General features: G+C 38.7%; 19 protein-coding genes and 1 long non-coding RNA gene across 28 annotated transcripts in view; 7 read left to right on the top strand and 13 right to left on the bottom strand.

Annotated features, from left to right (window-relative positions):
- The window catches only part of LOC121748510, a 3527-nt gene extending 797 nt beyond the window's left edge, over positions 1 to 2730 (bottom strand). The window contains exons 1-3 of the mRNA XM_042142911.1: positions 2220 to 2730; positions 1385 to 2087; positions 1 to 463 (exon numbers count right to left, since the gene is read on the bottom strand). The exon at positions 1 to 463 is cut by the window's left edge and continues 797 nt beyond it. Coding sequence (XP_041998845.1) covers positions 1 to 463; positions 1385 to 2087; positions 2220 to 2578 — 1525 coding nt within the window. The 5' untranslated portion in view covers positions 2579 to 2730. The remainder of the gene's footprint in view (positions 464 to 1384; positions 2088 to 2219) is intronic.
- Positions 2731 to 16769: 14039 nt separating this feature from the next.
- Positions 16770 to 17747, bottom strand: LOC121749239. The gene has a single exon (XM_042143827.1). The coding sequence runs from the start codon at positions 17745 to 17747 to the stop codon at positions 16770 to 16772; it is 978 nt and encodes a 325-aa protein (XP_041999761.1).
- Positions 17748 to 19878: 2131 nt separating this feature from the next.
- Positions 19879 to 23244, bottom strand: LOC121748867 (enoyl-[acyl-carrier-protein] reductase [NADH] 1, chloroplastic-like). Of its 2 annotated transcripts, none has more exons than XM_042143420.1 (13): positions 23049 to 23244; positions 22029 to 22311; positions 21782 to 21891; positions 21637 to 21692; positions 21474 to 21558; positions 21343 to 21390; positions 21025 to 21099; positions 20826 to 20937; positions 20702 to 20753; positions 20568 to 20619; positions 20419 to 20476; positions 20226 to 20324; positions 19879 to 20141 (listed from the first exon to the last, which is right to left on the bottom strand). In XM_042143420.1, exons 2-13 carry the CDS (start codon positions 22303 to 22305, stop codon positions 19984 to 19986), a joined length of 1182 nt encoding a protein of 393 aa, XP_041999354.1. In that variant the 5' UTR covers positions 22306 to 22311; positions 23049 to 23244; the 3' UTR covers positions 19879 to 19983. The 2 variants fall into 2 exon arrangements, with proteins under 2 accessions (XP_041999354.1, XP_041999355.1); XM_042143421.1 differs by having other exon boundaries at positions 22029 to 22308.
- Positions 23245 to 41039: 17795 nt separating this feature from the next.
- Positions 41040 to 42718, top strand: LOC121747646 (zinc finger CCCH domain-containing protein 14-like). Of its 3 annotated transcripts, none has more exons than XR_006039248.1 (3): positions 41040 to 41111; positions 41221 to 41315; positions 42147 to 42718. XR_006039248.1 is itself a non-coding variant. In XM_042141723.1 (3 exons), exons 2-3 carry the CDS (start codon positions 41249 to 41251, stop codon positions 42311 to 42313), a joined length of 336 nt encoding a protein of 111 aa, XP_041997657.1. In that variant the 5' UTR covers positions 41040 to 41111; positions 41221 to 41248; the 3' UTR covers positions 42314 to 42718. The 3 variants fall into 3 exon arrangements, 2 of the variants coding, with proteins under 2 accessions (XP_041997657.1, XP_041997656.1); XM_042141723.1 differs by having other exon boundaries at positions 42045 to 42718; XM_042141722.1 differs by having other exon boundaries at positions 41056 to 41111; positions 41210 to 41315; positions 42045 to 42718.
- Positions 42719 to 47893: 5175 nt separating this feature from the next.
- LOC121747741 (protein LE25-like) lies at positions 47894 to 48406 on the bottom strand. Its single transcript, XM_042141841.1, has 2 exons — positions 48295 to 48406; positions 47894 to 48212 (listed from the first exon to the last, which is right to left on the bottom strand). Exons 1-2 carry the CDS (start codon positions 48367 to 48369, stop codon positions 48027 to 48029), a joined length of 261 nt encoding a protein of 86 aa, XP_041997775.1. The 5' UTR covers positions 48370 to 48406; the 3' UTR covers positions 47894 to 48026.
- A 1324-nt stretch (positions 48407 to 49730) lies between these two features.
- Positions 49731 to 52434, bottom strand: LOC121746467 (probable plastid-lipid-associated protein 13, chloroplastic). Its single transcript, XM_042140306.1, has 7 exons — positions 52123 to 52434; positions 51337 to 51458; positions 51168 to 51251; positions 50959 to 51055; positions 50541 to 50757; positions 50323 to 50375; positions 49731 to 50127 (listed from the first exon to the last, which is right to left on the bottom strand). Exons 1-7 carry the CDS (start codon positions 52363 to 52365, stop codon positions 50032 to 50034), a joined length of 912 nt encoding a protein of 303 aa, XP_041996240.1. The 5' UTR covers positions 52366 to 52434; the 3' UTR covers positions 49731 to 50031.
- Positions 52435 to 52759: 325 nt separating this feature from the next.
- LOC121746837 (nudix hydrolase 23, chloroplastic-like) lies at positions 52760 to 55350 on the bottom strand. The gene is made up of 7 exons (XM_042140777.1): positions 54986 to 55350; positions 54245 to 54376; positions 53935 to 54011; positions 53720 to 53855; positions 53444 to 53584; positions 53295 to 53353; positions 52760 to 53051 (listed from the first exon to the last, which is right to left on the bottom strand). Exons 1-7 carry the CDS (start codon positions 55265 to 55267, stop codon positions 52991 to 52993), a joined length of 888 nt encoding a protein of 295 aa, XP_041996711.1. The 5' UTR covers positions 55268 to 55350; the 3' UTR covers positions 52760 to 52990.
- A 7232-nt stretch (positions 55351 to 62582) lies between these two features.
- LOC121747922 (actin-like) lies at positions 62583 to 69625 on the top strand. Its single transcript, XM_042142084.1, has 5 exons — positions 62583 to 62738; positions 67752 to 67822; positions 67917 to 68310; positions 68666 to 69279; positions 69387 to 69625. The coding sequence occupies exons 2-5, from the start codon at positions 67763 to 67765 to the stop codon at positions 69450 to 69452; spliced, it is 1134 nt and encodes a 377-aa protein (XP_041998018.1). The 5' UTR covers positions 62583 to 62738; positions 67752 to 67762; the 3' UTR covers positions 69453 to 69625.
- On the bottom strand, positions 63105 to 67168 carry LOC121747919. Of its 3 annotated transcripts, none has more exons than XM_042142077.1 (3): positions 65632 to 67168; positions 63997 to 65577; positions 63105 to 63908 (listed from the first exon to the last, which is right to left on the bottom strand). In XM_042142077.1, the coding sequence occupies exons 2-3, from the start codon at positions 65571 to 65573 to the stop codon at positions 63284 to 63286; spliced, it is 2202 nt and encodes a 733-aa protein (XP_041998011.1). In that variant the 5' UTR covers positions 65574 to 65577; positions 65632 to 67168; the 3' UTR covers positions 63105 to 63283. The 3 variants fall into 3 exon arrangements, with proteins under 3 accessions (XP_041998011.1, XP_041998012.1, XP_041998013.1); XM_042142078.1 differs by having other exon boundaries at positions 63997 to 65574; XM_042142079.1 differs by having other exon boundaries at positions 64762 to 65577; positions 65632 to 67164.
- A 147-nt stretch (positions 69626 to 69772) lies between the features above and the next one.
- Positions 69773 to 72969, bottom strand: LOC121747921 (probable protein phosphatase 2C 43). 3 transcript variants are annotated; one of them, XM_042142080.1, is made up of 5 exons: positions 72591 to 72968; positions 71272 to 71585; positions 70659 to 71023; positions 70317 to 70553; positions 69773 to 70255 (listed from the first exon to the last, which is right to left on the bottom strand). In XM_042142080.1, exons 2-5 carry the CDS (start codon positions 71573 to 71575, stop codon positions 70022 to 70024), a joined length of 1140 nt encoding a protein of 379 aa, XP_041998014.1. In that variant the 5' UTR covers positions 71576 to 71585; positions 72591 to 72968; the 3' UTR covers positions 69773 to 70021. The 3 variants fall into 3 exon arrangements, with proteins under 3 accessions (XP_041998014.1, XP_041998015.1, XP_041998017.1); XM_042142081.1 differs by having other exon boundaries at positions 69773 to 70216; XM_042142083.1 differs by having other exon boundaries at positions 70078 to 70212; positions 72591 to 72969.
- A 1420-nt stretch (positions 72970 to 74389) lies between these two features.
- On the bottom strand, positions 74390 to 75342 carry LOC121747727 (putative germin-like protein 2-3). Its single transcript, XM_042141827.1, has 2 exons — positions 75225 to 75342; positions 74390 to 74919 (listed from the first exon to the last, which is right to left on the bottom strand). The coding sequence occupies exons 1-2, from the start codon at positions 75340 to 75342 to the stop codon at positions 74390 to 74392; spliced, it is 648 nt and encodes a 215-aa protein (XP_041997761.1).
- A 6084-nt stretch (positions 75343 to 81426) lies between these two features.
- LOC121748620 (peroxidase 15-like) lies at positions 81427 to 83497 on the top strand. Its single transcript, XM_042143089.1, has 3 exons — positions 81427 to 81671; positions 81754 to 81951; positions 82067 to 83497. Exons 1-3 carry the CDS (start codon positions 81450 to 81452, stop codon positions 82271 to 82273), a joined length of 627 nt encoding a protein of 208 aa, XP_041999023.1. The 5' UTR covers positions 81427 to 81449; the 3' UTR covers positions 82274 to 83497.
- Positions 83498 to 84215: 718 nt separating this feature from the next.
- LOC121748619 lies at positions 84216 to 86395 on the top strand. The gene has a single exon (XM_042143088.1). It carries the CDS (start codon positions 84811 to 84813, stop codon positions 86113 to 86115), a length of 1305 nt encoding a protein of 434 aa, XP_041999022.1. The 5' UTR covers positions 84216 to 84810; the 3' UTR covers positions 86116 to 86395.
- Positions 86396 to 89101: 2706 nt separating this feature from the next.
- LOC121748618 (protein trichome birefringence-like) lies at positions 89102 to 91455 on the bottom strand. 2 transcript variants are annotated; one of them, XM_042143087.1, is made up of 6 exons: positions 90743 to 91455; positions 90374 to 90566; positions 90107 to 90300; positions 89870 to 90028; positions 89429 to 89786; positions 89102 to 89286 (listed from the first exon to the last, which is right to left on the bottom strand). In XM_042143087.1, the coding sequence occupies exons 1-5, from the start codon at positions 91387 to 91389 to the stop codon at positions 89429 to 89431; spliced, it is 1551 nt and encodes a 516-aa protein (XP_041999021.1). In that variant the 5' UTR covers positions 91390 to 91455; the 3' UTR covers positions 89102 to 89286. The 2 variants fall into 2 exon arrangements, with proteins under 2 accessions (XP_041999021.1, XP_041999020.1); XM_042143086.1 differs by having other exon boundaries at positions 89102 to 89786.
- Positions 91456 to 98817: 7362 nt separating this feature from the next.
- On the top strand, positions 98818 to 101124 carry LOC121747143 (probable protein kinase At2g41970). The gene is made up of 6 exons (XM_042141138.1): positions 98818 to 98857; positions 98924 to 99091; positions 99657 to 100302; positions 100537 to 100669; positions 100771 to 100857; positions 100940 to 101124. The coding sequence occupies exons 2-6, from the start codon at positions 98983 to 98985 to the stop codon at positions 101069 to 101071; spliced, it is 1107 nt and encodes a 368-aa protein (XP_041997072.1). The 5' UTR covers positions 98818 to 98857; positions 98924 to 98982; the 3' UTR covers positions 101072 to 101124.
- Positions 101125 to 102009: 885 nt separating this feature from the next.
- Positions 102010 to 107034, bottom strand: LOC121749025 (carbon catabolite repressor protein 4 homolog 1-like). Its single transcript, XM_042143634.1, has 12 exons — positions 106404 to 107034; positions 104957 to 105698; positions 104377 to 104463; positions 104219 to 104302; positions 104053 to 104139; positions 103858 to 103944; positions 103200 to 103253; positions 103026 to 103117; positions 102811 to 102925; positions 102580 to 102724; positions 102305 to 102459; positions 102010 to 102218 (listed from the first exon to the last, which is right to left on the bottom strand). Exons 1-11 carry the CDS (start codon positions 106559 to 106561, stop codon positions 102311 to 102313), a joined length of 1800 nt encoding a protein of 599 aa, XP_041999568.1. The 5' UTR covers positions 106562 to 107034; the 3' UTR covers positions 102010 to 102218; positions 102305 to 102310.
- Positions 107035 to 112374: 5340 nt separating this feature from the next.
- On the bottom strand, positions 112375 to 116588 carry LOC121747844 (60S ribosomal protein L21-2-like). The gene is made up of 4 exons (XM_042141980.1): positions 116258 to 116588; positions 113693 to 113882; positions 112784 to 112882; positions 112375 to 112690 (listed from the first exon to the last, which is right to left on the bottom strand). The coding sequence occupies exons 1-4, from the start codon at positions 116339 to 116341 to the stop codon at positions 112521 to 112523; spliced, it is 543 nt and encodes a 180-aa protein (XP_041997914.1). The 5' UTR covers positions 116342 to 116588; the 3' UTR covers positions 112375 to 112520.
- A 6415-nt stretch (positions 116589 to 123003) lies between these two features.
- Positions 123004 to 124348, top strand: LOC121746559 (dirigent protein 21-like). The gene has a single exon (XM_042140444.1). It carries the CDS (start codon positions 123600 to 123602, stop codon positions 124167 to 124169), a length of 570 nt encoding a protein of 189 aa, XP_041996378.1. The 5' UTR covers positions 123004 to 123599; the 3' UTR covers positions 124170 to 124348.
- A 9994-nt stretch (positions 124349 to 134342) lies between these two features.
- On the top strand, positions 134343 to 137836 carry LOC121746560. Its single transcript, XM_042140445.1, has 6 exons — positions 134343 to 134648; positions 134750 to 134800; positions 135839 to 135890; positions 135975 to 136033; positions 136137 to 136182; positions 137428 to 137836. The coding sequence occupies exons 1-6, from the start codon at positions 134523 to 134525 to the stop codon at positions 137568 to 137570; spliced, it is 477 nt and encodes a 158-aa protein (XP_041996379.1). The 5' UTR covers positions 134343 to 134522; the 3' UTR covers positions 137571 to 137836.
- Positions 137837 to 138028: 192 nt separating this feature from the next.
- Positions 138029 to 139441, bottom strand: part of LOC121746909 — a 3134-nt gene continuing 1721 nt past the window's right edge. Inside the window, exons 1-2 of the long non-coding RNA XR_006039085.1 lie at positions 138796 to 139441; positions 138029 to 138540 (exon numbers count right to left, since the gene is read on the bottom strand). The exon at positions 138796 to 139441 is cut by the window's right edge and continues 1721 nt beyond it. This is a non-coding gene — a long non-coding RNA (uncharacterized LOC121746909). The remainder of the gene's footprint in view (positions 138541 to 138795) is intronic.

Here is a 139441-nt window from a genome sequence, read left to right as displayed (position 1 = left end):
CGTCCTTGTCCTCAGCCGGCGACTGAACCAGCTCTTTCTTCTTGTCCGTCCCCGAAGATGAGGCTGTGGCCGTGGCCGTGGCCTTGGTAATGGAGCTGCGTTTTCGACAAACGATCAAGGAGCCGGATAGTCTCTGCTTCAACATCAACGAGGGCGAAGGGGAAGCCTCGGCATCATCTTTCTTGGGCATGGACAAAGACTGCAAAGAGGCCTGCTTTCCAGATGAAGAGTCGGACTTGGCGTGTTTGTGAGAGAACTCCTTGGAGACGAGGCGACGGATCTCAAGGGCAGCAGTCGCCTCGGAGGAGTTCTTGGTGAAGAAGACGAGGGCGTTGTTGACGAGCAACAAGAGATCGCGGTAGAACTTGGTGCGGGACCTTGTGTAGAAGCCTTCGTTCAATCTGGTCTCGATTGTTTCGAGATCCATATGCTGATGGATCAGCTTCTGATACTTTGGCGTCTCCTGCAAAAACGAAGCACATTTACCATTACTTGCAAAATAAAATTGATTTATATGTGGGTTAGATGTATCTATCAAATGATGAGTATAGTAGACATATTCTTGTGCGAATATGCTACAAGTAACGGTAGCCCATTGCGCGATGCACCAAAAATCACTCCTCAATTAATCAGTCAAACATGGGATATAAATCAACTTTTTTGTAAAAAGAAGTGTCTTTAAAGAAATTAGGAACAAAATATGATTAAACCTTTAATTAATGTATTTGTCAAGATAACCAAATTAGGCAGACAGTATTTATCACGTTAATAAGCTGTCCGACAGCAAAACACAACCAGACGGATATTATTTTTAAACCTTAAAATATTTTAAGAAAATCAAAAATTTCTAAAATAAGGTCATCGTTCCACTTATGAAAATAATAGTCAAATAATAAAATGTTTGGGAAAAAAAACCAACCTTACTTTATTTTAGGGGGATGTGAGTGGGTTTCCTTTTTTGCCATTATTGATTTGTTTTATGATAAGAAAACAAAAATTGTGGGATTGGCCAACTCAAATAAAATAATTAATAATAGTAATAATAATAAGAATAATAATAAATGACAATTGGAGAATTTACTGGTTGATTAAAAAAAAAGTTTCTAAATACGCCTTAAAATAAGCAGATAACAGAAAACCGAGGATCTAATTCGATTCAAATAAAAATATTTTGATTCATTTGTTCATATTTGAATAAATTCAAATGCATATGATTGAAAATTTTAGTATACTTATATTCTAGTAATCTCTTTAAGTAAAAGGAAATTACCAAAAAGTTGGAATTTAATAAATAAAATTCGACTCCTTAAAATCGTCGACAAAAATTAAGAGAGCAATAAATCGGAAAAAGAAAATTAAAATTAATGTGAAAATTATTAATCACCTGGCTCCGAAGCCGCCGTTCGAAGATGGAGCCGATCTTCGGCGAGCGAATAGCTTGTAGAAAGTCAACCAACGGCTGCGATTCGGCGGACAATTCTTTCACGGCACGAGATTGATCCTCGTGTTCACGCTCATCGCCACTCATGCTCCCGCGCCGCACCTTATCACTTCCCTCCTCCTTTCTCGATCTGCTTGCGGAGCTCTGCACATCCGAGTTCTCCTTCATCGCCCCCGCGCCTCCGCCGTCGGACTCGGCCTCCGACTCGGCCAGCTCGGTCGACCTGACCACCGGTTCGGCTTTCGCCTTCCGGTCTGGCTCGTCTATACTGTTCGAACTCCCGTTGCACGAATCCTCCCGCACCGATTTGTGATCCGGTTCTGGTTTCATCTCAGACGGTTCGCCGCTGGTCTGTCCGGTTCGATCGTTTCTCACCTCATCTCCTCCGGTTCCGGCCGGTTCACAAGCATTCTCGCCGGCTCTCAACTTCTCCGCTCCCGGATCTGTCGAGTTCGATTCGTTCACCGACAACCGATCCTTCTCCAACTCTCCAATAACCGCCGGTTCTCCTCCGGCAGCCGGCGCCGCCACCGGTTCGCAATCTCTCCTCTCCTTGGCGTTATTCTCTAGATCCGCCTCGCTCCCCTCTCTCCGGACGCCTTTTTCCCTCTCTTCTTCCATCCTCTTCATCTTCAACTCCAGCGACCTGCACAAACACACCAGATCAGGGAACACGAAATCGCCTCGCCTCATTCAAACAGAAAAAATTACAAATCCGCGACGTTCAGATCTCTCAACAATTCATTCAATCGTGTATACGAAAACCGTAAAGGAGTACTCGATGTTGAGATCGTAACGTTGCACTTCTCGCCGGAGCTCCGCGACGCGCAATTTCCTGAGCTCCTCCAGCAACGGCGCGGACTCCCCGACGTTCGATTTCTCCTCCCCCTCCAAATCGCCATTTCTGACGACAAAACGCCGCTTTAGGTCGAGATACCTTGACCTGCAGTTATGCGCCGTGAGGCATAGGTTAGGGTCTGATGTCCTCTTCTGAAGTTCGGAAGCAATGGAATCCCAGGCGGCGGTGCCGTGGCGGTTGACGGCGAAGGCAAGGAGGAGCTCCTCCCAAGTCCCCCAGGCGGCGGGGGAAACGTCGTCGTTTGTCGTTTCCGGCGCGAGGCCGTCCGGTTTGGTCATGAGAGAAGGTGGGTGTGGTAGGGTACGGTGCGGTGCGTACGGTTTGAATTTAGTTTGCCGTAGATTTATGAATTTATTCTATAAAATTTTAAATAAAATTTCATCAAAGGATGGTGTTATAGATTTATATTTATACAGGTGATACCAAAGGTCTAGGGTTGTTATTTTAAAGAGAAAAAACACACACACACACACACCAAAATGTTTCATTTCCTAAATATTTATTTATGCGTCCAATTTATAGTTTTTGTCATCGTTGGCTTCTTCTTGGCTCGTGGTTGTAGCGGCGTTGCCTCTTTCGGCTCAATGCATTTATTTAAATTTTTATTTTCTTTTTCTTTTGGGAGATAATTGGATTTCATTTTTTTAATAATTAGCCACGTTTAGGGTTTATTAGAGTATCTACTATAAGGCGGACGCCCCCAATAGTCCCGCCCTCTTTTTTGTCCACAGCCCCAGTTATTTTGTCCGCGCCTAAAAATTTTGTTTCTGCCACTATAGTGGACACTTCCAATAGCCCCTGAAATTTTATAACCAATTTTCATTTTAATTTTTTCCTTTAGTTTTAAAATCATCGAAATTTAAATAATTATAAAACGAGGTAATTGAGACCGAATATTCGTTGTATTGGCAAAAGTAAAAGTATATAACGAACGTTTAAAACAAAATACAAATAAAAACGCTGCCACCATCTAATCGGTGGCGGAGTCCGATTCATCCTCTTCTTCTCCGTCTCTTTCGTTACCGCCGGCCACCGCTGCCCCAGGACCCTCATCAGTCAAGCGTGTACGGCGCTGGATCCGACGTATGAGGTCGGAGTATAAATCCTTGATGAACGGGTCGGTTGCGGCCTCGTATTTGCTGCAGACTTCATGCATTTGTTGCATCAGCTGCACATATAGGTTATCCCTCAAGACCGCGCTGGCAATCGGGACCCTTTGCGGCGGTATAGGAGCGGGCTGCGTGGTGCGCGATCCAGACGCGGCCGACGTTCGGCGGGAGGAAATTCCAGCTTCTCTATCGCGTCGGATAGAGGCATGTTGTCCCGGAGGGCGTGCGCGCCTAGAGTGTGTAGCGGAGGGCTCTTCCGCTTTCTCGTCGTTCAGGTCGAATGATTGCGAGCCGCTGCCGCTGTTGTAGTCCCCAGCAATGTTTTGTCTAGTACGTTTCGGCCCAGGAGCTCCGTGCTGCTCTTGCGCACAGATGACCTTGAATTTCGGACAGTGCTCGAGAACTTGATACTCCTCCCACATTGTGAACTTCGGCCAGACCTCCGTGTTGTATTGGCCCATGGACAGTGCCTTCACGCCGGCTTCGCTTCGGCCACTCTCAGCATGGAGCAGGTTGTTCTGGTATATGCCCGCGAACCGCTTGGTGACCGGCAGAATCCTAGACCACTTTTTGCGGAGCTATTCTGCGTCACGCGGTACGGCGCCTCGAGGTTTGAACTCGTTGTATGCCAACAGGATGCGCTTCCAAAAGCTCCCCTCGGTCTGATCGGTGCCCACTATGGGGTCCGATGCGACGGCATCCCACGCCCTCGCCACAGCAATGGACTATGCTTTAGAGTAGTGGACACCCCGTTTGTGATCGGCATCCGGTGCCGCTGCCTCGCTGCCCGAGCCGCATCTGCCGCTGCCCGAGCCACCTGCACTGCCACCGCGACTGCCTCTTCCCCCGCCACCACCGCCACTGCTTCCACTCGCCCCTACGGACCCGCCGACTCTCGTCGGAACGGGCGTTTCCATGCGTACTGCCGGCGTATCCAGTATGCCGAAACTGAGCAGACCCATCATGGTATCCAGTGCGTCTTGATCTACTTCGGTGAAAGGAGATTGACTGGATTGGAAGGGGGTCTCCGGTCGCGGCTGGTTAAGCGCGTCGAGGTTGGGTCTGTAATCTCCAAACGCCGAGCGACTCAGATTCCCCTGAAAAAGGTTGGGGCGTGGGAGAAGACCTCCACGGCTGAGATAGAGGAGGTGTTGGACTCGATGCCCACGACGGGGGAGATTGACTCCAACTCCACGGCTGAGACGGAGAGCCTCCATATCCCGACGGCTGGGAAGGATTGCCGTCATATCCTGATTCGTGCGAGTCGGGTGATTCGTCGTCTCCACCGTGCATTTTTTAGAGAGTGAAAGTGTAGATAGGGAATGAATGGAGAGTGTGTGAAAAGTGTGTAAAATGGGTGGTGGAGGGGTGGTATTTATAGGGTAATTTTCGAAAAAAAAATAAATAAATAAAATAATTGAAGGGGCGACCGACGCGCCTATAGGCCCGGCGAATCGCCACCGGCGCTTCCTCGCACAATTATCGCAGACCGCCCGTCCGCCCCCTTTTTTTCGTCTACCCCGAGGCGGACGTCCCACCCACTATAAGCCGCCTCGTCCTCGCCCCCGCCGGGGCTATCGCCGCAGCTGTGTTATAGTGGATACTTAATTGGGCCTCTTTCCATGTTCGATTTTGTGTATGTCGATAATTCTAATGTTTTGGTTGTGAACTAATGTGTTTTGACTGTTTCTTTTTATTATTGGAATTGTTTGTAGGATCATGTAGTGTTTATTCTTTCAGGAATAGTTACCGTGAATATCATTTTGAAATTAAATGTATTATAAATGGATTTCGTAGTAAATATTTATGATAATAGAGATCTAATTTATGATTGAGACATTGAATTCCTATATACGAACTTTTTTTCTTTTAAGTATATAGGAATTTATCATTATACTAGTATGCACAAACTTATTTTCCTTTACATGCGGTTTTCCTTGTTAGCCATTCTTTACTGATCTCTATACTGAAATCACATTCTAGATTTGAATTAGTTCAACCATATTAACACACTATAAAGAGGGGATAAAATCACCAACCTCCATCCATGCTTATTAATTTGATGTAGGGTTGGATCCACTATTTGATGTTTCCCCTTAAGCTGCTATTGATGTTTATCCTCTCCTTGACCTCAGACCTTCAATGACTCTTTTAATGGACAAAGAATCAAAACTTTGTATATAATGTGTATATATATATATTGTGACTTTTCTGTGTGTATAACACGAATTTGATTGATTCTTAATGCTGAAACCATCGCACATATTTATACACGTTCAAACGACGTGAATGAAGAATCATATCGTTTCATTTAACCAAAGATACGTTGATTGCTATAAAGAGAATTGCATTTCCTCTTATATAAGAAATCAACTTCCTTATCATTACGGTTATAAATGCATTACACCCAAATTTATATATATGTACATTGAATATTACAACCGTTGCTAATTAGATAAAATAGAAGTGATAACTTCTTTATCATTAACAACTGACACCTTTTCCATTTCTTTTAATTATCGGTGCCACATGTATACATATATAAACCATCATTTATGCATACAATCTCCAATATACATACATATATATTAGGCTTTATATATATATATATACACAAATATATATCAATAACAAGGTAAGAAAGGAGGGTTATCAATACACCCGATTCTAATTCTTTAATCGAAACCGATCCATCACGGTGTCGTCTTTAATATTAGAATCCCATTGACACATTTGAACTTGATCTTTAATATTAAACCAATCTTTACATAGGTCACATATAAGAATAAATATTCCTACATTCTCCCACTTGACCTTTGTAGCTCTCAATGGTTTAATAACCTTTATGCGCACTTTACAACCAAGTTCATATATCCTTTAAATACCTATAAAGTTAGATTCAATTGGATCATGGCGGTCACACACTCATTTAGTCGACATGATTCCTTCCATGTATCACAAATCAATTCTAACTTTATATGAATAACCTTTCATTGAGATGTACTTTAATTCTCAATACAACATATGCTATCTAAACAACCATACTGTATACAACTTTAATGATAACATATAAACAAGCAGAAACACAACTTTTATTGAATTCACAAGAGTGTTTACACAATACATGAGTCCACAACTAAAATAGCAAGGCTTTGTCTATAATACCCATACGCTCTACATGGCCAATAAACATACTGGGTGGTAGTCCTTTAGTTAACGGATCCGCTACCATCATATTCGTTCTTATGTGCTCAAAATACACCCTTTGTTTCTGCACTTCTTCTTTAACCGATAAGTATTTCAACTCCATGTGCTTAGCACCCTTCGAGTACTTATCGTTCTTTGAGAAGAAGACAGCTGCGGAATTATCACAATAAATTTTCAGCGGCTTGGCTATGGTGTCGACAATTCCAAGTCCCGAAACAAAGTTCCGCAGCCACAATCCGTGAACTGTGGCTTCAAAGCATGCCACAAACTCTGCCTCCATAGTAGAAGTAGCAATGACAGACTGCTTTCCACTTTTCCATGATATTGCTCCATCGGCTAAAAGGAACAAGTATCCAAACGTCGATTTTCTTGTATCAACGCATCCGGCATAATCTGAATCTGAATATCCAACCACCTCTAGATGATCGGATCTCCTATAGGTAAGCATGTGTTCTTTGGTGCCTTGCAAGTACCTGAGAACCTTCTTTGCAGCCTTCCAGTGGTCCATACCGGGATTACTTTGATAACGACCCAACATACCAACCGCGAAGGTGATATCTGGTCGTGTACATGTTTGAACATAGTTCAAACTCCCAACCACTGATGCATAGGGAATCTTTTCCATTTCCTTACGCTCCAATTCATTTTTCGGACATTGCATTAAGCTAAACTTGTCTCCCTTCTGAATTGGAGCAATTCCTGCGGAGCATTTATCCATTCTATATCTCTCTAAAACTTTATTGATATAGCCTTTCTGAGACAGACTTAACAATCCTTGTGATCTATCCCGGAATATCTCTATTCCGATCACATAAGATGCCTCACTCATATCCTTCATTTCAAAGTTTAAAGAGAGATACTTCTTTACATCATGTAGTAAACCCATGTCATTTGCGGCTAGCAAAATATCATCAACATATAGGACTAATATGATAAACTTGCTCCCACTGATTTTAATATAGATACATCTATCAACGATGATCTCTACAAAGCCATATGAAACAATGATATCATTAAACTTTATATACCATTGTCTGGAAGCTTGTTTGAGTCCATATATTGACTTTCTCAACTTACATACTAAGCCTTCTTGCCCTTCTATCATGAATCCTTCGGGTTGTTTCATGTATACCTCTTCTTCTAGTACTCCATTAAGAAAGGTCGTCTTTACATCCATTTGGTGAAGCTCCAAGTCATAATGAGCCACCAAAGCCAATACAACTCTTAAAGAATCCTTCTTTGAAACTGGAGAGAAGGTTTCTTTGTAGTCAATGCCATCCTTTTGAGTGAATCCTTTGGCAACAAGGCGAGCCTTGTACCTTTCAATGTTACCTTTCGAATCACGTTTTGTTTTAAAGATCCATTTACAACCAATGGCTTTAAAACCCGTAGGCAATTCTACTAAGTCCCAAACATTGTTATCTCTCATGGATTTCATCTCATCCTTTGTTGCATTTAACCAATTTTCAGAATTGTCACTTTCCATGGCTTGTTGGAATGAGATAGGATCTTTATCAATGCTCAAGTCACATTCACTTTCAACGGAATATACCACATAGTCATCCGATATGGCCGATCGTCGTTCCCTTACTGATCGTCTTAAAGGTTCTATTGGTTCATCATTCCGTTCTTGAATTATGACTGGTTCATCTTCAATCTCAATAGGTGGGTTATGCACTTCATGTTGTTCAATAGGAACAACAATCTTAGGTGCAACAAAAGGTGGATGAACAACCTTTTCTTGAACTTCATTAAAGTCCACTTTACGAGGTTCATCACTCCCACTAATTTCAATGAACCTAGCATTACCCGTCACGTTTGTGTCCGTTTCGGCCGTGGAACACCTCTTTGGAATTCATAAGTGACTCACACACACGAAGCGGCCCCACTTCTCACTTACATAGGTGATTCTTTCATGAGTATCCTGCCATACTGCATCTCCTTGAGATTTCAAGAATCATTAAAAGTCAAAAGACTTAACCTCTTACCACGTGCAGGTTACAACACTCAATGCTTTCTAAAGAATGAGAGAAGATTAAAATCTTCTGAGTGTTACAACTAGATTTGTATAGCTTCGTTTTCCCATTGAACCAATCCCATGGGATCTCCAATCGTATGGTTGGGTTACCGCTATACTCATCTTTTAAGATGTGGTTTTCAGTCCCATTCCTTTTAGCAATTTATGCATTTGATCACTGTTTAAACCTTTTGCTAATGGATCCGCTAAGTTATCCACTGATCTTACATAGTCAACTGTGATAACACCACTTGTGATCAACTGCCTTACGGTATTATGTCGCCGAAGAATATGTCGAGACTTACCATTATAAAAGCCACTTTGTGCTCTACCTATAGTTGTTTTGCTATCACAGTGTATCAATACTGCGGGCACTGGCTTCTTCCAACATGGAATACATTCTAGGAAATTTCTGAGCCACTCGGCTTCTTCCCCTGCTTTATCCAAAGCGATAAACTCAGATTCCATGGTGGAACGAGCAATACACGTCTGTTTTGTTGATTTCCACGAGACAGCACAACCCCCCACAGTGAACACATACCCACTTGTCGAAATGAGTCTTTTGAATCAGAGATCCAATTTGCGTCACAGTACCCTTCAAGTACTTGGGGATATCTTGTGTAATGCAACCCAAAGTTAAGAGTATACTTCAAGTATCTCAAAACTCTACACAGAGCTTTCCAATGTTCCTTACTTGGGTTGCTCTTAAATCGGCTCAACTTGTTTACAGGACAAGCAAGATTTGGTCGAGTACAGTTTGTGATAAACATAAAACTTCCTATGACCTTTGCATACTCTTCTTGAGCAACGGAATCACCCATATTCTTGCTTAGATGGACATTGAGCTCCAAAGGAGTCTTTGCTGGCTTACAATCAAACGAGTTGAATTTCTTAAGCATTTTCTCAACATAATGAGATTGCGTTAAGGCAATTCCCTCATTAGTCCTCAATATTTTGATTCCGAGAATCACATCAGCTAGACCCATATCTTTCATATCGAAATTTCTTTTCAACATGTTTTTTGTCTCGTTAATAATGACACTATTGCTGCCCATTATCAACATATCATCAACACACAGACACACAATAACAAACCCGTTATCTGTGTTCTTAATGTAAACACACTTATCACACTCATTGATAGTGAATCCATTTGCCAACATCACGTTGTCAAATTTTAAATGCCATTGTAATGGTGCTTGCTTCAACCCATATAATGACTTTACCAGTTTGCATACTTTACGCTCTTGCCCATGCACAACAACCTTCGGGTTGTTCCATATATATTTCTTCTTCCAGATCACCATTCAGAAACGCAGTTTTCACATCCATTTGGTGAATCTCAAGATTGTGCAAAGCAGCAATCGCTAGAAGCACCCGAATGGAAGTGATTCTCGTAACAGGTGAATAGGTATAAAAAAAAGTCATACCCCTTCTTTCTGCTTAAAGCCTTGTACAACCAGGCGAGCTTTGTACTTATCTATAGTACCATCGGGCTTATATTTCCTTTTCAGAATCCACTTGCACCCTAAAGGCTTACAACATTCAGGCAAGTCTACTCACATCCAAGTGTTATTTCTCATGATGGATTCAATTTCACTGTTGATAGCTTCTTGCCACCACGCCGCGTCTGGGCCAGACAGAGCTTCCGCCAATGACTTTGGTTCGTCATCCAACATAAAAGTTATGAAGTCGGGACCAAATGTTTTAGCAACTTTAACTCTTTTACCACGTCTTGGTTCAACATCCTCAGGACTTGACCTCGTCCTTTTTGGAGGATTAGAACTAGTGGATTCATCCATCATTCTTTCACTAGAACGATCCTCTTGCCTCTTGCAAGGGTAAACATTCTCAAAGAATATAGCATTCCTTGACTCAATTGTTGTTCCTTCAGCCACGCCAGGCACAGCTGATCTATGGACTAGGAAACGATAGGCACTACTATTAAGTGCATGGCCGATAAAGATGCAATCGACTGTTTTATGGCCTATTGCAACTTGTTTCGGAGGAGGCACTTCTACCTTCGCTAAGCACCCCCACACTTTGAGGTATGAATACGAAGGTTTATTGCCTTTCCACAACTCATAAGGAGTCACATCCCTATTTTTTAGAGGAATTTTGTTCAGGATATGATTCGCTGTTAACACAGCCTCCCCCCACATGTTCTGGGGTAATCCTGAATTAATCAACAAAGCATTCATCATCTCTTTTAGTGTTCGATTTTTGCGTTCAACAACACCATTTGATTGAGGAGAATATGGAGCTGTGGTTTGGTGAATTATACCACTTGCATGGCATAATTCTGCAAACGGCGCTACATACTCACCACCTCTATCACTTCGAACACACTTAATTCGACAATTAAGTTGATTTTCGGCTTCATTTTTGAAGTCTTTAAACGCTTCAATTGCCTCATCTTTACTTCTTAATAAGTAAATGTAACAATACCTTGTGCAATCATCTATAAATGTGATGAAGTATTTTTTACCACCTCTTGTTTGCACAAATTTTAAATCACATACGTCTGTATGGATCAATTCAAGAGGTTTTGTGCTTCGCTCTACCGAATGGAATGGCAGTTTAGCCATTTTGGCTTCAACACACACTTCACATCTTTCTTGTGAGTTAAACTTATCTACTTCTAGTAAATTAAGATTTACTAGTCTTTTTATAGCATTTAGATTTACATGTCCCAATCTATTATGCCATAAATCAGAGCTCTCAAACAAATAAGAGAATGTGTCATCTTCCTTATTGCCTATTCCTTTTCCACGGTGAATGACCGTAACATTCAGCTCAAAAAGTCCATTCACTAGGTGGCCTTCACCTATGAACTTTCCATACTTGGTCAATAAAACCTTTTCACACTCAAATTCTAGTGAAAATCCATGATTTACTAGAAGTTAGTCTGACACCAAATTATTTCGGATGTCTGGGACATGCAGTACATCCTTAAGGGTAAGAACTTTTCCAGATCCTAATTTTAGGAACACACACCAACCACATTAGAAGAGGCTTGGTTTCCCACACGTACTTTTCTACCTCCAACAGATTTGTAGGTAGAAAAAACGCTTCTCTCGGAGCACACATGACATGTGGCACCCGTATTAACAAACCATTCATTTGGATTATTACCATGGTCCACGCCGGAGACCACTGCGATCACCTCGTGATCTTTGTTGTTTATAACAACACGTTCAAATAATTTGCACAATATTGTCTCCACCAATAAGTACACAATTATATTGAACCATATGTGCATTGGTATATTCAACAACCCATGCATCCCAATTACTACTACCAAGTCTAAATTGGTCTTGCTTGTCAAATGACAAACGATAAACACAATTCTCAAGAGAATAAATCTCAAGGAATTAACCATTTCGTAGCTCATGAACATTGGTACTGTTCGTTTCTTCATTCCAGCTTTGGAGCTCATGTTTCCTCCAACTTCAATTGGTATAATCCTGTCTTAGAAGAGTACACTATTTCGTCTTGCGATTGTTGGAAATATTGAAGCCTTTTAGACGGGCAAACTCTTGCTATTACAAAAGAACCAAAAACTGGAAGGTAAGTAAAACAAAGTAAATACAATAAAAGAAACAAGATGCAAACTATATTCTTCTTCAAGTCGAGTCGAGGTGACCCTCTCTCCGCAAGACGAAATATGCCCCGGCTAGTGCTCACGGATTGGCGTAATGTCCCCAAAGATGAAACGACTTTCCTCCTATCGAGTTGAAGCACCTCAAACTCGTAGGCTCCGGCGAACTTGAATTGGAGGCGAGAACCGAGCAATGCAATGCTCCTAAGATGCGAACTAGAATGCTTGAGCTAGAGAGAAGAGAAAGTGTATGTTGTGGTGTATCTTCCATCTCTCAAAACAAGCCTATTTATAGGCTAGGAAAAACAAGTGAAAGGTCTTGCAATTAGGGCACCTCATAAACATTTGGAGGTTACACCATATGAAAGGCCAAAGGCCTAGCCTTTTGACATTTTCACACGTGTTTTCCTACAAGTGGTTCACCGAGCGCACCGCCTAGCGCTGGAGCTCGGCTAGGCCGTGCGCTAGGCACCATTGTGGATGCTCTTAGGGTGCCCCACTGCTAATTAGGTTAGATGAAGAGTCTGTCTCACGTATGGGGAAGGGAAGTCATTTATTTGTTTAAATTAATTTAGATAATTGGTCCAATTACATCACATCTATTACTTCTCATATTTGCTTCACAATTTCGAAGACTTCACATTCAACACTCTCACTTTCTTCTCTTCAATATCGCATAACATCACTTCCGCCTCTTTTCTTAAGCCATAGTTCTCTTGAAAGTTACTTCTAGTGGCAATTCTACCGGCGCCGGAGTAGGAGGGGCTGGGATCGTGGAGGCACCGGAGAAGGAGAGCGTGGCAGCTGGATTGAAAGTGTGAAAGTAATCTTTTTTTCAGTTTATAAATCTGGAACCGGTCGAACCGATTAGCTGTTTCCGGCCGAACCGCCTGGTTTTACCTGTTCAAAACGGCCCAATTGTCTGACGGTTTTAGATGCCAAACCGGCCGGAGAAGCCACTTGTTCACGGCCGAACCGGTCGGTCCGGTCCTATTTTTAAAATACTGATTACCACAAAAAGTGGAATTGGGGGATAAAACAATTACCATCAAAAGAAATGCATTGAAACTTAGAAATTGCATATGCATGAAACTTTTATTTTGTTTAGATTTAGTGCAAATGTGCAATGAACGTTGCATCTCATTATATATGTAACATGCGTTACATGCCTACATAGAAACCATAAGTGGGCAAAACATTTAATGAAGTAGCGTTTTCTTAATTTTTAAATCAAATGGACCAATCTAGCTTCGAAAATCCAATAAAATGAGGAATTCCTTAATTTACTAATATTCCCTTGCTCCAATTTAACATGGTTCATTGCTGCGCATATTGAGAAATTTAGGTTTTATGATTATAAATTTAAAAGGTCACCACTTAGTTTACTCATAAGTCACTTTTTAGATACCTTTTTTTTTATTTGGAGCTATTATAAATGAAATATAACAAAATAAATTTTAAACTATGTACTATGCAGAATGGTATCCCTTATTTAATTATTTTTATTTTTCTAAAGTAAGAACTCATGTATATCCACACTCAATCGCACCGAACAGACACGTCCAAAATCATACACATTAAATTACTTAAATAGATAGAGCGATATTGATCTTACTAGTTAAATTCTACACTATAACAAGATATTATTGAAGACATAATCACTCAAAATAAACCGTTATTTTCCATTTTTTCCAATACTACTTCATATGTTATCTGATTTTAATTCTGGTTCAACACGTGCATAGAGAAGGTAAAGTTACAGCAGATTTTCTATCACACTTTACCTACACATTTCAAAGGGGAGTTCTTGTCTTATAGAGCCCCCGGTTGGAATTAATCCTTAGCTGCTTCATGATAGATTATGTGTTTCTTACATTTATTAGACTTCATTGTAATCGGGTATATCCGCGCTTTCTCAACAAAAAAAGTAAAAGTAGGTATGACATTTCTATTTACTCGCAACGCTCATATTTCTGTATAAAAAGGTAATATCTCAACAAAAAATTTCAATTCTCATTTTTTCAAAACTCATTTCATTATCAAACTAATATTCCTCCTTCTATTAAATAGTTTCATTTGTAGATAATATAGAAATGATTAAGTATGAAAGAGAAATAAATAAAGTAGGTTAAATATGAAAGAAAAATAGATAAAAATGGATAAAGTAAGAGAAAAAAAAATATAAAGTGAATATTAATGAAGTGGGAATAACTCTTTATTTTTAACATATGGCTAATTATGAATCAGTGATGAACCGTCAAATATGAAAAAGTTGGGATTTTTTTTACCAATGAAGTATTAGAAGTAGAAATTACATTTCCTTAAAAAATTTCAACTCTCAGAGCATCGTTAACGCGCATGGTCGGGCCGCAAATTGCGAGGCCCGGCCCGTCACAAGCGATGGAGGGTGTGAAGTTCCGGCCCAGGCCGGTCCCGGGGCCGCATTTGCGGCTCGGTGACGGTCCCGCGGCCCGGCCTGGCCGGCGTTAATCGGGCACGGGCCGCAAATCGCGAGTCCCGGCCCAGCGTTACATGCTCTTCGGGCAGGGGCCGCAAGTCTTCAAATTTTTTTTCGATTTTGTGTCTATAAATACGGGACTATTGTGCACCATTCTTACGTACATTATCCATTTCAATCCTCTATTATACCCTTTGTTTCGGTGTCAATGGATTGATTCAACAGCGATGAACGTCAGATGGACGAGTTCGTCAACTCGAACAATAGGTACATACCGGCATCGCCAGCATCACAGCCGACGCCTAGTCTGGGAGTCGGTAGCAACGTTGACGTAACATCGCCGGTCAACACCGAAGAGTTCGAGATCAGTGAGATGGAGCCCACTCAAGGGCGGGGCAAGGGCAAGGTCGGCGAGGAGGATGGGCCGAAGAAGTACAGTCCGCAAGAGACAATGTAGCTTGCGAGGAACTACGTCGACGTCGCCGAGGATCCTATCATCGGCAACCAGCAGTCCGGCAAGGTATTCTGGGAGCGGATTGCTGAGAAGTATAACGTTGGGCGTCCCAAAGGGTCGTTCGAGCGTAGCTACGTGAAGCTGCGCAAGGATTGGGGTCGGGTCCAGGCGGATATGAGCAAGTGGAATGGAAAGTGGGCCAACGTAGTCCGGATGTGGCCGAGCAGGCACAGCGAGGCGGACCTCGTCGAGAAGGCGAAGGAGGCGTTCTTCGCTGACGGGAAGAAGCCCTTCAAGTACTTCGACGTTTGGAAGCTCGTCGAGAAGAGCCCGAAGTACACCAGTGGTTCTGAGCCGACGACAACTGGGGCGGCGAAGAGAACCAAAGTTTCCGCCTCCGGAAACTACTCTTCGAGCGAAGGAGTTCCGATGATCGACCTCAATGTGCGGACGACGACGTCTTCGTCTCATCTCCTAGCGTTCACAGCCGCCCGATGGGAACAAAGGCGGCAAAGAGGAAAGCAAAAGGGAAGGCAACTGCGAGCAACTCCGCTATGGCGCCACCGCCGATCAATCAGTCTCTGGATAAGATGTCCGACTCTTTGTCGGAGATGAGTATTACCTGGCGGATGAGCCAGCTGACGGAGTTGACATCGAGGGATACCTCGACTATGTCGGAGTTCGATCTCGAGTTGCACCGTGAGATGATCGCCTACCTTCGCGCCCAAATGAAGAAGTAGTTTTTCTAGGAGTTGTAATTTCTTTTTTCGAATGAACAATTTATTTTTCCGGTTTGAATTGTTCAACGTATTGCATTTACAAGTAAAATATATTGAAGTTGTGAATAGTGTCATTTATTAGTTGCGGTCCGGGTTGAGGCCTGCGGGGTTAGAGCAGTTGGGGCCTGGGCCGTAACTGTAGGGGAATGATGACGTGGAGGGGACTTGGGGCCTGAAATGAGGATGGGTTAATGATGCCCTCATTTCTTCAAAAAAGTTTACAGGCCGCACAAAAAAGTACTGTATATTCATATATGGTTGAAGTAATATTTAGGAAAGACTACTTAAGAGTACTATACTATTTGGTTGGGTGGACTGATTGTTAATTCTTATGTGTAAACATTTTATTTGTGGAATTGATATGATTAATCTAATACTAGTATTCTATTTGGATGTTCGGTACTTTAGTTAGTTTGCAAGATTATATCTCACGATTAAATTTATATTATATTTTGATTAATGAGATTCAAACTTAATCTTAAATATTTAGTCATGTGATAATTAGTCATAATCAATCTTATCCTACCAAATAATATCACAATTTAATTCTAAATTATATCTTGCAAAATAGTAAATTAAACACCACCTCTGTATACTTTGTAGAAGAGATCACTAAGAGTGACTCACATCAAAAATTTTTGAATGGGAAGAAAACTCCAACACCATTTACAATAAGATGCATGAAAATCGAACCAAAATCATTCTCAAAGCATAGAAATTTACACAATCACACACCACCACACAAAAACACCTTAAAAAAACTAACATACTTTTATGATTTTATCAATAAAAGTGAAAATACAATGAACAACCATAATCAAACCAAAAACCACATATCACAAGATTATGCAACCTTCAATCCTTCATTGCCTTCACCCAAACCCTTCCCCTCCGGCGACCTCTTATCGCCTCTCCCATCAGCCCCGCCACCCGAGATCTTCGAATTCCGGTTGTTTTCGGGCTCGATTTCCATTTTCCCGGCGGCCAAATCCGATCTCAAATCGGTCAACGCCTTATTCAATGACCCATTCTCCGCTTGAATCACCTCTAGCTGTTTCTTCACCTCCAAACACGCCCCTGCCAGCTGGCCGAACTCATCCGCTTTCTCCGCCTTCGAATCCGCTTTCGCCACGTGTTCGATCCCAATTTTGTCCATCGCCAGCTGCGGCAGCCTATAACCACCCGACGTCCGATCAGTCTGCCGCCGCCGCCGCCCCGCCGCCGTCTCGTAATCACCCGCCGCCGCGCCGCTTTTCGGAACCCTAAGCCCCCACCGGAAATTAACCAACGCGCAATCTCGCAGCGGGAGCGCCGTCGTGGCGGTCAGGTCCGTGCCTCTGACTATTCCGTTCACCATCCACCCCGCCCTCGATTCGACGGCCGGGAAGAGTCCGGCGAACTTTTTGACGATATTCCCCTCTTCGAGTGCCGGCTTTCCCCCCAATTTTCTGACGATGGCGGAGGAGATGAGTTTCTTTACCGAGAAATCGCCTAAATCGGGCTTGAATCGGATGAAGAAGCTAGGGTTTTCGCAGCCGATGACGTTGAACTCGGCGCTCATGGTGAGGGGGCTCCGGATCGGTGAGCCGTAATGGCCGATTCCGGTCTTGAAGATGAAGCTGAAGGGGGTCTCTGAATCGTTTGGGCGGTAGGCGAATTTAAGGGAAGGGCCGGATTCGAAATAGGTGCTGAGGGTTAGCGAGAATTCTTTGGATTCTCCGGCGACAACACCCGATTGAAAGGGGTAATTGAGAATGTTTACGGGGATTTTAGCTCGCAGCAGTGGCGTCCGCTCCTCCCTAAATTTTATTGATGCCTTCATACTGAACTCTCTCTCTCTCTCTCCTCTCTGGTTTTATTGAGAGTTGGGAAGGTGAAGAGAAACGTGGGCTAATTTGTTTAGCCTGCAAATTTTGGCGTATTTATAACGGGAATGACTCTTTTGCCCTTGAGATTTATGGCATTTGTTTGAAGATGTTTGGGGGTGAGGTTGGAATTTCGGGAGCCTTAATGAGTGTGATTATTCGTACTTATAAAATTTTGAATTTTTTTTGATTGAGCCAATTCCAAATTCAAAATGTTTTGGATCCATTCGATTTATATTAGTATGCCGCTTATTGTTTGAATTTCAAGGTTAAGAATCATATAGTTGAGGAGTATCATATAGCAGTCATTTTTTAACGAGTACTCTCTCTATCTTAATTTCTGTACAAGATCAACAACGTGAAATGGAGAACAACAACGAAGGTACTCCAATGACGAGCGGGTCTCAAACTCCCCCGATACCCGTGGGAGGTGTATGGGGTCCGATGTCCGGGTACTACAACATGTACCCGTGGCAGCAGATGATGCCTGGGATGGAAGAAGGGGGAGTATGCCGGGGGGAGGGGGTACCGGCGATGCAGGGGATGCCCGGGGGGGGGTACCGGCGACGAAGGGAACGCCGGGGGGGACAACGTCTATCGCCCCAATTTTGATTTTTCGACTGCTTCTTCGCACACGTCGACCCCAACGGAGGCGTAGTTCACGCAATATGAGACTTTCTCCTTAGAGGAGTTGGGGTTTGATCTTCTCGGTGTTCCGGAAACTCCCGTTCAAACGGGGGGAGTAGGGCGGGGTCGGGGCCCCCCAAAGAAGAAGGGCAAGGGGAAGGGCAAGAGGGTCGGCGAGTCGTCGCAGCCGGGTGAGGACGACTGCTCGGTACGGAGGAAGTGGACGCATGCGGAGAACGTCGCGCTGCCCAAGGCGTGGGTGAGTGTTTGTGATGATCCCCTCACTTCGAACAATCAGAGGATCGTCAACATGTGGGCCAAAATAGCAGCAGCCTACAAGGCATTTTGCCCGGAGGGGAGGTCGCGCACCGGGGAGGAGTGCCGGAAGGCGTGAGACCAAATCAGGGCTGGGGTCTCTCGATTTTCGGGCTTGTACGCCAACGCCCTCCGCATGCAGAGCAGTGGCCAAACGGAGGATGACTGCAGGAGGATAGCGGAGAAAGCCTTCCCCCAGCCCGGGTTGTATAAGGAGTTCACCTACTGGAACTGCTATAAGGTGCTGAACGACTCCGAGAAGTTCCGGGCAGGTGTCGACGCTGGCTGACCGAAGAAGCAACGACTGAACTATACAGGTGATTACAGCGGCAGTAGCAGCGGTTCCCACGACCTCCCCGAGGGTGCTCAGGAGCTCCCGTCCCCTCCATCGTTGGCTCGCCGAACTCGCCCGGTTGGTCAAAGGCGGGCGCAACGGGAGGCGAGGGGGGGCTCCGGGGGGTCCCAGGAGGTCCAGTCGACAGAGGATCTCAAATTCTTCACGCGTCAACAAACGCGTGCTCAGATGGTCAAGATCTTAGCCGATTGGAAGGCGGCAGAGGACCCCGAGGAGAAGAGCTTTCTTCACGCATTGCTCGTGAGCATGCGTGACGATTTGAAGGCCACCGCTGCACGGGGGGTACCGGCGGCGACGGGGGCGACGAAGACGAGGAGTGAGGGAGAGGTCGGGTTTTTTTTAAATAATGCAATTTTTTTTAAAATTAATGTATTAATTTTAATGTACTTTTTTTAAATTAATGTATTTTTTTAATGTACTTTTTTAATTTAAATAATATTATTGATTTTTCCCGTATCTGTGTCGTAAATTTAATTTCGTATTTTGTGTGATTGTCAATTATTATTTGTTTTATATAATTAGGAGTGATGTGGCTAGACTATTGCTGGACTATTTACTTGTACTGATAATGTGACAGGAGGATTTTTAGTGCTGATGATGTGGCAGAAGGAGTTTGTGGCTGGATTATGACCAGGCGAAAATCATTGTGGATGCTCTTACCAGAGACGTTTATTTTTTCTTTCATCCAATTTCATTAACATTTTGAATTTCTCAATATTTTTATTAGTACTATTATGTTATTGTGTTCCCATATCTTGTCTCTCTCTCTAACACTCTCTGAACACACAAACTGGCAAGAAAGTTGAAGTCCCCTACAGTTATTTGAAGATCAAAACTAAAAATCATGTCTTTTTAATGTCACAGTGCTGAATGAATGTAGGTCTCTCTCACTCTCTTCAATTCTGTGGGGCTCTTGGAATATCAAGATCCCGGAAGACGGGGCTGTCAACTCCAACACCCATTGCGTTAAGTCCATTGTCAACATAGACAACAGCTCCAGTGATGGCCGATGCCAGAGGAGACGACAGAAAAGCAGCAGTGTTTCCGACCTCATCTGTTCAATTCAAACCAAACACAAGAATTAGACGAATAACAGCTAACGCCATGTCTCGTTTCTAGGTACAAGAAAGTAACTCACCGGCAGTAAGCTCCTTCTGCAAGGGCGCGTTCTCTAACGAGTAGTTGATCATCATGTCAATAAAACCGATGGCTTTTGCAGCCCGGCTTCCTAATGGGCCTGAAACATCTCAACGACAACGAGTAACTATACAATACACCAGCAGATTGCCACACTTTCGACAAAATCAGATAACTGTTGATTGATTCAATACCTGCGGATATGGTGTTCACTCTCACGTTGTGTTTTCTCCCAGCTTCAAAAGCAAGTACCTACTCCAAGTGAATGGTTGTCATGACATCATGATGCTGTAAGTCGAAAGTCGAAACGAATAAGACAGGACTAAGAGTTTGGAGAACTAACTTGTGTGTCACTCTCGAGAGCAGCCTTAGCAGAGCTCATGCCACCGCCGTATCTGCAAGAAAGGCACAATGTAATGCATCAATCCGAGTCGTTGAGGGACCATATTACAATCGGAAGTCAAGGGTTATTCTTACCCTGGTATTATCCTCTCAGATGCAATGTAAGTCAAAGAAATCGTGGCGCCACCTGCCAACAGGATACAAATCAGTAACAGTAATGAAACGAGTCAAAGAAATATTGGCTAATGATGCAACATACCCGGATTTATGATGGGGAGAAAATGTTTGAGAAGGGAAACAAAGGAATAACTTGATGCAGATATGGCCGCAAGATAGCCGTTTCTTGATGTTTCAAGAAGAGGCTTAGTAACCTACACGACATATTAAGATAAACAGTAATTTCAAGAAAGGAACAATAAAATAAAAGACGGGAAAAAGGAGGGCTAAGAGATAATCACCTCGGGGCCATTGGCAAGCGAATGCACAAGAATATCAATGGAGCCGAAATCCTTTTTCACTGACTCGGCAACTTCCTGCAAGACAATTCCAATTTAATCAAGTGAACTAATTATTATGAAACGTCATTAGTGATCTAAGCAACTCGTAAAATGAAACAAAACTCAAACTTCTTGTTAATAGTATCAAGAACCATGACAAAAAGGTCACTTGGACAGGACAAAGAGTACAGGTTCAAATAGCACCAAAGAAATAATTATTAGTGATACGTAATTCTTTATGGTAAAACCAAAGATGAAGATAACGCAATGGAGCTAAACCTTCACGGTCCAATTAGAAGAGCCAGCATAGCGCTTATTTGCTTTGATCTGAACCATGGTAAAACTATATTAGTACATAGGAGAATTCCAACACGTTTAACTCAAAGTATCACGGATAAAATTCTTCTTACGTCTTCAGGAACATCCTCAGGAGAGTCAAAGACAGCATCCAGTGGGTAGACTTTAGCAATTTCCATCAGAGAACCATCCGGCAGCCTAAAATAAAATATCCCGAAAGGGTCAATAGACAAAGCAAATGAAATTTCTTGACGGACATAAGAGATCATTTCTTACACGCGCGATTCATCAAACTTTCCACGTCGTAGGCTGGTCTCAAAAATATTTAGTGCCTAAAATATTCGGTGATCATTAGTAGTAGTACTAAACTTTAATTTCAGAGAGTAAAAACAACGCTGAAACACTAAGTTCAAATACTTACTGGAACCCATGTCCCGACAAGAATTTCAGCACCAGCAGCAGCAAGAGATTTTGCAATCGCCCATCCATACCCGTTATCATCAGCTATGCCAGCAATAAACGCCCTCTTCCCTGCAAACAATACAACATATGTTAGCAACTAACCTAATTTGCTAGCTTGAATCATTCGTAGATGTATACAAAGAGAATCCATTAATATGAGACCCCAAAAAGAAAACAGTCGATGCAAAACAAAGAAAAGGTTCAACCTCTCAGATCAATGGGCAATCCTGGCAAAGATTGTTTATCACCTCCAGCAGACATTGCTTTTACAGCTTGCCTTCTAGAATTTGAAGCATTGCTGTGGCAGGTTTGGTAGAAGGTGTGTGTAGCAGGTAAAAACGATGAACTCCTAAGCTTTGTCCAAGACGCGCCTTTGGTTTCATTGCCATAACATGGTATGCTCAATCTAGAAGTTTGGTGGGAAGCAGAAACGCAGGGCTTTGCAACCAAAAGTTGCGTGATCCGAGTTGCTGCCGCAGCCATGTCCTTCTAAGTTAGAGATGCCACAAATGATTTTCACAGAGTCAGCTTAACTTTGCATTACATTTTCCCAAAAGAAATTACATCAACATCAACGTCGACATCAAAACCAAACTGAGAGTAAGCTTTCTAATGTAATCAAATCTCATCAGCAATACATTCATAGCTCATTTCAGACAACATCTTGTAGTAGCATTTTATTTTTTTGAAAAAACAAAATTACCTTTCCACAAACAATATCAACATCAAAACCAAACTGAGAATAGGCTCTCTAATCTCATTAAATTTCATCAAAAATACATCCATAGCTCATTTGGGATACAAAAACAACATCTTATAGTAGCATTATATAATCTTCAAAATTTCCCAAAATTAAATTAATCTATCAATGTCCTTACTTTCCACAAACAAAACCTCGCCCTTCAACTGAAACTTCTTACACGAATTAAACTATGGATTATTGCATCGATCAGAAAAACAAAAAAACTCACACATTCGCGGTTTCAACAGCCAAATCACAGCACACATTTTGCACTAAAATCAACAAATAGCTTGTCTTCCTTAGTTAACCTCTAACATTAGGCAAAAAACACAAAAATCCTAACACTAACAATCAATGAAAGAAACGAGAGATAAAAGAAGACAGAAAACAAACAAAGTCCAAGAAATGCAGATTCACAGGGCGAAAAAACAGATCAATTTTACAGAGCATAAGCCACATTCTACGAGCCCATTTTCTCACTCACCTCTCTTGAAATGCACTGGGAGAGAGAAAAAACCTTTCTTGCGCTGCGCGATGGTGTGAAATGTGTTGGTAATTAAGCGTGAGGGTTCGATGAAAACTATGTACGTTTAGTTGAGGCTGTTGAGAAGCTTTGACAGTGCCGCCGCTGAGAGTGAGTGAGCTGCCTCATTCCTCTTGACCTCGTGAATTACCATTCTACCCTAGCTCATAATAATCGTATACTTATACTTAGAACACTAGCAATGGAGGCTGATCGCAAGGGCCATCGGCTATCATAGGCCTCCATTATGGGGAGGAGGCCTATCTCTCACTCCGCCCCGTAGCCGATAGATCGGCCCAACCGATATCCCTTTTTTCTTTTTCTTTTTTAATTTAATTCAATTTTTAATCCACTATATATACCTCATTTCCCATCAATTCAAATTCATCCATTTCCAATCTCAATTTCAATTTTACTTCTCTCCATCAATTCACATTTTATCTATCTTTATCTTATTTTTTTTATTTTGTTAATGTAGGATGTTTTGTTTTTAATAAAATTTGTTTTTTTATCGTATATTACGTTGTCTTTTAATTTACACCAACAATTAAAAGTGAAATATATAAAAATAGTGATGATGTGGAAATGAGATGAGCTCTCATTGCAGAGAGATTGGCTCTGAGATGGACCTGCTGACGTAGCAAGAGAAAACGAAGATAGGCTCTGAAATGGGCTCCGGATAGAGGTCACCACTACTAGTGCTTTTACTACTCCATAAAATACTTTATCCGTCTCATAGAAATAGATTATTTTGGGGATGATACAATACATAATTATAAACAAGAAATAAAAAGAATTTCAAATAATATAGTGGATGGTATGACCTATAAATGATAAAATAAAACATGTTAGCATAAATGGATATGTACTATTTCTATGGGACTGACGAAAAAAAGAAATTGAGCTTATTTCTATAGAACGGAGGGAGTACTACACCGTCCATCATTTATAATCTCATTTTGACTCATCACATATTTTAAGAATTTATTTGACTTTATAAATAAAAATGGGGAAATGAGTTATTGAACGTGGACCTACTTTTATGTATAATGGTTCTATAATATAATCATGTGTGTGTAATGATTTAGTTCAATGGTGTTGTCTACTTATCTAAAGTGAGAAAAAATAAATGAAACCTTAAATCACAATCATCCCGAAATAGCAAAATGATACTCCATCCGTTATGCGGAAGTCGAGGAGAATAAAGTAAGAGATGAAAAAGGTAGAAAGATTAAAAGAAAATAAAGTAAGAGAGAGTAAAGTAAGTGAGGAGAAATGTGTTGACATTTAATAAAAAGTGAAATGATTTTCCTACTATATATAAAACGTACCAAAATGACTCTGAACGGAGGGAGTACATTTTTTCACAGATGCATGGAGTACTTGTGGATTGTTTTGACCTATTCGATTTGGCCTTCTTCATTTATTTCTTGACTTTAGCAAGTGCTTGTGAGTTGCCCAATTGTTGACTTCAACTCACTTCAACTTTGAGTGCTTCCAATGCCGCCACCTAGCACCTCCATGTGGATCATGTCGCTCGGATGTTGGATGATTGAAGGGATAGGCAGCGGAAGCGTGCGTTCTAAAGGATCACATAAAATTCTATTCGCGTAATTTTCACATGTATCATGCTCATAACTTGAATTTAAACATGTTTTAGCACAAATAATCCCTAAAACACGCTTGCTGCGCAGTTAGCCAAATTACCTCGTTGATTCACTGAAGAATCGAAGATGGCTCGCGTCTTCTCCAAGTGAAGATCTTGAGTACTAAACCACGGATCTTCTGACTGGTTCCCGGACTGTAATCTGATATCAGTGTGAATAGGGAGGGGGATGAAAAATTTGGAAGAAAATACAAGTGTATTTTCTGTCTCCTTTATTCTCCTATTTGTAGTTAGTCACATATTGGGCATAGTCAGGGATCTATGGAAGAATTTGGATATGGCCTCCCCCTATTAGTTTTTTACTAATTAAATTGAACCCACAATTTAATACTATAAGATTATATTGGAATATTACGAGCATCCACTACAGAAGTAATATTGCACTGTCCATCCAATTCCGAAATTACAAGTATTCTGGGTTTCCATTTGTTTGTCATCAATTTCCCGTGTTTAAGATAGAAACGTCAATTAATTAATCAATGTCTATTATGAACTTAATTAATTAACATATTATTATCTCCAAGAGTGGACTTAGCAAGAAACGCTTATTTATTATTCATAGAGTAATCAAACTCCAACTAGCTAGGTTCCGAATAATTAAACATTGTTTCGAACTCCTCTTGTGGACGTTATCAAACGAGACTCACCTCGCGCACGATTCAATATAATAGCAATCCTAGCACCGCTAGATATTAATCACCACTACCCAATATACCAGGATTCTTGGGTTGCAAAAAATCCGCACCTTTTGGTAAGTCAAAGGAGTGCATAATCAATACCGTATGCTCAATGCTAACGTACATTGATTAAGAAATTAATTATTAAGACCTCGTCTTTCAGTAGATAGCATAAAAACTCGTCTTGCTGTTAGATCCAATTTAGTGCTATACCACATCAATGCCATCTTATTTCAGTAAGGCTTAGAAATATGCAGACTGACATTGCAACATTTCACGATAGGTAGTCTAGGCCTATCTAGGTTGTGAAATTCTTATTTTTCTTTGTCCAGAACTGATCGTGTTACCTTAAAGTCGACGACGCCCACAACCGGTCTACTAAAACAAAGACTTAGACTTTGTTATGTTGCTTATATATTTAAATATGCAATAAACATCCATTAAATGTAAAACATAACAACATTATGGCAAAAATAATATGTTTTATTCATTTGGAAAATAACATATAGAGTTTTACAGTATTCAATCATTCGAAAGGTGATTTCTAGTATACAAACTCTAACAATCTCCCACTTATACCCAAAACATCTTTCGAGTATACAAAATATAGGTGCACACGTCTAATTCTCCCACTTATACTGAAAGCGAGTTGAGGTCTTGAATGAGTCGAACTCACATCCCTTCAACATGGCGTTTGATCGGTTTCACCGCCAATGCCTTTGTAAAAGGATCTGTCAGGTTGTTCTCTGACGCAATCTTGACCACTTGTATGTCTCCTCTCTGCACTATATCTTTAATGATATGATACTTCCTCTCTATGTGTTTGCTCGCTTTATGAGCTCTTGGTTCTTTCGAGTTTGCCATAGCACCAGAATTGTCACAATAGATGGTGATGCTCCTGGGCAAATTCGTAACCACACCTAAATCCATAAGGAAGTTCTTGAACCATACAACCTCTTTTGCAGCCTCCGAAGCGGCCACATACTCGGCTTCCATGGTCGAATCCGCGATGCATTTCTGCTTCACACTCTTCCAAATTACGGCTCCACCTCCTAAAGTGAACACATATCCAGAAGTAGATTTTCTCGAGTCTTGATCAGAGTGAAAATCTGAGTCAGTATATCCCAAAGGACAGAGCTCGGCTGCATTGTAAACTAGAGCATAGTCCTTAGTCAGTTTAATGTACTTGAGTATGTTCTTTACGGCAGTCCAATGTCCTTTGCCCGGATTCGACTGATATCTTGCCACCATGCCAACAGTAAAGCAAATATCATGCCTTGTACAAAGCATAACATACATGAGACTTCCAACTGCCGAAGCATATGGAATCCTTCTCATCTCTTCTATCTCAGATGGCGTTTTGGGGCATATCTCTTGAGATAGATGGATGCCATGTCTAAAAGGTAAGAAACCTTTCTTGGCATCTTGCATGCTAAAGCGACTAAGTGCAGTATTGATGTATGGTTCTTCAGATAAGCACAACATCCTCTTTTCACGATTCCTAAGAACCTTGATCCCGAGGATGTGTCCCGCGTCTCCCATATCCTTCATCTCGAACTGGTTCGACAACTAAGTTCGTACTGATGACAACATCTTTTTATTGTTTCCAATTAGAATAATGTCATCTACATATAAAACCAAAAACACAACATTCCCCTTTTCAACCTTTTTATAAACACAGCTTTCATTTGGGCACTTTTTCGAATCCAAACTTATTCACAGTCTGATCGAAACACTGGTTCCATGATCTAGATGCTTGCTTGAGGCCATAAATGGCCTTCTTAAGCTTCCAAACCATGTGTTCCTTGCCCTTCATGGCATATCCTTCGGGTTGTTCCATGTAGATGGTCTCCTCAAGACTCCCGTTCAATAACGCAGTCTTAACGTCCATCTACTACACATCCCAATCCATGTAAGTTGCTATAGACAATAGTATTCGGATCGATTTGAGCATGGCCACCGGGGAGAAGGTCTCGTCGTAATCGACACCTTCCCTATGGGTATACCCCTTGGCCACTAGTCTTGCCTTAAAGACTTTAACTCGTACATCGGGTCCACGTTTACGATTGTATATCCACTTGCTCCCAATGGCAGTACAGCCTTCGGGTAGGATGGACAAATCATAGACTTTTTTGTCTATCATAGATTGTAGTTCCGAATCCATTGCTTTCACCCATTCGCAATGATCGACATCTGCTCGCGCCTCTACAAAGTTCCAGGGATCTAATACATTGTTGTCCGAGGAGTGATCCATAGATTCCCCCAAACCAATGTATCTATCGGGCTCATGAGAGACCATTCCACTGCCGCGCGGCACAACAATACTTGGAGTAGAAGTTGAAATTTCGTGAATTGTTTGTACGCTAGGTACAGGTTCTTGGTTAATGGAACTTGTGACAGAAGTTAGCTCGTCAAGAGCCACTTCACTGTTGGGTTTATGATTCATTATATAATCTTCCTCTAAGAATGTCGCGTGAGTACTCACAATGACTTTCTTATCTCGGAGACTATAGAATTCATAAGCTTTCGATCCTCTAGGGTACCCTATAAACACACATACCTCCGTCCTTGATCCTAACTTAGTTGGATCCTTTTCCAATACATGAGCCGGACAACCCCAAATCTTGAGATGTGCTATATTAGGCTTGCGCCCAGTCCACAACTCATAAGGAGTAGTAGGTACGGACTTTGACGGTAAGTTGTCTAAAATATGACTTGCAGAAAGCAAGGTATGTTCCCAAAACGAAATAGGTAGTCGTGCAAAACTCATCATCGACCGGACCATGTTCAACAAGGTCATATTCCTTCTTTCAGCCACGCCGTTCTGCTGGGGCGTGCCCGGCACGGTCAGTTGGGATTCAATTTCCACCACCGATAAGTAGTCTAAAAATTTGGCACTGAGGTATTCGCCTCCGAGATCAGATCGTAGGCTTTTGATACTCTTTCCATGATACGTCTCCACATATGCCTTAAACTCTTTGAACTTGTCAAAAGATTCAGACTTGTGGCGCATCAAATAGACATATCTGATTTTCGAGAAGTCATCAATAAAAGTGATGAAGTATCGAAAACCACCTCCTGGCTGTGTTGACATTGGTCCACATACATCCGTATGAACGAGCTCAAGTACTTCCTTGGCCCTATTGCCCTTAGTCTTAAAAGACCTCTTGGTCATCTTGCCTTCTAAGCATGATTCACACTTATGAAAATGTTCCTTCTCTAGACATTTAATAAGGTCTTGTTCCACAAGAGAATGGATCCTCCTTTCATTGGCATGACCAAGTGTAAGGTGACATAAGTACGTTTCGTTCATTGAACTTGAAGGTGCTTTTCTTTTCTTTGAAATTTTCGATGTTGTATTGAGTTCAGACTTGCGATTATTAAACTGTATAGATGTGATTGTGTACAGATTGTTTTCCATGATACCATGACAGATATAAGAACCATCTTTCTTAATAACATAATTGTCATTAAAAGAAATCGAATATCCATCAAAAACCAATTTAGAAACTGAAATTAAATTTCTTCTAAAAGAAGGTATCAACAAAACATTCTTCAAAATAAAAAATCTATCAATACTAAAACGCAAATAAACGTCTCCCACTGCAACGGCCACCACTTTTGTAGCGTCGCCCAGCTGGACTTCGATCTCATGATCATATAGCCGTCTTGTCACCTACAATAAGTCAGGATCAAAACAAATATGATTAGTGGCTCCAGTGTCTATGACCCAAGTATGAGTAGATGTCGAAGTCAAACATGACTCGACCACTAGAGCTAGGCGCATAACTGTAGCCTTGACCTTTTTAGGAAAATCTGGCTTCCAATGCCCCTTCTCTTCACACTTGAAACACTTCCCCGAAGGCTTCTTGTTATCCTTCTTCTTATTTCCTTTAGCAATCTTAGCCGTAACAGAGTTCGGTGCCCTCTTCTTTCCTACACTAGGCTTAGAGCTAGAGGATCGAGGCGCCAAACTCAACATGACTGCCTTAGCCTGAACCATAAGGTCCTCCGCCGACTGAAGTTCAGTCAACAACTCTGCCAAGGTGTAATTCCTTTTGTTCATCTCGAAGTTGAGTTTGAACTGCTGGAAGCTAGGGGGAAGACTCTGAAGGATAATTGTTACTTGGGACTTGGGATCGATCGTCCCTCCCAAAACCTCAATTTGATTGAGGTGGCCCATCATCTCGAGGACATGGTCCCGCACAGATGTGCCTTCCTTCATTGTCTTCGTCATGATACTCCGAACGGCTTGAGACTTAGCCGTTCGATTCTGAGTAACAAAAAGATTTGTGAGATTTTGCATAATCTCGGTGGCAGTTGCCATGGCAGAATAATGATGGTTGAGTACTGAAGACATAGAAGTCAACATGTAGCACATAGCCATCTCATTCGCCTTATGCCACCGTCTATGCGCATCTCTAACTCCTGCCGCGGCGTTAGCCGCCGGCACTGGAGGTCGTGGGGTTGTGAGCACAAAGCTGTACTCTTCTGCTGTGAGAACGATGTCCAAGTTTTGTTTCCATTCTATGTAATTTTGGCCCTCGAGTTTGTTTTCTTTAAGAATTGCAGAAAGAGGATTGAATGACATCTTGACGATTTAGTTTGCACTGCAAAATAAAATATTTACTATTTGTCATAAACTTATGTAAGAAGTTTGAGTAGATTAACCATAATTTTCAAAATCTTACAACTGTAAAATTAAAATTTTGTACCCTCCATAAGAGGTCAATACGCATTAAAATTTTACAATTTTACTGGTCACAACACCGACGAATAGTCCAGAGACCACATAATGGCATGGCCGCCTAATGTTGCCTAAGCAAGACCACCAGATTTAGCATTACAATATCTTATTTCTACAACACATTCCCATTACAATGTTCATGTGTTGCTAATAAAATCAAGCTATCTCATAAGTTCTGTGTGAACTCCTGAATCTCGTAGTTTCTTAGGATTATTGTCCCCACATAATGGGTGGCGATAATATTGGAAACCACATTCCGGTTCATACTATTTATATTCGAGAAGTCCTCCCTCATGAACTTACTATTTCGTATGATTATTGTCCCCACATAATGGGTGGCGATAATATTAGAAATTAGCTTCATAAATTGCAGACCAATCGATGGAGACCATATACAAACATTAAGTTCGTAATTATAACTTAGATATTTGGGTTATGATTTTTCTTTAATTATCCTTAGCCTTGAGGCAAATAAAGGCTTAATTAAATTCTGTTGGCATTTAATTGACTGGATAATTAAATCTTTCGTTATCTTTTAGTATCTTACTTTAGGAAATTAATTGTTCTAGAATTTAATTCTTATTCATGTCTTCTATAAGATATTCTAAAATAAAGAAATTATTTAAATCTTAAATAGACATGAAAAATTAAGTTCATATTATTTCCATGTTCAAGATAAAGAAGAGAAATTATATTATTATATTATTTAATGTATTCCTATATATCTATCCTTGTTAGGATTCTAGATATATAAATATTAGAAAACTATTAAATTATTCTTGTCCATATCATCTAGGAATCAAAATAATATTATTTATTTCCATAGATATAGTCAATAATTCAAATATTCCTAAAATCTAGGGAAATCTTCCCAAAATATTTTATATCCATTAAATAATAATTTAATGATATCCTTTAATTAATTAATTAAATAATCATCAAAATAATCCATCATCGATATCTCGTCGCACGAGGTTTGCGCGAACGATGAACGACGAATACCCGACGAATACATCGCCGGATCACGACGGACACGTCGTGTTGGCCAGCCGCGCATAGGTGGTGCGCTAGCTCTCGGCCGCCCGGCTCGTCGGGTGTCGGGGATCTCGGCCAGCAGGTCGTGCGGTAGCGCGCCTGCTGTCGGCCGCCTGGCTCGTCGGGTGGCACGATTGCTCGTCGCCCGTCTCGGTGCCTCGGCCTGTAAGACGCGCAACCGTGCGCATCGGGCTGCGTCGGCTCTGCGGCCAGCGGTTCGCCTAGTGGCCGACCGCTCTCGGCCAGGCGTCGCGTCGCCACGTCTCGGTATCCCGAGACCCGATGCTTCCACTGCGTGAGCCAGCGACGCACACACAGGCGCGACGCTCTCGGCCAGGCTGGTTCGGACGACCGGGACCTTCCGCCTAGGGTTCTCGGCTTGGCGGCTGGTGGTGTCTCGGTGGTTCTCAGACGAACCGCCACGCCGCGCTAGCTGCCGCCTTGTCGAGGTTTCCGGGCGAGAACCGCCTAGGGATCGCGGTCTCGGTCTGCGACGCGCACGAGCCCACGCTCATCTGCGCGTCGCCCCGTGATCGTGAATTCCTTGGCTCCCACTCAATTTGACGACCCTATCTCGATTGCAAGTTTCGTACGATCAAAAAATTCAAGTTCTTTGATTCGATAGTTCTTGAGTTCATCATGCATAAAATATAAACAAAAACACCAAGAACATGCTTCGCAATCAAATAACACATAAATACATGAATTTCGCAAAATTTAAATCCAAATAATCAGAGCCAAAGACTGGCTCTGATACCAATCGAAAGGGTAGGCAGCGGAAGCGTGCGTTCTAACGGATCACATAAAATTCTGATCTATTTAGCAGATTATTTAGACAAATTCTATTCGCGTAATTTTCACATGTATCATGCTCATAACTTGAATTTAAACATGCTTTAGCATAAATAATCCCTAAAACACGCTTGCTGCGGAGTTAGCCAATTTACCTCGTTGATTCACTGAAGAATCGAAGATGGCTCGCATCTTCTCCATGTGAAGATCTTGAGTACTAAACCACGGATCTTCTGACTGGTTCCCGGACTGTAATCTGATATCAGTGTGAATAGGGAGGGGGACGAAAATTTTGAAAGAAAATACAAGTGTATTTTATGTCTCCTTTATTCTCCTATTTATATTTAGTCACATATTGAGCACAGTCAGGGATCTATGGAAGAATTTGGATATGGCCTCCCCCAATTAACTTTTTACTAATTAAATTGAACCCACAATTTAATATAAGCTTATATTGGAATATTACGAGCAGCCACTACAGAAGTAATATTGCACTGCCCATCCAATTATGAAATTACAAGTATTCCGGGTTTCCATTTGTTTGTCATCAATTTCCCGCACTTAAGATAGAAACGTTCATTAAATAATCAATGTCTGCTATGGACTTAATTAATTAACATATTATTATCTCCAAGAGTGGACTTAGCAAGAAATGCTTATTTATTATTCATAGAGTAATCAAACTCCAACTAGCTAGGTTCCGAATAATAAAACCTTGTTTCGAACTCCTCTTGTGGACGTTATCAAACGAGACTCAACTCGCGCACGATTCAATATAATAGCAATCCTAGCACCGCTAGATATTAATCACCACTACCCAATATACCAGGATTATTGGGTTGCGAAAAACCCGCACCTTTTGGTAAGTCCAAGTAGTATATAATCAATATCGCATGCTCAATGCTAACGTACATTGATTAAGAAATTAATTATCAAGACCTCGTCTTTCAGTAGATAGCAAAAAGACTCGTCTTGTTGTTAGATCCAATTCAGTGCTATAATACACCAATGTCATCTTATTTCAGTAAGGCTTAGAAATATGCGGACTGACATTGCAACCTTTCACGATAGGTAGTCTAGGCCTATCTAGGTTGTGAAATTCTTATTTTTCTTTGTTCAGAACTGACCGTGTTACCTTAAAGTGGACGACGCCCATAACTGGTCTACTAAAACAAAGACTTAGACTTTGTTACGTTGCTTATACATTTAAATATGCAATAAACATTCATTAAATGTAAAACATAACAACATTATGACAAAACTAATCTGTTTCATTCATTTGGAAAATAACATATAGAGTTTTACAATATTCAATCACTCGAAAGGTGATTTCTAGTATACAAACTCTAACAAGTTGGGTTTGTTGTGTGAGGGTTTAACATGGTGAGTCGGTTTGCCTCTCACTTACTCTCTCATTGATTCATTTAGTCCCTCTCTCTGTCTCTCTGTTGGTGATTAGGGTTTTCTCCCCTTCTCTCTCTTTTTCTCCGATCTCATCTCCGACCGTTCTTCTCTTCTTTTGCGAGTTCAGAATGGTGACATCTCTAATAGAGTAACCTTTTCGGTTTCCTTACGAAGTCCGACGCTAGGTTGGACTCTTTATATGTATGATATGCTAAGACGAGGAGATCTCGTCGATTCCTTGTGAGATTCGAGCATCAATGAGTTTGATTGTGGTTTCCAAGCGATGTTGAGTTGGTCATCGTGTGCGGTAATCGGTGAAATAGAGTTTCTGGGTTTGGGCACTTCCGAGTTACTCACCTTGTAGTTGTCGTTGGTGGATGAGGATCTTGGCTGGTGCAGTTATGTGTAACCTGAGCAATTGTTTTTGCAATATTACTGACTTTGTCTGTGTCTACATCTTTTGTACCGATCCTTTAGGATATGGTGGTTTGTGTTACTAATTCTCTATCAAGTGTGCATGTGGTATTGTGGTACATGGTAGATGACGATGACTTGAATTGATCATGATTTAAATGTATCTAGGGGTTCTTATGGTATCTTGCTTTGTATCCGAGTTAGGGTTGTGTAATTAGTGAATCCAAGGTAATTTGATCCATATAATAGAAATATAAGGCTGTTTTATTGGACGAATGTAATATTTATCTTTAAACATTTCAGTATATTTTTATTATTTTTAGTAAATATATTACATATTACATTGATTTATTTAATTAAAATTTTATTAAAAATTTAACATAAAAAATAGTACTAGTAAAATTATTATTGATATAATATTTTATTGTAAGTACATTACTTATAATGTAATTTATTGAAAAATTAATTTAGTACTAATGACTATAGAATCATAAATGCTCTTTTATACCTGATTATTGAAACGCAGTATTGGACTTTTCAGTTCACCAATCCAACGTGGAACTAGGTGACTAGATGGGTACCACACATTTTACCTTTGCATTAATTTTATGCAGACTTATTGTGTGATTGATTTCAATGTTAGGAAAAATGTAAAGTGGAAAGGAACAACCTATCCTATAAAAATCCTTAGAGTGTCCACTATAACACGCCCGCGGCTATAGCCGCGTTTGGGGCGGAAGCGGGGCGCCTTATAGTGGCGGAGTTGTCCGCCCCGGAGGTGGACGCGGCGAGGGGGGAGGGAGGCGGCGGACGCGGGATAGCCGCGTGCGGGGCGAGGACGCGGCGATGGAGCTATAGCCGCGCCTACAGGCGCGGCGCCTATAGTGTAACGAGGAAGAAGCAGCGGCTATTCGGCGCGAATTTTTTTTATTTTTTTTTACATTTCAATTCACCTATAAATACACCCCACTTCATTCATTATTTTCACACCATTCAAACACAACATCTATACAAATTTCTCTCACTACAATTTGGGGTCGGAAATGAACAATTTGTGGAGAGACAACTGGAATGCTCTGATTCAACAGGTGCAACAGGATGTAGCGGCCCGTTTGGCGGAGGAGGCGGAGGATGCGGAGGATCCGATCCCTCGCACCATTACTCATCGGCGGACAATCCCACGAGACCACGTCGGTGCTCACCAACGTTTAATGTATGATTACTTCGTGGATAACCCCCGTTATCCACCCGAGATATTCCGCCGGAGATTCAGGATGTCGCAGCGGCTGTTCAACTATATAGCGACGAATTTGGCGGAGCGTTACCGGTGCTTCACCCTCCGGCGTGATGCGTCTGGCCGGATCGGGCTGTCCACACAACAGAAGTGCACCGCTGCAATCCGACAGCTTGCCTACGCTGGACCAACGGACATGTTCGATGAATACCTACAGATGGGTGAGACGACTAGCCTCACGGTACTTAGGCAGTTCTGTAAGGGGATCCGAGAAATTTTCGGTGGGGAGTTTCTACGGAAGCCCAACCCGGATGAGTGTCAGCGCCTACTTGATATGCACGGGTCGGTGCACGGCTTCCCCGGAATGTTAGGAAGCATCGATTGCATGCATTGGGAGTGGAGGAACTGCCCTGTGGCATGGAAAGTCCAGTTCACTACTGGATTCAAAAGCAAACATCCAACGATGATACTGGAAGCCGTGGCAGACTACCGTCTGAAGATCTGGCATGCGTATTTCGGCGTGGCAGGTTCGAACAACGACATCAATGTTCTTCAGTCGTCGCCTCTCTTCAACGAGGAGTGCCGGGGGGAGGGGCCAGAAATCAGCTTCGTAGCCAACGATTCGCAGTATAGTAGGGGCTACTATTTGGCAGATGGAATATATCCGCGGTGGCCCGTATTCGTGAAGACTGTCCGCCAACCGGTAGGACCGAAGAAACAATATTTTGCGCGCAAACAAGAGAGTGCTAGGAAGGACGTTGAGCGGGCTTTTGGTGTCCTCCAATCGCGGTGGGCTATTATACGGTGTCCGGCACGAGTTTGGCACGAAGATGATGTCGCGAATATTATGTTAGCCTGTATCATATTGCATAATATGATAATAGAAGATGAAGGATTTGCGGCAGAGCGATGGGCGCCGGAAGAGGGTGCAAGTACAAGTCACGGTGTCGCCTCCGCGCCGATCCAGATGGGTGTACCACGGAGCAATGAATATTTGATCCAACGCTTCGCTGATATGCGTAGGACCACATCACATAACACACTGCAGGTCGATTTGATTGAAGAAGTATGGGCACGTAGGGGAGGTAGTGGCGTTGTGTAAACTTGGTAGTGATTTGTACTAGATTCAATGTAGTGTGTGATTTTAATTTTAATTTAGTGTGTAATTCTAATTTTAATTTGTATTGTATTTGTATTTTTTTTTTAATTTTTTTTTTAATTCGTATAGTCGGCCTTTCTTAATCCACTAATTAGAGCCCGATAAATTTGTTAATAATTACTTGATATATTATAAAATGAAAGTTGATTATAAAATTTTGGGGCTATTGGAGTTGTCCACTATAGTGGCGGAAATAGAATTTTGGGGCAATGGATAAAAAATTGGGGCTATGGACAAAAAACTGGGGCGGGGCTATTGGGCGTGTCCACCTTATAGTGGACACTCTTAGCTTTGGGAGGTGAAAAATCCTGGACCCAGGAGCTGGTGGAGGTGAAAAATCTTGGACCCGTTCCTGCGGGGCTGGTGGACCCATTGGGTCCCACCTTGACAACGAAGCGCAGCTTGGTAAGATGCTTCACCTCTGACCGTTAGGCCGGGGGTCCGAGTCACTTTAGGGGTAGGTGGGGAACCACCGTCGATCCTCTTAAAAAAACCTATCCTATAATCCAGGTGAGGAAATAAGTGTTGTCTTTGTTGTATGGTTAAATTTGTAAAGTGTTGTGATTGGTTCAATACGCAGCATAAAATGGCAGTTAATTTTGAAATCACAATTACATCTCTAATAACCTGGTTGGTGTTGTGATCGTTGATGTGTAAATTAGAGCATGATTTTAATATAAAAAATTATTCAAATTCAATAATGCAATAATAATAATAATAATAATAATAATAATAATAATAATAATAATAATAATATATTACTATTTTGCAGGACTATAATTTTATATGTAGTGATAAGGGTTTAGGGTTTAGGGTTTAGGGAACCCATAATTCCAAGATACAATTTAGGATTGAGTTGTGCAATTATTTTAGTCATAGGGGGTTAGCTATAAATAATTATCCCATGATTATCCATCTATGATTGAGTTGTGAGGTTGAATCTTATGAACCAAACACACTACAAATTTAATCTCGAATACAATCTTGCAAACCGAACATCCCCAAAGAGGATATGTTTGTTCAATTCTACAAAATAAAGATGATGGGAATAATTCTACTTATTAACTATTTACTGAAATTATGGGAAAACTGGATAAGTTCCCATAATTTTTTATAGAAATCCATGGGTTCCATCATAAAACCAATTGGTGATAGGAGAAGGGACCCATGAGACTTATATACTAGTTTCAGTTTTCTCTTGACACCGATGTGGGACAGTTATATATTATATTTTTAGTTTCAATTGCCAACACCCTCCCTCAAACCCTCCAAGGCTCCAAGGTTTTTTCTCTTGACACCGATGTAAGACAGTTATATATTATATTTTTAGTTTCAATTGCCAACACCCTCCCTCAAACCCTTCAAGGCTCATATATTATATTTTTAGTTTCAATTGCCAACACCCTCCCTCCCTCAAGGCTTTTTTTCTAATCGATTGGACAATCAGTCCAATTTTTTTCGATCGGTTGGGACCACTTGGCCCAAATTTTCAGCCCAGTTATACTGCTGGGTCAGTCATTTTTTTCGGTTTCAGCCCAGATATACTGCTGGGTCAGTTAAATATGACCCACAGTCGGCGACCCGCTCTGATACCATGATAGAAATCCATGGGTTCCATCCTAAAACCAATTGGTGATAGGAGGAGGGGCCCATGTGACTTATATACTAGTTTCGGTTTTCTTTTGACACCGATGTGGGACAGTTATATATTATATTTTTAGTTTCAATTGCCAACAATTTTGTTAGGTGTGGTTTAAAGACAAAATTTAAGTATAGTATTAAATGGTTTGTATCCTATAGGCTATAGCAGCTAATTAGGTGAGATCGTATTTTATGATTCAACACTAAAGTGTAGCTTCTGTCGTTGGTTTTATTTTTAAAATTAATATTTATTCCATCCAATTCCCAACAAAAGATGATTCATCTCTATAAAAGGAAAAATTACAGTACTGGTATTTTTTTTATCTTGGCATGTAAAATTGTTACTCCAGTATGTTTCTTTTTCTTTAATTTGTGTAGTTTTTCGGATTCATTGCAAATTTACAACACAATTTGTGCAGGTTCTTTATTTTTTTATATGTTTTTGGACCGATTACATATTACTCCTTCCGTCCGCCATTATGAGTTTCATTTCTCGGCAGCATGAGTCTTAAGAAATGTTAAGAAAAGTAGGCGGAAAAAAGTTTGTGGAGTAGAGGTCTCACATGTATATATTAGTTTTTAAATGAAATGTGAGTAGAATGAGTTAGTGGAAAATGAGACCCTGTTACTATTTTGATAAAAGTGAACCGAGACTCCTATTCATGGACGGAATAAAATGGAAAAACGAGACTCATATTCATGGACGGATGATTGTCGTCCCGATTTAAATTGGTGTACATATAATTGATGAATAAATAATTAGGCTATCCACAATAGCGCCTAGCGCACCGCCTAGCCGAGCGCCGGCGCTAGGCGGTCGCTAGGCGAACCATTGCAGCTTCCGAAAACCGCCGAGCGGTTTTTCAGAATTAAAAATCGCCTAGCGCTAGGCGGTCGACGGGCGCTGGGCGATGCGCTGGGCGATCCGCTCGGCGCCATTGCAGCGTCGAGATCGCCCAGCGCATCGCCCAGCGGTTTTTTTGTTTTTTTTTTAAATTTTCGAGACACTATATATACGCGATTTGCACTTCATTTTCATTCGCACCACTTGTATTAACGAGTACTCTCTCTATCTTAATTTCTATACAAGATCAACACCGAGAAATGGATCTAAACAACGAGCCTAGTTCAGGGACGAGTGGTTCTCAAACTCCCCCAATCCCCGTTGGAGGCGGATGGAATCAGATGCCCGGGTACTACAACATGTACCCGTGGCAGCAGATGCTACCCGGGATGCCGACCGGAGGGAGTCCGCCGGGGGGGTTCCCGGCGATGCCGGGTTGGGGACCCAATATGCAGATGATGCCGGGGTGGGCACCCAATATGCAGATGATGTCCGGGGGAGGTTCGGCGACGCAGGGGACGCCGGGGGGAGTACCGGCGACGCAGGTGACACGGGGGAACGTCTATCGCCCCAGTTTTGATTTCAGCACTGCTTCGTCGCACACATCGACCCCAACGGATGCGCAGTTCACACCGAGCGGTTTTGATGAATTTTTGTTGGCGGATTTGGGGTTTGATAGTCTCGGAGTTCCGGAAACTCCTGTTCAAACGGGGGGAGCAGTGCAGGGTAGTGGCGCCCCAAAGAAGAAGGGCAAGGGAAAGAAGGTCGGGGAGTCGTCGCAGCCGGGTGGGGATGACCCCACGGCACGGAGAAGGTGGACGGACGAGGAGAACGTTGCCCTGTCAAGGGCGTGGGTGAGTGTTTGCGACGATCCTCTTGTTTCTAATAACCAGAGGATCGTCAACATGTGGGGCAAGGTAGCAGCAGCCTACCAGCGATTTTGCCCGGAGGGGAGGCCACACAACGGGGAGGATTGCCGGAAGGCGTGAAACTGAATCAGGGCTGCCGTCTCTCGATTTTCGGGTTTGTACGCCAACGCCCTCCGCATGCAGAGTAGTGGCCAAACGGAGGACGACCGCAGGAGGATAGCGGAGAAAGCCTTCTCCCAGCCCGGGTTGTATAAGGACTTCACCTACTGAAACTGCTATCTTGTGCTGAACGACTCTGAGAAATTCCGAGTAGGTGTCGATGCTGGCTGGCCGAAACGGCAACGATTGAACTATACCGGGGATTTCAGCGGCAGCAGCGGTGGTTCCCACGACCTCCCCGAGACGGACCAGGTGCTCCCCAACCCTCGTTCGTTCGGCCGCCGACCTCGCCCCATTGGGCAAAAGCGGGCGCAACGGGCGGCGAGGGGGGTCGCCGGGGGTTCCCAGGAGGTCCAGTCAGCATCCCCCTTTGACCGCCAGTCTACAGAGGATCTCAAGTACTCCGCGCGTTAACAAACGCGCCAGATGATGGTGAAGACGTTAGCCGAATGGCGAGCGGCGACGGACCCCAGGAGAATAGATTTCTCTTCACATTGCTCGAGAGCATGAATGACGATCTGCGTGGAGGCGGCAGCGGCGGTGGCAGCGGAGGCGGCGGTGAGAGTGTCGACGGAGGCGGCGGAGGCGGTGGCGACGGAGACGGCGGTGGCGACGGCGACGGCGGTGACGGTGGCGACGGCGACGGCGACGACGGAATCGAGGGAGCCACCAAGTGATTTTTTTTAAGTAATGTATTTTTTTTAATGTAATTTTTATTATTAATGTACTTTTTTAAAATTTTAGTACTTTTTAAAATTTATTGTACTTTTTAAATTTATTGTACTTTTTTTAAAATTAAAATAGTATTATTAATGTTTCCCGTATATGTCTCGTAAATTAAATTCCGTATATTGTGTTATTAGTGATGTGGCTATTGATGTGGCTGGGCTATTTATGATATGGCTAGGCTATGGCTGGGCTATTTCTGATGTGGCAGGAGGATTTTTAGTATTGATGATGTGACAGGAGGAGTTCGTGGCTGGGCTATGGTTGGGCTATTGCTGGGCTATCACCACGGTGGATACCCTTATGCAATTAATTAATTATTTTGTGAAACAAACTGATAATTGTCACTTTAGTTTTCCTTTGGAATTGGGGCTGTTTCTTCATGTCATGCAGTATAGTCCATTGATAGGTTGTGCACGTGACTGCGCTGGATCTCTCCAAGATCACGTGATAACCCAGATTCAACCGAAATTCAATTTGAGCGCGCACCATGGGAGTATAAAGTTTATAAATTCAAGAAGAACCCAGTAATATGGCCTAATATAAATACTGTCCCACAATCTTATCGATATTAAGTTGCAAGCCCCCTTTCACCATAATTCTCGACTACAAGCTCTCCCTCTTCCAGTCTTCCCCCTCTCCAGCTACAATTAATTGGTATTTTACTTTCTATTCTACTCGTTGTAGCTTTGCTTCTACAATTCTTACTCGCGAGTTTTTAGGATTTCCATTTCCCCCCCAATAATTTGTTGTAGTATTTAATTAGGAGAGCACCGTTTTTGGATATGTGAGCTATGGATTCTCGCAAAAGAGGCAGACCTGAATCCTCTTACGGCGGCGCTTCCAAGAAATCTAAGACAGGTAATATATACTCGGGCTTGAAGTTTCCCTAATCTCATCAACTTTGTTTGGAAAGATGGGCCGAAATTGCTCAATTTTCCCCAATGATTAGCTCAATTTTCTCTTCTTTTTTCATTGTGAAGCTCTGGTAAATGTGTTTCTTGCTTATTCTTTGGAGTTGTAAGTTTTACGTAATTGATTGCAAGTAGCTATGGTTATTAGTTGTTTGATTTTTCTAGAGAAATTGAAAATTTATCGTTTTTGGCGGGAAAATATGCAAAGGAAAAGAATGATTGGATCTGTAATAGTAGCTGTTAATAAGAAGTAGTCAAGATAATAACTCAATGCGGTTGTATTGGTTAACTCTTTTTTTGTTGTTGTTGTGTTTTTGGCGGCATAGTTATGTTATGGATTGTGAATTGTTGAAGAGTTGTCTAATGTTGGGTGCAAAGTAAGTTTCATTGATATTATTAATACGAACTCTAACTGAGAAGAAGTAATTATTAATGTTTTGCAACAGAGAGTGACTGGTTATCAAGTGGTATAGGAAGTAGACTGAAGCCGTGCAAGAATATTTTCAGGTTACCTAATCATAATATTTGAAGTTTTAATACTCAACAAGTAGGCAGTGGTGTTAGTTTTCAATACAAGTTGGTACTTGGTAGAATTTCTCTAGCAATCTGGTTATAGCGAGAGTTTTCTGTCATGAACAAAAGTTCCATAACCAATTTGCTTCCTTGATTTTAGCAGATTCTGTTAGCTTATTTCTACCTACTACACCTCATTACACATCTAGAATCTCAGCATTCAGCAGAATATCTCAATTCATCTTCTTTGTTATTGGCTACAAAGCTGTTCCGGGTGCCATCAAAACTAAAATGTGCATCAAATTCAAGACGGAAGGAGGCTGCATGTTTGGTGACAAATGCAGCTTTGCACACGGGGAACGGGAGCTCATTGCACCATCTGACCGTGGTGGTGTGGACCTATGCCTGGCAGGTTTAGTGGTGGTCGAATGAAGCCACACATAGATAAGTGTGGATGCTTCCCTGGCTGGCATTGTGGTCGGAAAAGGAGGAGCGTACTCAAATTAAAGCGGATATACCAGGAAACGGGGGTCAAGCTATTAATCAGAGACCACGAGAGGGATCCTAATCTCAAATACATCGAGCTTGAAGGTGCATTCGACCGAATCGAGGAAGCCAGCGAGGGGAAAAATTGATAGCAACTCTAAGAAGAAGCTCTGCAAGAACTTCACGAGAGGGTCGTGCATGTTTGGGGAGAGATGCCATTTTGCACATGTCGCGGACTGAGGAGGAGTTTTTTTGGTGTGCATTAATACTTGTAGATATGAACATGTAGCAGCTTTGGTTGATTGAGTAAAATAGGTTGTGTTAATGCATCCTTCTGTTCAGTAACGTAACAAAAACACCACTTGTTCTAAGTTTTAGAAGTGGCTACTTCCATTTTATATGTCGCTATAATTTTAAATCACCTTAAAACATTTTCTAATTTTTTCATTGCATTTGGCGATAGGGTCCTCGGTCTTGTGAATCTCGTCTAGCATATCTCGCACAAGATCTCCCACATATCTTCTTGATTTTATTTATTTAGCATATCTTCTATTTTAGTTAGTTATTTTTATGCAATCTTTATCTTTATTGAGTCTAGTTAGTATTCTATAAATTAGAGGTCTATGTACTCTTTTATTCATTGAGAAATAAAGTATAATTACTTGTTCTCATTCCCGGTTCTGGCGGAAATCGCCCCCTAGCACCTCAACTAGGGTTTATCTTGTTCTCCGTAATCGTTCTTGTTCTTCGTAATCGTTCGAGTGTTCTATTGCTGATCGATATGATACAAAATCCTATCAATTGGTGCTTCCATTGATTACTCTTCCTCCATCCCTCAATCACTCTAAAAAACTCACGCTATTTATTTTCCCTCAGCCTTCTATGGCGACGACCAGAGAAATTGAGGAAATCCTTGCCAAGCTCTCGGCCACTGTCACCGTCGCAAGCGCAAAAAAGCCACCGGACCAGCAGCCAGTCGTGACGCCTATGCGCAGATTGGATGATTGCCTTCATCTTATAAAATATTTATTCACCACTACACACCGTTGGACGATCGCCTTCATCTTATAAAATATTTATTCGATGAACCAGCATCAGATTAGATGGAGTATTGGGAGGAAAATAACAAAGGTAAGGGCTGGGAAGAGTTCTTGTTAGCCGTAAAGCAGCGATTTGATCCTGATTTATGCGACTATGCCGGTCGATTGGCTACTCTGCGGCAAACTTCTACTGTCGAAGACTATCAAACATCGTTCGAATCATTGCTACAAAAGGCTCCGCACATTGAGGATTCGACGCTATCTTCTTTGTTCATTGCGGGCCTCAAATTTCCGCTGAAACAGGTAGTACTCATGCGACGGCCTAGCACACCCTAGGAAACTTTCGCCATCGCCCACAAATTAGACCAGCGGCAACCCAACCGCACAACGGCATTCCGAGTCGTGAACCGGGAGCCCAATTGCCCGTCACCGCAGCAAAATGAGGAGGTCACACAAGAGGTATTTGCTCCGGAATTCTTTGAAGAGGCAGTTTCATGTGTAGTTGATGAGAATCTGTTAGATGTTCTACCTTCAAATGAGTTTATGGATTCTTCGTTTGGAAATAAATTGGAGGTGGAATTGGTTGATAATGATGTCCTTGTTGACAAAGATTGCATATTGAACTCTAGTAGGGTGGCTGACGTGAAGAATGCCTGGGGCGATTGTGAGGAGTCGACGAAGAAGATTCACACATCGTCGTTGAATCTTGAGGTTGAGAGCCCGACGCTTATTGCGGATCCTGAGTTATTTGCGGAGATTTTACACACAGGGAATGATGATACGGGACTGCCCTGCCGAACATTCGACTCCGCCTCATCTTTCAAGATGCTTCGAAATTGCATGGCAGACCCCGACGACGATTCTATAGATGTTTTGAATGTTGTTCGTCGACGATATGATCCATCTTACTACATGATTTATTTAGAAGAAACAAGTGAATATAAGCTTCATGAGGATGAGCATGGGAAGGAATATGTTTGGTGTGTAGCAGTTTCGAACAGATGGGGGATATTCTTCAAGATTCGGTTGTTTAAGGTACATGATATGTATTCTCTAGACTTCGATGTATTTAGTGTGGTTGATGTTCATTCTAGTGCTTTATACTTCACCAAATATGATTTATTGGTAAAAATTGACTTGTTATATTTGAGGAGATTATTACATTCTCGGTGGAATGATGAGAAGAAAGAGTTGGTATGTTAATTGGTTAGCTCCTTCAAATGATTGTGATATTTATGAGACTTGGGGGCAGTTTGGGAGCTCTTATGCTCAAGCTTTGGAGATGTGCTCCTGTTTAAAAAGGTTTGGGTGTCACGGGATGATTCAATGGCAATATGATGAAGGAAGGCCTAATGGAGGTAGATTTATTAGCATGTCGTTTGTACTAGTTCAGGAGTTCGCCGAGCAGTTCGCTTCTAGGCAGGAAAATGAGTTTCGGATCAGATGTTGGGGGAATCGTTCTTGCCTGGCATATGGGAAGGTGTTAATGCATGTTATGATCTTCATCACTTGGTGTTGCATTGCAATGGTACTGAAACATGAACCAGAGAAACTATTGGAAGCATTTGGACAAGGAGATCGAAAGTTCAAGAATGATGAGCAACACTTGGTGATTTCCGTACTCCAACAACATTTCCTTACTTTCCGCCTTGATAGGAAGGCGCAAGGCGATTTTCGAGGGTAGGAGAGTTGATAGGGTCCTCGATCTTGTGAATCTCATCTAGCATATCTCACACAAGATCTCCCACATATCTTCTTGATTTTATTTATTTAGCATTTATTTAGCATATCTTCTATTTTAGTTAGTTATTTTTATGCAATCTTTATCTTTATTGAGTCTAGTTAGTATTCTATAAATTAGAGGTCTATGTACTCTTTTATTCATTGAGAAATAAAGTATAATTACTTGTTCTCATTCCCAGTTCTGGCAGAAATCCCCACCTAGCACCTCAACTAGGGTTTCGTAATCGTTCTTGTTCTTCGTAATCATTCGAGTGCTCCATTGCTGATCGATAGATACAAAATCCTATCATTTGGTTTGTTCTCACTCCGTAATTTTGAGTATCAAATACTCCCTCTGTCCCGTTAGAAATGAAACATTTTCATTTTTAGTTTGTCCCGTTAAAAATGAAACGTTTCTAAAAATGGAAACAATACTCTCTCTACTTTTTCTTCTCTTCATTAACTCACAAAACAACACTACTTAAAATATTGTGCCGAAAATCAAATGTTGCATATTTAATAGGACGGCGTGAGTATTACTATTTGAAATCATATTCCAACACAGAGGCCACAATCATATTAATTTGTTTGATAGTAAATTATTTGATGTTGAACCAAATGCTCAATCTCTGTTTCAACAGAGAATTTTAAAAATTGATATTTAAAAGTTAAATGAATAAAAAAAATAAAATAAAAATACTCCATAAGACCATCCACAATAGGCGCCCAGCGACCGCCCAGCCGAGCGCCGGCGCTGGGCGGTTCGCTGGGCGATCTATTGCAGCCGCCCAGCGGACGATTGGAGAGAGAAACCGCGCAGCGCTGAGCGGTTTCGTGGCGCTGGGCGGTGCGCTGGGCGATCCGCTCGGCGCTATTGCAGCGCCCGGATCGCCCAACGCGATTTTTTTTTTAAATTCGAATTTTTGAAATTCAAATTTTTAAAAAAATCAAATATAAAAAAATATTATTTATTTATAAAAATTGTTTTCTATATATAAAAATCAATTTTTATAAATAAATTTATACTAGAAATTCGTAATAGCCCATATATATTTAATGGGCTTGCGAATTTATGAAACTCATTCTTGGTTGTCTCTCTTTTATAGAGACATCCTTGAATGTTTTATGTTCCACTTTCGATGTGGGACAAACTCATTCTTGGTTGCCTCTATTTTATAGAGACATCCTTGAATGTTTTATGTTCCACTTTCGATGTGGGACAAACTCATTCAAGGATGTTTCTCTTTTATAGAGAGATATCCATGAATGTTTTATATTCCACTTTCGATGTGGGACAATCTCATTCAAGGATGTTTCTCTTTTATAGAGAGATATCCTTGAATGTTTTATGTTCCACTTTCGATGTGGGACAATCTCATTCAAGGATGTTTCTCTTTTATAGAGAGATATCCTTGAATGTTTTATGTTCCACTTTCGATGTGGGACAATCTCATTCAAGGATGTTTCTCTTTTATAGAGAGATATCCTTGAATGTTTTATGTTCCACTTTCGATGTGGGACAAACTCATTCAAGGATGTTTCTCTTTTATAGAGAGATATCCTTGAATGTTTTATGTTCCACTTTCGATGTGGGACAATTTCATTCAAGGATGTTTCTCTTTTATAGAGAGATATCCTTGAATGTTTTATGTTCCACTTTCGATGTGGGACAATCTCATTCAAGGATGTTTCTCTTTTATAAAGAGATATCCTTGAATGTTTTATGTTCCACTTTCGATGTGGGACAATCTCATTCAAGGATGTTTCTCTTTTATAGAGAGATATCCTTGAATGTTTTATGTTCCACTTTCGATGTGGGACAATCTCATTCAAGGATTTTCTATAAAATTGTATTTTAAATTATGTCAATTTTATTTTTTTAAGATTTTAATTATGTCTTTTTTTTTATTTTTTAACTTTAAGTTGTAATGTTATTTTAAATTTCATTTGTAAATTTAATTAATGTAATTTTTTTTAATTATGTAATTTTTTTTAATTATGTACTTTTTAAATTTTATTAATATTAGTGAATTTTCCCGTATATGTCTCGTAAATTAAATTTCGTATATTGCGTTATTGTTAATTATTGCATTTTGTATATATTTGTTAATAGTGATGTGGATAGTATGTGGCTAGGCTATGGCTGGGCTATTGCTGGGCTATTTGCTTATTTTGATGATGTGGCAAGAGGATTTTTAGTGCTGATGATATGGCAGTGGCTGGGCTATTACTGGGCTATTGCTATTGTGGATGGCCTAAGAAAGTAAAACAAGAGAAACAAATTTGAGTTTCTTTTGTAGTAGGAGGACTCATTTAATTGTGCACGTGCCTGCGCCAAGATCAACCGAATTTGAGTGCGAATAAAGTTTTGAAGTAGAAAAAGAGCCCAGAAATATGGAATAATATAAATAGAGTCCCACAATGTTATCGATATTAAGTTGCAAGCCCCCCCTTTCATCGACAACAAAGTGGCATCTAGCTCTTCTTCCCTCTCTCCAGCTACGACCAAACCCCTATTTTAAGTGTAGGATTAGGGTTGGATCAATTAATTGGTAGCACTATTTACTTTCTTTTTAGCTTCTACATTTCTTACTCGCGAGTTTTTAGGATTTCCATTCCCCCCCCCCCCCAATAATTTGCTACTGTTTTTGGATTGGATTTGTGGCTATGGATACTCGCAAAAGAGGCTTACCAGAATCCCCTAATTGGCTTGCAGTTTTGTTAGACTAACTCAATGAATCTAGTCGGAAAAATGAAGCACAAATATTTAAAATGGGAGGGAGAATGCATTGCAAATCAACATACATAAAAAAATACAAGGAGTGTGTTGAGATAGACACATTCGCCCATTTTATTACAAGGTAGGTACGTAGATATACTAGTAGTAGTAGTAGTATTTAGTAAGTGCCGCCGGTTCCAAAGCCAGTGGTATCAGCGCCAGTGCCGGTACCAGCGCCGCGGCGCTGAGCCTCGTGCTGAGCCTGGGCTTCGCGCTTGCGGAGCTCAGCCTCGTCGATCCTCTCCTCTTTCTTCTCCGTCGCCATCTCCTTCTGGAGCGGGTCGCGGGTCGTCATCCTCTCACCCTATATAGTATAATTCATACTAATTCTTATCCAACTCTTAATTATGTAAGAATAGTATCAAGAAAGAGAGAGAGAGAAATACCTTTTCTTGGAGTGTGGCCTTGGTTTTCTCCATGCCAGCTTTGGCTGAAGCTCCCATGTCCTTTGCAGATTGCATCTTTTCTCTTTCCTTTTTGGTTTCAGATTTCTTTTGCTTTGAGATTGAGATTGAGATTGAGGTGTGGGGGAGGGAAGGGGAATTTAAAGGGTGGCTTTGGCGGTTAAAGGTAGTTGAATAGTGAACACGTAGCACCCTTAGCTACTTTAGGCTAACACGTGTAACATAGGTGTCACCTTTATTATTTATCACCATTATTCGATAATAATATTATCTTTATTATCTATACACGGATAGGATAAATGCTTCATTTTAAATAAATAAATTCATTTCTCTTTTGATTTTCAAACCAATCCTAAGAGGGTAAGGGGCCTCTTGAAACTTGTTTCTTTTTACTACTTATAATATCATTAATCGAAGTAATAGTAGCACTATTTCATTGAATAGGGTTCCGTTGCTTTGTTTACAATATGAAGTAGTAATTAATAGTACTACTATAATGAAAAGATATGTTTCGTGTACCATTTTATAGTTTATAGTACTTCGTTTAGTTTTAGTAGTACAAAAATACTCCTACTAGCTAAAGATCACAGTGCCAAAGAAGATGGTAGTATTTTCTAAGTAATAATATAATTCCAAGTTTAATTTGAAAATAATTTTATTTATTTACGACCAACTCAAAATTTTATCAAATATAGTTGATTTAATAATAGGCTTGTTGCTAATAGGCACTGTGTGGCTGCAGCCCATTTTTCCTTTGATAAAGGAACAATATTGTACATTTATACCTAAGCGAAAGTAGTCTATTTGATCAAAAAAATTGTAATTGACCTTAATGAAACGCAGAATAAAAAATTATATTGAGAGCAATTTAGACAATTTATATTGTACTCTATTAACTTGATAGAAATTAAGTTTGGCAATTTTAATTGTCATGTGAAATATAATAAACAACATGAAGTAAACCATAAATATTATAAATATAAAGTTTAGTACTACTACTATTTATTTTGAAATAAATAAATTTTTAATAGCTAATTTGGGTACAAGTACAATAATTTGGTAATCATGTGTGAAATCAACCAAAAATCCGAAGTGGCCAAATAGACCAACATTTGTTTTTTTACCACAACATCATTTTGAATTAAAATTACAAACGATCAACTAAAATCGATTTGAATAGCAAACTTTGACGGGAATTCTAGCTAGCAAAATTAGATTAAAATATTGACTTTTTCATAGAAATTCAATTCAAATCAAATCCCCCTCAAAAAAATCTAAACTAGACACTGGTGGAGTTTTATGTTTTTGATCTCGACTTATTTATGATATGGAGTAGTAGTAAGAGGCAATGTCTATGAATATGATGCATTGATAGAGAAGGACCAAAACTGAAAAAAAAAAATGAAATGGACATTGAATTAAAGTTATAGTAATCCGTAAATATGACATGCAGCTAGAAAATGTACCACAATTATATCTAAAAAAGTAAAAACAACATTTGAACTAATGTGTGTAACAAAAAGGTTTTAAATAATACTATTTATTCACTTAATGTTAACAACTGGGCAATCCTTCATCATATACATTAGCAAGGAAACAAGACGAGAGAGGCGAAGCAGACGTCGCTTGAGCTTCGTTCATTCTTGTTATGTCGTTAGGGTGCAACTGTCGGAGTTTGTAGTGCACAGAAAATACAGCAACAGTTGAGGATTCTTCATTTCAACTCTCGTATTCAGTTGTTGGCTCGGCCAATAGCGATGGACCGGGATCTAATCTTGTGAGAACTTCGGGAACTCCACCAGCATCCCGTATTATCTGCATATGTAGATGCAAAACGCGACTCAAGAACTTGTGTAAGCAGTCTCACAGGTCAAATAATCAGATTCAAGCTCGTACTCAATGGTATATTTGTAATTTTTTTCGGGTTCTATAGTGATTGGACTGTTCATGGACCATCTATAACGAGAATTCAACTCAAAAGGGACGCATTTAGTAGCTGGGAGCGCTTACCAGGATTTCATCATCAAGATACGAGATAATGAAGAACCTCTCGAAAGATCCACCTGCAGTTTTAAGCAAACGAGATAGTGATTCCAGCAACCAAGATTTGATATAAAACCATGTACATATAGATCCAAATGTAGAACATCAAACGGGCTGTGCTGCCTCTAGTGTTCGTGTTGATCAACTATTTGAATGCACAGTTTCACAAAACTAGAAATGCTCACCAAGAGGAATCCTTAATCCACCGGACACAATATCCTTAATATGAGCAGGAAGCTGTTGGGCAACGTTCGTAGCCTGGGCAAGAGCGCCTCTAAGCTGCTGAGGAATAGATTCTTCATTAACTTTTGGGGACTCTAACAATCCTTCAAGGAATTCCTGCTTCATCCGAAGCGGCCCCTCCACAGTTATCTTGCTCGAGATTATAAACTTGCTTTCTATCTGCATTTCACGAAAACATAGATGACAAGAAAAATGAGAAAAAACAAAGACTAGCAGCAAAAGTGTTTTAAAAACACGTCCTTTCACAATTTCTCTATATATTCTATAACAACGAGACAGTTCCGAACAAGAATATGTATCTGTGTCGACATCTCTTGATCAGCAAAACATGAAGGAGAATCATGGTTTTGAGTGCATTACCGAATTTAAGAATTTCAAACTTGCTGAATTTTTTGCATACAAATCCTTGATCACCACATCAAGTCTCGACAAATTTGCCAGCTCCGGAGGGAACCTCCTGCAAAATCACCACAACTATCATCAACATCAAATTGTATTGAGCATCACAAATAGGCTAAACAAAAGAGCTATATATCATAGTTATAACACGAAAATGAGACGAAACTTACTCAAACAAAGACCTGGCAGCAACGAGTCCTGAGCTTCCCGAACCAAACCACTCGAAATTCCATTTGCCTTCCAAATATGGAGACCTGAAATCTGGCAAAAAAGAAATGAAAACCTCAAACAGAAACTGGTCTCATAATTAACTTCACTTCAACAAAATAGAGACATTACGTTGTTGGCCTAGGCGTAGGATTCAGCCGCTCAAGGCTAACAATTCTCTCGTTCACATCAATGCTTTGCAAAGTCTTCGTTTTTCCAGTAACCAGTGCCTCAAATTCTCCAGCATCTTTGAACTAAACACCATCCAACCACTATTATTCAGTTAACAATAATCAAGAACCTTCATATGTAGTGCTTTTATCTAGATTCATACAAGATTTGTTTCAAGATTTGATATGCATCATTATTAACACTAAGGGGGTGTTCACTTTTGCGGATTACTACTATTTAATTAGAAAGATTGGAATTTTAGGCTATCATTTGACTTGATTTTGCTCCATTCATATCCTATTGAAAAGGTATAATTGGAGAAATCCTAAAAATAAACATAGGAAAATACTCTTATCAATCATGAAAAGTAAATGCCATCTAACAAATTTTATTTTTTATTTGAAAGAAAATGCCACAAAGTATTGGGAATATAACAGAATCAACAGTAACAACTAGCACATTCTTCCATATCAAGGTACAATCCTTCAAGCAGCTAGTACACCTGAAAATGATTAGCTTTAAATTGGCATAAAAACAAACTAACTTCTTCACAGGCAACTAATAAAGCAAACAAATTCCTCATTTTGGGCTAATTACGTTAATCAATTTTGCTAATCACGACCATAAACCTAAAATTAAAAGTAAAGAAATCAAACCCATCACAGAAAATATCCCCAAGGAATCACCAAACAACTGACAAATTCACAAAAAAGGGAAAATATAAGTAAGTTAGAATCGTAATCGTACAGCAAGAAGCAGGGATTCTTTAGCAGATAATCTCTCGATTTCCTTGGCATAAGCAGCGGAAGGCCCTTGCACGGTTTGCTGCATCACCACTCTGAAATTTTTCCTTTTCCCAGTCTTGAACTTCGCAGAGCTCTCATTTTTGCAGCTATTTTCGAGAAAATAAGATTCTGTAGAAGATGGGAAATATGAAGACTGGAATTTACAAGACAGTAATGGGCTCTGTACTGAAATTGATGAAGCCATCGTTGAAACGATTTCGGAAGCTATGAAATGTTTTGACGATTAATATTTTTTGTTTTCTCCTAAATTTGAGAAATTTATTTAATTTAATGTTTTTGCGCAAAAAATAAGTGGTTAGCTAGCTTTGGCGAAACATCATTGACCATTTGATATTTGTTTTTATATTACTGATAAATTTAGTGTAATGTATTTAAAATAGTTCTACAAAATATAGCATCTTCGTGCTAAATCGAATAACCCGCCGAGCCACAAATTTTGAACAATTTATGGAAACTTGAATTGTTTGTCAACATTTAAAAAAAAAACTCTTTATAATTCGTATAGCCAATTACTATCATTTTCTGAGACGTATTAATACCAAATTTGGATAAATATATCCCAATATTTACTAAAGTGGTTGAATAGATAATCCACTGCATTGTTTGAACTGAATTAATTGTCATTGATATTCATCAATCAAACACATATGAGGAACAAAGTGACAGAAAAAATGTCAAGAATCTAAATCATCAAACAGGAAGATCGTCTGTGCACTAGACATAATACATAAGTACATGATATACGTGAATGAACTAAGTACCTTCCTACAATAAACTTTACATTCCACCCTTCTCCGCACGGGCTGTTTTCAACACCTCATATGGCTATCCAGAGTGTACTCACGGATCTCAGACGGGCTCGTACCAGGCCTGTCGACAATCATTTGCTGGTTAGGGATGACAATTTTCAAGACAATAGTGACATCTGAATTTATTTGAGAATGTTTATGTTTCTTGGAGGAAATGAAGACGTAGACATTGAGACTTTTCTAAGTAAGGGCACATGAGCAGTGAAGGGAAAAGATGGATAAGAGACGGCATTGCTAGTGGGCCGGTGGCCTAACAATAGAGACTTTTTTTTGTCCATTGTTGCATAGGTTTAAAGGGTATTACCGTTTGTTTATGATGCCGTAGTGAAACTTGGCTCGGCCCATTTTCTTATCTTCCATGTACTGTAAAAACCATCATAGATGAATCAAATACATTAGATAAATTAGAAAGAATGATCATGGTTCTTTGAGATAATCTGTAGGCGTACGCACCAAGTTTAAGGTGACCAGCATCGAAGAAAATGCCAGTGAATTGAATGGAATATCCTCAAATGCGAAAAGCTTGCATTCGGATGACTCTGGACCCGGTGAGAAGTGAGGTCTCTTCAACTTCGCCAGGAATATAACATAAGTCTGTCAACACCATTCATGAACATGGAGCCAATCATAACCATAAACATGAAGAAGGCAGATAAGTAGCATAGCACGCGTTATAGACACGAAGAATAAGTGATGTACATAATTCATAGTATCAAGAATACTCCTTACCTGGCCAATAAGGGGGATGTCCAGCTGGGCGAACGGTGAAAGGATCTCGACTTCTGCATTCGCCTCCTCCCACGTTTCCCTAATTGCCCCTTCAGCGGCAGACTCCCCAATCTCCATGTAACCAGCGGGAAGAGTCCTTCATGTGCAGTAAAAATAGCACCTTTACATAATCTATGATGATACGTCAAAAAGAAATTTCGTGCTGAAAAGCATACCAGAGGCCATGAGACGGTTGAATATTCCGTTTACACAACAGTATCTTGTTTTCATGCTCAATGAGGCAACCCACAACCTATTAATCCAGAAAAATGATACTACTGTGATCAATACATGCAAGAAAAATTATCAGCTCTCAATTTCCACATCAGATAATCAATAAAGATGGTGTTTCCATCCTAAAACACAAAAGCTAAACGAGGGCTATAGCAATCTGGAATTTCACTAGTTAATGGAATATGAAGGAAATAACACATTATCACATCGACTATCTGTGTAATGTATTGCCAAAGGTTAATTTCTTCTTACCATTTTGGGATTCTCATAAGCAATTTTCCCACACCGTGTGCAGATAGCTCTTATCTTTTCCTCTCCATCAGGCACCTCGTGCTTGGTTGGGCCACCGCACAATTGGCAGAAATTGATCTTCCTAGTAAAGCCCTGCTAATGTCAAGAACCAATATTAGCTCAAATCTACCTCGTTCCTCAATATGACAATCAAAGTCATTAGCTAGCAGCACGACCAATCATTGGCCAACCGAGTTGAGCAAAATACAATGCCAAAAAGGTAAAAACTAAAAGCCCACAGCTCACCAAGCACTTAAAGATCAGTATGCCATTCAACTTATTCCACATTTACTATATGTTCTATTGAATTGTTGTGGCAACCATGGGCATTTCTCTTATACGCCCCGATAAATTAATTCAAGTACACACTAAAATAGATGCATCAACCTTCACAGCTCAAAACCAAGTGTATACAGCTTAAGCTAAGCCAATGCAGCATCATAAGATGGGATTAAACAAAGTATAATGCCCTAAACTGTTATCACCACCTAACTAATTCATCATACCACCAAATCAACAAACCAAATCACCAAAATTAACACTTAAAACCGTGGACTAACAAAATAATATAAATAACTGGAAATTCCCCAATTTAAAAAACATGGTAGAAGCAGTGGTATAACCTAAAATCTACCAAAAAACTATCCATAACAGGAAAAATCAATTCAGAATTAAAAAAAAATACCAACAATGAACACTCACAGCTGAGTGAACTGCAGTAGACGTTGAGGATGAAGGGGGTGATGACCCCCCATCTGGGGTCGACTCGGAATGAGTTTGCGACATTTGAAAAGCTCTAAAAAAGCGACCTTTTCGAATTTGGAAAGCGCAAAAGTGTGATTTGGGGGATTTCAAAACCGCTGCTAAAATGGGATTTCTTGAAATCAAATTGAAATTCGAATGGGGCCTTTTTAATCTGTGGGGTAGAGAAAAACATCCAGATGAAGAAGATGAAGAACCAAGAATTTGTATGGTTTTCATCATTATTGAAGTTCCCAATTAATATTTGGTTAACTTTTTTAGTTTCTTCCTTGTGTAGTTTCAACTGTTCAAAGGATTTGATGTAGCTGCATTTAATCAGGTGATATTTTATTAGGGAAATATCCCCACCCCACTGTAAAGATTTGGAAAAATATAAATCAAATTAAACTTAATCTAGAGGAAAAAAAATTGATGGACCAGTTTCAAGATTTGGGTTTGAGTTAGTGTCACAATACTTCTTGCGTCTTCTAACCGAGCACAACCCCCACAGCTGTGCTCTTCCGCAAGGACAAGCACAATTAATTTAAAATTCAATTAAATAAAAATATTTCCATAATACTAAAATTCATTAAAAAAACCTAAATAATATTACAAATTACAAATAAAATAAAAAATACACAATTAAAATCCTAAAAATTAAAAATTACATAATTAAAATACTAAAACTTAAAAATTACATAATTAAACTCCTAAAAAATAAAAATTACATAATTATTGGCTAATATTACCCGAGGAAGACTACTCATCCGGCGGCACTAACCCCAATTGTTTTTGGAGACCCAATATCATGGTCTCGTGCGTTTGAAGTTGTGTGGGGGTCATAGTTGACCTATCGGTCATATTGAGTTGGCCTAAGAGCATCCACAGCGAGTTGTTCGGGGGTGGAGGTGGCGCATAGGGAGCGGGTTCGGGAGCAGGGGCAGATGGAGTCGCGGCGCGACGGCGGTCGGCCGCCGCCTTCTTCCTTCCTTGCGGTCGGCGTCGGGAACCACTTCGTCCGGCGTAGGGGCTACCCAAGTTAGCTCCGACGAGTTGGCTAACCACTTCTTCGGAGCCGGCGTCGGATAGGGATACCGACCTTGACCGTTTGGAGGAGCCGCTAGAGGAGGATGTTACGTCTCCCATATACTTCGGGTGCGTCCGCATGTCCTGCCAAACGTTGAGGTACTTGAACTACTTGCCGTTCATGGATTGGTAGGTGCTCAGCGCGGCAGTGATGATGTCGACCTTGCTCCGGCCGCTCCCGGCATTCCGCGTCTCCTGGAGGAAATAGCCATTGAACTTGCCAATTTCTTCGTTGGCTCGGCCGATGGAGTTGCGCACCATACTCTCGTTGCGCTCGATCGTTCCCAGCGGCCGGTTTTCATTGTACCGGAGAGAGGCGCGCCACCAAAAGTAATCGCCGGATTGGTTCGTGCCAACCACCGCATCCTCGGAGATTTCCAAGTACGCCTTGAACAATTTATCCATCTCCGCCGGAGTGTACGGTGTGCGGACACCGCGAGTAGGAGGAGGCGGAGTTTGGGAGGGGGCGGTCGGCCTAGGATCCGGTGTCCACCCGTATCGCCCTTCGGAGGCACCTTGGTCGTCGATTGGGTATGGCCGATAGCCACCCGGAACGCCCGAATCTTGGGTTTGAGGAGGGGCCGAATATTCCATTTCCGGACTAGGAAACGGTTGTGAACCGAACCATTCGGGGTTCCAACCGTGAGAGGCGGGTGGTCATCGCCTTGGCCGGACATTGTTATGTTGTAGGGTATGAGAGAATGAAGATGAGAATGGATATGGGAGAATGAAGATGAGAATTGTGTAGTTTGATGTGAATTTTTTGGTGTGAAAGTGGGGGTATTTATAGATGAAAGTGTGTATTTTTGGGGGAAAAAAATAAAAAAAAAATAAAAAGTGGTAAAAAACGGTAATAAACGGATATAATTTTTTTGGGAAGTGAATTTTTTTATCGGTTTTTTTAATTAAAAACCGATTTTTAATTAAAAAAAATTCAAAGGCAATGACATAAGTGAATTTTTTTATCGGTTTTTTTAATTAAAAACCGGTTTTTAATTAAAAAAAAATTCAAAGGCAACGGCTATGTCGTTGCCCAATCGTCGCGCGCCACGTGTCCTGCTCGCTGGCACGGCGGCGAGACACGTCCATTGTGGACTGTGGTGGCCCAGCGCGGGCTGGGCCACCACCGTTGTGGATGGTCTTAGTGTATAATTAGCAAAGTAAGAATAAAAAAAGTGATACTAGTAGAGAAGTCCTACTTGTAAAGTTTATAATTTCTAGGACAAATCAAAGTAAAAATAATTTCTATTTTTAAAAGGTGTAGAAATTAATATTATTTTATGGGATATTGACTCCTAATATCATGAAACTTTCAAAAAGCTGAGTTTTTACTTTTTCCCATGAACTTTCAACTTAGCAAATAATATCACGAACTTTACCGGAATTTATTATTTCCCACTAGTGAAAAAATTACGACTGTACTAATGGATTGAAGAATAATTTTGGAGGGCATGCTGCAAGAAAAACTATCCTCAATTATTGAAGAACCTGAAGCTCTTGAAGTTGTTGTCGAAAAATTGCGAAAAAAATCGTTATCATGATATTATTTGCCGGAATTTTTCGCCTGTAAAAATAACAAACTCAGGTAAAATCCTGATATTATATGCCAAGTTGAAAATTCGGGGGAAAAACCCAATATTTTTAAAACTCCATTAGAAGTGCATATTTTATCATAAAAAATGTATATGAAAACTACAGTTATATATGTGTGGATTATGATTTTTCCATCAATTGACCTAATGTTTTGTTGGCTGAATATGTATATCCAATTAAAATTGGTAGTTGCATAGCAACATTGAGATGACAATGAATTAAAACCCAAGTTTCAATCATATAACATTATTGCACAATAGAAAATGGGGGATATCCAAATCTTATAAGGCAAGAAAAACAACAATAAATGACATAATGAAGTAAAATATTGAAGTACAATCTGAAAATAGAAATCTAACTTTTGAAGCACATGACCATGGTTCTAGATAAAAGATGCAAAGCATATGTATCTAGGTATGCATCACATGTTTTCCATCAAAGCAAGTTATATTATTTTGTTGTTCTTCCTCTTTATCTAAAGTTGGATCCAAAAGCTCTTTATACAAATGGTGTAATCACTTCTTAATGAGACATCAAAGTTGGTTATCAATAAGCAGCCACTTGGTATTGGGTTTTGGTATATATCAAACTTATAACAAACCTATTGCTTTTATACAAGTATATATGATTATATTATTCAAATTTGTGCAAATCTCATAAAAATGACAAACTATTAAGCCGATTGATAGAACAGAACTTAATTATTAATGTTTTTCTCCCACTAGTAGGTTGAGAGTTCAATTATACTCCCTCTGTCCGCGAATAGGAGTCCCGTTTTTCCATTTTAGTCTGTCCGTGAATAGGAGTCCCGGTTCACTTTTACCATAAATGGTAATAGGGTCACACCTTCCACTAACTCATTCCACTCACATTCATTTAAAAACTAATATATACAAGTGAGACCCCTATTTCACAAACTTTTTTCCACCCACTTTTCTTAGCATTTCTTAAAACCCGTGCCGCCCATAAATGGGACTCCTAATAGCGGACGGAGGGAGTATAACTCAATCATATAACAAACTATTAAGCTGATAGAGAAAACAAAACTTAATTAATAATACGTTTTTCTCCCAGCAATAGGTTGAGAGTTCAATTATAAAATTCAGTCATATAATGAACATCTCCAATCATTTACACGTTAAATTCAAACTCATTTTTAGTGTAAATATTATATCAAATAGTAATTTTATTTCAACTGTACATTAAACTCAAATTTAAAAGAATAACTATATCCAGTATCTATTCTTACACACAAAAAAAGTGATTTGAGTTTGTAAATCCAAAAATAGGTATTACTATATTTACTCAAACAAAAATGAGATTAGTTTTGAAATACTATTAAAGTTCAATTATAAAATTCAGTCATAAAATTTAGTCATATAATAAACATCTCCAATCATTTACACGTTAAATTCAAACTCATTTTTAGTGTAAATATTATATCAAATAGTAATTTTATTTCAACTATACACTAAACTCAAATTTAAAAGAATAGTATCTATTCTTACACACAAAAAAAGTGATTTGAGTTTGTAAATCCAAAAATAGGTATTACTATATTTACTCAAACAAAAATGAGATTAGTTTTGAAATACTATTAAGGTTCAATTATAAAATTCAGTCATAAAATTCAGTCATATAATGAATATCTCCAATCATTTACACGTTAAATTCAAACTCATTTTTAGTGTAAATATTATATCAAATAGTAATTTTATTTCAACTATACACTAAACTCAAATTTAAAAGAATAGTATCTATTCTTACACACAAAAAAAGTGATTTGAGTTTGTAAATCCAAAAATAGGTATTACTATATTTACTCAAACAAAAATGAGATTAGTTTTGAAATACTAAAGTTAATTGTCTACTCCAATTTGGGTTTTGGAGTATCGTTATAAATGATATAAGTAAATCATTTTCACTCAAAATGTGATTTCGTGCATGACCCATCCATACTATTATTAAAATAATGGGGATTAACTAGAAATAACAATACATAAATAACTAAAACTCTAAAAGTGATAAACCTTTTAAAGAAGGGTAGTGATAAATATACATAATTGTACGTACATAATCGAATTTTTTAAACATTTTATATTGAAAATCGATTTATAAATATTAATTGATTTAAAATAAATTTCATACTAATCATTTTGCAACACTTCAAAAAAAATTTAAAATTTTAACTTAAATATTTGTATATTTCTTTACTAAATATTGTATAAATAATTCGAATCAAGCTCGAAATCATGTTACGATTTGTCATAAAATTTCTATATTACTTATTTCTTATTGCTGCATATACAATAAATAACAAAATTAATTTTTGATTAAATTTAAAACTTTAAAGATATTATGTACATGTACAATTTATCTACATTTATCCACCTAAAAAATTGTAGATACATAAATTCATTTTATATTGATGTTTGACATGACAACGAAATTAAATCAAATTTATAATTTTTTTTATTTCTTCAAATAAGTTTTACTCCATTATATTGATACGGTATTCAGTATAGTCAAAGAAATACTAATAATTAGAAAAACAAAAAACAAAGTTTGTACCATTCATAGACAAAAATGAACTTAAAAATTCTTATTAGACCTTTACGATACGATAAACTAAAGTTGTAAAGGGAGGCAAATTAATATTCGATTTTTTGTAACTTGACATATTGTTCGATGATACGTCAAAAAAGAAATAAAACAAAAAATAGAGAAACACAAAGACAAAATGATGAATTTGAGTATGGCTTTATACTTAACCCTGTTTTATAGCTAATAGTTAAGATGCAGAATAATGAAAGAGGTTGCAATTCAAGTTTTCATGCATTTTTTTATGTTAAATAACAACATATATTTTCACGAGAGGTTGAAAAATACAAAGTGAATCATCAATAGTGTCGTCGGACTTTTGCTAGATTATATGTTAATTATTCAATTGTATTTTTTTGGTTACTCTAAACAATTTATCACTCTATTTTATTTGTAAAGAATGTTGGCATGAATGATGGTGAGTGGGCACACCCCAATTTGCACGTAGTTGATTATCATTGCTGATCCACTTACCCACTAAACATAAACAGTTAAAGACTAAAGGCCTATTTTGGTCCTTAATTTTATGATTTTGGTCTAAAACATTACCTTTTGAATTATTCGGTCCCTCACAAATAAAAACGGGTCACATTTGATCCATTTTGGAAGGTTCTGTCGAAAATTTGACGTTCAACAAATTTTAACTTAATTTTGACAGGATTAAGTTAATAAATATATTTTATTAATGTCTAATATCTAATAAACCCAAAGCTAAGTGATTGTAATCCATGGAGACCTCTTGCAGAGAGTTCATACCGTCGAAGAAGTCGGGAGGGACGGAGGGGAACTTGTTGTTGTTGACGGATAGCGTTTTCAGCGAGTTCAACCCGACGAGACTCGGGAGGGCGCTGGAGATGTGAGCTTTCCGAGGGAGGGAGGGAGGCAGCGAGCCCTAGAGGTTTTGTTTTGGACCTCCAAAGTTTGGCTATGCACTTCTACCCCTCAAATGCTCTCAATTTCATTTTCTCAACACCATTGTCGTCTAGATCAAGAACCTCTCTCCAACACTTTTACACTCTAGCATCCAACATCATCTTTCCCCTTTACCCCCTCCGCCATACCTGTCGACGCTGACCTCGCCCTCACAGCCGCCACCTCTGACGCCAACTTCTTCCCTAGTCTCCAACAAACCCAAGCCGTCGCCGAATTCCATCAATTCGTTCCACAAATGCTGCCACCACATCAAATTCGTCTGCTCCACGACGACGAGAATATAGGCGACGAGGTTGTAGGGGCGGGTTGCATACTCGGCAGTGGAAAAGGTGTTGAGCCAGCGCCGCGTTTGCTTTTGCGGCTCGCGGATCTCCGCCACCCACTTCCCCAGTCTTGCTGCCGGACGTCACTGTGGATTGGGACCTTTTTTGGGGATGGAGGGGATGAGATGATGGATGAACAAATACAATATGTTTAGGACCAAATAGATAGAATACATTATTGTGTTAAAATTATTAATCTAGTCAAAATTAAGTTAAAATTAGTTGATCGTCAAATTTTTGATGGAACTGTCCAAAATGGACCAAATGCGACCCGTTTTTATTTGTGAGCGACCTAATAATTCAAAAGATAATGTTTTGGACCAAAATCATAAAATCGCAATATGTTAAGGACCAAAATGAGCCTTTAGTCATAATTAAAATCAATTAAGGAGAATCAAAGATTGGAATAAATTATTTTTATAAATTTATTAGGCGTTGAGGCAAATTTGCCACGTTGTACCCCTAGTGTCAAATTAGGAAGTAGGAAAAAAATCCTGCAGCACTAATTATTTAATATTATTGCGCTTCTCATATTAAATGCAAATTATGGATAGTTGCAATTACATTCCCACCTGTATTTCTTCCTCAGTTATTATTACTAACTAGAAAAAAATAGTACATTCAATAGATTTATTTTGGAAAGCTCTAGATGAAAATAATAATGTTGTTCACATACTTTTGAATATGATCCAAAAATGATAATAAAAATAACACACATATAGGTAATATATAGGCAAATTTATTACTAAATTTTCACAACTTTTTGTGGACAATACTATTGTTTGTAAATCAAATTAAAATTCTTGACTTATTTTGTGAGAGTCCAAGAGTGTGTGTCCGAAATTGACCTCGAGAGACCAGGGTAGAAAGCGCAGGAACTGTTTTAAAATAGAGGGGCAAATCCGGCATAAACGAAAAGCTGGGAATGTATTGCTGTCATTGGGCCCCACGCACATTTTTTAATATCAACGGCTAAGATTAATTGAGGCGTGGATCTTGGGTTCATTAAAAGGGGAATTTCATCAATTCTGCAAACTCCATTTCCATTTTAATTTCAAGGAGAGGGGCGCCACTATTTCGAAGAAGGGGAAAACAGAGGTTTTATTCTCTGCTGATAAGAGATAAATTCGAAGCTAGAGCAAGGAAGGAGGTGATTCATTTTCAGAGAGACTTCACAGGTATGGTTTTAGTTGTCCATTTGATTTCTGACCGGGTTTAATCCGTTAATGGATTGTGAAATGATTGGTTTTGTGGCGTTGGTGTTGTGTACCGTTTTTTGATTATTTTGATTTGTGAAGGGATGTGGTTTTGGTAATGAGATCTGTGATATTTGCGCTGTTTTGTGGATTGTGATTTGTGGATCTGGAAATAGGGCTTTTGAGATTTTGTTGAGGATTTGTTTGAGCTTCTGATTGACTGAGTTTGACTTACTGACCGTTTGATATGGTGGCAGCCTATGCGGCACCGATACGGATACGCGTATCGGTATCCGAAGGATACGGATACGCGGATACGGCTCTTTCCCAAACAACCCGATACGCGGATACGTTTTAACTATTTTTTTTAATAAATAATAATAGTGCAAAATAAATTACAAAATAGATATTCTAATTCAACATAGAGACATTAAAGGTCTATTACACTCAAAATAACATGATAGCAGCAGGTTCTAAATTAGGAAATAATTAAAAGGTAGTAGCAAACTAGCATCAAGCCATCAACATCAAGCTTCTTCCTCATTCCCCGTCTCCTCCAGCTCCACACCTTCATCCTCGGCATCACCCAATCCAAATGATACAGCCTGCAACTCAGGTTCATCAATGGAGAGGTCAGCAACTTCAAGAAGACCAACACCACTAAGGGAATCAAAAGAATCTCCCCCAACATCCCACATCCTTGTCTCTCCTTTCTTGTATGCATCAGTTCTTCTTGACAAATGTCTCAGATTTGAGTGCACAAAGACCAAATCTTCAGCCCGCTCAGGAGTTAAGGCATTTCTCTTGACACTATGGATGAAGCTATATGTGCTCCAATTTCTTTCACAGCAAGAAGAAGAGGCCGGTTGGCTGAGCAGTTTCATGGCCAAACTCATCAAAAGAGGGATAGATTGTCCATGATTTGTCCACCATGTCATTGGGGAAACAGCCCATCTATCATGTATAGAATCAGGGTCATTGAATTCTTCTGAACAACTAGAAAACCTTGCATATTCTTCCTTCACTGCAGCCAACTCTTGCGGTATGCGAAAGAATTTCTTGAAGCAAGTCATCCTCATTTGTGATATTTCCTTGTCCTTGTGGGGGGGTAGTCGGCCAGCACCTTCTTGAAGCCACATGTTGCTGTAAAATCTGGAATTGGCAGCAATTTAGATCATGAAGTTAAAATGAAAAAATGAAGAGCAAAGAATCTGAATTTTAATTGCACAGTGCATATTACCTTGGATTGAGTGAATGAGCCAAACAATGAAGTGGATTATTGCCTTTTGTCCACCTAGCAATCAATATATCATGAATAACAGAGTAGAGGTCTGACTCCTCATTTGGTTCCTTCCCTTCATACAAATATATTTCTTTCTTCACTTTCTCAATCATTGAATCCCACATCTCATAGATTAAGTGAAGACACGGGGTGTCGGTGTCCGCAAAGCGTATCATATCATAGATAGGACTAGTGAACCTAAGAATGTATTCCACATTGCCCCACCAGACATCACTTAGTATTTTTTCCTTTACATGTTGGGCAGTTGAAGCATCCTCTTTGTAGATGCTCCATTTGTCACTAATCACCATGTGTTGGAGAGCTGCTTTTACCTCAACAAACCGTTTTAGCATACACACAACCGATGCAAATCTTGTTTCAGCAATAGAGAGCAACTTCAAATGGCTGAACTCATTAAACATGGAAAGACGCATGCCATGATTCATTATGAAATTCTTGATCATAGTAGCCTCAACTTTGACATTGTTTATAAATTCTAATCGACTCCAAACCTGCATATCCTCATCAGTAGGTGTCCTTGGCAGTTTAGGTTCACATATATTTTTCATAGCAAGGTTGAGAGTATGCACTACACAAGGTGTCCAAAATATGTGATCATTTTCAGCTTCAATTAAAAGACCCGCACCTTTGCAATTTGCAGCATTATCTGTGATGATTTGTACCACATTTTGTCGACCTACTTCATCAATGATAGCCCTCAACTTCTCAGCAATATATTCTTTTGACTTGTATTCTCCTTCACAATTGTCAGCCCTCAAAAACATTGGTGCTTTCTCAGAAACAGCGGTGAAGTTGATGATTGGCCTCCTCTGAGGATCTGACCAACCATCAGAGCAGATTGTGACCCCTTTCTCTGGCCATGTGCTCTTTGTACTCTCCAATAGAGTCTCTATGTGCCTTCTTTCTTGCTTGAGCAGTGATTCCCTTGCCCTGTTATACCCAGGTATTGTGTAACTTGGCAAATTGCGGCTGCAAGCAAATGCAAAAGCTTCTCTAAAATATGGGTTTCTCAGAAAGTTGAAAGAAATCCCTCCAGAAAACATTGCTCTAACAATTAAAGCATCCAAGTGCTTGCGGTCTTGCAATGCCCATGATTTTTCCAATTGAGAAACAGGCCCCCTCTTGGTCCTCTTGCTGTTGTCTGAAGGAGCTACAGGCAAAGAAACAGTGCATGCCTTTGATCTTTCCAATAGCTCCTTACACTTTTCCACTTCCCTCCTCATGTCACTCAGCATTTCAAATGAAACATTTGGACATGTCTTAATCCCCTGTCTTAATTTTTGCAGCAAATGAGCTTCAACTCTTGTATAGCTAGTGCTTTTTGAAAATGGACAATAGTTGCATCTCCATAATATATTTCCTCCACCAGGTTTAGGCTTCTCTAGAATGGTGACATGATCCCACAATGGAGCCCTGATATCAGTTATTTGTCTGGACCCAGATCCAACACTAGAACTAGCAGCAGAACTAGCACTAGAACTAGCAGCAGTAGCACTCAGATTTGGAGATGCCATACTGCTGAAATTATAATTGAATTGAATTGGGGGAGCAAAAAACTGAATTATAACATACCGAATCTATGGAGGCGGGGAGTTTTTGACCTAGCTGCGGCTTTCTCAATTGTGTGGAATCTTATATTGTATAGAGCATCATTATTTATAGAGCTAGATTTGTTCATCCAGCTGCAATGGGCTACATCACAAATGGGCTTTTTGGTCCAGCCCGTTAATTCTATCGGGCCGGCTCCTTTAGATGGGCTTTAAACTGGGCCGTATCCACCGAGATACGTATCGAATCTGAGGTTTCCCGGCCCAATACGGCCCATCCCGCGGATACGCCCAGGATACGTATCCGTCGCGTATCCGTCGCGTATCGGTATCGGATACGTATCCGATACGCGATACGGCAACAAAGTGAAGTATCCGTGTTATATAGGTGGCAGCATTGTATGATGCTTTTATTTTGCGTGGACGCTTATTGTGGCTGCAAGTTTAAATTTTTATTTATAAAAATAGATTAATTTCTAAAAAATCTATTGTTATTTGGAGTATAATTCATTTTTTTAAAGTTAATAATGCCCAAACTTTTAAAAATGACTTAATTTCTTTTATATTATCTTTTTGCGATGAAAATTTATATTGCACTCAATTTTGGAGGCCATATGATTGTATAGTATAGAGCTTACATACATATATGAAGGAATGGATTCAGAATATGGAGTATTATTGATTGAAAAGTTGGTACTATTGTAGTTAAAATAAAAGGCAATAACGATAATGATTGACAGTCTCTTGTGCATGCAAATTTGTTTTGTAGCTAAAAATATTATTTTCAGTGACCCAATTGATCTTTGTTATGTGTTTTGTACTCAACTATTTTTTACTCCATTCTTATGATCTTGTTCACAGAAGTATCATAGTTCATATATGAATAAGTATTATACGGTATATCTTGTTGCCAAGTTTTTTTTTGTTTTTCATATCTTGCATTGCATAACTGACTGAGCATTCTGAAAATTTGTGCTAGTGTGACATATACAACAAAAATAAATAAATCAGGTGACAAAAACGATGTTGTATGATTGTTTGTTACATGTTAAGCACAAAAATATAGCCAATGAAAGTATATATAAGAGTGAGTGGCTAAAAAATGCTATCTTGTAACAATCAAATAACTCAACAATTGCACTATCGATTTTATGAAAATTTTCAGTATTTTAATTATGTAATTTGGAGAGTCTAGTTAAGTATTTTTTGATTTTTTAATTATTTATTTTCATTTTACGAATATCACAATTTAAACTTATGTTCTTTTGTATTTATTTCTGCAATGTTACATATTTTCTTTATGTAATTTTCAATTTTTCAGTTTTTTTCTATTTTGATTTTACAAATACTGTACACTATAATTAACACATGAAATTAGAGAATAATAAAAAAAATGAAAAATTGATCTGTGGTTGAATTTGAGGTCGGATTGTTGGTCCTGTGACTAGGGGTGTGCATTAGGGTTTCGGTTCGGTTTTTTGCCAAAACCGAACCAAAACCGAAAAATCGAATTTAGTTCAAAATCCAAACCGAACCGAACTCGAAAAACCGAAAACCGAAAATCGAACTTAAAAAACCGAAAAAACCGAAAAACCCGAAAAAAACCGAAAAACCTGAAAAAAATAAATATAATATAAATATATATTTATATATGTGCATTTTATTTTATATATACTAATAAAATATTTATATATAATATTAAATTAATAGAATATATATATAATTCGGTTTTTCGGTTTTTTGGTTTTTTCTTCGCCCGAACCGAACCGAACCGAACCGAAAAACTGAAATTTTTTTATTTTTAAAACCGAACCGAAAAACCGAAAAAACCGAACCGAATTTCAAAATTTCGGTTTGGTTCGGTTTGGATATTCGGTTTCCGGTTTTTTTGCTCACCCCTACCTGTGACTGAAAAGTGAAATGCGGGTGTGACAACTGAAAAATACAGCTGTGCAAAAATAGGGATTGAGTTGTGGATGACCTAATGATCAAATTTAAATGAGATGAAATTGATAAATTTGTTATTAGGCCTGAATAACTGATCTTGGTGAGACCGGCATAGGACACAAGAAGATGTCACATTTTGTTGTGTCAATGTAATAAAACAAGTTGAATAATAGTAGTTGTTATGTTGTTTCTTCACAGAACATTAAGAAATGGCCGAAGCCGAGGATATTCAGCCCCTTGTCTGTGACAATGGAACCGGAATGGTCAAGGTAACCCTTATGATTGAACAAATGAAAAACTCATTTGATCAACATCTAGTCAATGTGCAAATGCCTAAATTTTAGTTGATCTGAATATTGCCAGGCCGGATTTGCTGGAGATGATGCTCCGAGGGCTGTGTTCCCTAGCATTGTTGGACGTCCTCGTCACACTGGTGTTATGGTTGGCATGGGCCAAAAAGATGCTTATGTTGGTGATGAGGCTCAATCCAAGAGAGGTATCTTGACATTGAAGTATCCAATTGAGCACGGAATTGTCAGCAACTGGGATGATATGGAGAAAATATGGCATCACACTTTCTACAATGAACTTCGTGTTGCCCCAGAAGAGCATCCGATTCTCTTGACAGAGGCCCCTCTTAACCCCAAGGCCAATCGTGAAAAGATGACTCAGATCATGTTCGAGACATTTAATGCCCCTGCCATGTATGTCGCCATTCAGGCAGTTCTCTCCCTTTATGCCAGTGGTCGTACAACTGGTAAGCAAATGCTAAACCATTTTATTTTTCCTCTTAATGACAAAATAGTTCCTTTCTATTCAAGAACTCTACTATTGTGTGGACCAGCTATCAGCCCTTAACTTAATAAAGTAAATTATCTTAGGTAAAGTAATTTTCTTGTAGCATCAATGATTCACTGATAACAATTGCTACATTGTCATCAAGTAACTTTAGGTATACTCCTATGTTGGAAGCTTTATCAGTAGAGGAGATATCTCAATTTAGTTCTATACTATGTAGTTTTCTTCAAGCATTTGCTTTCTAAGATCAAAGTTCCTGTTATAGTACAACATAATAGAGGAAACATCTGATGTTATTGATGGATTGATTGTAGGTATTGTTCTCGACTCTGGTGATGGTGTGAGCCATACAGTCCCCATTTACGAAGGTTATGCACTCCCTCATGCGATCCTCCGTCTTGATCTGGCTGGGCGTGATCTGACTGACCACCTCATGAAGATATTGACTGAGAGAGGCTACTCTTTCACCACCACTGCAGAGCGAGAAATTGTTAGGGACATTAAAGAGAAGCTGGCTTACATTGCTCTGGACTACGAACAAGAGATTGAAACGTCCAGGACCAGCTCTGCTGTGGAGAAGAACTACGAGCTTCCCGATGGACAAGTGATCACCATTGGTGCTGAGAGATTCCGGTGCCCTGAGGTCCTCTTCCAGCCATCAATGATCGGAATGGAATCAGCTGGTATTCATGAGACCACTTACAACTCTATCATGAAGTGTGATGTTGACATCAGGAAGGATCTGTATGGAAACATCGTCCTCAGTGGTGGCTCGACCATGTTCCCGGGTATTGCTGACAGGATGAGCAAGGAGATCACTGCTCTAGCACCGAGCAGCATGAAGATTAAGGTGGTGGCTCCTCCTGAGAGGAAGTACAGTGTCTGGATCGGAGGTTCCATCTTGGCTTCTCTCAGCACATTCCAGCAGGTAATGCAATACACGGGCTGCTCAACTACTTATAGTTTTAAGTATTTACAAACTAGAAAACTTCAAGAATTGATACTAACTGATGATTTGATTGTTGAAATTTGCAGATGTGGATTGCCAAGGCAGAGTATGATGAGTCTGGGCCGTCGATTGTCCACAGAAAGTGCTTCTAAGAAGATCTTGGCTGGTGAAGAGATTTGGGATGCTGCTATTTGCTTTTCCTTGTTAGTTTCTTGTGTTTTTTTATTTGCTATGAGCCTTTTAAATTCTTAAGCTTTGGACACATGGTGGCGATATTCATTTTTCCCATTTATATTAATGTTAGAAGAGTTTGTGTATCTATCAATATCATCATGTTTTGTGGAAGAAATTTCACCAACATGTGCTTATTAGTTGCTTGTAAATAAGTATTAAGCCACAATTTACAACTAAAGTTTCAGTAAAGAAATTTTATAGGAGTAAAAAAAATAGGTGGGCATGGTGCAGAAAGAGATGAAAAAACACAGCTTGCAATTGAAGCCATCTCAACATTCTTTGCAGATGCATTAACCAATTAAACAGAAAATTGCACATATCTCAAACATTTCTTACAAACAATGATGCAAATCAAAGTATATGGATCCTGTCTCATCAAATCTGGTAACGACAAATCACAAAGCAGCTGTTAGAAATTGAAGTGAGAAGATGACTCGAAGACACTAAACATGGTGTGTTGCAAATCTTGATGGCAATCCGACTCTCACTAGAAATCAAAATTCGATGGTCCGGCAGTGTCCGTGTATCCTCGTATCGATAGCTCAGGCCCACCCACTTTCCTCTGTATCATCTCATGGTCAATGAAGAGCACGACAACCGTGATGTCATCATGTATCTGTCTCCTCGTGCCCTGATTAAGCTTCTTGATCTCATTATACGGGATCTTCCTCGTCTTGGCTGCCTTCATCAAAGCTGACACGATGAGCCTTCTGGCTATACCCTGATAGTCCAAGAAAACAGTGATCAGGTCAAGAATGGAGAGAGAGAGAGAGAGAGCTCACCAGCCTTGGATTGTTATGGACAATCTCAACAGCCTCTTGATTGGTCAAGTTCTCCCAGAGACCATCAGATGCAAAAATGATGAATTTGTCTTTGGGTTGTAAGAGCCTGATGAACATGGCTGGATCAGCTCTCAGGACAGGACGGCGGAGAGGCTCCTGGAGGTGAAACCTAGGAAACGTAGGGTCAAGAGCAAACTCCGGCCTCTTTAGATACGCATCCCCAATGGATCTCGACACCTGCAAAACACCATCCTCGCATCAATATCAACCAAGAACCATCAAAGGGAGAAACGAGTCCTAAGTGATTGAAGCTAACACTTGCGACCAAGCGGTGATTGCAACCTGAATAATGCCCTTGATGCGCCAGACGCCTTGCCTGAGGACTAAGATCTGCGGATCTTCAGGGTGCGACATCTTCAATTCTTTCCTCACCTCCTCCAGAGAGGCATTGTGATCTCTGGTCAGCTGCTCCGCCACAATTTTGTTTGGTCGATCCAGATAGCCAATCACGGCTCTTGAATCGCCTAGATTAGCAGCATAGAGTGTTCCCTTCCAGATAACTCCGACTAGACAGCATGATCCGATTGCTGCAATATCTGGTCTAATTGTGTAAGCTCTCCGGACAAGAGTTAGGAAACCGTTTTCTGTTTCGGATACTGAGCTTTTGATGATTTCATCGGAGATCGTTCCAGTTTCTTTCGCCAGTTCTGTAAAGAAAATAAGCAACAGCCAACTTTCGTTACCTACTTGAGGATAATACTTTTTTTCATGTTAGTTCAGCAAACAATAAAGCTTCCAATCTCAATCTAGGATTCTCAGTTATTAAAACTAAATTCCTAAAACTATGCAACGATATGAAAGAATCTGTCAGCAACGAAACAGATCACTAAAACTAGGACAGGTAATACATCACATGAGATTTGCAGTAGAGTGACTGAAGGGAAACAAGACTCACTTAGAAAATGACGAAACAAGTGATCAGAGATGTACTTTGCGGCCTCACACCCACCATGGCCGTCATAGACCCCCACAAAGGTGGCACTGCGGCCTGTCTCGACCTGGCTTTGATCCTCAAGGACTTGGTTCGCCTGGACCATTGCAAAAGAAAACTCGCCATGGGAATGCTTCTCAAGGTCTCTGGACCACAGAAGCCCATCATCATCACCTCCCGCGCTTCCATCATCATCCCTGTTCATACGGGCATATCGACTGAAAGGGCGCAAACACGAGGACACCAATCTTCCAAGCCAAGAGAACATCCCTCATTTCCTGTCAGTTCAGATCAAAGAAGTTTCTGAGGTTGATGCAGAATACGAAACCACACCAAACCACAGATTTTTTACGCCCTATCATGTAGAAAAACAACAAAAGAGTCGAGATCTTTTACACTACAACAAACAAGAACTTATGCTCACACTGAATCTATCAATAATGAGAATACTTCAAAAGCGTGATAATCAACAATGATTTTCAAACGACTACTAATCAATGAAGATTGGAAATGACAGAGGCCAACAAGAGAGTCAAGATTTTTACACTACAGATGCAGCTACAACAACAAACAACACTGAAGCAGAATCAAAGACGATAAAACTTCAAAAGTGTACTAATCAACAAAGATTTTTAAATGAGTACGAATCAATGAATATTGGAAAATTTACAAAGTCACAACAAAAGAGACAAGCTTTTGTGCATGCATTCCACTTGCAGCTACTACAAGAAACAATAGCTTATGGTCACACTCAATGTGAATCAAAGACGAGATCACTTTCAAATTACGACGGCTGGAAATCTACAAAGGGCAGCAAGTGACCGAGGAACCCTAGAAATTTGTCCCATAGCTAATGCAGCATGATGAAAATTCGAGGACCAATGGTCAAAGAATCAGGTTAAATACAAAATGACAAAAAAGGAAAAAGATGCCAAGCACTAGACGACTAGTGAATCGATAGTACAGAGAGCTCGAGTACAACGCAACTAGCAAGAAACATGAATTTTGGGGGCAAAAGGCAATAATTCAATTCAGATTACAGCAGAGACATATGATGAACACGATCACATCTTCAAATTCTAATCATATGGACGAATAATGAAGCCTAATTGGTGAAATTCAAAACAATGGATCCCGTCTGAACAATAATTGAACCGACGATCTTTCACAAAAAAGGGGAAATTTAAATCAAGATATTCGCAGAAACAAACTTCAACTCCAAATTGTTCGAGGGAAATTCAAAGAAATTAAGTGGAGTGAGAAATTGAGCTCAAGAAACTCACCGGAATTATCAATCCACAGCTATAGCAGTGAAAATCCCTAAGATCGAGAACCCAGAAAGGAAATGATCAATGCACCACAATCTGAAGCCAATACTCAACTTTTAAGTAACCCAAGAAGGGGATTCCTCGCGAGATTGCGAATGATGTGTGATTTAAAGAGAGATTTGCCGAACAAAAGTAGCGGAAAAGGTAGAGAAGCTCAGAATTTAATGTACAATGAACAGAGTTTCGCAGAAACTGCGAGAAAAATGGATCTGGGGTTTGAATTCACAGTTTCACACAATGAAATTCAGGTATTTTGCATCATAAATGTGTAAGTATTAACGTAGAGAGAGAAAACAGAGGGGAAAAAGTTAACGAAGGCCAACTTGCATGATTTTCAAACAAATAAAAAAATTACTAAGTGTTTATTTTTTCTTGAATTTGACTTTTATATATAAAAACCTTAAAATAGGAAAAAATTGGAGGGTAACGATTGATAAGAGTATCAGCAAGGACGGAATTCCGACCGGCGTGTCGGAATTCCGCGGCGGACGTCCGTCATTGTGCATGGTATGCACGGATATGGAATTCCGTCAAGGACACCGCAGTTCCGCAGCGTTACGTGGAATTCCGTCGCGACGGGCGTGCGGACGTCCGCCATTGCGTTGACTCCCACGGATGTCCGCGCGGAATTCTCGTTTATTGCATTAAATTTTTGGGAAGTCCTTCGGGAAGTCCTTGGGGATGTCCGCCACTGTGCAATGGGAAGTCCTTATGACGTGGCAGTGCAGTGGGAAGTCCGTATGACGTGGCATGAGGTGTTTTTGGAAATTCCGCAGGGAATTTCGACGGGAATTCCGTGCCACTGCTGATGCTCTAAGTGAAGCAGCCGCCGATAGATATAATGGAATATCATAATAGTATTAATTTCAAGTAAGTATAAATATATTATGACCCTAAGAAATAAATTGTTATTTAAATGATATTTTCTTTAGTGGTAATAAACCTTTTATTTTTATTTTCAAGAATTTTATTTTTATGCTGACTAGCGTGACGATTTTTTTATTTTATAATAGTAATATTCAGAAAGATTCTAGTTGAAGAAGTAATTAAGTTGAAAAGGCAGAATAAGAACCTGGAAATTTCTTGGCCATGCATCCATGTGAATAAAGTCACAAAAATTATTGATCATCCCATGTGAATAATGGTGTTCTTTTTTGGTTACTATTGGCAAGCAACTTATGACAATTAGATAAAGGCAAAAAAAGTGGAAAAATAATTCAAGTAGATATATTCATCTTATATTCTTAATCTAAAAAAAGGACTTTAGTAATTGCATTATTAAATTTTGGAAAAAGATGGATTGGATGTATGCAAATAGTATTACACTACATTCTGAATAAAAATGAAATAAGCTCGATGATGAACTTTTTGTTGTGTGAGTTTTGGGAGTTTTCAAGTGAAAGTAGTGTTTCTTTTCAAAAACTTTTCATTTTTGTTGTATGTTCGGTTTGCAATTTATTCTTTTATTACTCTTCATGATGATGTTTTTCCAGTTATAATAAGTCCGCTTGTTTGATCCACTGGTATAACAATTCATAAAATCTCGAACAAATCACACAAGGCCTTCCTTCATCATTTTGCAATAAAACATCTCACTCTACACAATAAAATTGAAAACTGAAATAACAAAAAAAAAGCACAAATTAAAGATGGCATTCAAACTCCAACATTGAGCTAATTTGACATACAAAGAAACACTAAATCACAATGCTTTGATCATGATCAAAAGATATAAGATTCAAAAGATTTTTCTTCTAGAACTTCCCTTGGAGATTTTCAACAATGCTCTGATCAACCTGAAAAGACTTTGCAAGAATATCACTAGTGATATCTGGTTTGGATCCAAAAATAGCATTTGTGGCAGTTATAACACCAGGATTTTGGCTGCTCAATCCAGAAATAGAAACCGCAAATCCATCGCCAACATTCCTCTGGTAATGCAATATCCCAGTTGGGAATACAAACACATCACCCTTGTGGAGGGTCTTAGTGATGTGCCTATTTTGAGGGTTTGAGGTCACAAACCCGACTTCCAAAGAGCCCTCGAGGACCGTGAGGATCTCAGAGGCCCTGGGGTGGTAGTGGGGGACGATGACCCCCTTGGGAGCATAATCGATCCGGGCTAGTGCAATGCCTAGGGTGTTGAGCCCAGGCAGTTGGGTCACAGTCACTGGGGTGACTGTGGCACCAAAAGGGTTCTTTGTGTGCATGTGGAGCCCACTGAACAAGAAGTCACTAGCTTGGACCGATGCAGGGGTCTTGCATGCCAAACCATTCACTCTTGCTGAAAAGAAAAACATTAATAATTAATAATATAATTAAGGGTGGATGCCGAAAAATTATTTTGGATAAGCTAAAATAAAAATATCCAAAACCAATTGCTAGGGTGCTAAAAGTTGGTTTTCGTGACAATGCTACACTAAACGTATAAATCTAATGAAAAATTGAATTGCAGCCTCTCATTGTAGATCTTCGCGATCGAATGACTAAATCGCGATATTTTTGTAGTGGCTAGACACCTGTCTCTATATATAGATATTCCCTTTTCATGAAATTAATAATTGACATTTTGTTTATCTATGATTGTACCTGAGGTAGAGGCCTCTGCAACACAGAAATCTTGCAACGGGCTAGGCTCGAAGGCTAATGTAATGCAACAGAAACTGAGAGCCACTGTGTTCAATACGAGAGAGAATTGTTTCGCCATTGCAAAATTTAGCTTGAATATAGTAAGAGATGTATTAAGTTGCTTTGAATTTGAGTGATGAGAAATCATATCTATTTATAGAAAGATTTCATAGTGTGTCTTAAAATTGTAGGAATCTTTGAAACAGCCGCGGCGGCAGAAGAAGCTCTTCGTCATTATATCCAAACCATGTAACAACAAAGTGTTGCTGCCTTAATTATTTTGAACTGATCATGTAGTAATACATACTGCTTTGACATTTGTTGCTTTCTATTGGAATGTATAAAATTCTAGATAAATTAATATAGATATTTTTTCATACCGGAAGAGATGATATATAATCTAGCTGACTGAGTCGATAAACATTTCTTATCTATATCAAGGAAAAAAAAGAAAACTTATAATCTAGCTGACTGAGTGCAAGAATTTAGTGGAGTGTAGGGTCTACTACCTAAAAAAAGTAAATGAGACTTTAAATTGTGCACGTTCCAAAATAACAAATTCAGATATTATTTCATGGACAAAGGAAGTACAATAATTATGACTTAGTAATATGTAGAGTCAATGTTGTAATCAATAATCTATACAAGAATTTAGTAATAATAGCAATCATTCTAGTAAAGCACGAGCAATAATTGAAAATTAGATCCTTAAGTGATTAATTGAGAGTCGATGAAATCAATACTACCAAATTTTCTTCTTTAACTGATCCATACACAGTTATCTACTATCAATTGGTTTTATTATGTTTATTTATTCAAGTTTAATAGTCACAAAAATCCTTTAAAACTTGTGGGCCAGCTTATAATGGGCCGAAGCCATGCTGGACCGATCCAATTGACAACCCTACTTTACCATACTCTTACCATCTTCTAAGCTCTAACTTGAAGAAAAATAGTACTCGTATTTATTAAAGAACAATTCAACGCCAAAGATCTCGTCTAAGATGTTGTAATGATTATAAATTTTACTGTATAATTCTAAAACAAAACCCTAATGCTAGATACACATTGGCAAACAAAACAAAGGAATCTTGAGATCCTAAAAATGCTTACTAAGTTGGGAGATTTATACTTTTGAAGATTTATGATGATGGCTAATGCTTTCTTCTCATGCCGGTTCATTAATTTCAACATTCAGATATTTAATATATTTCTGAATTACACTATGATTCTTGTGTGAACAAGACTTATATATCATTAAATGTATGGACTTCCAAGAACATGAAGAGCTTGTATCAACTAAAAACATCAAGAGCTTTTAACACTAACAAGGTTTTATAGGTCAAAAAGTTGAATACAAGAATTCAAGGTCATTCAAGTTGAAAATGATGGCAAATGAGGTAACGCAACTTAGAGCATCCGCAGCGGTGGCGGTTGGCGCCACCGCCGTCCGTGCCAGCGGCAAGGCGAAGAACCGCCGCCGCTGCAACCGCGCCGCTGGCACGGCGCTGCTCGATGTATCGAGCACGTCCGTGCCAGCGGACGCACACGTGTCACTCTCCCATTCGCCAACGGCATAGCCGTTGGTTTCAAACAATTTTTTATTTTTTTTTTTAAAAATCGGTTTTTTATTAAAAAAACCGATAAAAAATAAAAAAAAATTTTTTCACTTCCCCAAAAAATTATATCCGTTTATAACCGTTTTTCCCCACTTTTTAATTTTTTTTTTATTTTTTTTACCCCAAAAATACACACTTTCATCTATAAATACCCCCAATTTCACTCCCAAAAATTCACACTTTCACTACACAATTCTCATCATCATTCTCTCATCTCCATTCTCATCTTCAATCTCTCATATCCATTTTCATCTTCCTCTCACACCCTACAACACCACTATGTCCGGTAACGACGACAACCCAAGCGGCTCTCACGGTTGGAACCCCGAATGGTTCGGTTCGCAACCGTTTCCTAGTCCGGAAACGGAATATTCGGCCCCTCCTCTCACCCAAGATTCGGGCGTTCCGAGTGGCTACCGGCCATACCCAATCGACGATCAAGGTGCCTCCGATGGGCGCTACGGGTGGACACCGGAGCCTAGGCCTCGCGCCCCTTCCCAAATGCCGAATCCTCCATCTCGCGCCGGTGTCCGCACACCGTACTCACCGGCGGAGATGGAAAGATTGTTCAAGGCGTACTTGGAAATCTCCGAAGATGCGGTGGTTGGAACGAACCAATCCGGCGATCACTTTTGGTGGCGCGTCTCTAGCCGGTACAATGCACACCGGCCGCCGGGAACGATCGAGCGCAACGAGAGTATGGTGCGCAACTGCATCGGCCGAGCCAACGAAGAAATTGGCAAGTTCAACGGCTATTTCATCCAGGAGTCCCGGAATGCCGGGAGCGGCCAAAGCGAGGTCGACATCATCACCGCCTCGCTGAGCACCTACCAATCCATGAACGGTAAGTCGTTCAAATATCTTAACGTTTGGCAGGAGACGCGGACGCACCCGAAGTATAAGGGAGGCATAACATCCTCCTCTAGCGGCTCCTCCAAACGCTCACGGTCGGTAGCACTATCCGACTCCGGCTCGGAAGAAGTGGCTAGCCAACTCGCCGGAGCTAACTTGGGTAGCCCCGATGCCGGACCAAGCGGTTCCCGACGCCGACCGCAAGGTAGGAAGAAGGCGGCGGCCGAACGACGTCGCGCCGCGACTCCATCTGCCCCTGCTCCCGAACCCGCACCCTATGTTCCACCTCCACCCCCGAACAACTCGTTGTGGGCCCTTTTGGCCCAACTCAATATGGCCGATAGGTCAACTATGACCCCCACGCAACTTCAAACGCACGAGTCCATGATATTGGGTCTCCAAAAATAATTGGGGTTGGTGCCGCCGGATGCGTAGTCTTCCTCGGGTTATATTAGCCAATAATTATGTAATTTTTAATTTTTAGGAGTTTAATTATGTAATTTTTAATTTTTAGTATTTTAATTATGTAATTTTTAATTTTAGGATTTTAATTATGTCTTTTTATTTTATTTGTAATTTGTAATTTTTATTGTGGTTTTTTAATGAATTTTAGTATTATGAAAATGTTGTTGTGTAATTGAATTTTATATTAATTGTGCTCGTCCTTGCGGAAGAGCACAGTTGTGGGTGTTGTGCTCTTGCCAGAGAGCAGGCATGAATAGTACCGCCCGGGCCCACAACCGTGCCGCTGGCAAGAGCACGGTTGTGGATGCTCTTAGTTGATAAGGTTTTTCTTCATCCAAATAAGTTAAGGGATTCAATTCATTAGGTAAATAAACCATTAAGTATTAATCATCTTTTCAAATAAAATGATGGCAAAAAGAGTTACTCCACAATACATTACAATTATTAGTGGCGGTGGTTATAAGGAAACCACCGATTACACACCATCAACAATTTATGAAATACGCTTTATTTTCTTTTGCATTGTAGTTAGTTACACTACTAATTCTCTACAAAATAAGTTTTCTCTCTTTCCTGTTAGATAATAACTAATCGTTGGTAGCTAAGTTAGGGATCAAAGAGGTTTGAGCTTGGTCTTACCACTTGAGCTAATACCTGATTAAATTGAGCCCAATTTAGTCGTATTTCAAACAAATGGAGTGTTAACTTATGCCACAATTGAAGTTAATATGATATCTCAGGCTTCTCAGCTCAATGTCAAATTATATATATAGTCTGAGCTATCTTTTCATTTATTATTTCCTCACGTTTAAGATTTTAAAAATCTCCTGCCAATTTAATTTAACTAGTTAACTTTATTCATTTATTATTTCCTCATGTTTTTAATATCCAATATATATTAATTAATTAAATCTCCTGCGGATTTAATTTGTTTTACCAAGAGTTGTATAATTCAAGGTAACTATTTATTTAATTGAATGAACTTCCAACTGACTAAAGTTTACGTACAATAAAATCTTAGTTTTAAACACATCAAGGATATAATCAACCTAACATCTATATGTGAGGATACATTTCAATATAATACTAACAATCATGACAATAACTATTATGAGAGTAAAGGCTAGAGATGGTAGAAGCGAGCGATGGTGCTATATAGATGCAAGGATCAAAAGAGTGAGAGATAGTAGAGGTAAATGGATGGACGATGAAATTATTATGAATGGTGGGATAGAGGGAGAGGACGACACGATTAGGGTGTATAGACTATAGACACTGAAAGAGATATCCTATACATGAATATTCTCCATGTATAGAATATCTTTTTCAGTGTCTATAGTATATACACCCTAATCGTGACTATAGACACGACAAGACAACACTTGGTTTAAAATTTGAATTAAAGCTCACCGATGGATTATCGACGAAGATACTTGGATTAATCGATCGGCTTTTAATTTTTATTATCAAACACAAATGAAACATAAAAAATAGTAGTATATACTCCCTCTGTCCGCGAATAGGAGTCCAGTTTTTTCATTTTAGTCCGTCCGCGAATAGGAGTCCCGGTTCACTTTTTCCATAAATGGTAATAGAGTCCTACCTTTCACTAACTCATTCTACTCACATTTCATTTAAAACTAATATATACAAGTGGGACCCCTATTTCACTAACTTTTTTTCACTCACTTTTCTTAACATTTCTTAAAACCCGTGCCACCCATAAATGGGACTCTTAATGGCGGACGGAGGGAGTATCATTGACGGACGTGCCTATTGGAGAATTTTGATAAATCCATTGCTGATTTCACTTTGTTTTTTACCGTCATATATCTGTTAGTAAGTGTCACTATTATCCTTTATAGACCTCAAATCTCAGTAGTGACGATTAATTGAACTGAAAATATATTTTTAATTTCTGGCCATCTATAAATTTAATCATTTTCTTTATTTTGACAAGTTTATCTTTTTAATGAGGTTTTTTATTGTGATGAATGCTATTATCTACTAATAATATTTCAATAACATTATTTCTTTCTCCTATATTTAAAATTCGTATTATCAACTAAAAAAGTGTTCTTCATGTGATTAAGCCAACCTTTGGAGTCGGTGATTAATTAATTATAGAATGGTCAAAAAATTAATTGGGCTTTGGTAGTGCCCTAAATTTCTAGATAAATTTGTCAACAATTTCAACAACACTCACCAAAACAACCTATCAATGTCACATAACTTTTTCATGAAATCTAAAAATTTTCAGATTTTTTTTTATTATTTTACGTGAAATTAATGTACAACGTCTAATTCTTTTGTTTGAACGCGTCATTGCACAGGTAGGCTTCAGTTTTTGCTTGAATTTTGTTTCACTTTTAAAAATAACCATCAATTATGTATAGTGTAAGATTTTAGTGTTTTTACTTTATACAGAAATATCTTAACTTGTCCGCTTCCTCCACCAAGTCAAAAATAATCCCCAAATCTCAGTTTCTTCTTTCCTTTGATTGCGCACATTTTCAGCATACAAAGTTACAAGATATCTATCGAAGTTAAGAAATTTTTAATTCATCTCACTACTAGAAAAATTGCTTCTCACTACACTTTTTTTTATCACACTTTATAAAAAGTGTCAGCATAGATGTACTATCTACACACTAGCTTTTCACTGCACTTTATAATATATTGTTACTACACTTCAACATAAAAAGTGCCATCATAGATGTACTATCTACACACTACCTCTTACTACAGGTACCCGGTGCTGCACTTCATCAAGTGCCATTATAGATGAAGTGTCAGCACAATAATTTTCTAGTGACAATTTTAAGTGCCATTACAAGCCAATTTTCTAGTAGTGTCTTATTTTTGAGAAGTGTTTGAATTTGATCGACAACGATTAAAACAATTCATGCTATGCTACTTTTACTTGATACGTGACATAACTATATTGAGAAATTTTTTTTGTCAAATATGTCTGGATCGGATATTAAAACAAAAAAAATTATTATTTAAATTCAAAATAAAAATATCATTAATTTGTAATCTTCACACTCTCTCTATGTAGTCTTGACAGAATCACATATTTTGCCTGGAGCTAGCTTGCTTAAATCAAGTATGCAAGAAACACGGCTTTATATATATAATATATTTATAATATTAGTACCTATTTTTCACTATATATACACAACATATATTTCAGTCACTTGTGATTTTATTAACACTTTATGTAGCTCTCATCACCAATTAAGGCAAGATGTTCTCTTCTTCATCTTCTTATACTTCATTTTTCATGATTCTTTTAGCTGCTTTTAGCCTATTTCCTCTAGCTCGAGCTCAACTGAACTCGACCTTTTACTCCCTCAATTGCCCTAATGTCTCGGCCATTGTCAACACCGCAATGCAACAAGCCTTACAGTCGGATCCTAGGATTGGTGCCAGCCTCATTCGACTTCATTTTCATGACTGCTTCCTACAGGTTCTTATTTCTCCTATATTAATTTTATCTTATTCGAGGATTAATTGATCAATAAAACCCTAATCTATTTTCTTTTCATTAGGGTTGTGATGGATCGATTTTGCTAGACAACAATAGTAATAGAAGCATCCAGAGTGAGAAGGATGCTGCCCCGAATGCGAACTCAACCCGCGGTTTTGATGTCGTGGACAATATCAAGACTGCGGTCGAGAGTTCGTGCCCGGGTGTGGTGTCTTGTGCGGACATTCTAGCCCTCGCCGCAGAATCTGCTGTTTCCTTGGTATGTACTTAATAATAATTTCTGAGCATCATCATTTATTAATACCTTATCACATGTATATATATATAAATAAATAAATAATCAAGATTATTAAATTTTTTGTTAATATGGGCAGGCAGGAGGTCCTTCTTGGAATGTGTTGTTAGGGAGAAGAGAGAGTACAAGTGCAAATCAAGCATTAGCAAATACCTCAATTCCAGCCCCATTTGAAAACTTGAGCAATCTCACTGCTAAGTTTAATGCTATGGGTCTAAATGTTACTGACCTAGTAGCATTATCTGGTAAATTTTTGTTTCTATACTTTTATTTTAGTAAAATTTAGGGTTTTTGGCTTTTAAAACCAAAAACTTTCCCCGAATTCCGGTTTTTCCCATGAACTATGAGATTGGATTTTAAAACCACGAACTTTCACTTCGTTAGGTTTTCCCCCGGCGGGTCAACAGCCAAACCCGGGTTGTCTACGTGTCAATTTTAATCCTATTTGGTAGAATACTACGTACAAGTCACAATTGTTTCATAACAAATGACAACTTTTATTTAAACAAAACACAACTAAAACATTTATTCACACACCGAATACTTAAAACATTTATTCACACACGCAACACTTAAACAAATTCCACAAAAACCGACAAACATAAATTTAGGGCTTTTTCATCATTCTTCTTCATTGTCTCTCACATATTTGGGGATTTTCGTCCGCCAAAGCTCCGATTATTCAATTCGCGAGGCAGAAAATACCTTCCAAGACGGACAACGATAAAACCGTCTTCCCGGATTACTATCAGTCCTCGACGTCCCAATCTTAGCCCGAACTCCATGGTTACAGATTACGATTTCACCTTCAGGCCAACTGACGTTGAAGCTTGAGATTTGTGAAGAACACGACATTTAAATTTCGACCTGCACGCTAGAAAGTGAATTATTCTGTCTGAAGATGAACACGAAATTTGAATTCGCCCACCTGAGATGGAACGAAGACGCCGGATTCTGAAGATAGAAAGTAACACCCAAAAATTAAAAAACTCAGAAAATTGATTCGCCTACCTGAGATGGAGCGAAGACGCCCGATTTCGAAGTGAGAGGATGAACGAAGATGGCTGAATTCTTGGCTGAATTCGATTATAGGGTTTATGTGAGTTGGGTAATGTTTTAAATGTGATTGAGCCGTAAAACGACGTCGTCTAAGGGTCCTAAATCCAGTGGCCATGTCATTTTTTCGACTGTCCACGTTGGACAACTTCTGTACCGGAAATGTGTTATTCGGGTCGGGTTGGGGAAAACCTAACGAAGTAAAAGTTCGTGGTTTTAAAACCCAATCTCATAGTTCATGGGAAAAACCGGAATTCGGGGAAAGTCTTTGGTTTTAAAAGCCAAAAGCCCTAAAATTTACTCAATGTGTACAGTTAAATTTATTATATTTCTGCCTTTAAAAACTCAGAAAAATTGTAAGGGTTTGGAGATGTGCATATGCTACATTAATTAGCATGGTTTTATTGATTTGTTGTATTTAAGTTTGGGAATAATGACTTGGATTGTTTGTTATTATAGTAGTTAGGTAATTTGGTTTGAATATATGCAAAAGTAATCATGTAATATTCGTTTATTCAAATATGAGAGAGGAGTATACATGGCGAACTAATCTACTGAGTGATTGGATATTTTGTTTTGTTTAATAGTTTGTTTAATTATTCAAATACTCATATGCATGTATTATAATCCATCGTCCGAAGTAAATAGCAAATGGTCTGTATATGAAATGATTAAGTTGACTATGTAATAGCACATTTGCTCTGCAAGATTATTACAAAATGAATAACAAAACGGGTAATTTTGAAATAGAGAACATATGATAAAAAAATTAGGAGATAAAAATTAAAGTTTGATTGTATTATTGAAAAGTAATTATTAATGAAATTGTATTCATACTGGTAAATTATGCATATGAGAACTTTGTGTGTATTGGATAAGAAGCCAAATGGAGCCATTTTGCTTTGAAATTATGGATTATACATGAATAAACATTTAGTAGTAATTTTTTTAACTGTGCAGATAATATTCGTATTCATAATAATAAAGTCATTCTCCATTATTTTATCGTCAATAATTATTTGGGCCTACTGGTCCATTGATTAGCTTTCTAATAAGCTTAATTGGATCAATAATGAGCCCATCCATTGGCCCAATATATTGTATGCTGACGTGGCGCTTAGCCGGTCCCACACACACTGCTGTACAGCTACGCCAGAATTACTACTTGCAGAGAATATTTCTCTCCTCTCCCTTCCCTCCCCTCTTTCTCGCTTCGAGCTTCATTCTGAGCTGAACCCAATTCATCACATCCCTTCCTAAAAACCCCCCATAATACACAACCCAGATCCCTAAATTTTCTTATTTCTCTGTTTTCCGCATAAATTTTGCATCTTTACCTCCAGAAAGGGAAGCTGTAATTTGTTTGCAGGTTTGCAGTGTCCATTTATACTAGTGAATCTTTTGTTTTTTGGTGGATTTTTCGTCGGTTACAATCTCTGTAGCTTGTTTTGTTCCTCCCGTATTCACTAGATTTTTGCGATTTGGTTGACCCGGATAAGTTCATCAGCTGACCGGAAAATCAATTTTGATTCTTGTTGAGCATTTTTTGCAATTGAAGTTAGGGTTTTGATTGTACCAAACTGTTTAATTGACCAGTTTGATTTCTGGGTATCCTATATCTAGACTCGATGTATGTGTGTGTTCTTGGCTGAAATTAGGGTTTCAATGATTTGGGGAAATTCGTTCCTTTCACTTGTTTGAGAGCTAGGTGCCTGAATTTTGGGTTGTTCTGTTGAATTTTTTTTGTTGTGTTGGGTGAATTTTGCAATGGCTGAAGAGAATGCTAATACAATGAACCTCGATCTCAATTTGGAGCCGGTTGATAATTCTAGTGATGGTGGTGAGCCTCTCTCGGGATCATATCCTATTGTTGCGATGAACTTGGAGGATTGGTTAGAAAGTCCAATTCATCGCGTTAGGGATGCCGTAAGGCAGAGAAATCATAGGTGGCGGCCGTTGTGGAGGCAACTCCCAATCCCTCCCGAAACGAGGAACCTTGCTTTGGAGTTGATTAGTGGGAATGCACCTCAGACTGGTGAGGGTAGTGTAGCCTCTGAGGATAGGCCTATTGAGGTAGCTAAGATATGTGAGAACACGACTGGTTCTCCTGAGGACGAGGATCTTGGTAAGAAGAAAGATGGTGGTAAGAGTAATGGTGACGAGGGGGGTTTCTTTGATTGCAACATATGCTTAGATTTGGCCAAGGATCCTGTTGTCACTTGCTGCGGCCACTTGTTTTGCTGGCCATGTCTTTACCGTTGGTTGCATCATCACTCCGAAGCCAAGGAGTGCCCCGTGTGCAAGGGAGAGGTCACCACTAAGAATGTGACGCCTATATATGGCCGTGGCAACATTGTCCGCGACCAAGATCTTGATTCTAGCCTCAAGATCCCTCTTAGGCCCCATGCCCGGCGGATTGAGAGCTGGAGGCAGACTATACAGAGGACTGCAACGGCCTTCACTATCCCAGTTGAGGAGATGATTAGGCGTCTTGGGAGCGCTTTCGACCTAAACCGGGAGCTGGCTCAGATACAGTCCCGACACCCTGATGGCCTCCATGACTCTCCTGAGAGAAGTATGGCTTTGCTCAATCGGTTCTTGACTTCTAGAGGAATTCGCAGAGAGAGAACTCCGCCGCTCCCACTTGATGATGTGATTGACCTAACTGAGAGCAGCCCCCCGAGCTACGAAATGAGGGAGATGGAAAGGGAGAGGGATAGCCGTCGCCTCACATCATTGCTGCTTCGCAGATCAAGTTCTCATCGAGCTGCTTCGTTGTCCAATCTCACATCTGCAATCAACGCTGACTTTGCTGCTGTTGAGTCATTTCTCCAGAGTGATCCGGTGGAGAGGAATCCGGAGAGGCCTCCTCGGATGGTGGACGATAGGGATTCTGTGTCCAGCATTGCTGCTGTAATACACTCTGAGAGCCAAACTGTGGACAATGCCATAGAAATCAATTCCAGGGTGGCGCTCTCGACTTCGTCTTCGAGGAGGAGAAACGATGCTTCTAGAATCTCCGACGTCGACAGCGGGGATTCGTGGGCCCCGAGGCGGAGGAGGCTCAACTGAAGTTGTGATGATGGTGTCTTCTCAAGAGTTGGTATATAACCAGAGGGATTTAGATATGTTTTTAACATTCAATTTGTGTTTCTAAGTGTTTACAGTGGAGGTTTTTTACCTACGAGAACTATTAACTATATACAATCATGTTTCTGAGTTTTGTTCCTAGTTTAAGATATTGCCTTTTCTTGTAATTTAATGTTTGTTCAATCAGGTCATATAGCTTTGTCAAATTTCTGATGGAAATCAGCAAATTGGAGGGGTGATTTATCAGTTGCTCTTCTGCAAATTATCTTGCAAAATCTTTTTGTTTTTGTATTTCAACTATCTATACTTAGTTATTATTGTTGTATTTTATGCTCTTTTTATATTTTGTATTTTTGTTAGTCTTAGGTGGCTTTTAAATTAATAAGTGATTCATTAAGGAGGTTATTATGACTGTTTCAGTAGTTCCCTTTGAAACCATCATTAAATCCTCTACATTTTCATTTATTTCATGCTAATGATTTATGATATGATTAGACCCTATAAGTCTAGTCTACAGCTGAATATTTTATCTTATCAATCTTGAATTTATTAGTGTCATATGCTCAGCCCAAGTATTAAGTTTTTTATTAATAGCCCAATACTTATTGTAGGTAAGATTTGAAGCCCAAAACACTTTCTTTTGAGTCCAAAAAATAGAACTGAACCAATAGATTAAAAAGCATATCATGTATACAACAAACCAAGATATGAGACAAATTCTTATCATAGAAAAAAATATTATGTAGTGTAGACTAGGAATAATCTGTAATTATTGTGGTATTCTTGTTGTGATTGTGAGTGAGATGTGGATGTAGAATAATACTAGTAGATAAGAAATGAGAAGAATCATATGAATGGAGGTGAAATTTTCGTTATTTTTCTCATGGTCCAATTCCAAGCAACTTGCCCCTTACATATGACATGCATCTCTCTCTCACACACACACACACACACACATGACATAGAATTAGACGTCACCACGGTTCGGGAACCGGCGGTTCACGGTTCGGAACCGTCGGTTCCGGTTCAAGAAAATCGTGAACCTGAACCGGCCCGTCCTAGGTCCGACGGTTCCGGTTCCTGAACCGTGAACCGGCGGTTCATCTCAACCACCGGAACCGCCGGTTCCTATCCGGTTCCGGGCCGGTTCGTCCGGTTCGTCCGGTTCGTCCGGTTCGTCCGGTTCGTCCGGTTCGGCGGTTCATAGAATTTTTATTTTTTTATTAACATTGTAAATGTAATTTAAGTAAAAAATGTAAATATACTTGCATAAATAAAATTATAATGATGTGATGTACAAATGCAATTTTTATTGATACAAATTACAACTTAAAATTTACAAATTACAATTTAAAGATTATAAATTACAAAAGATTTAAAGTCTAGATCACAATTTACAAATTACATATTCGAAACAAATGGGAGAAAAAAGAAATAAATGAAAATGACTCGGGCACAACTTAAATTTAAAATTTAAGTTGAGATGCCTACGTATCCTCAATGCTCAATTGCATTTTGGAATCAAAGTCCAAGTAGTTCTCTTACCTTGCTTACCTATTTGGCTTGATAAGAGGAATTGGCCTACTCTTCTTCGCCGGGGAAGTAGTCTTGGTCGGGTTGTACTACTTGATTGTCCCAATCTACTAAAAGTATTTTATGTACCCAAACTTGCAAAGTATAGTTTTATATACCATACCGCCATATGTATTTAATACTTGCAATGTTATGTACCCAAACTTGCAAAAACGTTGTACATCTAAGACCATTTTAAGGTTAAAGTATGTGAGAAATAATTTGGTGATGTTAGAACTATTTTAAAATTATATCATAATTATTTTTATTTTGATTTTGAATGTCATTGGAATCATTTTATGTAATAATTAATGTATAGAAGAATCTTAAATTTTGTGACAATAATGAAAGATAGACATTTTGCATAGTCAATATCAACAAAAAGTAAAACATTAAATGATAAGTTATAGTTATTTTTTGTGTAAATAGACTGATTTCTATTTAATAAAATTGTACAAATAAATATTATTTTAGACAAAAATAAAATAAAATGACAACTAGAATTTAAAATCATTAAACTATTTAATATTAATTTTTATAAAATATATATATAAAGAATAAGTAATGTTTATAAAAGTTGCCGGAACCGCCGAACCGCCGGTTACGGTTTGCCAAAATTTGGAACCTGAACCGGCCCGGGGGAACCGGCGGTTCCGGTCACGGTTCGAACCGTCGCCGACGGTTCCGGTTCCGGTTCGGAACCGCCGGTGACGGTTCCGGGCCGGTTCGGTTTGGGGACCTCTACATAGAATGATGTTGAGTGTTGGGGAAACGCATGTCATGTCAAAGGGGCAAGTGTTGCTTCAACTGCAAGCGATCACTATCATTTTTCAGTATTCACGCATGCCATGCCCATCGCCATTTCTCGTGTGTATCTGTTTTTTTTTCAATACATTTTAAAATTTGATGAGAATATCAAGTTTTCATGTCAGGATATGCTCACTATATACTCAAAAGTAGAGTGAGTGTTTGAGAAGTCTCTGATTCTATCTCTTCGATCCTCTTTGTTCAAACAGACTAATTAAATAGAATCAAATTCTATTACGTTAAATAAGGTGCATTTCTGACTAAACATATCTTTACTTATCTTGCAAACATAGAAGAGCATTTCTTAAGTTGAACTGATTCTAAAAATGACTCCTTTGGTTCTAATTTGAGTATATATAACCTCATCAATTACTTAATAATTTTATTCATAAACACGTAAAGCATGAAAAGGTGTCATCTTTAACAAGCTACAATATTTAAAATTTAAATAAATAATCGATATCGAATAAAATAGAGTCAAAAGTAATTAAACACGTAATCTTGTTTCAGTTAAGAGGTTCACCACATCTTAATCCAACAGAGCTATAAATGTGGGGATGGATTATTTTATGTTAATGTTGATGTCCTCTTAAAAATAAATTTGATCCCCACACAATCAACATCATTAAGATTCACACATTTATCTAGCCATGTGTTGTTACACAACTCCTGCATCACATAACTAAATTCCCCCCTCTCTCTCTATACTTATCATTATTCATGTACACTGTATATCTTGGATCTTTAACCAAGCTGCTTCCATTGTGTATCTACCTATATGTTTCAAGTAAAAACAAGAAAATCTCTAATACACAACAGTTGTTTGTGTAGCATCACCGCTAACATTACACATATATAGAATACACAATGAAACACTAATTAAAATAAAGGATCACGTGTGAAATCAAGTCTTTACCTATGCTGCTCTCTTCTGATATTGCTGCTTCTTGTTCAACTTCACCAGCAGCTCTGCATACAGGATCTCGTTCCAGGCATCGGGCACTCCCGGGAGGCACCAATGGCTGCAGTCCTGGAAGGTCAGAGGCGACCGTCTCTCCTCCTCCGTGTACTGCAGCTTCCTATATATCGACGGGTGCCCATCCTTTCGATAATCAGTCAATTTCGTTACGTTCATGTAACCAACCCAGGTTTTCATCCCTCCAAAAACGCTCTCAAGAACACTCATCTTGTCCGGATACGGTGTGAGATAAGAATCATTCTTGATTGGCTCTGTTTCATTGTCACATGCTCCCCCTGAATTCCACTGCCCTCCACTGAAAATTTATGTTCATTTCTTATCATTCGATGTTTTCATGATCAAAATTCAGTCTAATTTCAAGAATGTGAAGGGATTTGCCTGAAATGAGAGGCTGAGTAGCCTCTGAAGAAAACGAGGGACTTTCTTGGATCGACATTGGCATTGATCCATCTGCCCCACGTCGTTATAGCTCTGCGAAAAGCCTCAAGTACATTCAACTCACTATACACATGACTACCTTCTTGATAGTAGTCCTGCCTGAAAAATGCAACATAGTTCTTCACCAACAAAAATTCAATGACACAAACTCAAAGTAGATTCTTTTTCGATGTATACCCTTTTGAGGTCTTGTCATGAGTCCACCAATGACCAGTGTTGAACAAGAGCACATCTGCATCTTTGTACTTATCAGCAAAGCTGCTGACCATATCGAGTCGAAGCGTTTCCTTCTTCGTCCCATTCCTTTCAGTGAATTCCCATTCTTGAACCAAGAAAGGAGACACGAAGAACTCCACTGTGCAGTTGTAGTCCTTCACCGATTGAAAAACCAAGTTAGTATATAAACTCGAAACATGATTTAGTTGAAAAGGGGATTTCACTTACTTCAAATAGAAACGAATAAGAAGCTTCGCTTCGAAAATGTTGCCTCCCTGAAACTTCATACACCTTTTTTTGATCTTTGACACAGTTTTTCAGAATGCAAATGAGTGATTCCCACATATTCCTATTTAGAGAATCACCAACAAAAACCAGGCGTTTCCCTCTCAGCATTTCCAACATATGGCTTCCATTCAACCTGAACAATTTCCACAATTCAATGCTCTAATCAATATTTTCGAGATTTAACATAATGCAGATGAAATTGAGTGCTAGAAATCAGATTACAATAACAACTTAACACACAAAAGTTGCAGTAATTATCAATCTGATTGAGTAATTAAGATAAAAATGGCATTATGAATAATCACAAACCTGGGCAAGTTGCAGGCTTTAGGCTTCCATTTATGCTTAAGGTAGGCATTATCAGGCCTGCCATTGAGGAAACAGTTGAACTGTTCATCAATCAAGGAGCAGGAACCAGGCTCATACAACGGATAAGACTCATCTCTCACCCAATTTCCGTCAAACAGATCACACTCCGACAGTTGATGGAGCAGCTTCGAATAAATAACTTGTGATCGAGTGACATTCTTCACCAGAGAAGCCGAATTCACAACTCTGCTCTGATTCCTTTTCTGAGATTCATCTCTGATTAGAGTGTGATTTCGGTAACGCTTCAATTGAGTCTGATTAGCGGCGGGTTGATGAGAAACCTCTGCATTGGTAGTGAAATTAGATGAAGAGTTGGGGAGGAAATAGAAGACGATTGAGGAGAAATGCGATGCGTGAGAATCGTCGGAAGATATTGGAGAGGAGGAGTTGGTGAGGGCGATAACGTCAGGGAAGGAGGAGGGGGTGAAGAGGAGGAAGAGGGTAAAGGCGATGGAGATGAAAATTAGGGCGTATGCGAAAGAGAGGGTTCTAGTGGTTTTGAAGAGAGAGAGATTGGTTTTGAAGCAGGAGAGGAGAGTTCCGCCGTTGAGGGGCGCGTACTTCGCTATAACCGCCATATCCGCCATTGTACGAAGGAGTAACCGTTTCCAAAGAGAGAGAGAGAAAAGTTTGTTAGTGCCAAGTGTTTCACACCAAAGACGTGTGTTGAAAGAGAAAAGGTGGAATCAATTTCATGCTTCTGGTTGTGTATATATACTTGTTTTCTTTTTTTTAATTATTAAATTAACATAAATTTAAATGCCGCGTCCCAAACCACATTATAATATATATAGAAGTGTCTCATATGATATAATCTTATAAATCAAGCAATATGGGAAAATCAGTGTTCAGTTCGTCCCAGGTATGATAGGCAAATGAATTCTGTGTGAGAAAATAATTATTTTTCTCATTTTTACACACAATTTTGTCAGGTGATATGTTAAAATCTTTGATTTTTCATGATTGACAAAAATAAATTTTAATTATACGGAAATCTAAATAAATAAGTTCATTTAGGATCTGTACAAAATAAAGCTACTACAGTTAACGTTTACAAGGTTATTTATATTACTACCTCCGACTCTTAAAAAAAACTATTTCTATTTTGGTTCGTTCCTTAAAAATAGAAACTTTTTAAACTTTCTATTTTAGAACGTGGACCCCCAATCCACTAACACTTCTTTAATTATTTTTTCTCTTTCTGTCTCTTACTTTACCAATTCTTTTATCTTATTTTATTAATTATGCATTAAAATATGTGTCATTTCAAATGTTTTTATTTTTCAAATACGAAGGTATAGATCAATTTTTTATTGTATAAATCAGGTTTAATCTTGTAATAACAAGTTTAATAATATACATCAGATTTAAATCGTATACATCAGGTTTGGGTCGTTGTCATGTTCAAGTTTGAAAATAGCATGCTACATTTGTGTTCTGATTGAGAATTTTCTTAATAGGTCGAATTTGGGTTGCGTCATTATTAGATTGATCCAATCAAGATCCAACCCGCACGATTTGTCACCCCTAATATTTTATACGGATTATCAGGAATGGATAGATAAATAAATTAATAGCAGTCATATTTAAGTGGCAACATTATAAGGTAGTTCACTGGAAAATGTAGAGTGATTAGAAAAACAAAGCACCGTAAATTAGCTTTAATTTATGCATATGCTACAGATATGCTACAGCTGCAACTATAAACATACTTTTACTGCGTTTCTTGTATAATACATATATGTTGACGATGTATACATAATATTTGAAATTAAATAATTAAAAAGACGGCACTCAGAATTCCTTGTGGAGTTTGTCGCATATTTATGTTGAGTAAAAACTTTTCGAAGTATAAAGCATGTATTAATGAAGATGTTTAAACTCTAGACTAATGAGTAATAAAACTTTTAATGATTTAATCTCAAAGTTATTTTTAAATAAATATAATTAGCGTATAAAAACGTAAAGAACGGTCATCAATTAAAAAAATGTTGCCGACACAGTAAAAGGCCAGCAAGTAGTATTCGACAAAGAATACCAGCCATTAATATTAATTACTACTATAACGAAATAGATGGGAAAATAATTTGATTTCATTTTAATCTGGTTTTTCAAATGTAACAAATTAAAATCATAGTAAAACGATAGGTTTTATTAATTTGGTGCCATGTGCAAGATCTTGTAACTCACAAATTGAGATGAGAATAACTTTAAGAACACGAAGATATAAGTGGTTCGGCGTAAGCCTACATCCACTGACAGAATGAGAAGGAATTCATTGATGATCAACTATGGATACAATGAAGAAGAACACTCTCATATCGAATACAAACGGGAACTATGAACACTCATTTTCTCTCCCTCAATCTCGCTCGAAACACGACCTGGTTTCGAGAGCACATAGCACAGATTGCAATTTGTATTCTCTCTAATGAAGTTGTTCTCTCTTGCTTATCTCTTATGCTTGTAGCACTATTTATAGGAAGAGTAAGATCGAACTCAATACTTCTCGATCGGTTTCAATAACCGCTTCTTGATAACTACTCTTCATCAATCGGTTGTAACCGCTGTCAACCGCCAACCGCTACCATGATCACTTCTTGAATCGTTTAAGTGTTTTATCAGCTCAAAAATGCCTAACAATCCTCCACCTTTTGAGATGACTCAAACACTTCCCTTCTCTATTCTATGACCTCTTTCCGGCCACTCCTTCCTTGATCAAATTTACCAAGTTCATACATCATTTGAACTTGTCGATCCCATGTCTGCAGCACCAACTTTGACTATTCTTGTCAGTATTACAATTATTCTGACTTCGAGAATCATCTTTAGATTCTCCTCCATCACTTCCTTGATCAGCTACAATGCCTCCACCGGACGATAAAACCTCCACCTCATCTGAAACTTCCCTGTTCAGAATTGGAGTTGCTGATCCCTAGAGATATCACACATCTCTCATAAGTGATCTTTGAATTTCTCTGTCAGGATTGGTATGCTACCCGAAGAAATATCTTCATCCAAATCCTTGCTGTAAACAATGCTAGATCACCTCCACCACTCTCTCAGAGTTTATGTGACCAAACACAGCCCTCATGGATTCAAAAAACTCTGATCGAAATCCTCACCTCCCAAATGGGTGTCACCGTTTGTTGCAAGAATCAGCCATTCTTGTTGTGCGTGCGCGTCGACTCTGTATAGACGCTGCTTGGTTGATTTGATCAGGCTGCTTGGGTTGGGCTTGATCAAGTTGCTTGAGTGACTTGATCAAGCTGCTGCTTGAGTGACTTTATTAAGCCGCTGCTCATCATGACTTGATCAATCTACAAATCTCCACCTTCGCTCAATCAGCTACACCACAATTCTGCAGCATGGTTAACTTTCTACAAAGTTTGCAGCATGATCAACCAGCCGGATTCTATTGGGTTTACCCATTTCTTGAACATTTTGAGTAGTTTCTTCACGTGTCTCTTGTGAAGTAAACGAATGGCCTGCGCGTCCCAATTCTTCTTCCTTTGACATCCTCGATAGGTTTGACAGGACCGTTTTCAAACCAACGTCCAAACCCCGCTCTCCTTCTCCTCTGCCCTTGATCCGAGTAGCTACGTCTACATCGCCTGTGCAACTTTCAGAACGATGGCTGGGGCTTTCTTCCTCATGGCCTTCGAAAGCTTTTCCAAGAATTGGCCCAGAACGATGACAGAAACACTTTGAGACGGCTGTTGCGCTTCTCTTCTCCTTCGGGTTTATCTATCGTCGCCACAACGCACAAACCGCAATCGGCAATTCCTGATCTTATTGATTCCTCCTCTGTCAACACTCGCGGCATCCAAACGCCTTTGATTTTCTTCATCTTCTTTCTTGTTGTAGCCATGATCCTGCGCCTTTCTTTCTTGGAAACTCTGTTCCCACAGACTGCGCCATTTGTTGGAATCGATTGGAGCAAGATCATACAAGAACTTGTAACTCACAAATTGAGATGAGAATAACTTCAAGAACACGAAGATATAAGTGGTTCGGCGTAAGCCTACGTCCACTGACAGAATGAGAAGGAATTCATTGATGATCAACTATGGATACAATGAAGAAGAACACTCTCATATCGAATACAAACGGGAACTATGAACACTCATTTTCTCTCCCTCAATCTCGCTCGAAACACGACCTCGTTTCGAGAGCACATAGCACAGATTGCAATTTGTATTCTCTCTGATGAAGTTGTTGTGTCTTGCTTATCTCTTATGCTTGTAGCACTATTTATAGGAAGAGTAAGATCGAACTCAATGCTTCTCGATCAGTTTCAATAACCGCTTCTTGATAACTACTCTTCATCAATCGGTTGTAACCGCCGTCAACCGCCAACCGCTACCATCAACCGCCAACTGCTACCATGATCACTTCTTGAATCGTTTAAGTGTTTTATCAGCTCAAAAACGCCTAACAGTTGTTGTTTTAATTAGTTATACACACATTTATTGAGAGGTCCCAATCCCATTGAAATTATTTATTCGAAAATAAATATCAATGTGTGGCATTTAGAGATTTAATAATTTCCACACTAGTTTTCTTTTATTTTTGGAAGAAACGCATTAAATTCTTTGTAGGAGATTTCAAAGTGAAGGAAATTGTAAATTTGTCCTATAAACTGATTCTTCGGAACAGACGAATAACAAAAGCTAGCAAAAGAGAAAAAGTTCGATAGGTATAAACAAAAACCAATTTATTATTCATTCGTCTTTCGCCATTATGTGTTGGACAAAATAAGAAAAGAAGAAGTGATGATAAGTGACATATTGTAAAACCTAGTTTGGTATTGATCCATTAATAATTTATTTATTCTTAAACTTTAATCGAAATTATATAATTTCGGTCTCATTTACAATAACTTTGAATCTTTTAGGGTTTTGTACTTCCTCCGTCTCATAATAGATTATGACACACTTGGAAATTGACACGAGATTTTAGGTGGTGTTGTTTTGTGTGTTAGGTGGTGAGAGAAAATGGAGTAGTATATTTATATTAATGTGAGAGGGAGCTTTTTTCAAAAAGGAAATCGTGACATCTTTCATGAGATAAATTAAAAAGGAAAATGTGACATCTATTATGAGACAGAGGGAGTACTTATTTTCAAATCTATCGTGATCGAAATCATTATCTTTTAATTTGCGTACCATTTTATCGATGTGTCAACTATCTAGGGACCAAATGTTAATAATTTTGTAATAAATTGAAAATTTTAACATTATTAAAATGTTTGAAGATTCATGATGTTGAAATTATACATAAACAATGAAAATTCGTGCATTAATGTAGACTTCACTATGTTCATTTATGTTTCTACTTTTGTTGCGACAATTTGTGTAAATATGAAGCATTAAGGTTCATAAAAAGGATTGAGATACAAATATATTTTAACGAAATAAGCAATAAATATTGAAAATTTTGTGGTTCGTCACATGTAAAGTAGAGAATGCCTTTAAGCGTTGATTTTCTAAAAATTATGAGTTTGGCACATCAATAAATGCCCAATTTACAAAATTTCCTGATTTCTTTAATTACTCTCTCCATCCCACAATAAAATACACTTTTGGTTCGATATAAGTTTTAATATACTCCCTCAGTCCCTTTGCAGTAGAGGCATTTCATTTTGAGCACTCGTTTTAGAAAAAAAGAAGTAATAAATAGTTAAAGTAGAGAGAAAGTAAAGTGAGAGAGAAAATAATATAGAGAAAACTCTTATCTATATTATTCTCTGTTTTACTTTACTCTCTCTTCACTCTAACTATTCTTATCATTTTTTCAAAACAAGTGCTCAAATGAAATGCATTTACTACGGAAGGACGGAGGGAGTACAATTTATAAAGTAAGAAAGTGGTAGAAAGAAAAAAATAATTAACGTATTGTTAGTAGACAAAATGTATCCAAATACAATATACAGTGGATATACTATCATATTCTAAATTATTAATATGGATCATATCACACAATATCATATTGTGATTTTAATATTATTGTTATCAATCTAATACTAGCATTAAGATGATTTTCGGATTGGATTGGGTTTGGTTCTATTTGATTCAGGTATATAAAACGTGAAAGTAATATGAAAACAACATTCATTTTTCAAGTTGGGTTGGGTTTGATTTGGTTTCAGGTTGAAGCTAAATTTATATATAATTAATTTATACCTAGAGCTCAACTCCAACTTAACACTGTTTAAAACAATTTAATTGGGTCATTTTCCAGTTGAAATATATGTAGGATACATATTATTTGAAATTTTGGATTTTTTTAATATTTTACAATTATGGTTTTTCAGTTATGTTTGATTTTTGTTGTTCGGTTCTCTATTTTCCGGGATCAGTTATGTTTGGATTTCAGTTTGCTTCAGCTTCATTAGGAAAATTCAAAATTTTGTTTCGAGGTATCGAATGCTCACTCTTAACAATGGTGACAAGTCGTGTAGGTTTGGTTACTTTCGAGTCAACCTATTAACAATCCAATTCAATAAGGCATAATCCGAACATAACCTGCTAAATAGATTTTCAACCATAGCACCAAAAAAATGCTAAATTTTTTTTAAAAAAAATTAAATATAAAAGTTCGAGTTTAAATTATAATTTTAAGAAAAATCTTAACAAAAAACTCGTGAAATATCTTTTTGTCCTATTAAAACTTTTTAACCTCTGCCAATGCTTATGGCACACCCAGAATATGGGGCCGAAAATTGAAGTAAATTTGTTATCCAAGCCCAAAAAAGCCACTACTAAAAATCTATGCTACTCTGCTTCCACTTTGAATAAAGAGTAAACTATATAAATAGTATCTGATATTTTACTTTCGCACAGTAACGGTACTTGATCTTTATTTTATATTATTTTTGGTACCTATAAATCACATTTTTTTGTACCTGGTGCAATTTCCACCCCAAAATGCACTCTAAACAAATACATTTCCATTTGTGTCATAGAGAATAATTAAGGCATACAAAAATTAGTACCAAAAGTGATATTATAATATCTTCTCTCATTCTCCTCACTCTTTATACTATTATTATTAATTAATATTAATATTATTATTTTGATGTTATAAATTAATAATTAATTTATTTTTAATATCATTCAAATATACTTAATTATAATTATAGTTATAATTATATTTAATTATTATAATAATATTATTATAATACTAAAAACTAGTAGTAATTAATAAATAATTATAGTATAATCACTTAAATTATGAATCATATAATATTATATAATAATTCTAATTATAATAATTATTATTATTTTATATTAAATTTATAACTAATCAATATAGTCTTAATAAAAATTTAAAATTGTGAGTTGTATTCATAATGATATAAAGAGTTGAATATTTTTAGTTAGGTGTTTCAACCCTAAAATGAGTATAAAATAATTTAATAATCCCTCAAATTGTGAGTTGTATTCATAAATGATAAATTTTTTTGAATAGTAAAAATCGAGTTTGGAAGATTAAAGAAAATATTTACTACTATTTCAATGACCGCAAATTGTGAGGAGGACAAGTTATAGTAAATTGAATATAGGATCTTTATAAAATATTACAGTAATAATCTTGTTGCGTGACAAATTATTTAAAAATGAACGCTTTATTTTGTATCTCAATAATATTCCTCCTTTTGACTCCAAGAAGATGAATCACATTTCCGTCATGAGATGAAAAATATCAAAAAGTATCTTACATAACCACTGTTTTATTTTTTTTTATTATATTATGGTGCTAATTTCAAATATACCAAATACATTATGCGCAGCATATCATTCCTTCCTCGAGTAGTAAGTTTAATGTTTTAGGCATCTCTCATTTATTCACTTTATATGGCAATCAATTAGTAGTAGTATGTAATTCCTCTGGCGAAATAGCGTGTGGCTCAAACCGTAGCATGCGACATTCCCGCGAAAACACATAACAAACTGTGCCTTTTTTGAATTTGCCCCAAACTGCATACGAAAATTTAGACAGAAAGGTATCTTGGCGATTTGCTTAATTCCCATCTTTCTGTCTCCTTAACAGGTTATTCATTCATTTCTTTGTTTTCATCATATTATTTTTTCCAATTTTGATTTTCTTCTTCTTCAGGAATTGTGTGCAGATATTGAGTAATATTGTAGTAATTGGTAGATTTTAAAGGGAGAGAAATGTTGTGCTGTGGAGGTGGTGAGGAAGAAGCCGCCGGGCCTCCACCCAACCAATACACTACCCCGCTTAAGCCCGGCAACAACGGCTATGCTGCCACCACCGGAGGAGGTATCTTTCATCTCATCAAAATACTTCAATTTCATTTCTTTGGAACATACTTCATTAATTGGCAATTGTTGTATTTTTGTCCTATTTATTAGGGAGTACATCACATATTATTGTCACGGACATTAAATATGATTATTTTCGTGAAGAAAGCTATAGATTCTTATAAAAATATTGGAATACGGAGTTAATTTTAGTAGAACAATCCAAAAGTAATAGGTAAAAGATTAGTTCCTTTGTGAAAAATGGTTATATTAATCTATTACTACTAAATAAATCACGATGAAGAAATTTTAGTCGGTCTAGCTATTCTCAATCTGAAAAATAAATCATGAAGTTTGTGATTCTCGTAATCATCTATTCCTTCGATTTCCCAGCGAATTACGCGTTGATGTAGAAACTGATTTAAAACACGTGTGCAAAATGTCATTTCGAACTTCATTAGAAGTTATTGTTTTGACCAGGTATTTTAAAACGATTATCAGCGCGTAATTTGGTAAAAAAAATGAAGTAGGTGATGTTTATGAAGTTTTTTTGAATAGTATGTGCTAAATAAATGAAGGTGCAGGCGATCGAGGAGACCCTCGGGGTGGCGGAAGAGGCGGAGCGCCTAAAAAGGCGTTGCCAATCGAGCTTCCGGCGTTGTCGTTGAACGACCTAAACCGACTAACCGACAATTTCGGACAGAAATCCTTCCTCGGCGAGGGCTCCTACGGCCGAGTATACTACGCCACCCTAAGCGACGGCCAGCCCGCCGCCATCAAGAAGCTCGACACGAGCACCTCCGATCCCGACACCGACTTCCCGGACCAGCTATCCACCGTGTCCAGGCTTAAAAACGAGCACTTCTTGTCATTGCTCGGATATTGCTTAGAAGGAAACAACCATATTTTGGTGTATGAATATGCGGCGATGGGCTCATTACATGATGTTTTGCACGGTCGGAAAGGGGTGCAGGGGGCCGAGCCCGGCCCGCTGCTGACGTGGAATCAGAGAGTTAAGATTGCCCACGGCGCGGCCAAGGGCCTTGAGTTTTTGCACGAGAAATGCCAGCCGTCGATTGTGCATCGTGATATTAGATCTAGCAATGTGCTTTTGTTTGATGATTTTCTTGCCAAGATTGCTGATTTTAGCTTGACCAACCAGTGCTCCGACACTGCGGCTCGCCTGCACTCTACTCGGGTTCTTGGGACCTTCGGTTACCATGCTCCCGAGTGAGTTCAAAACTTTCCCCCAATTTTACTTGTTTGGTAGGGAAGATCGATAAGACAAAACATGATAAAAACACACAGTTTAGGTCATTTTAGCGTTAAAGTAGCATTGGCCCGTTAGTTTCATAGAACAATTGACAACCGATCGTAACAATTGAAATTTCATATATTTAGATGCAATTACTTTTGAGTTAACTAACTTGTTTTGTGCATCACACTATGGACGGGATGTATTAGGTATGCAATGACGGGGCAGATAACTCAGAAGAGCGATGTTTATAGCTTCGGAGTAGTGCTTTTAGAGCTCTTGACGGGGAGGAAGCCGGTGGACCACACTATGCCAAAAGGGCAACAAAGTTTAGTCACATGGGTAAGTACATCTACATTTTCATATTATAATTAAATGTATCATCAAAATATGTATACTACAAGAGTTTGGTACATTAAAAATGGCAATCTTGTTGTATGCAGGCAACTCCAAGATTGAGTGAAGATAAAGTGAAACAATGCATAGATCCAAAGCTGCAAGAGGACTATCCGCCTAAGGCCATGGCCAAGGTATATTTCAACAAGTCTAATAAATTAAGTTATGCATTTTAATGTAGAAAAGAGGATGATCTGGTTTTTATGGTGGATGCAGATGGCAGCAGTGGCGGCACTGTGTGTGCAATACGAGGCCGATTTCCGGCCTAATATGACGATCGTGGTCAAGGCTTTACAGCCACTTCTCAATGCAAAACCAGCAGGAGCTGCTGCAGATTCTAATGCATGATTCCATCAACATGATTCATCTCCAAAATTCAACAATTTTTTTGTATCTTTATTATTAGTCTCAGCTTGTTCTAACCAACTGATAGAGGTCTTCTACACATGATATATTGTAGATTATCAAACATATCATGTTGTTGCCGAAGTTAAGATCCATAATTCTATTTTTGTTTATTTTATGTGTTCATTATTTTGTGGATATGGACTTGTTTTGATTCAAACATTCTAAATTCTAAGAGATTATATAATCATATGAATACTCATAAGATGAATAACCATTATATCACTACAATTTTATTAAGAAAATCCTACATAATACAAATTGTGATTTATTTTAAATTGCTTAATATACTAGGTGTTATTATTACCTAATCTAAATGGGACATATATTTAAGGTTTTAAACTCGTTATTTTTTACTACTTTCCAAAAAGCCCGAAAAATGAACAATTTGCATAAATAATTCACACATTCATTGGGGAAAAAGAGGATGAGAGAAATGTGAGGAGGCAATGAAGTACTTCATCATTCACATTATAAGTGATTCTCATGACTTTCTTTGACCGTCCCATTACGAGTGAGTCATTTCATTTTTAACAAAAAACAATACTTTTACTCTTAATTATTTTATTCTCTCCCCATTTATCTACTTATTCTTTCTTAAACTCACTTAACAATAACATTATTTTTTAAAAATATCTCACTTATAATCGGACGAAGAAGTAATAAGCATAAAACTAAGGGGGAAAGGTGAAAAAAACGACAATGTGTTCAGAAGTTTCGGAAGTAATTCTTTGACATCTTCCCTAGAAAGATTCAGTTAATGTATTGGACACCCAATTTCTTTATGGTAATGTTTTTTTGGTAGAGATGACATATCATCTCCTCGCCCCCCAAAAAATAAAAATAAAATGTTTCCTTCAGAATAATTGAAGCCAACTTGATAATTTAAATAACCTGTATTCCATTCACATTCGATCGTAGTGCATTGTTTTTCATCATACTTTATGCTCTAAGACAAAGGTACAAAGATGGTTAAATAACACTTGGAAATTGAACTATCGTTACAGTAACTTGTCTCTCTCTCTCTCTCTCTCCCTCTCTGAAATTGTACCAGCTACAGCTATTATATAAGAAATACTCCACCTCAGACCTGAAGGAAATAAAACAAGGAGAAACTAAGAAACGAGTAATAATCTCTCCCTCTCTCTCCAAATCATTTTCGGTGCGACACATTACCTCTTATTATGAGCGTCTGGACCTCGGCTTGCAGCGGAATTCAGCAAACAGTGCTATGTGGTCTGAAGACCATTCTGGAGAAGGAAGAGCAGTATCTTTCCGCAAGCTATTCTCATCCAAGAGCTCCAACAAAGACTCCACCGTTAACGAGTCAGCTACAACCACAGATTTATATGTTACTCCATCTTGTTATTTAGAGAGGGGGGGAAGGGGGGAGACCGGGTGTGAAGCAAATAGAAAGCAAGAAGAATGAATTGAACAGCTAAAATATATACCTGTATAGAATATGTAATCATGGGTACCGATAAAATCTCTAGTGCAGTTTGTGAAAAGGGGTTCATTAGTAGCAGGATCCGTTTTCTTTCGCTGCTCCAGACCCAGTCCGGCCACAACTCTTGCAAAGGACGAGTAAGCACTTACCTGAAATGAAACTCAATGCAATGTGTATGTAAGTTTATCTTGCAATACAAACGACACACTGAAATGTGGTCTTAGGATTCTCGTACCAATGGGAGCTGATGCGTCAATTTGCTAAGAGGACGAAGAATTCCGAGGGGGTCTATGGCTAGGTCCGGATGATTTTGATCAACTTTCCCCATAGCAAGGAGGGCATGAGGGGCACTGGTGATAATAAACAGGTAGTAGATTAAACTTACAAAAGGTCAAATACAAGCACCCCAAGCTAACCATATAATAGTGTACTATAGATCAGAGAGAGCACCTTCCCGGAACAGAATTGAAATCACCACACATCAGCATTGGAATATCTGCACTCACAGCTATTTTTTCTAGTCCTTTTATTAGTGTATGAACCTAAAACAAGGAAGAAGACGAGGTACTTAGACAAAAAAGAGGAGTATGGATGTTTAGAGAGGATGTGGGCTCTGATAAAAACCTGCCAAAGCTTGACATCTTTCAACTCTTGCTGCACGTTTACATGTGTGTTTGCCTGTAATAAAATGGCCATAAGATGATCTGCTAGGTACTCCAGATACACAACAGAGGAGTAACTCTATCCAAAGCTATCAAGAAAAATCACACATGAAGGGAGAAAAAAAATGCTTAGTAATTTACGAATGAACATCTTCCTACAGAAGTACCTAAGGGCTAATAAATGATATATTTGAGGCCAAAACACACAGGATCATATTACTTTACTTTTCAATTCAAGTCATTTAAATAATCTATCATAGATAGGAATCATCTTTGACAACCAATGGGTGTAGGCAGAAGGAGGCAGAAGGAGGCAGCAGGAGCCAGAACACTGAGCCCACTGATTCTACAAAACCTAACTTCAAGTGCCAAGTTTACTAGTGCTCTGTACTTCACGTTAACCTTTGACAAGCCCGAGGTCATGATGATACTTTGAATTTAGCAAACTAATGCTCCAGTCATTGGAAAGATTTAAATTCTTATTTGCACCAGACTTAAGACCAAATGCCTTCCTAAGTTAATTGATGTTTCAAGAGTAAGACCTATACAAATGATTACTCCTAGCATCTTTAGCTTTGCTAGGGAATCGGCATCATAGTAATATGTGGTTAAAATCTTACCACACAAATAAGCTGGCGTTTCCCGGCATTATCAGCACCCTGGTTACTGCACTTGGCTTCTAGAACCAAGATGAGCGCAACATTATCCTGTACAATGGAAGGATATCAGATGGAATATATTTATCTTAATTATGAAACAAATGACCAGCAAAGTAAAAATTCCAAAGAAAAATTGGTCTTTCTCTTGTGCAGTACCATGATCAACCGGTTTAAAGCATTTTTCTTCTGAACACTTGGTATGAATGCTTCAATTAAAGACTGTGCAGCTTTGTTGAACTCAACCTAAAAACCACAGGTGCCAAGTATCAAAATGATAACCAACTTTCCCACAGATGTTATACAAACATGACAATTTGGTCACCTCATATTTCTTGACATTAGTGAATCTATCACGACGGAAAAAAGTAGCACATCCATCAATGTTTTTCATGGCCCCAACAAAAACCTATGGGAAAAACAGCATACTGCATCAATAACATGTTTTGGACATCCAGATTCAAAATAGATCTTTTCACTGACCTCTGTTGTTTTCATTTTGAATACAGCTTGATAACCATGTTTGTCCAGCTCCGGTGCGAAGAATTCCTCAAAGTGGTCGCTTTGAACCTATATTGGGCCACAAACAGAAAAAGGTCATGTTGCAGAGTGTAAACATGTTATAAACACGAAAAAAAGAACATCATTTCAGTATTTCAAACTATAGCATCCTTTAATAAATTGGAAAGTTCAATTGACCAGTTATGTCTCAGTCAACACAGTTACAAAAGTACTCATTCATCATGGTAAGGAAATTTCAATACATTGACAAAAGAAATGCTTATAAACTGATCATTTCAAACCAAATAGAAAATGAACATGAAATCTCAAGAAATGGAAGTATATGGTAATAACAATTGGTGCTAAAAGATCTCCACATGTTTAATGCTTTTCTCAAGGATGTCAAATTCCTCTACAATGCTAATTGCTCAACATAGGGGCATGAGCTCCAAAAATAACCTTTTTCCTAGTTTCACCAATCATAATGAAAATAATTATAAACTCAAACATAACTTCTAAAACATCCAGAAAACATAATGGAAATTTGTGCACTGCTTGGTACCTCTTGGAGACAAACAATGTCTGCACGGTAGCCAACTATCTCTCTTAACAAATTTTGCCTGCGGTAAGGCCAAGATAGAGCCCAAGTGGGACAATAGCTGTATGCATCACTAGTCGCATATGCATCGGATAGGATATTGTATGAAAGCACAGAAAATGTCATTGCAGATGAAATACGCCCATCAAAATCTATATTCCTTGAAACATCCATTCCAACAGGAATCACCCGTCGCGGAATGGGTGACGGAGCTGGAATCACACGTGAAGTTGAAAAAGTACTAGGAGATCCCACAGTTAATTTAGTTTCAACATCTACTACAGTACACTCAAATTTAAGGACATGACCAACATCATCAGCTGTTGGTGTGTATATCTTTGTGTATCCAACTTCAACCCACGTTTCACCACCATTTCTTTGAGTAATGGCAGTAGGGTACAAACTACTGTTTGCATTCGACAAATTAGGATTTGATTGAGATGTTGACAAGCTAGCATTACTACCACTACTATTGAAGCGACCAAAAACTTCCTCCTCCTCGGTTGCATTCTCATTTAAAGCAGTAGCAGCACGTTCGTGCAGGAGACGATGATGTTGCCAGGCATCTGCAAAGCACTTTGGCGAACAATGGTAACTCTTGGCAACAGGTAATTTCGCCTTGAGACATCCAAGGCATTGTAATGTAGCCTGCTCGGTTGGGTGAACATTACAGACTGCAACTTTTTTGTCACTTAGTATGCGATACCTGCATGGAGACCCAATTATTTGCACGCGCAAACATTCACAAGTATTCTGATGTAGTATGCATTTAGAAGTCGAGTAACATAATTATTGATTTTGCTATTCAGACTAATTTACAAGCTAAATGAATAATTCATAGAGTCCCAGTCCAAATGATACATGAGACCAAGAATCTGATGCTTCAATTTCCTCGGATTCTCGAAAAATTATTCAGTTGTTTTCCCTAGAAGCCACTGTTTTAAACTGTACCCACAACCACTAGCAGTCGGAGGGTGTTTGGCTAAGTTTATTATTAGACACCTTACAAGCTCTGACAGGTTGTAAGATGCTCCAAGAGCTTATAAGTTCACAAGTATGAATATATTTGGATAACTGAGCTTATAAGCTATAGAAAGAAAATTGAGGAGACATGAAATTCGATAGGTATATGTTAAAGATGACAAATTATAGTAGGGTTATATTTGTTAATTAATTGTTGCTTATGAGATCATGGTAAAACAAGATGCGATTGAAGAACTTATTTTTGGGAGCTTTTTACTCAGCCAAAAATCCCCTTAGTAGCAACTAAAGCTAACAACTAGCTTTCAAACAGTTATATCATCAAGAAAACACAAATTTAAACCACTAATAGGTAAGCGATAACCACAGATTTATTCATATATTATCAACGAATTCATATATCAATATTTGAATGCAAAAGAAAGCTGACCATTTATATCTCAAGAAATGGCCGTCGATGGGGTTGAACTCAGTAATATCATCAGAAATGTGAGACTTATCAGTACGCTTCAAAAGCACGTATGGAGTCAATTCGCATCCAACAATGGGTATATCGGACGGCAAGTGCACCCGAAGCACAGTTACCATTTTGCCCTCTTCTTCTTCTTCTTCAACGCCTCGCCCTTTGCTCCCGTCGTCTTTCCAAACCCTAAAACAAAGTAAATTGAGGAATCAAACAACACTTTTAGGCGGACTTGTGGCGGACCCGCCATCACCCACGCACGGTGCCAATCGCCAGCGTTACGTCCTGAAACCTCAATCAAATCGCAAAAATGGGAACCGATTTGTGAGAAACCAATATTAGAGATTTCAAAGGAGGGATTGGACGATCCTGGGATGAGTCAATCGAGATTGAAGGAAAAGTAATGAATGGTTTGGTGGTGTAGAAGGGGCTATGTCAATGTAGAGAAATAGAATTGGGGGAAATGAAATCAGAGGGATTAATAGGACTGGCAAATCGATTCATTGGAAAAATTAGGGTTTTACAGCATTAGAATTTACGAATTTGAACCTAAAATAAAAAGGGTGAAAACAGCCATTAACAAGCCTACCAGAACCAGATATTCGCTGCAGCGAGAATTGATGCAGTGCGGTTGGCTGCACAGAGTAAAGTCGCTAATTTCAAGCGACACGACTTCTATTATAATGATCTGAGTCACCAATTCACAATTATAATTAATTTATTATAATTATGCTTCAAATTTAAGATTTATTAGGGCGTGTTCGGTGTTTGTTAAATTGACAGAATTGGGGATAAAATTGAGCATTAGAGCATCCACAACCGTGCTTTTGCCAGCGAGCACGATTGTGGGCCCGGCGCCACTATTCCTGTCTGCTCTCTGCCAAGAGCACAACACCCACAGTTGTGCTCTTCCGCAAGGACGAGCACAATTCAATTTAAAATTCAATTAAACAAAAACATTTCCATAATATTAAAATTCATTAAAAAACCACAATAAATATTACAAATTACAAATAAAAGAAAAAAGACATAATTAAAATCCTAAAAATTAAAAATTACATAATTAAAATACTAAAAATTAAAAATTACATAATTAAACTCTTAAAAATTAAAAATTACATAATTATTGGCTAAAATTACATAATTAAACTCCTAAAAATTAAAAATTACATAATTAAAATCCTTAAAATTAAAAATTACATAATTATTGGGTGTGAAAGTAGGGGTATTTATAGATGAAAGTGTGTATTTTTTGGGGAAAAAAATTAAAAAAAAAATAAAAAGTGGTAAAAAATGGATATTTTTTTTTGGGAAGTGAATTTTTTTTTAATTTTTAATCAGTTTTTTTAATTAAAAACCGATTTTTAATAAAAAAAATATTCAAAGGCAACGACTATGCCGTTGCCCAATCGCTGTTCGCCACGTGTCCTGCTCGCTGGCACGACGCCAGCGCAGCGGCGGCGAGCCTCGTCCTTGCTAGCGGCGCAGACGGACGCGGGGCCCGGCGCCACCGTTGTGCATGCTCTTAGAGCACCCACAACCGTGCTCTTGCCAGCGAGCACGGTTGTGGGCCTAGCCCCACTTTTTCTGCCTGCTCTTAGGCAAGAGCACAACACACATAGTTGTGCTCTTCCGCAAGGACGAGCACAATTCAATTTAAATAAAAACATTTCCATAATATTAAAATTCATTAAAAAACTGAAATAATATTACAAATTACAAATAAAATAAAAAAGACATAATTAAATTCATAAAATTAAAAAAACCCACTACGCGTTGCCGAATTTCGCCCACATGTGTTTGATTAGGTCTTCTTGTAGCTCAACGTAGGTTCGGGTATCGCACATTGTGTGCCTTGTTTCGATCCTCTCACCCACCGTCGTATGCACACCTCGGCGTGGGGGAGACCTCGCGCTTGAGCTTCCGGCTTCATTCTCGTCGCAGAAGCTAGCCGCCCTCGGTCCTTCGTCGGCTATAATCATGTTGTGTAAGATAATGCACGTGTACATGATGTCGGCGATATTGTTCAATTACCACAGCCGAGCCGGGGCTTTCACAATGTTGAATCGGGCTTGAAGGACCGCAAAGGCTCTTTCGACGTCTCGGGTCTTGCGGGTTGCTGAGCGTCTTCACGAAAGTCGACCACCTTGGGTAAATACCATCGGCGAGATAGTAACCCATGTGGTATGTATTTCCGTTGACGGTAAAGTCGATCGCCGATGCTACACCATTCAACACATCATTGAAGAGGGGTGAAGAATGGAGCACGTTCAAGTCGTTGTTGGATCCGGTAACGCCGAAATATGCATGCCAAATCCATATGCGGTAGTCGGCGACCGCTTCAAGGATAAGTGTTGGGCCGCCGCCTTTGTGGCCACTTAAGTGTTGCCCCCTCCAAGCAGTCGGACAATTCTTCCACCTCCAATGCATGCAGTCAATGCTGCCAAGCATTCCGGGAAGGCCATGGACTGATTCGTGAAGACGAAGCAACCGTTGGCAATCATCGGTGGTGGGTGCCCGAAGGAATTCATCACCGAAAGCTGCACGAACGCCCTCGCAAAATTTTTTAAGACAAAGGATTCCAGCGGAGTCACTAACATGCAAATACTCGTCGAAGAGGTCGGCCGTCTGCCCAGTAGCGAGTAGTCGGATGGCACACGTACACTTCTGCAACGCCTAGATACTTTGCCGACCGGCTGCATCTGGACCTGTTTGGAAGAATAACACGAGCGGACAATGTGTTGACAATACGCATAAACAAGCGCTTTGACATGCGAAAACGGCGCCTGAAGTAATCTACCAAAAATCGCGGCGGGTCGGCAAAATAGTCGGCAACGAGCCTTTCGTGGGCTCCCTCCCGATCACGATAGATGTAGCGGCGAGTTGACCTAGTTGGTTGAGGAGGAGGGGCGGGGGTATTCGCTACGACATATGCTTCATAAGCGGCACGATGTTGTTCGTAGTATTCTTGTTCTTCGCGCTCGGCTTCCAAAATGAGATGGGTGAAATCCATTTAAGGTTCTGAGTGAGAGATGAAGATGTAGATAAGTTGTATAAAAAATATGAATGAGAGATGATTTGATGTGAAAAATGGATGATGAATGTGTGTATTTTTTTTTTATTTTTTGGTATTATTTACGATTTTTTTTTAAAAAAAAGATTTTCCAACGGATATGCCGTTGGCCAATCACACGCTGCCACGTCGCCTGCTCGCTGGACGTGCTCGATGCATCGAGCAGCGCCGTACCAGCGGCGGACGACGTCTTCCGTGCCGCTGGCACGGACAGACGGACGCTGTCCGTCCACCGTTGCAGATGCTCTTAATGTCAGTTCGGTGTTCCCCATACAAATCTGTATCGCTCTCACACCCCCCGGCCCGTTCGTCCGTCCACCGTTGCAGATGCTCTTAGGGCACCCGCAATGGGGCGCCCAATGGCGTCCATCGTCCTAGGGCACGGACGATGCCCACATTGTGGGTGCCCGCCATCGTCCGTGCCCTACGTCCGCGCCCGATGCATCATCTGCGTCCGATGCATCGTCTGCGCCCTATGTCGCGGACGATGGCCTATCGTCCGCGCCATCGTCCGCGCCATTGTGGGCTCGGCGGACGATAGGCCATCGTCCGCGACATCGGGCGCCCCATTGCAGGATCGGCGGACGATGGTCGCGGACGATTGCACATGTTTTTTTATTTTTTGTATAAATACCCCTACCCCACCTTCATTTGTAACATTTCATTTCACGATTTCACTCTCGAAACTCTGATTTTTATTATTACTACGAAATGGATTCAAGTCCCAAGAGTTCGATGTTTGGGGAGGCGCGTTGGTTGGGTACAGAACCCGCCGAATATCGGCCGTTAGACTCCAACACGCAGTATGATCCCGAAATTCAGCACATAATCGTACGGTTTGTCTGACATGGAGCCGTCACCAAACCGACCCGTCACCCCCTCCCGCCGCGCCGCCGCCGCCGACGCCACCCCTTCCGCCCCCGCCAAAAAGAAGCGGACCCGGCACCGCGCGCAGAAGTTGCCTCCTCCGGGAAATTGTGAAGAGTACGCCCCGGCCGTACGAACTACTAGTCGGAAGAAACCCTCATATTGGCGAGGTGTTGGGTGGACATATCGGAGGACCCGATATTCGCGAACAACCAGAGGCAGGTGGCGTACTGGGAGCGCATCGCCGAGTGTTACAATGCGGTGAAGCCGCCGAGCGCGTACAAGCGCCCACGGGAGCAGCTCCGCAAGCACTGGGACCAGGTGAAGAAGCAAATCAACCTGTTCTCTTCGGAGTACGAGAAGTGAGCGAGGGAATAGGGGAGCGGCGAGAGCTTGAGCGACGTGCGCTCCAAAGCGTTGTTGTCGTACCTGTCCCTGTACGGCGAGTTCAAGCACAAGGCCATCTGGGCGCTCTTGAGGGATAAGCAGAAGTTCCAAGGCAGGATTCTGCACACCGGGGCGACAAAAAGGACGAAGACCACCGAAGCTGGTGGTTACACGAGCAGCGAAAGCGAAACTCGTCCGGTGGACCTCAACCGGACGTACGAGGACATTGAGAGTTCGGGCACACCGATGTCCTCCCTGCATCCCATAGACGTCAAGGCTGCGAAGGCCAAGGGGAAGGCGGCGGTGACATCATCCTCGACGGCCGCCGCCCCATTTCCGATCCCGGTCCCGCTCTCGACCTCGAACCCGACGGCCGCCGCGTACGAGCAGTTGGCAACAGCCTCGATGGTGAAGACGTTGTTGCAGACGCACAAGGCCCTCAAAAAGTGTACGGACCCCGCCGAAGCCGAATATCTCCGGGGGTTGATCGATGAGCTGCGCCAGAAGTTGGGAATTGCGTAGATTAGCCAACTTGAATCGTGTAACTTTTGTTTAATGAATGCAAACTTCGCCGGTATAGTTAATCGTTGTGTTTTTTAATTTAGTTTGCATTACATATTTGAAAACATTTAAATTAATTAACAAAACAATAGTATAACATATAGGGCGCGCCATAGGACGCGTCTTAGGGCGCCCCATTGCAGGTGGGGGTAGGAGGATAAAACTGATGACGTGGCGCGCCATAGGACGCGCCTTAGCTAATGGCCTTAATGTCAGTTCGGTGTTCCCCATACAAATCTGTATCGCTCTCACGCCCCTTGGCCCACACTGTTCCTTCATTATTTCCTTGGTTACATTTCTTCACCCTACTTGATTTTTATTTCACGTCTGACTTATTGGACCAAGAATTAGGGTTAAGATGACTAAATTGGCCCTGAAAATCTCGATCCCTCAGTCACTTTCAAATGCACATGTTGTAGCTCTCTCTCTAAGCAAATAGCCGGCGATGTCTCCGTGGTTGAGATCGATTACAACGACGATGCGGATTGAGGAATTGTCGAGCGCCGGGGAAAAGATGTAGGAGTAGTTGCAAATGTCTGATCCAACCCAATCGGCAGTGAGAAATGGTCGCCTTCTTCCATGCCTGCAGCGCGATGTAGGCGTGACAGAGGAGAGGGTTTTCAAAGACAAGCGATTTTGGATTTGCCGCGTCTAAGACTGTGGGGATAGATGGTGGAATTTGTACAAAATGACGAGGGCATATTTGTCCAACAACATCGCATAGGTGGTCGACCGAGGCTCATTTCGTGTATAGCAAACAGCAACAAATGAATACCAATTGGTGGGGCCGACCACTTTCTTTTCTTCCAAGAATCATTTCATACAAATCCAATTATTCATAACCGAACACGCCCTAATAATGAAAGATGTGTCAAAATAGATAACCCCTAATGTTAGTAATATTTCTAACCCTAACTTGGTCATGTTTTCTTTTCAGATCCGTTCAATTTTTAAGTCAAACTTGCTAGTAGTATTTGATAGCTCTTAACTATCGATATATAAATCACAAGAACATGATATTTTATCATAGATTGTGGTGGCTCATGCTAATAAATCCAGCAATGTGTTCTCCAATCTCCAATAAAAATAAAGGTATACATAGTTCTAGAAAAACACAAGAGATTGGAAGAAATCTCTTATTGTTGTAAATCAGGAGTACATGAAATTGAATAGTATTAGGAAAAAAAGAAAGACTTCTATTTGGGAGGCTGGGGGCAGAAATAGGTGCATATGCAATTGGTGCCACTACACATTCCATGACCATAAGCCATTGTAGAACACCTTTGCTCACATCTATATGCATCACATGTGGTGGTGGACTGCAGATTTTTAACACACTGATGCTCCGGAAGCAATGTTGAAACAGCTGAAACGACAAGACAGATGATTATCGACAACTAAAACGAATAAGGAACATAGTATGAACAGCCAAAACGAATGAAGGAATCGTAGCGTGAACCAGAGGCGAAGGCCAGAGCGAGGGCGACTAGGATGACCATGGCCGCTGAGATAGCTTTCATTACGATGTGAGCTCTTGAAGAGCATGAGCCTACTGTTGCTGCAACATAGCCACCACTACTTATAAAGAAAGCAAGAAAAATTGTTACTTGTGTCGAAAGATAGTTTGCTGTTTCCTGCAAAAGGGTTAATGCATTTCCTAAAATTAATGGGGATTGAGTTGTGTGTTGTACACTAAACAAGGTCTTTACTTAAGAACAAGTTCTTTTCTTTGTGCCCACTCCTAAACATGGATGAGGATAGAGGATGTCCTAATCTTATAAATTCATATGTACAATAATGAGAACGTTCTTATAAACATCCACATAGCAATTTAATGGTACACAATGAGCCTGACATTGATGTGCAATTTTATAGTATCCAATACATATGGACAGTAAAAAAAATTCTAATCCCAAGTACTCCTACAAGAAGAAGCCAATATATAACTATATACAAATAGCTGCAGTAAAAAACTATAGAACTAACTGTATACAAATCAAGTAGTACAACACTTTTAACCTTTAAAAATCATGAAGAACGAGTTGAAAATAATCTATGATTTCAATTTAACAAATCTGAAACAAAATTTAGTATTGCCACCATTATCTTAATCCCTTCTCCATGTTAGATATTTTCGTTAATAATGAAAATCACTAGTATGATACTCCAAGGTCACAATAACTAAAGCTTTATAAGCTAACATTGAACAGTTGACAAAATGTAGCGGTCAATTTCCAACTCTTTGTCCTCATCACAAAAATAATCAAACAGTGAAGCAATGACATCTAACAAGAAAACACTTAGTAACCACCCTTGAGATCATTGACCACATCGTAGGGGATTGGAGTTACAGTCTCTAATGTTGTACCTTCCACCATGAATCCGGGCTTCGGCCCTTCTGGCTGCCTCTTTGTGCTGATGATTTTACCCTGTGCCTTTGCATCAGCTTTCAACTGATCGTTCTTCTTGATCCTTAGCATCACCTCTTCGTGGCATCGTGATTGCTGAACATGTTCAATGCGGACATGGATTCTCTTCCTTATGATTCTGTTACCAACCTGAATTAATGTATCATTATCCAGACAAGGGTCAGATAAGAAAGAAAACAACAGACAATCTATGATCAAGTAAATAAACCAAAGGACATCAACAGTCATACAGCAAAAGGCTAGATATTCATGAGCTCAATAAGACTACAACACTTATTCTAGCATTGACAATTTTTGTTAATAGTAGCTAAAGATTATTTCAAGTACTCCCAGTTTAAGTGCTCACTAAGAACATCATAGCATTTTTCATTTATGAGCATATCTATACATATATAAAAGGCTAGTTTTGGAAGGTTTTGAATAACTATCTTGTGCAAGGGATGAAAATGCAATAATTAAAAATAAATTTTGATTAAATAAATTTAGTTGTGGAAAATTTTAATGTAGCAGTTACGATGATTATTTCCATTGATTACTTTTAATTCATTTCATTTGGTAATAAAACAATATTCTTTTGGAATTGGACCAAATGATGTAACCGCCTATTAGAATGTGCCATTAAATTACCTTAATTTTGCATCTAATAATTTAATTATGCATCATTTTTCAAATACATAGTCAAAAATAATTTCAATTATGTACTCACAATTTAGTGAATGGCTCTATAGTATAGTCCATATCTTGGACATTTTTTAAACGGCCAAATTAAACTATTAATAATCAATTAAGAGTATGAATTGAATATGATTATACCAATTTTTCTACCATTTTTTTATTTATATCATAAATTAATATTTGTTTTAATTACTATTTGTTAGCTAGATAAATGTTCTTTCATTTTTGTGATGTATAGTTGCATTTGAAAGGTTTTAGAAATTGTTGGTGATCTTTGTCTATAAATACATGTTCTATCATTGTGGAAACCGTAAATGAGGCGGCGCAGGTGTCATGTGAGAGAGTGAAAGACGAAGAGCCAAATATGTGAGTCGGAGGTAGTGGAGAGAGAGAGAGAGTTGTGCAAAAGATGGTTAAAGGCAAATAACACTTTTAAATCCTGTTTTGAAGATCATTCTATTTCAGTGATATTAGTTCATATCTAAGTATTTTCTTCATGTTAATTTGTTTTATTTTTCCGTCTCACATAAGTTGTTGACTATCTATAATATTTTGAACCTAGAGCGTTACACATTCGTCGTCAACTTCGTCACTTCCATAATTTTCATGCAAAGGAAAACACTTAAAGTCAACGAAATGGCAAAAGGAAGCAAAGAAGACAAAAATCATAAAATATCACATTTGTATTTGCGCATATGCATACAACATAAATAATCAATTTAGAGATTAAGGAGGAAAATAAGGCTGAAGAAGAGTCAGCGGTAGATGTGGTTTGTGTTTTACTATATCTCTTTTCTCTATTTTTCATGACTTGCTAACTTTTATTTTATTTTTCTAATGTTTATATATGTGTGTTTTTTATTTGTTTTGTTGTTCATTATTTTATCTTTTTATGGTGATATCATTGTCCTAATTATATTTTTTAGCTATATATTAAATATTTATATCAATTAAATATTGATATTATTTTAATATTAAAGTGTGTATGTGTTAAGGATGTTAATTCTCTTTGTTGTAAAGATCAATATAAGTGTTGTAATTAAAAATATTTGCATGTTGATTTAATTTAAAACTTATTTAATTTTATATTTATAATTATCTAACATATTGTGACTATAACGTATTACATTTTATTTGTAATCTTATGTAATGATGTTATTTTTTTATTTTATTTGAAGGATTCACAATGTCTAATTAATAAAATAAAAATATTTTATTTCGCGCATAGTGCGTGGACTAACACTAGCTATATTAAACAACCAAGAAATGGTGTCTTGGATATCCAAGGAAGAATAAAAGCAGCTTAAGATCTCAAGGCTGACAAAGCAAAAGCTCTTAGGCAGAGACTGTTAATGTTTTGAGAATCAGCCAGAGATCAAAAGTAACCATAAAACAATAATGGTTCCTTATACTGTAGCAATTCATCAAACCATACAAAATTTCTTCAAAAATGACATTAAGATAGTGATCCTGTTTATTATGATATACGTATTTATTTTTTACCACTTTCCAAAACATAGCATCAACAAATTAGTAAACACAGTACACCGAAATAAAACAAATTTCCATTTAAATTATCATGAAATTAGAGCCGAAGAATAAAAGCATCAGAAGCTCTAAAGCCCGGTGAAAGGCAAAAGCTTTCAGGCGGCTACTGCGAATGTTTTGAGAAACAGCCTTAGGATTTGTCATCACAGAAACCCCAATTAATCGCAAATAGAATAAAATATAAATCAAATACTTACAAAATTAAAACACACACACAGTCTGAATACGAGAAGCAAAATACAGAAACAAAATTAGTCCGGAATTAAGGAAGCGATGGATACCTGCTTGTTGACTTCAACGCCGACAGCACGCTTGGTGACGTTCCAGACCCGGCCGGTTCGGCCATGGTAGAATTTGTGGGGCATGCCTTTGTGGATCGAAACGTTAACTTTGACATCCACATAGTCTCCGATTTTGTAGGTGCGGAGGTAGGTCGATAGCCCTTCTTTCTGAACGCCCGCGAGAATGAATCTCTGGTACGCGATCTCAATCCGTGCCCAGCCGGCATTGTTGTGATAGCTTGAGCTGAATTTGAGTGTTAGGGTTTTTGGGGAAGATGAATGTTTTTAAAGGGAAGACAAATTAGGGCTTTACGATTTTCTGAAGGGGGAATGGGCTTCTTAAGAGCATCCGCAATGGCGGACTTCCGTGCGGAATTCCCACGGACGTCCCGGAATTCCATCGTGGACGTCCGCCATTAGGCGTGCCCGCCACGGATACGGAATTGGGCTGAGGACGTCGCAGGTCCGCGGCGTTAAGTGGAATTCCGCGGGGACGTCCGCCATTGCGTCGACTCCCGCGGAATTCCACTTTATTTCGTTTTTTGTAATGTCCATATATACCGCTCGTTGAACTTCGTTTCATTTTGCACCACTTGTTTTAACAAGTTTCTCTCTCTCTAAATTCCTTTTATATAATAGTAATGGCTGGTAGTGGTAGTGGTAGTGGCCATCATGAAGACGTAATGGCTCCGATTTGGGCACGTGTGCGGGAGGCCGCGGCGAGGGAGGAATAAGAGGCCTCGGCGGTGCCTCGACCCATCCACCGTCGCACTATAGTACCCTGCGACCACCTCGCTGTCCACCGTCCGTTGTACGAGGACTACTTTGCGTCGGAGCCACGGTTTGGGGAGACCTTATTCCGGCGACGGTTTAGGATGCAGCGGCCGCTGTTTATGCGTATCGTTGGCGCTTTGGAGCTTCGATACAGGTATTTCAGGGTGCAGGAGGATGCAGCGGGTAAACCCGGCCACACATCGATTCAGAAGTGTACTGCCGCACTCAGGCAGTTGGCGTACGGAGGTGCGGCGGACATGTTCGACGAGTACCTCCACATCGGCGAGTCGACAACCCGCGACTGCCTGGAGTATTTTTGTCAGGGCGTTAGAGAGATATTCGGGGATAGGTATCTTCGGAAGCCTACCCAGATTGTCAGGCTCTGCTGGATATGCACTGGGAATGGAAGAACTGCCCCTCTGCATGGAAAGGGATGTACACTACCGGTTTCAAGGCCAAGAATCCCACGATGATCCTTGAAGCGGTAGCTGACTACCGGTTGTGGATATTACATGCCTATTTTGGAGTAGTCGGGTCGAACAACGACATCAACGTCCTCAAGTCGTTGATGTCGAACAACGACATCAACGTCCTCCAGTCGTCGCCCCTTTTCAACGACCAGTGCATGGGCGTCGGTCCGGCCGTCAACTTCGTCGCCAACGGCAACCAGCACAACATGGGCTATTATTTGGCGGATGGGATATACCCGATGTGGTCCGTCTTTGTGAATACGATCAGATGCCCAACGGATGCGAAGAAGGTATACTTTGCGCAACGTCAGGAGGCAGTGCGCAAGGATGTGGAGCGGGCATTTGGTGTGCTCCAGGCTCGATGGGCGGCAATGAAGGGTCCATCACGGCTGTGGTACGTTGACAGCGTCGCCGCCATCATGTACGCATGTATTATCATGCACAACATGATCGTCGAAGATGAAGGTCCAGCACTGACCGATTGGGCCAATGATGATGCTGCGGGTCCAAGCCACGGCGTGGCCACTAGCAATGTACGCATAGGGATTCCCCATGACGACGTCGATCGAGTCTGTGCATTTGCCGACATGCGCCAAAAACAAGCCCACGTTCAACTCCAGAACGATATTATCGAAGAAGTGTGGCAGCGTAGGGTCGTCGTTGATGTAGTTTTTAATTATTGAAGTGTATTTTTTTTATTTGGTGAAATGTACTTTTCTTATTTTAATGGAATTATTTCCTTATTTTCGTCGAAATTTTAATTACGTAAATTGTTTACTTCCGAAAATTGTTTAATTTGTGAATTTGTGATTTTTTTTAATGTGGGAATTCCGTCGGGAATTCCGCAGGGGAATTACGCCACTGTGCAGTGGGAAGTCCGTATGACGTGGCAGTGCAGTGGGAAGTCCTTATGACGTGGCAGAAGGTGTTTTTGGGAATTCCGCCGGGACATCCGTACCACTGCGGATGCCCTGAGCTGCTATTTAAAATAAAACCGTTTGCATTTAATGAGTAAAATGAATGGTAATAAAAATTGAAAACTATGAATAAAATAGGTTAATTGTAATTCATGAACTATGGCAGAAATTTGATATTGCATATTAACTTTAAAGTTTAAACTTAGTCCGAACTTATATGTTTTTGTTCTAGCTGGAACTAACACTGCCATGTCGGTACATCTACGTGGTAAGTTACTATAATTTTAAGTTGGATTAAAAGGATGCCGTTTTTATTATAAAACATAAAAATAAATAATTTCAAGGTCCATTTGATATATAGAATTAGAATTGAATAGTGATAAGAATTCTACGTATTGGAATTGGAATTGGAATTGGAATTGGAATTGGAATTGGAATTTGAATTAAATAATCATTCAATTCCAAATCCTTTGTTTAATAATATTATAAGGATAATAACTACATACATTACAAAGTTTGGTTAAATTCTAATCTATCCCGTAAACTTTAAAATTGAAATATTAAATCGTGAAGTTTCATATATTCTCAATTGTCTAATTAATCCATGCACAAACCATTGTCTTCTTGTGATGTTACTAACAATATTTCAATAATATAAGAAGGGAAATGAGAAAATAAAGGAATATAAAAGAAAAATTACTTATATTAATGAAACACGACGTTTTGTGCATAGATGGGGTAATCAAAAAAATTGAAACTTCGTTATTTAATCATTTAATATTCCAATTTTAAAGTTTATGGAACATACCAGGAGTTGACTGAACTTCGTGGTTTAAATGGTTAATTAAACCCAAAATTATACTCCCTTCATCCCAATAAATATGAAACGTTTGCTTTTTGGCAAGGATTTTATGTAGTATTGTTTTGTGAGTTAATAAACAGAGAGTAAAGAAATAGAAGGAAAAAGTAGAGATGATGTTGTTTACATTTAATTTTAGGAAACGTTTCATTTTTAATGCCAACCAAAAAAGTAAAACGCTTCATTTTTAATGGGACGAATGAAGTATAATTGATATGAAGTATGTGCAATGTGTGTGTTTGTATGTGGTTGTGTGTGTAATGTGTGAAGGTGCCCAATTTTATAAATATGTGGAATTTCAATTATCTACTTTTGATATGAAATTCAATGTGGAATTGAGAGGAACTGGAATTGTAATTCAATTCTAAATCAGAATATTTCGCGGCTACAAACATTGGATTCGAAGTTTGAAGGTTGTTGTGATTTCTAGGGTGCAATTTAAGTACACAAAACAAGTAATAAATCCTTAAAAATACTACCTCTACAAGTATACAAACGTGAAATGCAGTATAAAAGGTGTCGAACCCACATGGAGGGGATTAATTGCTAAAACTAGTAAACCTAACTAAAAGGCAGTAAAATAGTTTAATTTTGAGTTTTTGATCAAGAGGCAAGTGAAGGACAAAACGAGAAGGAAAAAATACAAGGGAATCATGATAAAGAGGGAAGACTACTCATATCTTGTTTCTGGTTGCTTGTTCACATGAATCCTAAAGTCTAATTACTTTCTAATATTTATCGAGATTTGTTGATTAAAAGCTCTCACGCAGCTGATCACTGATCGTGGAATTTTACACATAGGATAAGCTGATCACCTCTCTTAGGCTCTACTTACCAACCCTTCACTCATACAGTCGCATAGTAAGCTCGGGATTGGCTTCTACGAAGGTTCAACACATACGATCCACCTCGGACTATCCCCTGATCAGTTTTAGCCTAGGGTTTCTTATCTATGTTAGCTCCCTACTCCAAGTTAAAGAGACATTGAAGTTAAGGCCTTTACCGGATTAAGTTTGCTAGCAAAACCCAACACGGATTGAAGTAAACACATACACAAGAACCAAAATATGAATATCAATCAAAACACAATCATGGATTCATATTTACAAGCTTCTCTAACTAACTAGGAGTAATCCCTACAATCTAGCCACTCATAGTGGGCAACAATACAAGAAAATAAGTAAATGCTACCATATAGGCAAAATTAGGGAAGAATTAGCCTCAAGCTTCTTCTTCTTCCTCCCAAAAATGGACTCAAAGCCTATTTCTCTCTCTAAAAAGTCACCTCCAGCCACCAAAAGATGCCTTGGAAGTCGTGCCCTAGCTATTTAAATAGTTAGGGCTTAAAACACAGGCCCAGTAACATTTACCCGGTCTGGCGTTTTGCACTACATTGCGCAGTCTTCGTAAAACAACTGTATCTTCTTCTACTAAGCTCTGATTGAGGCATACGAGGTATCCACGCGAAGCTCTTTCGAATATGAATGCAATGGTGGACTTGTAGAAGCATTTTAAGTTAATCTTGAAGGGCTGATTACTGATCAGATTCAGACATTTTTTCCTTTCTCCTCTCTCTCTTAGAGCTTGGCCTTTTGTCCTACAATCCATTTTTACCTTAAAAAGTATGTTAAGATAATGCAATAAAGGACTACAATTTGATTCACATCAAAGGTTCGAATTCCGATTTAGCAGATTTAAATAAAAACTTAATTAAAAAATATAAATTGTCTCACTTCCTCAAATATACAGTTTTATTAGGGCATCCATAATAAGAATAGCCCAGCAATAGCCCAGCCACAGCCTGGCCACAAACTCCTCCGGCTACAAACTCCTCCTGCCACATCATCAACACTAAAAATCCTCCTGCCACATCATCAAGACAAGCAAATAGCGCAGCAATAGCCCAGTCATAGCCTAGCCACATCACTCATAATTATATAAAAAAAATAATTAACAATCACACAAAATACGGAATTAAATTTACGACAGAGATACGGGAAAATTCAATAATAATATTAAAATTTTAAAAAGTACATTAATTAAAAAAACACACTTCATTAAAATTAAAATAACATTACAACATCCTCAAGAATGAGTTTGTCCCACATCGAAAGTAGAACATAAAACATTCAAGGATGTCTCTATAAAAGAGAAACAACCAAGAATGAGTTTGTCTCACATCGAAAGTGGAACATAAAACATTCAAGGATGTCTCTATAAAAGAGAAACAACCAAGAATGAGTTTGTCTCACATCGAAAGTGAAACATAAAACATTCAAGGATGTCTCTATAAAAGAGAAACAACCAAGAATGAGTTTGTTCCACATCGAAAGTGGAACATAAAACATTCACGGAGGTCTCTATAAAAGAGAAACAACCAATAATGAGTTTCATAAAAAAATATTAAATAAAAAAATTAAAATTTCCGTTCGCCGATCGGGAGCCTGCAATAGCGGCCAGCCAATCGGCGTGCGCTCACCGTTTTTCTCGCCGATTTGGCGCTCGCCGGCTGCAATAGTTTGGCGAGCGGACCAGCGAGCGCCAAAAATCGGCGAGCCGGTGCGCTCGCCGCTATTGGAGATGCTCTTAGTATTTTTCTAGTATTTTTTTTTAATTTTATCATTTTTTATTTGCATTTTAAATTGAACAAATAAAGTAGTGAGACTCGTGAATAGTTAAGAAAAGAGAATAGTTAAGAAAAGAGATAGTGGAGAGTTGGAAGATTGGGAGTGTTATTTTGTGAATAAGTGATGGAGTAAAACGAGGGGTGGGATCCATAACCAATTGAAGAGAAAAGATGATTAACAAAAATGTATTGGATGACCTTATACTTAAGTGATTTCACTTTTGTTTGTTGTTCGTCTTTTGCCGGACATCTCAAGTTTCATCTCTTCCAAACTACTCTAATTTTTTTAAAAAGTTGATAGTCCTTCGTCACTAAAAAAAAGAGAAGAAATTAAATTTCGTTGGCCCTATCAATAAAGTGACGTTGTATAACTAATTAGATCAACAAAGAAAGGCACATGACACAAAATTAATAAAAACCCTATTGTTTTATTAGAATTATTGTTATACTTAATTAAAATCCCCAATATGTGAAATTTATTTATTAATTTTCCCAATCATTTCGTTATATGTGCAAGCTGATATTCTTTGTGGTGAGGTAGCTATGTTATTTTTCTAAAAGAAAAATTATATGTACGCCATTTCAATTACTTCGTCAATTTTATAAGTTTATGGTTTTTGCTACCATTGGCCCCATAAAAATTAACCATTTAGTCTTAAAAATGGGAGAATATGTTTTTATTATCTATATTGATATATATTGTTTTAGAACTCTATTGAAAAGATTCTTGCGGTTGTACCTAAAAATCGTATTTGGAACTGAGTTTATGCTTAAACTTACTAATTTTATTAATTTCCAAATTTACAGTATTGCCTACTGTCTTCATCCGGATACAAGTGATCAACTTCTTTTCGGAATATAATTTAAGAAAATGATATTTATTGAGTTAAGTGGAGAAAAAAATATGAAAAAAAGTAGATGAGATATTGCTGCAATAAAGTAACAAAGAAAAAATAAAGTAAGAGTGTAAGAGAGAGTACTGTTCTTTGAAAAAAAATAAAAAGAATCAATCACTTGTAATAAGATAATTCAAAATGAAAAGTTGATCACTTGACTTTCGGATAAATCCTAGAGAGTATAATAGTCTGATATCAACTTTAATTTGAAAACACAATAGTAATATATGTTTATTCGTGTATATATACTTCAAGTCTCTTCGTTATTCATGCACCTCAACTGAAAAACACACTATCATTCTCCGCACATTTGTAGTCATGGCCAAATTTCCAACATTTTCTCTCCTCATCATTATCATTCTCCTTGCTAGCCATTTCCCTCCCAACAAGCTCCCAAGGATTCTCTACAAAACTCTCCAAAAGAGAGATGGGAAGATTGTTGATTTCTGGAATTACAAGATATAAACCGGGCGTAATACAACTCAAAAGAAGGAATACAAAAGGACAAACTGAAATGGAATTACAATTATGGCACGATTTTAAATTTTTTTTATTTATTTTATCACAAAATATGTTGGCACCTCAAATAAAAAAAGATTATAATTTTTTTGTAATTATCAAGGGTATCCACCAACGAATTTTTCTATCAGTGATTTCAATCTGTTTCCTTTTTTCCTATTGCACCCATAGCCAACTTAATACGCAATATTCATATTTGTCCATTATATGTAGTACAAATATCACCGATCCCATACGCCACAACAAAAACAAAAAACAAACACATCTATTTCTCACCAGACATGGCCATAGCAAAAACGTTCTCTCTCATTATCCTCCTCCTCTACTTGCTGGCCATTTCCTTCCCAACAAACTCCCAAGAATTCTATAGTACTAAATTGTCCAAGAGAGAGACGAGGAGAGAGCAGCTAACTCACCTCCACTTCTACTTCCACGACGTCCTCTATGGCCGCCACCCGACGGCCGTGGTGGTGGCGCAAGCCGCAACCACGGCCTCCTACCCCTTCAAGTTCGGCGAGACGCTGATCATCGACGATCGGCTGACGGTGGGGCCGAACCTGAGCTCGAGGGTGGTGGGCCGAGCTCAGGGGATGTACGCGTCAGCCGATATGGGCGACGCCGGGCTCTTGATGGTCTTCAATTTCTTCTTCACCGAGGGGAGGTTCAACGGAAGCACGCTGACCGTGGTAGGGCGGAACGCGGTGCTCTCAGCCGTGAGGGAGATGCCGATCGTCGGCGGCAGCGGCGTTTTCCGGTTTGCGAGGGGGTATGCTCAGACGAGGACACATTTGCTTGATTTGAAAAAGGGATATGCTGTGGAGGAGTATCATGCTTATGTGTTTCACTATTAATCTTCATGTGTATCAGGGTCGGCCGTGATAAAATGTAAATTCTATACATTATATAAACTCCAAACTCATCAACACAATGTCAATCCAGTGTGAACACATTGTAAAATTTTTAGATTTTGCTATTGATATTATTTTGACATTTTCTATTGATGTTATCATAATTTGGAGTTTGTACGATATTTAGAGCTTACATTTCATTACATCTCTATTAGTATGAGTGTACATATGTGATAGGCTCACATATGAATATATACAATGAATAATCTCATTATGGAGTAGTTGGAGAAATATATTATTGTCATGTACTATCACACACAATGAATAATCTCATTATGGAGTAGTTGGAGAAATATATTATTGTCATGTACTATCACACACAATGAATAATCTCATTATGGAGTAGTTGGAGAAATATATTATTGTCATGTACATATGTGATAGTATTATATATGAATATATACAATGAATAATCTCTTTATGGAGTAGTTGGAGGAATATTTTATCGTCAGTGTACATATGTGATAGTATTATATAGTATGAATAAATACAATGAATAATCTCTTTATGGAGTAGTGGGAGAAATATATTATTGCTAATGTTGTTGTAACGTTACATTACTTTTTTAAAATCATACTTGTCTGAAATATTTATTAGCATGCATATCATCAAAAACATTTTCAAATTCTCAATTCACACATTTCGCACTCTCAATTCTCAAATCCCAAATTACGCAAGAGAGGGTGGCGGAATGTGGCGTGAGTGAGGAGGTGAAGAGGCCGGGAAAAATTGTGAACCGATTCAGTTCTCAACCCCTTTTTTAATAAATAAGGATATATGTCAAGTCTTTTTTAATAGGGTCCAATTTTCTACTCCACCCAATAACCCAATTAATTAATACGGGGTATAATTAGTTTATAATACCCTCGTCCCATAAAAATATGAACAAGGAGTATGGCATGAGAATTAAAATAAAATTAGTAAAGTAAGAGAGAGGGAGAAGAATGGTATGGTAAAGTAAAAGAGAGGAGAAGAATGGTATGGTAAAGTAGTGTTAGTGGATAGTTGGACCTACATTATTAAATTGATATAACTTTTCAAAAATGGAATGCACATATTTTTGTGGGACGGACGAATATTGAAAGTGCACATATTTTTATGAGACGAAGGGAGTATAATAATATTAACTAAATCAAATATTTTAATTAAATTTGATCACTTACTTAAATTTAATTAAAAATTTAGTAATATAATACACCCCTTCAAACCAATATCTTCCATACTATATAAATTTTCTGAATTTTTGAATATAAATAAATTATTAAATTTATTTAATTCATGACATTTTTTATTTTGATTTTTTCAGGCGTTACACTTTTAGCACGGTTTACTTTAATTTGAGGAATTACAATCGACTCGTCAACTACAACTGACGCCTCAAATTATGTTGTGGCCACAAACTAATGCAATGGATTGGCACGGAATAAAGATTAATATGGTGAATTCCAACGTGATTCGAGTAAATAAATTTGGGCACGCTTCGATCCCGACAATGATTAAGGTTTGTTTTTATTATGTAATTTTGTATTTTAACTGTATTAGTAGTTTATTTCTTTTTGGATGTCAATATACATTTAACATGTCATTTATACTTACTTTTATAATTCTCCTCTCGTGTTAATTAACTAAATTTTTATTCGAAAGTGTGTATCCTTATATATAGAAAAAATTTAAGACTGGCCACGATATCCAACTTTTACACTGCAATCTCATTCCTCTTTTACACCACTCAGCCAACTTAAACAGTAACACAATGTTCATGTCTGTTCGAGTATACCAAATCCTTGTAAAACAAGATAGTATATAGTTTAAATATAACCGTTTTCCGCATCAAGCCATGGCCAAAGCACCAACTAATTAATTCTATACGAATTAAACTATCCAAGACAGAGATGGGGAGAGAAAATCTAACGCATCTTCACAAGAATATTGAAGTGTATTTTTCAAGAAATTGATGATGATTCCTTTATACTCTATTTGAAATCGAAATTGATGCGTAAAAATCACAATTGCCGCATCAATTATTTTATGATTTTTATGTCATTATCGTTTGTGTAAGTTTGGGATTTAATTCCTAGGTCCACAAAAAGTATAGCATATCATATTCATATTCTCATTGTGTTCGAATTGAAAGAATTCATGTCGAGTTCGTATACGGATCGAGTATATATGTCCTTATTCCTTTACATATTGTGTTATGTTCGAGTTGGGCCAGGAAGACTCAAGTTAGAGATGTGAATTCAGTTTGAGAAAAGGTTTATTGGATTACAAATTCATACCATAGGAAAAATTGGAAGTTATATGTGACATCCCTAACCCGAAACATGCATTATTTTGCATATTAGCATATTTTATTGTCATTACATATTATATTGTCATTTTTAGTATAGAGATACTAAGTGTGTAATAGAGGATATATTATTTGTTAAGATGACAGTTTAGGTGCTATATAAGCTTTGTAAAATAAAGATGTTAAGTGAAGATCATAGAGGATAATATTTTTTAATATATGGTAATTGTGGTTAAATACGTCTACCATATATTTATGTGTAATCATATTATATATGCATATATAAGCTTACAATTGTGTACATTATTAAGTTTTATTTAAATAAGTAAATAGTACATGCAAAATAAGATTGTAACGTGTGTTTGCATGGGAGCATATTAGATTATTTAATATACATATGTTAATAATTAAATGTTCATGTATATGATGAGTGTATTTTTGTTAGGAAGTAAAATGCAAACATGTGGCTGAATATTGATTAACGTACGAGTGACTAAGCTCATAGGATATGTTACTAAATTATTTAAATTAGTAAGTCGGTGGAACCGACTATGGTTATTTGATAAATAGTTGAGGTGAGTTTGTTTGGAAAAAAAAGAGGGGAGATGAAATTTTTATACGGAGAGGGAGAAGAGAGAGATAGGAGGAAAAATACATGCGTAGTATTTTTTTTGTGAGTAGAAGCAGAGTTATGAAGTTTTAGAACAGGAGATGAAATTAGGAGCACGATTATTAGTAGTAATCAGGTGTGTATAAATCACACTTTTAATTTTACATGTTTTATTAGCTTCCTTGCTAGGTGTTAAACAAAATGACTGATTTGATTATATGATGCGATCCAATATGATTATGTGTTATTTGATTAAGATGGTCGAATATGATAATATTTGATTGCTAAAATGGACGTGTTTGTTTAGATATATTGGATAATTTGATGGAATATGATATGGATATGTTATTGGTGCAAAGGATATGTTTATGATACTGATTATGTGAATCATTGGATTAAAGAGGATCTGTGACAGCCTTGTACTGGATCTGAAATTTTAGAGGGACCTATGAGTCCAAATATAGAGGGACCTTCGGGTCAAATACAGAGGGACCTATGAGTCCAAATACAGAGAGACCTTCGGGTCATAGAGGAATCCCGGGCAGATACCAGGCTTGACTGTTACAGAATAATAAACTGAATAGAGTGGCATATGCATATGAATATGAAATGGTTTGTTTTTAAATTATGTTATATATATATATATTGTTTCTGATTATATGTATTGATGAAAGAATATTCTTGATGTTTGTATCATGTGAGATTAAAGGTGGAAATTTATATATACTGAGTTGTGGCTCATATAAACCACTAAATTTTTCAGGAATAAGATAACAGTAAAGTTTTTACTGACATGGGTCATAGGAACTCCATGTGTTATCAGGTTCGGCGGCTGACGCATATTGGCAACCTTCTCCTCCTCATCATTTTGCATGTAGATAAATGTATAGTATATAGACTAGTGAGAGGGTTCAACTACTTTACATGATATATGTATCAGATAAGTGTTGGTTTGAACTTATATAATATGGGTGTTCTATGAATTAGACACGTGTATTGATTGCTTATATGATAAGGGATTTATTTATTAAAAGAGTATACGTCAGAGGGGTTGAGGTGTGACATTATATATACATATCATCCAATTCCATTTAACCTCAGAAAACTGCTTATGTTTAGGGGTGTCGAAACGGGTATCCGCGGGTATCCAAACCCGATTTTGCAAGTACCCGTACCCAAAAACTTTAATATTATACTACCCAATCCCGACCCGTATAGTTATACGGGTATCCCAAACCCGCAGTTGCGGGTTTCCAAACCCGCAGGCATAATTTGAATTGTGTATTATATTATTCAATGGTATTATGCCTTTAGCTTTCGCTTATCATCAATGCTAGTCATCTAATACAATAATTTTATGTACTCCATCCGTCTCACAAAAGATGTCACACTTGTGTGACGGCACGGGATTTTATGAGGTTTTGTTGTGTGTGTTAAATGGAGAGAGAAAATATATTTTTTATATTCATGTGAAAGAGAATTTTTTCCAAAAATGGAAATGTGACATCTTTTGTGGGACAAACTAAAATGGAAAGTGTGACATCTATTATGGGACGGAGGGAGTACATGTTTGTAATTTTAGAATGAATTTTGGGATTGTTGCTAGTTGCTACACTATGATTTTAGATTTATATTTTTTTTACTTTGTCGTATTTGCATAATTTCCAACTATTAACTATACACAAATATAATGATTTCTCATCTCTTAAATATAATATGACTACATATAAAATATAATACGAATCAAAATTTCAAATAAACAAATATGATAGAAACATCAAGCATGTCTATAATTAAATCACCATTCAAAAGTTTAATATAAACTGATTGTATATAAATTTGAAACTAATTAACTAAAATAAAATATTTTAAAACACTAACCCTAAAAATAACGGGTATTATCACGTTTAACGGGTATACCCGTAAATATTTAAAACAAACTACCCGATATCGCCTCGTTTCCCTTTGTCGTAGGGTAGCGGGTCGGTTGAGGGTTTCCCGATACCCGCTACCCATTTCGACACCCCTAATATGTATCATACTCCCTCCATCCCAAGATAAGTGAACCAAAAATTTTTGACACGGAATTTAAGAAAATGAAGCTTTATTACTAAAGTAGAAAGTGAATAAAGGAATAGAGTTAATAAAGTAGAAAAAAAAATAAGAGAGAGAATACCAAAAAAATAAAAAATAAGAGAGAGAATACCAAAAAAATAAATGGCTCACTTATCTATGGGTCCCAATGCAGATTCGTCACGTCACTCCTCCACTTTAGTCGGTCTCCCTATATATAGAAAGTTAAACTTAAACCATACGCAATTACACAAATTGAAAGAGTAGTCAAAGGCTGATGAAAAATGTAATAGTTTGCTATCAACGATTTAGTCTCTTTCCTTAGAGCGTCCACTAGAGGGGAGCTCCGTCGGCCATCGAGGAGGCGCCACCGCGGCTCCCTATAGTGGCAGACATGGCCAGCCGAGGCGGGGGGAAGACATGGGCATGCTGGTAGGTGGCGGGGATAGGGCGGTGGTTCCATGGCCGCGGTGGCGACAAATTCCTTTTTTTCGTTTTTTCTCCTATGAATATCCCCTATTCCCCTCATTATTTTCACACCACTCCAATCTCCACTCTTATAAATTTTTCTCTATTCCACTTTCAAAAAATGGATAATGATGATTATCAACAAGTGTGGGATGAAGTGTTTGATTCTCTGGTTGAAGAGGTGTAGAGGCAAGTTGATGAGGAAGCGAAGCGGGAGGCGGAGGCGGCGGTCCCTCGTCCGATCCATCCTCGGCGAACAATCCCACGTGACCATGCCGGTGCTCACCAGCGGCTCATGGATGACTACTTTGTTGATAACACCCGTTATCTGCCAGAGATTGTCCGTCGGCGTTTCAGAATGCCTCAACGACTCTTCACCCATATAGCGATGTCATTGACAGGGCGGTACAGGTGCTTCACCCTCCGACGTGATACCAGCGGCTGGATCAGACTGTCGACATTTCAGAGTGCACCGCTGCAATTAGGCAGCTTGCCTATGTCGGACCGGCTGATATGTTCGATGAATACCTACATATGGGTGAGACGACTAGCCTAACGGTTTTGAGGAATTTTGTAGGGGTATTCAGGACATCTTCGGGCTAGAGTATCTACGAGCCAACTGTCGAGGACTGCTAGATACTGCTAGGAATGCACAGAAGTGTGCACGGTTTTCCAGGGATGATAGGCAGCATCGATTGCATGAATTGGGAGTGGAGGAACTGCCCGGTGGCTTGGAAATGGCAGTTCACTACTGGATTCAAAGGCACACACCCCTCGATGATCCTAGAAGCCATTGTTGACTACCGGTTGCGGATCTGGCATGCGTATTTCCATGTCGCAGGGTCAAACAACGACATCAACGTTCTGCAGTCGTCGCATTTGTTCAATGACGAGTGCCGGGGTGAGGGTCTAGAGGTCAGATTCGTGGCCAACGGCGCGCAGTACAACAGGGCATACTATTTGGCATATGAGATATACCCTCGTTAGCCCGTAATTGTCAAGACAATCCGCCATCCGGTTGGTCCGAAGAAATCGTATTTCGCGCGACGTCTAGAGGCTGCTAGGAAGGATGTTGAGCGAGTTTTTGGTGTGCTCCAAGTGCGATAGGCCATCATACGGTGCCCGACACGAGTTTGGCACAATAATGATGTCGCCGATATCATGTATGCATGTATCATATTGCATAACATGATAATAGATGATGAAGGATTTGCTGCAAAGAGGTGGGCATCGGACGAGGGTGCTAGTTCAAGTCAAAGTGTTGCCAGTGCGCCGATACAAATGGGTGTATCACGTAGTAATGAATACTTGATCCAATGGTTCACCGATATGCGAAGGAAAACAACACATACGTCACTACATGATTGTAATAGCTGTCAATTTCTCAAAGATGTTTTATTTTGGTTGATGTTGATTGAACTGGTGAGTATTATGGAAGTTTTATTATCGTGTTATTTATTCAATTGAATTTCAAGTTTGTTAGGAGGAGTAACAAATAGCACAAAGATTATGAAAAGCAATAGAGGATATAATAGAAATATTTACTCTACCACTTCGTTATAATATGTACTCCCTCCGTCCCGGGCTACTCGCTCATTTCCTTTTCGGCTCGGAGATTAAGGAATGAGTGTATAGGAAAGTCAAAAATGACGGCTGTAGGTGAAATTTTTTACTAAAAATGGAAAGAGTGCAAGTAACTTGGGACGCCCAAAAAGGAAATAAGTGCGAGTAGTGCGGGACGGAGGGAGTACTATGTTAAGGCTATGCGAAACCATGATGCTACTATTTTTTTCTGAATATAAAAAGGAGAAATTAATATTCCTTTCATATATTAATATGCATTTGTTAAAATAGGAGAAACAAAGAGAAAAATAATAAAAAAATTTATATAAATAAAAATGAGACTAATTTGGATGAATTGATTAAAATAAAATAAAAATTATACTATCTTTTGTGGAGGGAGATCATTAATTATTGTAAGAAATCATAGTACTACTGATATTAAAGTATCAAACCATACAAATTCCTCTTTTTGGATACGACATAAATATTTATTTACTTTTACAAAAAGTGAAATATATACCCATTTGGTTTAACCATGTGGGCGGTTCACTTAAACAGACAGCATCCAATAGTAGGTAGGGTTGAAATTTTGCTGGTGACTCCACCAACTCTTCAATAATTAATCATCATGGTAGGACAAATGATACGGTAATTTGGTATCATGGACGACACATGATAAATCAACCCATGTTATTAGTATTTGCTAATTATCCTATGAATAATTATTAACTGTGTTAATCATCTTAATTAAATGTGATAAATAATCTATTAGGATGAGAAACAAAAACAATATCATTATGTCAAGTTTAAAATTCATAGATGTATAATGATAGAAATTCATGGGTTCATCCTAAAACCAATTGGTGATAGGAGGCGTGACTCATTAGAATTATATAGTGGTTTCAGGTCTATGTGAACACCGATGTGGGATAGTAGGAGTGACTCATTAGAATTATATAGTGGTTTCGGGTCTATGTGAACACCGATGTGGGATAGTTATAATTTTATATCTAGTTTCAATTGCCAACATATACTATAATAACTTATTATACCAATAAAACTCATATAATCAAATAAGTTTTTGAAATTAAAAATTGCACCCAAAGCACACGCGCGTTAGTTAGAAACTCTTTTCGATCTCTAATACAAAATGATCAACTACAAACACATGTTTATTACTCTCTCCGTTTCGCCTTAATAGAGGCGTTTCATTTTCTGTACTCGCTTTGTAAAAATAATAATAAATAGTTAAAATAGAGAAAAAGTAAAGTCATTATTCTCTCTCTCCCACTTTACTTTTTCTCCACTTTAACTATTGATGCACGAAAAAAAAGATACTCTACCACTGAGTTAAAAGGGCTTATTTTATTTAATTCCCGAACGAGTCACTCTGTAGATAAAATCCCTATATGCACACAGGAGCGGAGCTACGGTGGGGCATGGGGGGCCCTTGGGCCCCCAGCCATTTGCGTTTTTAGTATAATATATATTCAGAAACCATTGCTATAGAATTTGATAGCGCAGTTGGCAAGTGGTCTCCTTTGGATCATGCTTGCGGTGAGGTGCTGAGTTCGATCCTCACCCACGCCATAAATTTTACTATTTGCCCAATGTTAGTAATTCATTTCTTGTCAAATCATCTTAGACGTGCTATACTTACCAAATGACTTTTAAAGATTATTTTAAAACTTTTACCCAATGCTATATTCTAATTTACTTTTTGTCAAATTATATTTTACAGATGTGCTATTTTTACCCAATAATTTTACTGTCAAATCATTTTTAAGAGGTGTATTATACTATTTAATTTTAATCAATGATTTTTAATGATTATAGTTTGAAAGGATGTTATTTGTTCAATGATTTGTAAACATTGTAATATATATTATATTTTAAACTGCTTTGTTATTGGTATTGTAATATAATTAATAGTTTCATCAAAATTTTCTAATATGTACAATTAAGCAATTTGCTTTACTTATGAAAAAATTAATTTTATTAGTAGGTAAAATTCTTTCAAAGGTAATCATAAAATGCTTATATCAATTATTCTTGATTAGATTAAATTTGCTTGATATGCATTTATTTCTTGAGTATTACATATCTGAAAACATACCTTTAATTTTAAGATCTTTTAATTCTAAATGATGAAAAAAGGAAAAACATATAAGGGTCTTACTACGACTAATTTCAATGACAAAACCACCGAGAGATACCTACAACTATTAACAGTGGCAGAGCTATATTTTTCCTTCTTGGGCCCCCCACCGCAAAATTCATGGCTCCGCCACTGTATGCACATATATTATATATAAGTATATACAGTAATATACAATAGACTGATAGTGGTTATAATCAAATGGATTTGACTAGAAAGTCGAGGTAAAATGAATTGTGTCAGTGACTTTGGCACTGGACGTTCCCAAAACGGGTACTATCGGGTCGGGTCAATTCAATAATAGACGCCTGTTGGCATTCCACCCTTCCTTCTCCTTTCAGGGCCTATCCGAAAGAGAATCCAGTACTTCTTGGTCGTGAATATCTGAACTGGTTGTTCGCTGTTCAAGAATTCTTGTTTGGACAGGAATTAAAGTAGTAGATCTTTTAGCACCTTATCGCCGCGGGGGAAAAATCGGACTATTTGGTGGAGCTGGGGTTGGTAAAACGGCTACGTCCATCATCATTCTCACTAATGGTTTTCATCATAAACTAATAGTCGACAAATAATTTTCGGTAAATAGAACTACTCCACCTCCGCCTTAAACATGAATGTAAAAATCGATCAAAGTGTGGATATAATTTTTATGATAGTTTTGATGAATGGAATTTGTATTTGTAGAAGATGTGGTAATGTTTTACATTCTTTTCCGAATTGACTTTTTGCGTGTCAATACCATAAATTATAAATTAAATCAATAATCAATGCCTCATGAATTTTCCAAAAACTCCCCTATGTATGGATTTGATTTTACTTAGGCCAAACTTATGACTCATATTCAACTGATTTCGCTTAACATGTTCAACTCAGTATAAAACCACAGTATTTTATAGTGAGGTGTTCCTATAACACAAATTTACCCAAATATTAAGCGGGCCTTAATCGTCGAGTATTAAGATATTTTGAGGCCCAAAGCCCACAGTAGTGATGAAACCTGCACCTGGAAATGAATTCCTCACTGAAGTTGAATTCACGAATTTTCGAGTGCGAAGAGAGATGATTGTTTAGATCAATTGCAAGGAGAGGGATACTTGTTGATCAATTGGAAGGGGAGAGGAGTTTTTCGATCAATTGATGGGGACGCGGGAAGTGTACGAAGAGAAGCTGCGACGAGGTAATCTCATACACGATCCCACCATCAAACCAGGCCTCGGCACCGCCCGCTGCCCGCGCTGCCTCTCTCTCTTAAATCCTGCTAAGGTACTATCTCTCACTCTCTGTGTGTGTCCACGTATATTTGTATTCGTTGATGCCGATCAGCTGTTTGATGATATGTTTCCTTAACTATTTTTTTGGAGCAGGAGGATTCGGAATGGGAAATCGCACCGGTTCTGCACGATGCCACTAACGTGGTATGTGCGCGGTCTTAATTAATAGCTGTTTTGATGCTTGAATTGCTTTTTTCTATACTAGTTTGATTTTAGAATGGAGCGAATGATTTCTGTAGTGGTTTCCGTTTCATATTTCTATATGTTCTTCTTATGTTGTGATTGTTAGTTTAGTTCCCGAGTTTGGTTAAGTAGTTAGTTTAGGGAGTATATTAATATGACTAGTATCAGTACTTAGGTACCAAATGTTGATCAATATAATAGGATAAATGAGAATGATTGGAAGTATATATGATTGGAGTTGTGTAGCTAATTAGACCTGATCTATTGTTCTTTGTATACTCCTTCATTCTCCTTGTGTGATCATTCGTTTTTTAATCAGCAACTTCTTGTCCATGACTCCTAGTTCTGCTAGTTTCAGTAATCCCATCCTACAAAGATGCACATGTGCAGCATTATCTGATATTTAGATCGGCTCTGAGTCACTAGGTTTTGCACAGCAACGTTTGTACTTGGTAATAATTTATCAGTTCTTATCTAGGTGTTGAGCCCATACAAGTAAACTGATTTGCTTCTCTTACTTATTATTTCTTTGAAGATATGAATCTACGATTGCTCTTAGTGTAGATAGCTGCACCTACTCTTGCTGCTGTTTCCATTTTAAAGTTTGAATGGAGACACTGTCGATTAATTTTATTTAGATTTTCTCATTGTTTTTGTACAAATTCATCCTGGAGAGTTTGTAATTTGATATTGTATTAAATATTGGTGGTGTAAGACAAGATACTCATGTGTTTTCCTTTGCTAAAATGAGTATATCTGCCTGAATACTTCTTTTAAAGAAACATATGCATAGCATAGATCTGGGCAGCTTGTCATGCCGATTCTGATAGCAGTTTCTTACCTTCACATTTACAAACTGTGGATCCCTATGCCTAAAAATGACATTATGAATTTGTGTATGTGCACATACATGAACATCCGCATGTATAATATACACATCCTCACTCTCCTTGACAATCATAACTGATATTATCCAATGAAATGCACTGTTCTGAATAGGCTGGCTATGGGATTGGTGGTTTGCTTAGTGCAATTCATGGGTTTAACACAGGTAGACCAATTCCATCTATTCACTCATTCAAGTGTTTCTTTGTCTATCATCTTATCTCATTAACCTTCGATGATGTCTTTCTAGGATTTCCTTATTTCCAAAACCGTGTGAAGGGGCCTAAGTGGCTTCCCTTTGTTATTGGGGTATGCTACGTTTGCTTTTTCAGTACTCATGTCAATCTAATAAGTACATTACCCAAACAATTTTGTATGAGATTTATAATCTTTCTGCCTTTCCAATTGGCAGCTTCCACCTCTTTTGATGTACTCTGCAGCTAGTGCTGCGTTTGGAGGTATGTGTCATTTATAATCAGATAATTACTACTAGTAATATTTTACATGTGCTTTCTGTAATATCAATATTTATATGCTTTGTAGCTTAATTCTTCTCCTTTCCCGCAAGATTTGAGCCACTGAATAATATCTGCAGCATATCTTTTTCTTTGAATATAGTCTACTTGACATAGAACATATAAATGTAATAAAACGAGTGAAAATCAGAGATTCTCCTACTATAAAAGTTACTAATGGTTTTCGACATATTTAAAACATGTACAGTAGTACATAGGAATATGACCTTCATGTATAACTAAAATATAGTTAGAGCTAGGAAGCATGGCGACTACGACAAATTACATGCATGATACAGGGTAGTAAATACGTAAAATTTTCAAAAAAAAAATGTATGATAGCCGATATGTCAAATTTTAAGAAATAAAGATACGATACGTCAAAAATACTTTTTAGGGTATAAAAAATCCATGATTCAGAAAATATGCTGTAACCACATAATCCATGATGAAATTAAGCAAATAGTGTTTAGGGTTTAGTTGCTGTTAGCGTCCAGAGAAGAAAGTGGATGGGGCTGGTGATTCCAGCGGCGTGAGGCTGCGGAGATTTCGGAGGAGGCTGATGTGAGAGGAGATGATGCGGAAGCAGAGATGAGAGGACTTCAAACACAGACGTAGCGGTGGACGGCTTACCTAGTGGTTGGAGTTAGATGGGAAGTGGGTTTAGGATTGAGAGGATGGTTCATTTGTGAATGTCTGAAAGGAAGGCAGTAGCGGCAGTTTTCTAAAAACATAGGGTTTCGTTGAGAGGATGGTTCATTTGTGAATGTCTGAAAGGAAGGCAGTGGCAGCAGTTTTCGAAAAACATTTGACCGTAATAAAACGTATTTAAAACCAAAAAAAATAACATGGTAAAATATTATATATCCCCAGGGGGACGTATTTTGCACATTTTTTTATTGCATTTGTCCTAGGGACTTCCCTGGATTAAGTACATGAACCTGGGGGGCCTCTCCATGCTTCACAAGTAAAAGGTATCAACAAAATCTCAAAGGAAAGTTAATACTCACAACCCCGAGAGCTATCGTTTATGCACCACATCCCAGAAAAGAAGACATAATCTGTTTAGCTCCCTTTTGGTACTAGGACCATACACTACCTCATTCTCATCCCATGCAACTGTTGTCTTTTTCTGAAAGCTTTAACAATAATTTTTTCAGAATGATTCATTTTCGCCTTAATTCACAGGCTATGCACTACCGAAGCTCAGTCAACTCATTGTGACATCTTATTATGCTTCTTCAAGTGTTTCCCATTATGGCATATCATTGCTTACAAGACATATTGAAGACAATCACATCTCTAGAGTTCAACAGAAGCAGCTTCCGTGATTGGCTGGAGGGGTTTAGAATCTTGGCTACTCTACTTGGTTCTGTTTTGTATTTTGTGTATCATGTAAATTAATAAACATCACTTTCTGTCTCAGCTGTTTGATCTGCCATTTGGGCCATATGATGACCATATCAGATTTAAGATATGTTACTACCTCCGTCCCCCAAAATTTGTCCCGGTTTGACCGGGCACGGGTTTTAAGAAGTGGTTTGACTTTATATTAAATGAAGGTGTGTAGTGGAGTTTGGGTCCCACATTGATTTTATTCTTTTATTCATGTCTTTTAAATGAGGTGTAAAGGGTATACTTAAAGTTTTTACATCCATTTTATTTGTGTGATTAACATCTATACTTAACCAATTTTCTGTAATTAAAATTTTTATACGAAAATGACTGAAAATTGATTAAATACATTGGCTCACAATTCTGGAAAAAAATTGCTCAATGTATTAGTATATAAATAAAAATCGGCCTCTGCATTTCCAAATATAGGTGCTGCCACCCTAATCCATACATTTTGAGAGGGAATTCCCCAACAACCTACTACACTTAGGAGGGAAATTAATTCAAACTAATGGAGGGAACACCATTTCATACACACAACAATGGAGGGAAATTCAAGCTACACCTATCTATAAAAGGAATAGCTACAACTACAAAAAATGTCCAGAGCCTTTGTCCTAGCGGCAAGGAGCTTAAACATTATTGTATGAGGCGCCGAGTTCGATTCCTCTTGAGTGCCCTCAGAAAAATTTCATCACCGGGCTATGGAGGAGCCTGCTGGAAGAGACTCACGCATAATACCAAGCACCACCAAAAATTTGCTAGCTCAAAGTCTGCTGCAATCGAGCCAGGCAGGAGAAGTACCATATGGAGCTATTGAACAGGCTCCAAAAGAGTTTGGAGTATGCCGGAAGACAGTCCAGAGAATATGGGCAGATGCAAAACTTCAAATTCAGAGTGGAGTACCTGTCAACATAAGAGATAGAGTTAAGGGCTACGAGCACACAGTTAGTAGGTTTGTGAAAGAACAGCATCTCAGGCCACACACAAATGCTATAAAGCCCCTACTTTGCCTCAAACAAATTAGCAAGAATGAGATGGGGTCTCAGACATATTCAACCACTCATAGTCAATGGTATGCTAAAATATCACACAATGCACGATGTAGTGCACATAGACGAAAAATGGTTTTACATGACTAAGACTTCGGATAGATACTACCTGCTGCCAGATGAGATTAAGCCATATAGATCATGTAAGTCAAAGCGGTTCATCACAAAGGTGATGTTTATGTGTGTTGTGTGTAGACCACATTTTGCAGAAGATGGGGAAGTAATTTTTGATGGAAAAATATGCATTTTTCCATTCACAACTGTGGAGCCAGCAAAGAGAAAATCCAAGAACAGACCAAGAGGGACTATGGAGACAAAGCCCATTCAATCAGTGAACAAGGAAGTGATGAGAGAATGTCTAATTCAAAAGGTACACTTTTTTTCCTTATTTATTCAATCACATAGTAACAGATCATATATGTGTAGATCATACCAGTAATCAAGGCAAAATGGCCAGAGAATATAAGCAAAGAGATATTCATTCAACAAGACAATGCCAAGCCTCATATAAACCACAATAATGCAGATTTTCTGTCAGTTGCTTCCACAGATGGGTTCAAGTTCCATATCAGGTGCCAACCACCACAATCCCCAGATTGTAATGTGTTGGATTTGGGATATTTTAGAGCAATCCAATCTCTACAGGATGATAAAGTGGCTAAGGGAGTGGATGACTTGTTGAGGAATGTGCATAGCTCTTTTGATGAACTTAGTCAATACACACTCAATAATGTTTTCCTTATTCTACAAGGTTG

Source organism: Salvia splendens, chromosome 9 (genome assembly GCF_004379255.2).
Source record: "Salvia splendens isolate huo1 chromosome 9, SspV2, whole genome shotgun sequence".
NCBI lineage: Eukaryota > Viridiplantae > Streptophyta > Magnoliopsida > Lamiales > Lamiaceae > Salvia > Salvia splendens.
Note: the sequence above shows the minus strand (reverse complement) of the source record. Positions and strands in the feature narration are given on the sequence as shown.

Coding starts and splice junctions, on each gene's coding strand:
- LOC121749239 (XM_042143827.1), bottom strand. CDS start 17,747: ATGAAGGCATCAATAAAATTTAGGGAGGAGCGGACGCCACTGCTGCGA.
- LOC121748867 (XM_042143420.1), bottom strand. CDS start 22,305: ATGGCTGCGGCAGCAACTCGGATCACGCAACTTTTGGTTGCAAAGCCC. Junction 21,559..21,636: donor AAGTTTGATGAATCGCGCGT/GTAAGAAATGAT, acceptor ATTTTATTTTAG/GCTGCCGGATGGTTCTCTGA. Junction 20,142..20,225: donor GCAGAAGGAGCTTACTGCCG/GTGAGTTACTTT, acceptor TGAATTGAACAG/ATGAGGTCGGAAACACTGCT.
- LOC121747646 (XM_042141723.1), top strand. CDS start 41,249: ATGGATTCTCGCAAAAGAGGCAGACCTGAATCCTCTTACGGCGGCGCT. Junction 41,316..42,044: donor TTCCAAGAAATCTAAGACAG/GTAATATATACT, acceptor TGATTTTAGCAG/ATTCTGTTAGCTTATTTCTA.
- LOC121747741 (XM_042141841.1), bottom strand. CDS start 48,369: ATGCAATCTGCAAAGGACATGGGAGCTTCAGCCAAAGCTGGCATGGAG. Junction 48,213..48,294: donor AGGCCACACTCCAAGAAAAG/GTATTTCTCTCT, acceptor TATACTATATAG/GGTGAGAGGATGACGACCCG.
- LOC121746467 (XM_042140306.1), bottom strand. CDS start 52,365: ATGGCTTCATCAATTTCAGTACAGAGCCCATTACTGTCTTGTAAATTC. Junction 51,459..52,122: donor AAGAATCCCTGCTTCTTGCT/GTACGATTACGA, acceptor GATGGTGTTTAG/TTCAAAGATGCTGGAGAATT. Junction 50,128..50,322: donor ATCTTGATGATGAAATCCTG/GTAAGCGCTCCC, acceptor CTACATATGCAG/ATAATACGGGATGCTGGTGG.
- LOC121746837 (XM_042140777.1), bottom strand. CDS start 55,267: ATGATGAAAACCATACAAATTCTTGGTTCTTCATCTTCTTCATCTGGA. Junction 53,856..53,934: donor CAACCGTCTCATGGCCTCTG/GTATGCTTTTCA, acceptor CTGCACATGAAG/GACTCTTCCCGCTGGTTACA. Junction 53,354..53,443: donor TGCTGGTCACCTTAAACTTG/GTGCGTACGCCT, acceptor TGGTTTTTACAG/TACATGGAAGATAAGAAAAT.
- LOC121747919 (XM_042142077.1), bottom strand. CDS start 65,573: ATGGCATCTCCAAATCTGAGTGCTACTGCTGCTAGTTCTAGTGCTAGT. Junction 63,909..63,996: donor GCTCATTCACTCAATCCAAG/GTAATATGCACT, acceptor TGCCAATTCCAG/ATTTTACAGCAACATGTGGC.
- LOC121747922 (XM_042142084.1), top strand. CDS start 67,763: ATGGCCGAAGCCGAGGATATTCAGCCCCTTGTCTGTGACAATGGAACC. Junction 67,823..67,916: donor ATGGAACCGGAATGGTCAAG/GTAACCCTTATG, acceptor GAATATTGCCAG/GCCGGATTTGCTGGAGATGA. Junction 68,311..68,665: donor TGCCAGTGGTCGTACAACTG/GTAAGCAAATGC, acceptor GATTGATTGTAG/GTATTGTTCTCGACTCTGGT.
- LOC121747921 (XM_042142080.1), bottom strand. CDS start 71,575: ATGTTCTCTTGGCTTGGAAGATTGGTGTCCTCGTGTTTGCGCCCTTTC. Junction 71,024..71,271: donor CTTGTTTCGTCATTTTCTAA/GTGAGTCTTGTT, acceptor TTTTCTTTACAG/AACTGGCGAAAGAAACTGGA. Junction 70,554..70,658: donor GCATCAAGGGCATTATTCAG/GTTGCAATCACC, acceptor GGTGTTTTGCAG/GTGTCGAGATCCATTGGGGA.
- LOC121747727 (XM_042141827.1), bottom strand. CDS start 75,342: ATGGCGAAACAATTCTCTCTCGTATTGAACACAGTGGCTCTCAGTTTC. Junction 74,920..75,224: donor TGCAGAGGCCTCTACCTCAG/GTACAATCATAG, acceptor TTTTCTTTTCAG/CAAGAGTGAATGGTTTGGCA.
- LOC121748620 (XM_042143089.1), top strand. CDS start 81,450: ATGTTCTCTTCTTCATCTTCTTATACTTCATTTTTCATGATTCTTTTA. Junction 81,672..81,753: donor TTCATGACTGCTTCCTACAG/GTTCTTATTTCT, acceptor TCTTTTCATTAG/GGTTGTGATGGATCGATTTT. Junction 81,952..82,066: donor CAGAATCTGCTGTTTCCTTG/GTATGTACTTAA, acceptor TAATATGGGCAG/GCAGGAGGTCCTTCTTGGAA.
- LOC121748619 (XM_042143088.1), top strand. CDS start 84,811: ATGGCTGAAGAGAATGCTAATACAATGAACCTCGATCTCAATTTGGAG.
- LOC121748618 (XM_042143086.1), bottom strand. CDS start 91,389: ATGGCGGATATGGCGGTTATAGCGAAGTACGCGCCCCTCAACGGCGGA. Junction 90,567..90,742: donor AAAGCCTGCAACTTGCCCAG/GTTTGTGATTAT, acceptor GAAATTGTTCAG/GTTGAATGGAAGCCATATGT. Junction 90,301..90,373: donor CTTATTCGTTTCTATTTGAA/GTAAGTGAAATC, acceptor CAATCGGTGAAG/GACTACAACTGCACAGTGGA.
- LOC121747143 (XM_042141138.1), top strand. CDS start 98,983: ATGTTGTGCTGTGGAGGTGGTGAGGAAGAAGCCGCCGGGCCTCCACCC. Junction 100,303..100,536: donor TTCGGTTACCATGCTCCCGA/GTGAGTTCAAAA, acceptor GGGATGTATTAG/GTATGCAATGACGGGGCAGA. Junction 100,670..100,770: donor AACAAAGTTTAGTCACATGG/GTAAGTACATCT, acceptor TGTTGTATGCAG/GCAACTCCAAGATTGAGTGA.
- LOC121749025 (XM_042143634.1), bottom strand. CDS start 106,561: ATGGTAACTGTGCTTCGGGTGCACTTGCCGTCCGATATACCCATTGTT. Junction 104,140..104,218: donor CTAATGTCAAGAAATATGAG/GTGACCAAATTG, acceptor TGTGGTTTTTAG/GTTGAGTTCAACAAAGCTGC. Junction 103,945..104,052: donor CTTTAAACCGGTTGATCATG/GTACTGCACAAG, acceptor TCCATTGTACAG/GATAATGTTGCGCTCATCTT.
- LOC121747844 (XM_042141980.1), bottom strand. CDS start 116,341: ATGCCCCACAAATTCTACCATGGCCGAACCGGCCGGGTCTGGAACGTC. Junction 112,883..113,692: donor GCCCGGATTCATGGTGGAAG/GTACAACATTAG, acceptor GCTATGTTGCAG/CAACAGTAGGCTCATGCTCT. Junction 112,691..112,783: donor CGCTCTGGCCTTCGCCTCTG/GTTCACGCTACG, acceptor TTGTCGTTTCAG/CTGTTTCAACATTGCTTCCG.
- LOC121746559 (XM_042140444.1), top strand. CDS start 123,600: ATGGCCATAGCAAAAACGTTCTCTCTCATTATCCTCCTCCTCTACTTG.
- LOC121746560 (XM_042140445.1), top strand. CDS start 134,523: ATGGGGACGCGGGAAGTGTACGAAGAGAAGCTGCGACGAGGTAATCTC. Junction 134,649..134,749: donor CTCTCTTAAATCCTGCTAAG/GTACTATCTCTC, acceptor TTTTTGGAGCAG/GAGGATTCGGAATGGGAAAT. Junction 134,801..135,838: donor TGCACGATGCCACTAACGTG/GTATGTGCGCGG, acceptor TGTTCTGAATAG/GCTGGCTATGGGATTGGTGG.